Below are 144,179 nucleotides of genomic sequence, written 5' to 3' on the forward strand. Positions count from 1 at the left end.
TATAGAATTCTTTTCTTGTGATGAGAACTTTTAAGATCTATTCTCTTAGCAATATAGTACAGTTTATTACAATCATGGTGCTGTACATCTCATGACCTAATTTATTTTCTAACTGAAGGTTTGTGCCTTTTGACCCTCTTTGCCCATTTCACTCACCCCCACACCTCTGGCAACCCCTGATCTGTTCAGTTTCTGGGGGTTTGATTTTTTTTTTTAATTATACATATAGGTGAGATCATACAGTACTTGTCTTTCTCTAACTTATTTTACTTAAAATGCTCTTAGGCCCATCCATGTTTTCACAAATGACAAGATTGCCTTCTTCTCTATGGCTGCTTAATATTTCATTGTGTATATATAATCACATTTTTTTCTATTCAACCATTGATGGATTTAGGTCAATTCCACATCTTGGTTGTTGCAAATACTGCAGTGAACATAGGGGTGCAGATATCTCTTCCAGATACTGGTAAGGTTTCTTTTATATACATACCCAGATGTGGAACTGCTGGATCCTCTGCTAGTTCAAGTTTGAATTTTTGGAGGAAACTCCGTACTGATTTCCACAGTGGCTGCACCAGTTTACATTCCCACCATGAGTGCACAAGGGTTCCATTTTCTCATATCTTTGCCATCACTTGTTATTTATTGTCTTATTGATAGTAGCCACTCTATCAGGTATGACATAATGTCTCCCTGTGGTTTTGATCTGCATTTCTCTGATTAGAGATGTTCAATACCTCTTTATGCACCTGTTGGCCATTTGTATGACTTGTTTTGAAAGTTGTCTAATCCGTTCCTTTGACCATTTTTTAATTAAATTTTTGCTTTTATGCTATTGAGTTTTACTTCTTTATATATTTTGAATATCAGCCTCTTATCAGATATTATTTGCAAATATTTTCTCCCATTCCATAGTTTTCTTTCTTTCTTTCTTTCTTTTTAATGTACAGAAGCTTTTTAAAGTTTCACTTTTTGCCTTTGGTAGCAAATACAAAAAAAGAAAAAAAAATCAGAAGTCAAAGATCTTACCCCTGTGCCATCTTCCAGAGCTTTATGGTTACAGGTCATACACTCAAGTCTTTAATTCACTTTAATTTTTGTGTATGGTATAGTGATCTAGTTTCATTCTTTTTTCTTCCTAGTTTCATTCTTTTTTTGCATGTGGCTGTCCAGTTTTCCCAACACCATTTACTTAAGACACTATTCTTCCCCCATTGTATATTCCTGATTCTTTTGTCATAAATTAAATGAGCACATACATACATATGAATTTATGTCTGGGCGCTCTATTCTGTTCCACTGGTGTGTCCATTTTTAAACTAATACCATACTGTTTTGATTACTATAGCTTTGTAACATACTTTGAAATAACGAAATGTGATGCTTCTAGCCTTGTTCTTCCTCAACTTTGCTTTAGCTACTCAGGGTCTTTTGTGGTTCCATACAAATTTTAGGATTATTCTAGTTCTGTGAAGAAATGCCATTGGAATTTTGGTAGGGACTAACACAACCTAGCTAACATATGTAATCTGTAGTAATCGTATTGAATTTGGGTAGTACCGACATTTTTAAAAATTGTGTAAATCTTCCAATCCTTCAGCGTGGATTATCTTTCCATTTATTTATGTCTTCTTCAATTTCTTTCATCAACATCTGGTAGTTTTCCATGTACAAATATTTTACATCTGGTTAAATTTATTCCTAGGTATTTTATTCTTTTCGATGGCAACTGTCAATGGGATTGTTTTCTTAATTTCACTTTCTGATTTCTCTTACTTTTTTGTTAGTGTATAGAAACACAACTGATTTTTGTGTTGATTTTGCATCCTGTAACTTTATTGAACTCGTTGATTAGTGCTAACAGTTTTTGGTGAAATCTTCAGGAGTTTTCTATTTATCATGATATAAGTAGAACTGTGTATTTGCAGATAATGGTAACTTCTTCTATAGTTAAATTTTTCGCCCATACATGGTGATTATTTGCTATGAGGGTTAAGCTTCTCCAGGCCTGCCCAGTCTCAATCAAACTTGATTTTCTTTTCTTACACTTAAGGGAGGAAAACAATTAGTCCAAAGGAATAATGGGAACCTCATATTCTGTATTCGCTTTCATTTTTAAAAAGTATAGTACTGCCCATGTTGACTATGAACTCGATTTGCTGGCCAGGAGGGTTAAATACATTGTCAAGGGCTTGTATTCCTTTTCCTTTTCCTTTAAGTAAAGGCTGGGCCATTTGTGCTTGGTGTGTGTGTTGACTGTTCTCAGCGACCTCAAATCAGAGCGGTCTGTTCCCTAGTGGCATTTATCTGCCTTTTAACCTTGGCCACACTCATATTATTTTCTATCCTGTGGCCCAGTCTGAAACAGTAGTAAATACCTTTAGTAATTCAGAATATTTTAGAAGACTGAAATACTGACTTACTAATCTTTGTAGTACATAAAGCAGTCTTAAAAAAAAAAAACCAACTATATAATGGTAAATAAAAATTGGAGACAAATATACTGTGGATTTTCATGACATTATTTATGGAATTTTTTTCAAAAAAGATAAAAGAATTATCTAGCAAATGTTGCTGGTTCAATGTTAGATGAACAAAACACTATATTCTTTGTATTTCTATCACTTTACTTTTTTTCCAAAGAACAAAGTGCATAAGGCTTTGTTACAAGGATGAAGTAAGATAAAATTACATATAAGGCACTTGAAAGTACAATGTAAACTGTAAGCTATAAGTTGTGTTATACAAATGTGAGTATTGATTACTTACCTTAAATACATTTTGCTTATTTCTGCAGAGATCATTAGAATCTTGAATTTTTGTGAGGATCGGATGTTAGTGTGCTTATTAATTTATTGTTCTGTGCGGTACACCACCTGTGAAAACGTCAGTTTCTTTTTTTTACAGAACATAAATATGAAAATATCAAAGGAAATACTGCTGTTTGTTAATTTTGCCAGATCAATCACAAGAGAGCACTGTTTTTAGCAGTTAAATTTTTAAAATGAGAGAAAGGAAGAGAAGGCTGTGATACCACTGATTTTGAACTTCCAATCATTCTGTGACCTTGAGTTGCACGTAAGTCAATAAAATATTAAGATCCTTATTTACTGGAGTTGAAAATTAATGAAATGATTATAAAACTTTTCTGAAGGGCTAAGAAAAAAATACTAGAAAATATGTTTTCTATAATGGTAGATTCAAATATTTTAACTAAAAGAATGTTTAAAATATTTTTCTAGTATTGTTCATCCTGAGATACAGACTTACAGCACCAAATGGCAAAGAAAAGAGCCTCTAGGGTACAGTTTCAGGAAAAGCAGTCATTATGCTAAATTCCAAAGCAATAAAACCCTCCACTTTTAATTTGTAATGGCAACCAGAACCTAATATATCAAAATACATGCATGGCAAGAAACAGTTCATAAAGCGAATGGAAGTGTTCAGACGGAAAGCCTATGTGTTCCAGGAGCAAAGAAGAGGATCTACAATGTATCTGGGAGGCATTTGTGACTCCTCCAGGCTTTCATGGCATTTCTGGTTTAATACCACAGATCTAGTACCTCTATCTATATATCCATAATATTTACATATTCACAAACCACAGTATGTCCTAAAAAGAAAAGAATCCAAAATGAAGTATTCAGATAAAAGTAATATAGGTTCAGAACAAGACGACTATATTATTTGTCTTCAGTAGCTCACAACCAGTAAGAATTAAGAATCTATCAGAAGTAATAATCAAATTAGTTCACAGATAATAAATAATCAAATGGACAATATTTGCCACAATAATTAAAACAAAGGTATCACTTTTTATACCAGAATACGGACATTTCTTTTGGAGGTGAATTTTATTATAGTAAAATCAACGCATATTTGTCTAACCTGCTATTTCTGGGGGTGCCTGGGTGGCTCGGTCATTAAGCCTTTGCCTTCGGCTCAGGTCATGATCCCAGCGTCCTGGGATCGAGCCCCACATTGGGCTCTCTGCTCGGCAGGAAGCCTGCTTCTCCCTCTCCCACTCTCCCTGCTTGTGTTCCCTCTCTCTGTGTCGCTCTGTCAAATAAATACATAAAATCTTTAAAAAAAAGTTAACATGATATTTCTGTACAGAGAAATCTCACTAGCTACTGAATATCAAAAACACTGGGAAAAAAATTTAACTATTTTTTTTTTTCATTGCAATGTAAATAAATGGCAACAACTGAAGGCAGATATGAAAGAGTGAAATTCCATACCAAAATTTAGACTGGGAACTGGTTAACTGCCCTAAAGACATTTCTCCATCCCTGTAGCCCAGAAGGGTCCCAGCTTTAAGGAGCCACATCTACACAGGGGGCAGGAGTTACACAGTTTGAGACTTGTGCATTAGTCTCCCCTGACTGCCATAACAAAATACTACACATGGGGCAGCTTAAAGGAGATCTGGTATCTCATAGTTCTGGAGGCAGTGAGTCCACAATCACAATTCCAGAAAATTCAATTTCTGGTGAGGCTTGCCGAAGGCCAATTCTTGCTATGTCCTCATATGAACTTTTCTGTGTGTGCAAGTGGAGACAGAGTGCTCTGTTGCCTCTTCCTCTTTATATAAGGATACTGTGTTATGGGATTAGGGCCCCACTTCATTTAACCTTAATTTCCTTCTCAAAGGCGGTATCTCCAAATACAATCACATTGGGGGTTTGGGCTTCAACATATTAATTTGGTGGGACACAATTCAGTTCGTAACAGGGACTCAGCTGGATGAACAGCAGCCCCCCAAGCACTCTCAATGAGTAACTAGAATGGACCTCAATGTGCCTCCTTTACTACAAGTAGATCTGTGAAGGGAAAAAAAGCCTCTTCTAGGAATGCCGAAGCTCACATATGTTTGAGGATGAAGGTCCCACTACTTGTGAGTAACTGTATGTGCATGTCTGTGTTCACGCACTGAAGGGCAGGTGAGACAGAGGAAGGAAACCCAAGATAAAAACAGAAGTGATCCAAGGTTGGTGTTGCCCCAAGGAACAAACTGATAATTCCAGAAAAAAAAACAACCCAAAAAACAGTATCTTCTCTATGGGAATATATTTTAAATAAATTCCCCAAAATAAAGTTTAGAAGAATACCAAGTCAACCAAAATCACTGACCTTACTAGAAAACAAATCACTGTAATTGTTTCAGACAACACTACAACAAATTGTAGATTTAGAGCCACAAAAAAGGAGAAAAATACAAAATTATATATATATATAGTATGTAAATACATTTATATAGTATAGTATGAAAAAATATATATATTTACATATGTATATAGTACGTAAATACATTTAATATGTTTTAAGATAAGAAAAAGAGGAAACAATGTAGCTATGACAAATGACGAGGAATGTTTGAGAAAGAAACATACAATACTTTGGAAATGGAAATGGATTGAAAAAAAATACTAATTAAAAACTCAATAGGTTATTTAAAAAAAAAACTGTATAGGTTATAAATAGATTAGAGATGGTGAGAACACAAGAATTAGGGAACAGAAAAACAGATTTAAAGAAACCATCTAGAATTCAACACACTGAAGAAGAGACAGAAAATATGAACCAAAGTGATACAAAGAACAAAGTGCGATGATTTCCCAAAGGAAAGAACAGAGAGAATGAGCAATATGCAATATTTAAAAGACATAATGATGTAAAACTTTCCAGAATTTATGAAAAGCACTAATTTTCAGGTTTAGGAAGCTCAATGAATGTGTACAGGATAATAAAAAGAAATTTACCAAAATAAAAAATACTGGAATTAAAACAAAACAAAAAGAAATCCACAGCTAGACACATTGTATTACAATGACTTTAATTGGGTTGGGAGAGCCTGGTGGTGGGTATTACGGAGGGCACATATTTACGGAGGGCACATATTGCATGGAGCACTGGGTGTGGTGCACAAACAATGAATTTTGGAACACTAAAAATAAAAATTAAATTAAAAAAAGAAAACACCAAAGATAAAAACTGTAAGCAATGTGAGAGAAGAGACAAATCAGCTTCAAAGGAATACTGATCAGACTACGACATGATTTCAGAAGCAATAATGGAAGCAAGAAGACAAGGAAAGAATATCACTAAATACCGAGACAAAATAACCATCGACCCATGAAACTAGAATTATAGAGTCAGCTATCTTTCAAGGATAGTAAAATGATAAATTGTGGGTAAGTCTAAACAAACACTGACTGTATACAGTAAAATAGCTATTTTTGGAGTTAAACTGAGATAAAGTAAAATTCTAATTTTACTTGATTTAAAATTCTAATTTTAGTTGAGTTAAATTTAGTTGATTGAGGAATCAAACTTTGTTCAACAGTTTCTGGTGTTTAGGAAGACAGTAAGGATACTGACTTTAGAATTTGTTAACTATGCAGATTAAATTTTTTGGTAAGCACTAAATTTTTACCTTCTAAACTAGTAGAGGGAGAATAAACAGGAAAACAAAAAAATTAATCTATAAGAAAGCAAAAAAAAAAAAAAAGGGCAGTGAGGAAACAGAAAAGGTAGGACAAAAAGCAATAAGGATGATATAAATGAATCCAAATACATTAATAGTTTCACCAAATTTAAATGGATTAGATAGAAAAAAAAACCCAGTTATAATTTTTAAATTACAAATACTAACCAGCTGATGTGTGCAGCCTATATAATTTTTTTTAAAACCCCACATAATTAAAAGTAATAAAAAATGAAATAAAAACATTTCTAGAAATAGAGGCTATGACAACAAGAATCAATTCCAAGCCTGGAAGACAAAAAATTCCAAAGTTGTATGTACCTAACAACAAAGCTTCAAAATATAGAAAACAAAAACTGACAGAATTATAGGAAGAATCAGAAAACTCACCAGAGTATGAAATTTCAAAGTATCTCAGAATCTGAGGGATTACACAGAAGAAAAACAACAGTAAAACAGAGATCATCTGAACAACACAGTAAGTTTGGTCTAGTGGATACCCAAGAACTAGAAAACAGCATGTTCAACTGCTAATGAAACACAGAAACTAAAAATATTTTAGGTCATAAGGCAAATCACAAATTTCAATATATCAATATAACAAAGTCTCTAACCACAAGCCAATTAAAGCATCAATCAATAAGGACAATGTAAAAATCTACAGGTTAAGAAATGAAAAAACATCCACAAATACGTAAGTCAAAATAGAAATCATAAATGAAAAATAGAAAATACTTAGACCTTAAAAACAAATACTTTTATAATACTTTAAAAGGGCAGAACGTTACTTCACTTGATCATTATAAAATAATCCTGTGAGCTACACAGGACTCATTTCATCTCTGCTCAACAGCATAAACAGAAATGTTGTAAATTGTGTAATTACTAATTTTTAAATGTAAATAAAATATCTGTCAAAAGTGATTTGGAAACTGTGAAATAGAAGCGAAAATATTAAGAGGGAAGGCAAACCAACTGTCTTTTTCACACACCATGTTGACTAGCTAACAAAGTTACAAAGAAAGAATTTACTACCTTCATGTTTACAGTTCAAAGAGCTTACCAACTCATTTGGGTTTAAGAAGTCCTTTAGATCCTTGTATGAAATATACAAACTTAGACAGTATTTATTATCATATGAGAGGAGCAGACACTATCAGAAACCTTTGCTGTGCAACTGGAGCAGCCACATTAAGAGCACGTTTGCTCTCACACACACACAGTCCTGATTTCTTGGTTACGGCATCTGTTCAGATGGTGCGCTGGCAATTAATAGCATTCCAAAAACTGCCTACAGTACAAAGGGAATTTTCATTTAAGGTTCCCCTCCCTTTTCATGTGTGGGCTATTTTTGGAAGTATGGTTTTATTTTTTTCCATCCACTGAAAGAGAATTAAGAAAATTCCAACATGCCTTAGTGTCAGCAAGTGCTCTTTTTAGTCCAGGTACCAGAGAATGATTGATGAACCTGTCAAGCCTACAGTAGCGGACAGAGAAAGTTGGCCGAAGTTCAGTGTTATTGAAAGAAATCTCAAATACTTATTTCATCTCCTCTATTAACTTTAATCACATTTTCAACATGCAGCCAAGAATGAAGCTTTGACAGTAAGCCATAAATTTACACAAGCAAGCATTGTCACTTCTCTGCAGTAGCAACACTGAGATAACACGAGAAAGTTGGGTATTTTCTTTCTTGTGCCTTTCTTTACAGGAGAGCAATAAAAAATATTTGAAAGATTTATCCATACCTCGAATTCATTTGCTATAAATCTCAGAAATTATTGCATTTAATTTTGCTAGGTTTATGGCAAATAAAAAATCAACTTCGTTTCTCAATTAGGCTGTTAAATGCAGATTTTTTTAAAGATCACAGTGATGACAGACTTGGTACATGTTTCATCATAATACACCTGCTTATGAGAACAGACGTTAAACACTAAAAAAGGATTTACATTTAACATGGATCATTTGCCATGTGGGCAAACACTTCTGGTTTATTCAGAGCCAGAATCTTTATATGGTTCCAGAGGGACTCCTTGGCAGATTTTGCTGATTACTCATTACACAGTTGAAACATGGATAGACATTATTTATCTTACAAAGCTTACCCACAGCAAAACAGACACAAATATGAGGTAAATACTATGGATAAGATTATGGTTTTTGGAAAGGCTAAACGTCAAATATATTTTTGGTAAGCTTTTCTTTCTAAGTCTGTTTTAAAAGCTGAAAATATTAAGTGCTGGAAGGCCACTTCACAAGTGTGTTTTGTCATTCAGTGAAACACGTGGCATCATGCTGTCCTGTAAAACCTGCAGCCCTTCCCAACGGGCGGCTCAAAGACCAATGTGGCCATCTTTGCCTCAGTAGAGAAAAGATTTTGACTCTCACCTCTCTTAAATGGGATCTCTGCTCCAAAGACAGTTGTCTTTGTCCACACTACCCATGGAATAACACTGTATACGTTCTTCCAATAGCCAAGGACGTTATGACAGGTAGCTATTCTATCTGCCTTCTAAGCCACAATAACTAACCCAATATGGGAATGAATTAAATTATTTTTCTAAGTCTATACCTACAGTTCTCTGAGATAATCAACTGAAAAGACACCCAATGCTGATTAACAAAAAGCAAATTTATCCCATTTTTTTCCTCCTATCCTCCCCATTCAAATAGTCATATATAGGCACTTAAAACTGGAACGTTGTGGCAACTCTTCTTCTATTAGACACTTCATTAAGACTCCAGTGGAACTTTCTTCTGATGTAAGAGTGCCACTGAATATATTGCTAAGCTTGAAGCAGAGGCTAAATGGTTCGGTGGGCACAGTTTTTTGGGGGAAGTCAATGTTCTCTTACTAAATTGTCACTGTTGTGGTTAAAGTTCTTAAAAGGTTGAAAATTTCGCCAGGTCCTTCTCCATCTCGGCATACTGTTCTTTAAGCCTCTCCGTGGCTTTTCTGTGTTCTTCATCCACTTCAGCCTGTCTGCTGTGTTGTTCTTTCATGAAATCTTCCCACTGGGTTCTATGCTGTTTTTCACTAGCTATTAAATGGTCATTAAGAATCTGAGAAAAGAAATTTGAAAGTCACATGACATTTTCCAGACAATTATCCTTCTATGCACAAGAGACAAACATAACTTTAACTGGTATTTGCCTACTACAGCAATCAGCTTGAAAGTCACAATGCTAAAATGGCACGGCAGTTTTAATGTCCAACAAGAACATGACAAATCAGAAACATCTAAGGCTTCTCTTACTATGAGTGAACTCAGATGGTAACCGTATTTCTGAAATTTCTAAAATGTCTAGCATCTTTAAATGACAAAATCAAATACAATCCAAGTAAATTTTCATGTCTCTATTTCTTTTCAAATTCCATTTAAGTGTATATAATTTTTAAATCAAGTGTAAAGAATATATGCCAAAAGAAATCATTATTATGAGAAACCAAGGTGCATGTCTTACATAAAATATTTTTTTGATGCATTAAAAAAGATTTTAAATTTAAAAAAGCTTTGGGGGCACCTAGCTGGCTCAGTCAGTTAAGCATCCACCTTTGGCTCAGGTCATGATTCCAGGATCCTGGGACTGAGTTGGGCTCCCTGCGCAGTGGGGAGCCTGCTTCTCCCTCTGCCTCTGCCACTGCCCCTGTTTGTGCTCTCTCTTTGTCAAATAAATTGACAAAAAATATTTTAAAGAAAATTTTAAAAAGATTTTAAATCTGAAAGAGACCTAAGATGCAAAGATTATTAATCACTGGAAAAGAACTCATGTCATTTCTTCTGGTTTTGTTCCATTCCTTAAAGTAAATAAACACTAAAAGCATCTGTGCAAATAAGTTAAGTTCTTGAGATGTTCCTTAATATTTCTACATGAAGATGAAAAAATTTTCTTTTGACTACCACAACAATAAAGATAAAACAATGTATAAGTGCAAAGGTGTAAGTTTAGTACAATTTTAATCATCTCTGAATATGTACAACAAAGAGAAACTAAATACGAAAGAGAGTTAGAAAAATAATTTTATCTCCCTGCCTTAAATGTTCTACAAACATGTCTTTAGAAGTCTACAGACTAAGTCCTATTAAGGAAAAAAAAAAAAAAAAAACCAAAAAAATGGGACAGATACAAACCATAAAAAGTTATAAAGCACCTAAAGTCATTATAAATTCCAGCACTCTAATGAAAACAGGACACCTGGCACACTCAAATACTGGTGCCCAGATGCCTGGTCACGCCAAAAGGGTAGCCGGTAGGGAAAAAAATGGGAACTGTGTTTTCATGCTGTCATCACATCCTAGCTGCTCCATTTTCTCTCTCATCTGAGATGATGATAAGCAAGATAAAAAGGTGGATAATTTGTTGTTCTCTAAGTATCTATGAAATGCATGTTTTTGCTACCTGTCCTGCGTATCTTATCTATTCCTAAAAACTACTGTTATAAAATGACATTATTTTCACTTTACACATGAAGATTAAGGTTTAAGGACACTAAAGGTATTTCTCCACCGTCACTCAGCTATTAAGTTGTAGATTGAAACTTAGGTCTTCGTGATACCCAACCTATGCCTTTTTTATCCAAAGTGTGAACTGGATCTTTCCAGAGGAAGGGTTACACAGGTAGAAAAAGTCTCTTTTACAGGACAAAAACAACTACTATAAGAGCTTTTTCTTGCCAATCTGATCCGGTTTCTCTGCACAGAGGCTTTTCAAGTGAAACCAGGTTGGAGTGAGTCTGAAGTTTGCCTTAAAGTCAAACATTCCCATAAAACATGTGCTTCAGACCAGGCACTACAGTGGTGGGGAGAGGGTTAGGGAGGGGTTTGCTGGTGGCAATCAAGTTAGGAAACAGGCTAAACAAAAAGTTAGTAAACAGGCTAAATAAAATTCAGAACTTTATTTTTTAACTTTTCAGCTTCATGGATTGTAATTCTCCAAAAGATGAATAAAACATTAAGAGTTCATTAAACTCTTTTCATGGAACTTTGGCAAAAATTATTATATTCTAGGAGAAAAGCCACAGTCAGACTAAAGATAGAAGAAAATGCACATAGACTTTCTCAAGATGGGATCCTGCTTTTAGCTGTAAACTATTTTTTAATAAATCAGAAAATACTAAACATGCACACTCAGATATTGCTTAATAGATTTTTCTTTTCTTTTTATTCTTTTAAGATATGTCATAATTGGCTCAGCCAACCCTGTGATTTAGACAAGGCAACAGCCCTAATTCCACTTCCCACCAGAGAGCACTTTTTCCAGTCCAATTCAATGGAAAAATGATTTGGGAAGCATATAAACCTAACTTCAAATTCTGGTTCACTTGCTACCAGCTGCTTGACCCTAAGCGAGCTGAAGTTTAACTTTAAAATGAGGAAAATACTTTACATTCATAAATAAATATGAAGTCCAGAGGTAATATATGTCCAGTTCCTAGCTCAATGCCTATGGAACTTAATAAAAATTAATATCACTATTATACAAATTATAAGCAAAACATCTAGAAGGAAAATCAAACCACTTTTTATCCTCCTCATTTTCTGTCCTTTAATTTTAATAATTTATTTTTTATTTTATTAATTTTAATAAATTCAAAAAAAATTCAATATTTATTTTTAAAGATTTTATTTATTTGAGAGAGAGAAAGGGAGAAATCCTGCGTGCATGCATAGGTCCATGCAGGGCAGGGGGTAGAGGGAGAGGGAGAAGCAGGTCCGGGCTGAACTGAGGGAGCCCAATGCCGGGCTCCATCCCAGGACCCTGGGGTCATGACCTGAGCCGAAGGCAGATGCTTAACCAACTGAACCTCCCAGGCATTCTAGTTTTAGTAATCCAATTTCAGCAATGGATTCTTGTAATAAATTGAACAATACAGGCAACTCAAATAAAACTGAGTTTCCCCTTCCCATTCCTATACTCAATTTCAATCCTCCTTATCATTTGGTTCTAAGAAAGGACTTTAAGATGTCATTAAATACCAGTATGTCTATTTCGTAGTTTCAGAATATTATGACTAAAATATATATATTCCAACTAGCTTCTTCACAAAAGATAGATCACTCCTTGGCCTCACAGTTCAGGTAAAAAGAAGTTGAATGTGGCCTATGCTCTAATCTAGCTGAAAATTTAGTCTTGCTTTCTCATCAAGAACTTCTTTTTTTTTTTTTCATCAAGAACTTCTTGAAGTCACTTTTAGTTTTATCTCAGACTCTCACTTTTAATAAAAGAAAATACTATGAGGGATGCCTGGCTGGCTCAGTGGGTTAAGCATCTGCCTTCAGCTCAGGTCCTGATCCCAGGCTCCTCTCCAGCTCCACCCAGCTCAGCGGGGAGTCTGCTTCTCCCTCTCCCTTCAGCTCTCCCCCTGCTTGTGCTCACTCTCTCTAAAATGAATGAATGAATCAATCAATGAGTAAGAAAAGTAAGGGCTACACAATCTTGCATTCTTCTTACCAATCAGTAAAGAAAATTAAAGAACAGTTTCTACGTTCATGTACTGCCAATACCATACTCTTTACATAAATAAATAACATCTGCCTAGCTGGAATAACATCTACTGAAACTTAGGGGAGAACTGTATGACTATATGGTAAGTCTTTTTTTTTTTTTTTTTAAGATTTTATTTATTTATTTGACAGAGATCACAGGCAGGCAGAGAGAGAGAGAGAGAGAGGGAGAAGCAGGCTCCCTGCTGAGCAGAGAGCCCCATGTGGGGCTCAGTCCCAGGACCCTGATATCATGACCTGAGCCGAAGGCAGAGACTTAACCCACTGAGCCACCCAGGAGCCCCTAGAGTAAGTCTTTTAATCCAACAAAAGAAAAAAACAAAAGTCAAGTCCAATTACAAATACTGCAGTATTCGTGAAAAGCTTGTTTGATTCTGAATTAACTTACCTTACTTTACACACAATTCTAACCATGTTAATTAACTGGTTTTTAAAAGTACACCATATTAAAAGTCACAAATTAGAAAAAAAATGCTGATAAATGAGATAGGAAGAAATGACAGGCATCAGCCTTATGGGGAGGGAGAACACAGATACAAAAACTTGGAACACACATAGTATTTGAGGGTATTTCCCAAAGAGAAAAACTCTCTAATTCTCTGAGGACACCCCCATATTCACCATCATGTAAAACTATTTTCAATAACTCCTAATTTCATAAAGAAATTTAGCCTATAATAATAATTTTTATGAAAATCAGAAAAGTATGAAATATATTTTTTTAAAGATTTCCTCCCAAAATAAAGTGATAAAAGTGGTGTGCCTGAAGAAGATAAAAACCTCAGCTGTGAGGTCAACTTGGCTGGATGCAATGTTCCATTTTCTAAGATTCCCATAAGGTTTTATTTTAGGCAATAGCAGAAAAATTCCCAATTAGCTGTATCTTACATATCACCTAGGCAAAGAGTTGAAAAGTATTCTACGACAGGAGGAAAGGTTATCCTAGGGTCTAGCTGTTCAAAATGTATGGAAATGCAGTCTGGCCAGTTGTAACTTCCCTGGAATAGGACAAGGAGCTGAGCAGCTGCTTAATTGAAAGCAACATATGAGCCCCCTAACAGACTGTCACAATACTTCAACTCCGCTGAAGCCATTCTAACGCCAACGTGCGCCCCAGCTCATACATGAGGAGGTTACAGAAGCCAAGGACTTAGCCCGAAATGCCAATGCATCTGGTCACAACTACAAAAAACTCTCAGAAATCAGGAAAAATCTTTTATAAATAACCACGCTAACTGCAGACCATCATCTCCTGGGCACATCACTTTCAGAAACAGCAATTCTGCTTTTATGTTCAAGAAATGGGGTTCTCATGAGAGACTATGGACTCTGAAAAACAATCTGAGGGGTTTGAAGGGGCGGGGGTGGGAGGTTGGGGGAACCAGGTGGTGGGTATTGGAGAGGGCACGGGTTGCATGGAGCACTGGGTGTGGTGCAAAAACAATGAATACTGTTATGCCGAAAAGAAATAAAAAATTTAAAAAAAATAGATTTAAATAGCCAAAAAAAAAAAAAAAAAAAAGAAAAGAAAAAGAAATGGGGTTCTATGTGAGATTTAGTCTGAAATAAGTGTTCCTTTAATTAAAACACATTTGAAAAACAATGATCCCATTTAACTCTAGTTATGGTCAAACAGCTTCATACAAGTCTGATAGGAAGTGATAGTTCCCTACATACACACCAAATCCTTTCTCTAGCAACCTTTTTCCCGGTATTATAAATAGTTCAATGAGTACTAAAGATTATTTCCTGATGTTTGTACAAACGTATTTCTTTAATAACAACAAAATGAAGTCACATCACATAGGATGGTCTGCAGCTTTTCTTTTCAGCAATGATATAATATGCAGCGGGCACAGCAACAGCAGGAGGGTGAGAGAGCTCTGCCCTGGGTGCAAGTAATAAGACGGTGTATTGTCTGTAGAGAATTTACATCAAGGACACAAACAAATGAAAGACTGTTTTTTATCATCACCAGGCACTGACCATACTGAAAAATGTCGGTGATAAAATACTCCTAAACCAACAATCCTTCTTTCGTCTAAAGCTCTACTCAATTACTGAGATTATTGTTGAATTTTAATAATGTGTTTCAAATTAACACATTTTTATTATTTATCCTTTAATAAATTGTGTCTTTTACACTGAAGTGAATTTAGAGGACTTCCAGTTACATGACCAGTCACGGACAAAGATGAAGTCAGCTATACATGTTTATTTCCAAAGTAAATACCAAGTAGTCCAAAATCATTTCAGCTTTCTTTAGACACTAAGACCCTCCAACCTCTGGGGAATTAAATATAACTGCACTTAAACAATGACAGTAGGGCAAATGCAGGTAAGATCTGAATCAGTTCAAATCCATTATTCTATACTACCATTTTTTTGTACTTAAGTTTGAGTATGTTTTTATTTAGACCTAAAATTTTTATACTATGGGGACACTGAGAGCCATCAGAACAACTGCCAAAGAATAAAGACAGTATTGCAATTTCTGGAATTCATTGTGATGTGATTTTTATGAAGCTCTTCCGGACTTATTCTTATGCTTAACACTTTTCTGAACTATTTATCTTATATTTATATTATATTATATTAATTTATTATTATTTATTTTATTATTTATTATTAATTTATATTAAATTATATTAATATAAACATATTTATATTAATGTCAAAGAAATTTCAAAATTATAATAAAAACCATTTTAAATCAACTGTGAATCAAAGAGATTAATAAATCTGTCTATACTATTTAACTTGAATAGTCAAATATCAAATTCAATGAGGTTATTAACCAATCTGCCTAAGAATCAAAAGCAAGCGGTAATATTATTAATTACCATAACAGACAATATATAGGTGACTTTTTTCTTTTTTCCAAAAAATAATCAATGCACTTAAATTTATTACTTACTTTTTTCCTTTGGTGTTATAGTTCTTTCAAGGTTTTAATTTTTTTATTGGTGTGACTACATACATGAAGTTAAAAACAATACCATCTGCATTTTTGTTCTTGTCATTCATTATTCTTTAATATCTGGCTTATTATTAAACATAATTTTTTGGGAGAAGCGTTAAAAGAAGGTCTATTCTTGGTGTCAAATATGGTATAATGCTGCTCCTATACAGACATATTTCCATGGACACACACTTAGAATAAGGTAGAACCAAGAGTAAAAATTCAGTTTTCTACTCTTTTTTGCTATATAACATTGTTTAAACCAAGTAATATATTAAATTATTAGTCTCAGGATTGGCAATGTTTTAAAAAATGACAGAAACTAACAAGTATTTCACATTCCAATTTCAAAAGTAATTAAGAGCTTCAAAAAACCGAATACACCTGAATAGGTAGAGAAAAAATACAGGCATACACTGTTAACCACTCGGGGATTTGTATGTGGGGCTCCTGCTAATTTTTAAAAAACAAAAGTGAAACTAACTTTAAAATAGTTTTTCCTCTTCTAGCAAGAGTTTAGGAGAGCATGTGGTATTAAAAATCAAGTCATTTCAGAACCAGATGAGTTTACTGGTGAATTCTACAGAATACTTAAAGAAGAATTAATACTAATCCTTCTCAAACTCTTCAAAAATTTGAAGAGGAGGGAAGACTTCCCAACTCATTCTGTGAGGTCACCAATGTCCTGAGACGAAAGGCAGATAAAGACACTAAAAGAAAAATGGGGTGCCTGGGTGGTTAAGTCATTGGTCATCTGCTCTCAGCTCAGGTCATGATCCTAGGGTCCTAGGATTGAGCCCATCAGGCTCTCTGCTCGGCAGAAAGCCTGCTTCTCCCTCTCCCACTCCCCCCTGCTTATGCTCTCTCTCTCTCAGTGTGTTTCTCTCTGTCAAATAAATAAATGAATCTTTAAAAAAAAAAAGACACTATAAGAAAAAAACAAGTGCAGATCAATATTCCTGATGAATACTGATATAAAATTCTCAATAAATTAGTGGCAAACTGAGTTCAAAAGCATATTAAAATAGTCACACACTATTTTGCTCTTGGAATGTAAGGATGGTTTAAAACACACAAAAATCAATGAAAAAATATACTACATCAACAGAAGGAAGAGAAAAAAACCACGTTAACCATTTCAATCTAACGCAGAAAACGTATTAGTCAAAGTTCAAGACCCTTACATGGTAAAAACACTCCATCAACTAGTCATAAAAGGAAACTATCTCAACATAATAAAGGCCAATATGTGAAAAACTCACAGGTAGCATCATATCCAATGGCAAAAAACTGAAAGCGTTCCCTCTAATATCAGGAAGGAGACAACAAAATTTTGCTTTTGCCACTTCTCCTGAACTTAATATTAGAAGTCCTAGCCAGGGCAATTAGGAGAGAAAAAAAAGAAGACATCTATATTGGAAAAGAGGTAAAATTATCTGTGCTTACAGAGAGCACAGTCTTATATGCAGAAAACCCTAAGGTTCCACACACACACACACACAAAAAACCTCACTAGAATCAACAAATTCAGCAAATTTGCCAGCTACAAAATAAAAACTCAAAAATCAATTGCATTTCTATATACTAACAATGAACAATTCAAAAAGGGTATTAAGAAAATTCTATTTACAGTAGCATTGAAAAGACTATTTGGGAATGAATTTAACCAAGGAGACTTGTACAAAAGACTTGTACACTGATAACTAGAAATCATTCCTAAAGAAGAAATTAAAGACATGTCAATGGAAAGTCACCTCATATTCATGGATCGGGAGACTTAATATTGTTAAGATGTCAGTACTATCCAAAGTAATCTGCAGGGTGAGTGGAATCCCTATTAAATTCCCAATTACTTTTTTTACAGAAATAGAATACATCCTAAAAGTCATATGAAATCTCAAGTGACACCAAGTAGCCAAAACAATCCTGAAAAAAGAATGAAGTTGGAGGCCTCACACTGTCTTGACCATGTGGTTCTACAGTTTTGATAACTGGGGTCTTGCTAACTCTGGAAAGAGACTCTCCTTCCCAGGGCTAGCTCATTCCTAGAGATAGGACTCATGACTCCCCTATGAGTATACCTTTTATATGTAAGCCAACCAACTGAGAGTCCATACCCCAACCACCTTTACTGGGATCTCAGCCCCTGGGCCACTATCTACCTGCTCTAATCACACAAGGCCAGACAGCCCCTATCCCCTAGAGCCTTCCGAAATTGTTCAAATTAGCCAATCCTAAGTCTGCTAACACTGTCTCACATATTCCTTCCTGTTGAAACCACAATAATATGAATGATAATAACCTGTCTCCCCGCCCCCCACCCCACCTCCTGACTAACCTTGGTGCATCCTCATATGGTCCTGTGTGGTACAGCATGCAACCTCCATTGGGAACTATGAATAATAAACAGTCTTTCCATGGCAGTCATCCCTTTATCAGTTGGTCTTACCATATCTGAATAATAATAAAACCTTCATTTTACAAAATACATTTGTTGATTTCAGAACTTACCACAAAGCTCCTGTGGTCAAAACAGTGTCGTACTAGTATAATGAAAAACACACAGACGACTAGAATAGAAGTGTTCAGAAATAAACCCTTAGATAGACGGTCAAGTGATTTTTGATAAGAGTGTCAAAAATCATTCAATAGGGAAAAGGTAATCCTTTCAACAAGTGGTGCTGGAAAACTGGGTATCTACATGCTACTAAAAATGAAAATGGACCTTTACCTTGCATCATATACAAAAATTAACTCAAAATAGGTCAAAGATCTAACTGTCAAGATCTAAAACTATAAAATTCTTAGAAGACAACAGGGGGAAAGCTTCATGACATTAGATTTAGCAATGATTTCTTGGCTATCACACCAAAAGCAGAGGCAATGAAAGTAAAAAAAAAAAATGAACTTCATCAAAATTAAAAGCTTCTGTGTATCAAAGGGCACTATCAACAGAGTGAAAGCCAACACACAGAATAGGAGAAAGTATTTACACATCATATGTATGATAAGGGTTAATATCCAACATATATTAACCAACTCCTACAACTCAATAACAACAAAAACAAAACCAAATAACCTGATTAAAAGATGGGCGAAGGGCTTCAAGAAACATTTCTACAAGAAAGACATAACAATAGCCAATAAACAAAGGAAAAGATACTCATTAAAGTAATGATAATGATAATCATTAAAGAAATGCAAATCAAAACCACGGTAAGATACCATCTCACACCCATTAGGACTGCTGCTACCAAAGAAACAGAAAATAACAAGTGTTGACAAGGATGCAGAGAAAATGGAACACTTGTGCACTGTGGATGGGAATATAGAGAAGTATGACTACAGGAAACAGGATGGTCGTTCCTCAGAAAATTAAAAATTGAATTACCATTTCACCCAGTAGTTCCACTCTTGAGTGTATACTTAAAAGAACTGAAGGCAGGGGTTTGAACAAATAGGTGTACACTCAAGTTAATAGCAGTGTTATTCACAATACTGGTAATGTGGGAGCAACACAAGTATCCAAAGGCAAATGAAAGGATACACAAAATATGGAATATACATATAATGGAGTCCTAGTCATTCTTAAAAAGGAATGAAATTCTGATACTGGCTATGACATAGGTGAACAAAGAAATAAGCCAGTGACAAAAAGATAAATGCTGTACTATTCCATTTAGCACAGGTACCTAGACTAGTCCAATTATAGGGACAGACAGTGGAGTGCTGGTTGCCAGGAATAAAGGAGTAGGAAAGGGGAGTTAGTGTTTAACAGGTAGAGTCTCAGTTGGGGTAGATGAAAGTTCTGGAAATGGATGGTAGTGATGGCTGTAGGGCAATGTGAATGTACTTAATGTCACAGAACTACACACTTAAAATCAGTTAAAATGGTAAATTTTATGTTATAGTTATTTTACCACAACAAAAAAATTCTCACATCAGGTGTCAGAGGGTTCTTTCTAAATGGAATCAGTTACATTCTTAAATGAGTGGATAAATGTGTTTTTAAAATAAAATTAGAAAATGCCAACTTTAAAAGAGAAAAGAAGTTTATAAATGAGCTACAACTGTGTACAGAGTATTTTGCTGTAATGATTTATATTTTTCTCTACAAGGAAAAATAGTAATAGAACATTGACTTACATATATCTCATTAGAGATAAATTTAAAAAGAAGCCAACCTATGTCTAAGAACAGGTCTATAAGTGAACAGTAAAAACAAAATTTTGTAAAAACAAAATAAAAACAAAATTTTGTACATATTATAGTCTAAGTCAGTGATTCTTATCTGGGGAGGGGTGGATTTTAACCATCATTTAATTTTCTCTTGTCCCTCAAATTTTTGGTTATCACAGCACAGGTTAGGGGGAAGGAAGTGCTATTGGCATGTGGTGGGTAAAAGCCAAAGATGCTTGTAAACATCCTACCAAGCTGCCACAACAAAGAATTATCTATTCTATTATCTATTCTAAAGGTCACAGTGCAGAGGTTGAGACACCCTGGCCTACAGGGAAACTCTGAATAAGCCAACTAAGGCCTAAAAGGCCCTTTCAAACATCTGTCAATAATACACTGTCACTAATTTAACCTAGGCCTTATACCAAAAAATGAAAAAGAATTTACTGCAGTTAGAAGTGTCGGAATGTGATAGCCATCAGAAAGGATTTTAAACAGACTACTGCATACTGATCTATTCCTTTGTACTGTCAAACTCCATGACGAACAACGTATGTGTTATTTCCTTGCTCTCATGAAAAAAATCGTGCAGGGGTGTAACTAAAATCAAGTGAGTATATGTAGGCAAGATTTATCAGAGGATTCGTATTTATTATTATCTCTAGTCTGGTCGAATATGGCTTCAAAAGTTGTCACGTGTGCATGAACCTAAGTTTAAACTGCTGAAGGGTATTCACAGCGTGTTTCCCTTGATGGTGTATTTTTAAGTCCATGAATTTTCTAAACTAGCTGTATTTTCATTTCACTACTTTTAATGCTAGCTCCCAAAATGCAACTTTGTACTAGAGGGTAGTTTTCAAGACATATGTTAAACAACTGGGGAATGTGCATTTATTGTTCTTCTGAATGTACTTTTAGGTATCAATTGTGGGAAGTGTAATTTGGATGAATGACGTTTATCATAATTTACTTCCCACAGAATTCCACATATTGTCTTGACATAAAAGAATTAAAGATTAATGGCAATAGTCTATTTTATTCCATTACTACTCCCATCTTTCTTTGTTCTGAGAGCCATTCAAATATACAAAATGGAGCCAGCAGTATAACCAAGGACAACAATTAACATGAGACTGCACGACCCAGCCAGAGGTCAGTTTTGCTTTGTACACATTTGCTAGATGAAAATTTAAACTTGTCTGTATCTTTTATATATATGTAATCCGAAACCTCGGCCATGTCAAAGTTTCTGCAGAAATCAGATACAGCGGTATAGAAAAAGGGTCCTTAAAGATACATATTTCAAATGTTCTGCTAACTAGACAAGCACTAAAAAAGAAACAGAGACTAAAGGTTTATTGATCTGCAGAATATGAAGAATTATTACTTTTCTCTGAGCGTTGTCTGAGAAATGCATCTTTGTGTAACATTCAGCTGGTCAATTTTATTGAATTATCTTGAGAAAAGAAAATAATTGGAGTGGATTCTTACACATGTAGCTTCGTAAATGCCATTAGCATGGCACAGTTAGTGAAACACATTTCAGTACATTCTAAAATACTAATTTTTAATGTGCATTCCACATTAAAAAACAGTTCAGTAACATTCTCCGACATATTACCTGTAAGAAATAAATGTAAGACTAACATAATCTAAGGCCTTTATTATTTCTTAAAGCCATTTTTATTCAAACCAAGATACAGTATCTTAGTATCTTTTAATCTAAGAAATCGTGAATGCGTGGCATTCTCAAATGCTTCACCAACTTAAGAGACCACAGCGGGGCTCCTACCCAGAGTGACTGTCTGCACCTTAAACAATAATCGAGCTGGCAGGGGGAAAATGGTGCCTTCCTCTTGATGCAGTACAATCTGCAAAGCTGTTTCATGCAGATTATATAATACAATTTACCTGGTATAAGGAGAAAAATCAATCTGTCAGGTAAGTGTAACTGGTATTTATTTTGCAACTGAGGAGCTTGAAGCTCAAGGATTTGTGTAAGGGGATGAGGCGAGCCAACAAAGGGAACACCGGAAGTCGAAGACTCCAGGTATTTTCTCACCTAAGCTGGTCATTTTCCTACTTATACACTGTTAGTACACCAAATGTGAAAAAATTCCACGTGACAAGAGAAATTATTCCAATTAAATTTAATTTTAGGTTAGTTCTGCTCAAGAGTGGCAAGAATTGACATTTTATCACAATCGTAACTGTTCTGACAATGTCTTAGGAAGAAAGATCAATAATGTCTGAGTGCATATTCACGTGAATCTGCTTAAATCATATAATAACATGCTACACAGAACACTCTTTTTAAAAATTTTTATTTTGAATAAATAAATAAATAAAAAGAATTGCTTCTTTATGCAACAGCCAGTATAGCCAGTGTTCTATCAAATAGCTTTTCTGCTTCTCAAAACCAGAAATGGTGCTGGTGCCCTCCACCACAAATTGTTTAATATAGCATTCAAGATACTCCACAATCATCTCCGGAAATAACCATTTAGATACTCTACATAGTGGCTGTGCGAGTCTAAGGACTTCTCACGTCTTTTGTCTTTGCTTATACTGTATCCCCTCATCCTACAATAGCTTTCTCCCCATCCTCCATCAACTGAATTCCTACTCACTGATTAAGATTGGGCTCGAATGCCACCATGTTCCTACTACATTACTCCTTCTGCCAAGATCCTACAAAGTTCTTTGTAACTTGAACACAGCTCCTACTTTATCCTACATCATATTAGTGTTAGCGGTTTGAGACTCTTCTTCTGGATTGTTAGTTCCTGAGTGTATGAACTGCCTTAAACTTAACAAACTAAAATCTTTCATCCCCAGTGGCACCCCACAGAGTAGAGAAACAAAAAATATCTGCTGTCCAGCCTGGGATGGTCCACATGAGCTCCTATGCCTGTCTTTACAGTGCTCTCTGGACACTGTACGCACTATACCCTGACAGGTTTCCCAGTCCGGGCTTTGCCTTGCCATTCTGTCAACATGCTCAGGGGCCCTGCTTCCTGACCCAGCCTGCCAGGCCCCTACTCCTCCTGGGCAGTCTTCACCTGCCTGAATGTCAAGTCCTTTCAGTAAGGTCTAACTCACCAAATTTTTGAATTTTTAAACTCTGTATTGATACTTAGAGTTAAACAGAGGCTGTGGAAACTGAAACTCCGGCAAGGTTTTTTCACTCAATTTTTATACAGTGCAGATCTGAACACAACCCATTCCATAGAAATGAAGATAGTTACACTTGTTGATACATAAAAGGCATTATATTCAGAGTGATTTAGTATTTTCAACATTTCTTAAAAAGTCTATCTTTGTTAGTTTACAACAATGATTAAGTTATAAAAATACAAAAATTATAAGTGAAAACAGCAAAAAAAAAAATCATAGGAACTTAAATTCTTGTGCTGTTTTTCCACATCTGAATGTACTTAAGATAGACTTTCAATAAGCAAAGCACTACTCAGCTAGTAATTCACATACTCATAGGACTATTCATTAAATAACTCACCCACAGGCATGAATCCTTCCTTTTCTAAAAGAAATATACATAACCTACTCATCAATGTTTCATGCTTAAAAAAAAGATTTATATTTTCAATCTGGTGGGTATTTTTTGTCCTGTGTAAAAGTCTTATTCTCTGTTCTCAATCAGACAAATACTACTTTCAGGGAAAAGATGGTAATGTTGAAAAAGAAAAAAAAGGGGTCTACAATTTGAACTAGAAGAATATGGATGGTGCAATCATGTGTTCACACCTCCTCAACGTATTTTCAATGAATTAGTCATTTTTAAATCTTTTTAAATCACTGCATAAAGAAAACAAATTTGAAGGTTTTTTTTTTTAATCAAAAGCAACTGCTGGGGCACCTGGGTGGCAGTGGGTTAAAGCCGCTGCCTTCTGCTCAGGTCATGATCTCAGGGTCCTGGGATCGAGCCCCGCATCAGGCTCTCTGCTCCGCAGGGGTGCCTGCTTCCCCCCCTGCCCCTGCCTCTCTGCCTGACTCTCTGCCTACTTGGGATCTCTGTCCATCAAATAAATAAATAAAATATTAAAAAAAAAAAAAGCAACTGATAACAGTATGATGACAGTAACAGTTATAGACCCCATTAGCCAAATGATCTACTTTTACCTTCTTTCGTTCCTGCTCCCTCTGTTGGAGTCTACAGACTGAGTCAGAAGCTGCCTGCACTGAAATAAAACAGACAATAGGTTTCAGTCAGCAGTCCTTATTCAAGACTTACCTGAAAAAAACAAAACAAAACACACCAAAACACTTGGATTGTTTCAGATCTCATGAAGCTATACAAAAGAACTGATACTATTTTGATCGTGGTGAGGTGGCTAGAAGGGAAAAAGGAAGTTTTGCTAGTATATTAGGGATGCCGTCATTAGAACCACAATCATTCTTGAACCTTGAGGTACAAGCCAAGAGCATTTTAAGTACTAATTCCAATGACAAGTTGTCAACAGTAGCTACAGAATTCTCTAAAAAGATAAAAAATGCCTGATAAATTTATCATTACAGTCTGTCTCTACAGTGTCTCTCTGATTTGTTCACCCTCTCTCCCCCCTTTACTCATACATACGAACTTCCCTCTTGCAGGCAGTACCTGATACTTAACAATGCTTCCACAACTTTCTGTTCTTGCTCCTCCTCTCTTATCTGTTAATTCATCGTCCCTGCCACCACCACATTCAAATTTGTTTTCACTGAGTGATTTCCCTTTCCAAGGGACCACAACGATTAGTAGTAATTATTAGACTTATTTATTAAGTACTACTATGTGCCCAGACCTATGCTAAGTACTTCCCATGTACTATTCCTCTTAAACCCACTTTCCTATTAGGAGAGGATCACTGTCCCATTTTACAGATTTCTGGCATCTGTAAAAATACTGAGGTACAAAGAGGGGTAATACAACTAGTAAGTACAGAAAGCAGGATTTAAAATCAGACCCCTGGGACGCCTGGGTGGCTCAGTTAGTTAAGTGGCTGCCTTCAGCTCAGGTCATGATCCCAGCATCTTGGGATCGAGTCCCACGTAGGGCTCCCTGCTCAGCAGGGAGCCTGCTTCTCCCTCTGCCTCTGTCTGCCTCTCTGTCTGCCTGTGCTCACTCTCTCTGACAAATAAATAAATAACACATCTTTAAAAAACAAATAAATAAATTAAAATCAGCCCCTGCCTCTAAGGACTTGGTTCATACCCTCAACACTCTGCTCCTCTCATGATCTCATCAAGGAAACTGTCTTCATCCAACAGGTTTTCAGACCTCTTCATTTACTCGATCCACTGTGTTTCTGTCCACAAACATTTTCACTTATTTCACTGTTTCGCATTTAGGCTAATTAACAGCAAGCCATAGTCAAAACTGGAGTTGAGCACTTAGTCGCATAACTTGGCATGCCTGCTTGCTCATTGATTTGCTTGTCTAACACTGAATGAGCATTTACTACGTGCCAGGTGCTGTGACCGCTGCTGTTCCTAATGCCTTAGCACCTTAGTTCCTCATCTGTAAATTAAACCTAACAACTAATAAGAGGACTTTGGAATTGACATTAAATGAGATAATATAGTAGCTACTAGACTCACAAATAATAACTGTCATATTAATGCCACTGAGAACAATTCTTCGCACAGTGTTAAGTAGTTAAGGAGTGTTGTTACCACTATTTTTCTTCTTACTGTACTATCCCTACTGAAAATACTTTCCTTACTCTTTTCTTCTAATGAAAATATTTTACTTGTCTTTAAAGAACAGTTCAAGGTTGACAGCTTTCATAATAAGGACCTTTCAGATTAATCCTTTCCCTATATGGATTTTCTCTTATTTGAAATCCCTTTACCAGGTAGGAATGTATCTCACCACTTTATTTTGCAATTGCTTAAACAGAGGTTTGCCTAGTATTTTACAATTCTGCCTTCCTATCCTACTCAAACCTAGCCCCAAATAGCTCACAAGTTCCATAACAGGGAGGGACTGTGATTTCCCCTTCAGAAAAATGTTAGGTCCCTCCCTGTGAGAATATGGTAAAAGAGGAGGACTCTGCTTTTCAAAAGTAATGTTTTTATCAGTAACCATTTATTTTAGTTATATCAAAGACAGTATTTTAGGACTGAAAATTATGTTCCCAATCATTGTTTGTTCTAAAAGAAAAGATGAAAACAAAACAAAATGGGAGCTGATTAGATCTGCCTTCTTTCTATGGCATATTAATATTACATCATTTTTCCCAAGCAGTGGTTCTATCATTTCCTGATTGGATTTTTTTCCCCCGACTCCAAACATAACTTTTTAAAAAAATCCATTTTGTGGTCTTTGGGTGCTTCTTCATTTTCCAATCATTCTGGGTTTAATGTAAAAGAAGAGTTACAAGACCGTAACACTATTCTGTCATTTGTTATGTTCTTTAAAATTTTAACTAGAACACATCAGACAGAGGCAAACGTTTGTTCTTTATAGGGACTGTCTTTGGTCTCAGACAGAATGATCATTTTTAGAAATTTCAGTCCCTTTGAAGTAACTGATTTTTTAATTCTTTAGCCACACAATAATAAAGGCTTACTTTCTAATTTCATGAAATATGCTTTTCTAAAATATAAGAAAAATCACGTGACTATACCAAACATTCCTTCTTCATGATTAGAGGGCCCAAGGGGAAAAGGCCCATTATGCAAACCTTCCCATCACCTCCATATCACTTACTGGTTATACCTAATTCAGTAGGAAGCTGTTTCCCCTGTTGTCTCAGTGTTTTAGGAGACTGTACTGATTTTAAAACATCGAGAATTTGTAAGATAATTTTCTTTCAACCAAAAGATTTTTTGAAATTAGCACCACATACAGTAATTGTGCCACAGACAACAGTTAACAACATCCCGACTGTCCTCACACAAGAGAAGCAAATACCTTCTATCAAGGTGTGTGTATATAAACTTCAAATACATACATAAGCAAATAATTTTGGTTTGGTAGCAGAAGATGTTGGCTGAATTCTTATTCATTCATTTCAATGAACAAAATTACTTCATGACTACAATGTGTCACTGTTTTAGGTGTCGGGGTACTGCAGAGAACAGTCTCTGAGCTCACGGAACTTATGTGTTAGTTAGGGAGACAGACAACATATAGATAAATACTGAGCAGGTTAGGTCGTGGTGGATATTCCGGAGAAAAACAAAGCCGGGTAAAGAGGACAGAGAATGCCAGAGTGACGGACGACGTTATTACAGAGGAGCTAGGAGAGTCTCACTGTGGACACTTGAGCGGAGATCTATAGGAAACGAAAATGTACAAAAACCTGACAAGAGTATTCCAGAGGGAACACTGAAGTGGGAGCACATTTGCTCATACTAGGAGAAGAATAAGGAGGCCAGAGTAGCTACAATGAAGTGTGGGAAAAGAAAATGGAAGAAAATAAAAGTCAGGGTGGGTCCAATCATGTAGAAATGTCCAGGCCACTCTAGGGATTTTGGCTTTTCTCTAAGCAAGGTGAGGAGATCCTGATATAGTAATGACAGGAGCCAAGTCACATTTTAAAAAGATCACTCGCGCTCTTTGTGGAGAACAGATAACAGGGAAGAAAGACATGAGTTATGTGACTACTCAAACAATCTAGGTGAGAGGTCGTCATTGTGGCTTAGACCACGGTGGTGGCAGTTAGGGACATGATGAGGGCGGTCAGGTCTCAAAGTGAAGCCAAGAAAACATGTTAGTAAGATACATGTGAGGGATGAATGGGAGGGAGCATGGAGAAGGGAGAAGAGGAAGGAGATGGGGAGCAGAGGCAGTCAGTGAAGAAGAAAAGACCGGTGAAAATTCTAACTGGCAAAGTGCTATAAATAATTGGTTAGTATTTTAAACTGCTGAAGTCCTAAAGATTTCTAGATAGAGACAGACTGAAGCAAAATGAGGCAAACTTAGCCCCTCACCTAACTCACAAGATAAATAAAAAGTTAAGAAAAACAAAAGGTAAAAAATTCCATCATTTACAGAACAAGGGCGAATTGTAGTTGTATTTTGTAAACTCTGAAATATGGCAGCCAAGAACGGAGACTCCTAATCCCACTTTAATTACTTCATCCCCCAAAAGTTAGAAAAAGAAAATGAGTTGACAAAATTCTTAGAACTCTAATATGCTTACATTTGTACAGAAACAGATTTGGCGGTGGGGGGAGAAACCACATAACCTGTGAGAGACAGATAAGACAGACGAAGCACCTATTCGGAAAAGAAAACCTAACACAACTTTCCACAGGTACTTTGTTATACAAAATAACAATATGAACTCATTAAAAGAGAGCAAACACACTGCATGAAATGAAAAATGAAATCACAGTGCTAAGGAAACAAAGTGAGAACTATCACAATATAATTACAGATCTAATCAATAAATCAGAAGGAACTGAACAGTCTACGACTAAATAAACAATCGGTAGTGCTGCAAGTGTAGGACAGAAATCAAATACTACAAACCTTGATAAAGTTAAAATTTTCAAGTGATGGCTTGGGGAAGAGAGGCAGGAGGGGAAAGTGGCCTCCAACTCTCAAGGCATTAATTCATGCAGAAATAATAACAATGTGACTTTAATTTCTGAGTGTTTTTTAAATAATTTTTTTGTTTTTCTATTTTTTTTCTTTGCTCTTTAGTAACTACTCTTTTATAGTAAAGAAACACTTAAAATAACATAAAGGCTGCATCTTGATGACTTGAGGGTCTGCTTTTTCCCTATCCTCCTAGAGCTCTCATTTACTTTTTGTGATTTTTAAGGAGCCCTGGGTCAGTTTTTGTTCTAAAGCTTCTGGTCACCAAATCTGGAGACACTCTGCAAGGTGGGTGGCTAGCCGGCCGAAAGCAGAAATACTTCCAAGCTGACGATTCCGTCATAGTTCTACATTCCAGTAATTCAAGACGTCCACACCTTGCTGCTCCACAGTTCCTTAGTTCTGTGCAACACGTGGGACCACGAGCTTAAGGCCACACTTGCAGAATTCTGAGCGCACAGCTCTCCACCGTGCACAGGAAGAGATAAATGTGGCAGTTGTGTTAAGAGGCACAAAACAAAACCTAACTCATCCCTTGGCTTGTAAAGTGCTACTTAGGTTGGAATATATTCCAGTATATTCCATATAAACTTGTTTGCATGGTTTCATAAAACTCATAGATTTTTTACCAAGTTTAACCCAATTTATTTTTATATACTAAAAGTGTAGAAAAGGCAAGTTACAAGCACATCTCAAAGGCATTCATAAGTATTCTCATTAATAATAATTCAAGTTTTTCTGTCAGTAGAACATCTAGAATGACTGTCAGGGTTAAGGAAATGACAGTACAAACAAACACGGGACATCTGTAGTAAAATGCAAAAGCCTACAGTCAATTTTAGACGTTCTACTACTCCACTCAAAGAAACCAAACGTAATCTCAGGGTATTCACTGTCTCCAAGCTCCTAAAGGCATCAGACTACATAAGACTAACCTGGATTTGAATACAAAGACTTGCTTTCAGTTATCAACCAAATCTCCCTGCAGCTTTCCTTCATAGATCATTATATTACTGGCTATTTTTTTTTTTTTTCTTTCTTATTCCCCAGAAAGGTATTTTTTCAGTTACCAGTATTATCCATCCCTGGACAAGCTGAATACTGTCAATATAGATCTAAGGAGAAGCCTTGAGTAAAAGTAGTTATTAATAAAACTTTTATTTTACGTCATTACTTGGTATATTTAATAAGGATTCTTTTTTTTTTTTTTAAAGATTTTATTTATTTGACAGACAGAGATCACAAGCAGGCAGAGAGAGAAGAAGGGAAGGAGGCTCCTTGCTGAGCAGAGACCCAGGACCCTGGGATCATGACCTGAGTGGAAGGCAGAGGCTTTAACCCACTGAGCCACCCAGGCGCCCCAATAAGGATTCTTTTTGATTATCTCTCCAAACTATAACATTTTGCTCAATGAAAAATGTTATAAGATACAAACATTTATGACAGGATTTTTTTTAAAGTTAAAAAAAGGTTTTTTTTAAGTCTTTTTTTTAAAGTTAAAAACTCTAGCATCCTGTTTGAAAAAGAAGCTTCATTTCATAGCCCAGCTCCTAATTATCAAACTTCTTCTTAAGGATAATTAAAAAAAAACAAAAAAGGTAAAATGTGTTCCAATAGTCTCCCATCCTAAAAGGACTGATTGTCTTGTGCACCCCAGATGCACACATCTCACTCTGGAGATCGAGGTTCTCAATGTCAACAGCAACATACATGAATCACGAGATAGTCAATGTTCTCTGTGGCAGGGCTTCCAATTTGTACGTTTTGGTTAGGAATTCTCTCTCCACCTACTATCAAAATATTGAAGGAAATACATTTTGGCACAGCATTCATTTGAAATAAAACAATATATATATTAAAAACAAAACAGAACAACAACAACGCTGGCTTACATCTCTGGAGAACGTGGTTTAAGTTGTCCTGCATGATTTCTCTACATTTGGGAAGAGTATGTTCATTTGTTTCATGGATCATATTCTTCAAATTTTCAAGAACTCGCATTTCTCGAAGACCACGTTTTTCCTATTAAAAGAAAGTAAATTACTAATACATACTGTGTCTTAAATCTCAGTAATTACTTTCTGGGATTTCCAGCCAGGTTTTGGTTATTATGCCATTACTTATTAATGAAATTTACACAACTTTCTTCCAATTATTTGGCAATAAATGAGGTCACAACCTGGAGGCATTTTTTTTTTATTTGAAATGCTCAAAAGTTGCAATATGAGTAATATTTTTATAGCAACATTTAAAACTGGGCAGGAGAAACACTAAATGAACAGAAAGAGGCCTAGACTGCCACATACTTCATTCCGTACAGAAAAGAAATTAGACACCCTTGATCTAATTTTAATTTTGCTGTTCTTACATCAAACACATAATAATAGCTCCCATTACTATGCTGTTTTTAAATCTCATTCCATTTTTCTCAAAAATGTGCAGTAAAGGTAACAACATGTAGATACTTCTCTATACAGAAAAGAGTTAACATTGACCATTCTCTTTAGAAAGGCCTGCTTACAAGGTTGGCCTTTGGCCAGGGTCTGGGAACTGGCCCAGTAAATAGTTCCCTGCACTAGTATAAAACTTTCAATAAATGATAAGACACATCTTTTCTTCTGGGACTCTGGAATTCTGACACATGCCAGGCACAGACTGCCTACCTGACCAATTGCCAATAAAACCCCTGGACTCCTAGACTCTGGTGAGTTTCACCTGTGTTGTCACAGCTCATTGCTGCGGAAATGCCGCACATCCAGTGTGACTCCACTGAAGACTCTTGGAAGCTTCTGCCTGGTTTCCTCCAAAATCTATGTCATGCACCTGTTCCCTTTGCTGATTCTGCTCTGTATCCTTCTGCCGTATTAAAGCCTACCCACCAGTATGACCATATGCTAAGGCTTATTGTCAATTACTGAACCTGGATGTGGCCTTGAGGACCCCAGACACACCCCCTCTTCAGAAAGCGACTTTAACACCACCCCCCATCACCATCACTTGAGGGTAGGCCAGACTTAATGACTTGCTTCCAAAGAACACAGTAGGGAAAGCAAAAAATACTAACTTCACAGTAAAGACAATGAAGGCTGACATCATCAGTGATGTCATGCTGATAACATGTACCCTCTGACGTAATGTGACAAGGGCACTTCCCCAAAACCCATAACCCAGCCTAATCTTAAGAAAAACACCAGACAAACCCAGATTGGAAGACATTCTACAGGCTACTGGCCAGTATTCAAGACTGTAAAAGTCATGAAAAACAAAGAAAGATAACCGTCACAGGCCGAAGAAGATGAAAAAGACAGTCGAGTAAATGCAATGTGGTACCCTGGATTAGGTTCCAGAAGAAAAAGAGGACCGTAATGGAAAAACTGATGAAACCCAAATAAAGCCCAGTGTTTCATCAATAGTAATGTATCAATGTTAGTTTCTTAGTTTTTTACCCATTATATAAGATATTATACTTATAATTTATACTGCCTTCGTAACTTCACTGTCAGTTTAAAATTAATACAAAATAAAAAGTTCATTTAAAAAAAGAAGGGTAGTAAACTTGATTGTAGGGAAATAATAAGTTAATTGTATTGCTGAGGTTTTTATTTTGTTCTGAGCCACTCTTAGCTCTTCTTCTTCATTTTGTTTTGAGCCGCTATGGAGCAGCTACCGCCAGATTTTTACTAATTTTTCCACAGTAAAAATGAAAAAGTTATACAAAGGTTGAGAAAGAATCAAAAGTGAATCCTGTACTTATCACCAATCAACAGTTCTCAACTCCTGGCTTTTTTTTTGTTCCCTCTGTAACAATGCATACCTTCTCCTGCCCACAATTCTAGATTCTTTTGAAACAAATCCCAAACAGCACATCATTTCAACATCTTTAAAAGACAAAGACTCCTCTTTAAAAAAAAAAAAAAAAAAAAAAAAGAAAAGAAAAAGAAAAGAAAAAAGGAAAAAGAAAAAAGAAAAAAAAGTACACGGGCGCCTGGGTGGCTCAGTTGATTAAGGGACTGCCTTTGGCTCAGGTCATGATCCTGGAGTTCTGGGATCGAGCTCTGCACTGGGCTCCCTGCTTGTCAGGGATTCTGCTTCTCCCTCTGACCCTCCCTCTTCTCATGCTCTCTCTTTCTCATTTTCTCTCTCTTAAATAAATAAAATCTTTTAAAACAATGTTAAAAAAAATAGAGTAAGACCACCTCTCTGTCCCTTTCTCTCCTCACACTCACACACACACACACACACACACACACACACACGCTCAATAATAATTCTTTAATACTATTAAATATCAAGGTGGTATTCCCATTTCCTCAAGTGTCTCATTAATGTTCTTTTTTATCCCCATTTAAACCAAAATCAAAGTAAAACTTAAATATTGCAACTGATTAATATGTTTCTTAAATCTTCTTTTAATCTACAGATTCCTCCATCACTTTTTTCTTTGCAACTTGTTGGAAAAAAAAAAAAAGTGAGTCATCTGTTCTGTAGTTTCCCACAGTCTGTTATTTGGCTGAATGAACCCCTGTGGTGTAATTTAACATATCCCTTTGTCTGTTCTCTTTCCTGTAAATTAGTAGTTAGAACTAGAGGCTTGATCAGATTCAGGGTTTTGTTTTTTTGTTTGCAAGAGTATTTCAGAGGTGGGCTGTGTACTTTCAGCAGGATGTTGGTAGCATTCCGTCTTCGTTTATCAGCAGGAATACTTCTGGGAAAAAAAAATTTCCTCTCAACTATTTAGTTACTCTTAGGAATGCTTACATGTGAACGGCAAAATAAAGCACTTGATTATTTCCTCTTATTTAACAGTTAAAAATAATGATTTGGTTCCCTAGTATTCTCTAAAGGTTTCTGTTTGTTTCTACACATTCCTATGACTCACGGAATTAACATATTTGAAGTTTTCAAGCCATTACAGTATTTTTCCTTACTGGTGTTCAAACTGTCCTATCTTTGTCCCGTGGGAGCCCAGTCAAGTGGACTCTGCAATGCTTTAGACAAAATTGTATGTTTTGGGGGCGCCTGGCTGGCTCAGTGGGTTAAGGTCTCTAACTTCGGCACGGGTCGTGGCCCCAGAGTCCTGGGATGGAGCCCCGCATTGGGCTCTCCGCTGGGCAGGAGCCTGCTTCCCCCTCTTTCTCTGCCTGCCTCTCTGCCTACTTGTGATCTCTGTCTAATAAATAAATAAGATCTTAAAAAAAAATTGTATGTTCTTCAGTAGCTGCTTTGCTTTCTGATACAACTGGGTGCTCCAGGCTCACCTTGTAGATTTCTGGACTCAGACTTGGAATCAGCAGGTCTCTAAACACCACTAATATTTAGGAATAGTATTTGAGAATGAACACAGGGGTGGTCACTGCTAAAGGGTCTGCCATTATTTCTAGGGCTTTCAGTGGACAAGGCTACAAAACAGGTTATGTGCTTTTAAAAGATACATTTTAAGTTTATACTCACGAATTAAGAATAAGGTTTTTAATTACTGTTCTGTTACCCATTTCTTTGCAGTTCTTAAAAATACCAACAGAACGAAGCATTGGCTTTATCACCACTTCACTCAAATGACAATGACGACACTAGCTTCAACAAAATGATTACTGCAAGCAGCTTAAGGGTTGGTATGCTGTTGCTGCTGGGGTTCTGAAGGGATCTTGCATTAAGAACCTACCATCAAACTGCCGTGTTTCAAAGTTACTTGCAACAGAATTGCTCTCTGCATGCCAAGGCAACCATCCAGAAACACTGGTTTGTTTTTTGACGCTTTGCTTGATTTTTAGGATCTGTTCCTTAAAACTTAATTTTTTATGTAAAATACTTACATGTCTCCAAAATTACATCTATAAAAATATATATATACATTCAAAAAAGTCTAGGTTCCATGCCCTTTGCACTATATTCCTTCCTAACTCTCTCCATAGGTAACTATTTTAAAAACTTTATCTTCACCACTGTCTTAAGTATGTGGATATACATCCACATACATATGTGTATATACCCATATACACACACAGGCATGTATGTGGATGTGGATGTATTTGATGTGAAAATACTGGAGTTTGGAGTGAATGGTCAAGAAAGAATTCTTGAGGTGTCTTCAGGGCAAAAAGGTGGTTTTCTTAAAGCCTGGGGACAGGACCCGTGGGCAGAAACGGCTGCACTGGGGGTTGTGAGGATGATTGATTAGGGACAGTATAAGCCTCTAAGGAATTTGAGATCAGGCATGTTCAGGGGGGTATGGCCACAGGCATCTTCCTTTAAGAAATTTGGAAGCAAGGTTTCCAGGACCTTGAGGGACTTGCTGTTATGAGGTAAAGGTCATTTGCTACTGTTCCGTAAACCTTAGACATGAGACTCTTCAGACGTTTACCAGGGGGCCACATGCTTGGAGGACTATTGCTAAAATATAAAGAGATATGGGGGAAGAGAAAAGGAAGTTTCCAAAGCAATTTTCGTATGTTAAAGAAGACTGAAAGGATCCTGGAGATCGGGCTGGTATTAAGCTAAGGCTGCATTTTGCCCTTAGCAAAGCATAAACACAGAGGCAGTTGAACTCTGAGAAGGTCACTCTGTCTATCTCAAAGATTTGTCAATGGGCTGTAAGTTGTAAGTAAATTTAATTTTCTTTCTTTTGCCTTTATTCTCCCCATCGTATTCATTCATATGTATGTGCAAGTATATATATATATTTCCAATTCCTTCCTTCTTAAATGGAACGGACTATTCTTATGTCACTCTGAGGGAAACTCATAAACGCACATACACAACATACATAATCTTTTTCTGTGTGGTCATGTGATCTATTTGTTCTCTCTCTCTTTTGGCATCTCTTTCACTATTGAGAAGAACTCGGCGTTTTTGTTCTCACGGTTGTATTTATATTAATACTTTATATAATACCCTTGGGCTCCACTTTTTTGGTCACTGTCTACTAGTTCCCCACTATAAGCAGTATTAATATTAGGATCACCTCCTTCTCTAGCTTTCACAGTCCTGCAGGATCCAACGTGAAACAATGTCCTTTTACTCCCAGTTAATATTTATAAGGCAACAAGAGACGATATCCTACTTTTCATATGCACTTCCCTCGGCCTCCACTTTCTGCCAGACCGCATCTGCACCATCAGAAAGCAGCCACTGCGTGTTATGCTCTCTCCCTTACAACTACCATTCAGTCTCAGTTTTGTAAGTAAATATGTATTTAATGCTTACCAGCTATTGTTAGGTAGAACTCTTACCAACTACTTAGGTCATCTGAAACTCACTGTGTAAATTAGATAATAGGTTCCTCAGGAAAGGCTCATTTGAACAATATTTGCAGAGTCCAGCATGACCCAGCAACAGTGGATCTGTGGTCCCTATAGCTCAGGGTCAGTTAGGCTAGACATAAAATCCCTGGCTGTTCAAATCCATTATCTTCTAGCGTAAGGCAGATAAGTCTGTTAACAATCAGGTCTTTTTCCCCATTTTGTCTATACGCCCAAAGAAAAAATTTTTTCTATGAAATACAACAGATTAATAAAATTTCTCACTATAGGCCCTTCTGGGTTAATTTTCCCTGACAGCAGTGTGCCCTTCCGTAAAATTTCACTAGTATTTTATTTCAAGAAAGCGTTCTTGAATTTTAGTTTTCACATTTGTTCTATTATATCACTTTGGCTTGGCTTTCTTCTGTAGGGGCCGATTATCAGACATACACTGTATTGCATCTGCTGTATTTACTATCAGAAACTACTCCTTTCTCTTGAATTCTTCTTATCTCTTTCACTATGTCTTAAATTTCAAACAAGGACTATCCATTGTGTTTATTCACTCCTAAGTTCCTTCTAGTTTAGTTTTCATTCCTGAAATAATTTTTAAAATTTCTTTTTCCTGAATTTTTCACCTTAGCTTTTTTTTCCATTATTGTTTTAGCCAATCAATTTTTAGTTTTTCTGATTCTGATTTATACCATTTTTTCCTCACTTCTAATAATTTTCTTATGCTTCCCAAGCTCATTTTAAGTATTAGGGCATCTTTTTTTGTGGTCATACTTCATTGCCTTAAAGGACATTACCGTTATGGGATTTGACTCCTGCTTACTTTTAAGTGAAATTAGTTATCCTCTGTTTTTAGAAGGGAAGGGTGGTCAGGACAGCCTTTCAAATTTGGAAGTTCTAGAATCCCTTTTCCTGCTGTTTCACAAAGTATCAATCTCCTTTAGTTTCTCTGGGTGCAAGGCCTTGTTCTAGAAGGGTGTTTTGGTTTGTGAGTTTCAAACTCATAGGTAGCTTCAGCCTAAAGACTTTCCTGCGGTCTGTTACCACTCACTCAGAAATTAGAGCCTGTGAAGTTCCCTCCGAAGGTTCTACTTTTTCCTCAGAACGGCCCTTCAAGCATTCCTCATAGTAATTTTGAGGTTTTCTAGCATTCAACGCTTCACAAGACCCTCAGGAGTTCTTCCATGTCTTCCTTCTGTTTCTGATTCCACAGAAACCTTTTAGCTGTTGGTGATTTGTCTTCTGGTATTTGGGGAATATCTCGTCCCCTGGTTTTATTACAGATGTTGCTTGGTTTTGCTATCCTAGCTGCTCTATCTCTATAGACAGACTGAAGCGAAAAATCAGACCAATTATGTCAAAGCTGCTGCCACCTTGCTCCCAATGGCACTGGAATCTGAATGAATCAAGACTATAGAGATTTTTGCACTCCTTACGGTACATTTTTTCTTTACCAAGATACAAAAAAGTGGTTCTCAATTCAAATACAAAGACAATGAAAAACAGAAACGGGAGTTCTGTAGTTCTATTCAAATTATAGGTCTTACTCTAGGGTCAATGGATGGGCTCTGGGATTCCAGAATGTCCTTGAAATTGTACTCAAATTGAATAAATATGTCCTCTACATATTCTTCTGGAAGAAAAAAATTCTCCAAGAAAACCAGGATGTACTAAAGTTAAGAAACACTATCAAAGTTAAAATAAAATATAAAATTAAGAATCCCTATCAAAACACCAGTAGCGTTATTTCAGAAATAGAACAAATAATACTGAAATTTTCAAGGACCCACAAAAGAACCCAAATAGCCAACACAGTCTTGAGAAAGAAAAACAAAGCTAGAGGTATCATAATCCCAGGTTTCAAGATATACTACAAAGTTGTAGTAATCAAAACAGTACACAGAACTGGTACAAAAATCACACACAGGTCAATGGAACAGAACAGAGAGCCCAGAAATAAACCCATGTCTATATGCTCAATTAAGCTATGACAAACGAGGCAAGAAAATACAATGACAGAAAGATGGTGTCTTCAATGAGTGGTGCTAGGAAAACTACAGCCACATGCAAAAGAATAAAACTGGACCACTTTCTGACACTGTACACAAAAATAAACTCAAAATGGATTGAAGACCTAAATGTGAGGTCTGAAACCATAAAAATCCTATCAGAAAACACAGGCAATGATCTCTTTAATATTGGCCTTAGGCAAAAGCAACAAAAGCAAATAGAAGCTATAGGATTACACCAAAGTAAAAAGCTTCTGCACAGCAAAGGAAACTTACCAATAAACTGAAAAGACAAGCTACTGAATGGGAGAAGACATTTGCAAATGATACATCTGATAAGGGATTACTATCCAAAATACATAAAGAACTTATATAATTCAACACCAAAACCAAATAATCCAAATAAAACATGGGCAGAGGACCCAAATAGCCTTTTTTTTTTCTTTTTTTTTTTAAAGAAGACATATAGACAGCCAACAGACACATGAAAAGATGCTCAACATCACTCACCATCAGGGGGATGCAAATTAAAACAATAATGAGATATCACTTCACACCTGTCAGAATGGCTAGAATCAAGAAGACAAGAAACACCAAGTGTTGTCAAGGATATGGAAAAAGGAATCCTTGTGTAGTGTTGGTGGGAATGCAAACTGGTACTGTGGAAAACAGTATGGAGGTTCATCAAAAATTAAAAATAGAGGGGTGCCTGGGTGGCTCAGTCGTTGGGTGTCTGCCTTAGGCTCAGGTCACGATCTCAGGGTCCTGGGACCGAGCCCCGCATCGGGCTCCCTGCTTGGCGGGCAGCCTGCTTCTCCCTCTCCCGCTCCCCCTGCTTCTGTTCCCTCTCTTGCTGTGTCTCTCTCTGCCAAATAAATAAATAAAATATTTAAAAAAAAATTAAAATAGAATCTACTACTGGGCATTTACCAAAAGAAAATGAAAACACCATTTTTGAAGACACAGGCACCTCTATGTTTACTGCAGCATCATTTACAATAGCCAAGATATGGAAGCAACAGAAGTGTCCATTAATAGATGAATAGATACAGAAGATGTGAAATGTGCACGTGTGTGCGTACACACACACACACACACACACTCTGGACTATTACTCAGCCATAAAAAAAGATGAGATCTTGCCATCTGCAACAACATGGATGAACTTAGCAGATACTATGCTCAGTGAAATAAAGAAAGGACAGGGGCACCTGGGTGGCTCAGTTGGTTAAGCATCTGACTTTTGATTTCAGCTCAGGTCATGATCTCAGGGTGGTGAGGCTGAGCTGAGCACTGCATGGGGCTCTGTGCTCACTGGGGAGACTGCTTGAAGATTCTCTCCTTCTTCCACTACACCTTTCCCCCCAAATTAATCAATCAAGAAAAAAAAAAGGATAAAAAACATATGATTTCACTTATATGTAGAATCTAAAAAAATAATACAAAGAGCAGAAATAAATCTATAAATACAGAAAACAGGAGATGGTTGCCAGAGGGGAGGATGAGGGGGGGATGGGCAAAATGAGTGAAGTGGGTAACAAGTACAGGCTTCCACTTACGGAATGAGCAAGTCTTAGGGATAAAGGACACAGCACTGGGAATATAGTCAATGGTATTGTAATGTGAAAATGGTAGCTATATCTGTGGTGAACACAGTATAACATATAAATTTGTTGAATTACTACCTGTAGACCTGCAACTAATGTAACATGTGTCAATTACACTTCAATAAAAATAAAAATTAAAAAAGAAGCACTTACTTAAAAGGTTATTTCTTCTAGCAGACAAACTGGTGGTCTTACATTGTAGAAAGGGAGTTTGTAGCCTCCTTCATTTAAACAACAAATAGGCGCAACGATAGTGTTATATAAGACAGGATGTTAGAAATTTTCTTTCAATCGTTAAACTCATCAGTCCCCCAAGATTTAAAACCATATTTTGTATATGTGTGTATATATATGTCTATCACATGCTATATGGGACAGACTTTATCCTGATATTTAATAACCTGACAGTTACTCTAATAATCTAACCAAAAATGAGAGATCAGGATGTCATGTGAAATTCTCGTTTGTCCTGCCTTTTAAGGAATTTCTCTCCATTAATTCAACCCAACCCACATTCAAACTCATGGACACAATCCCTGCCGACTCTGTAATTACTATATTTATTTGAATCCTTTTTGAGGGGGGGCCTCTAATTTTAATCATTTTCTCTACTTTTCCCCTATAGGGGCTAACATCCATTCTTCTTTCTTAGCTCAAACACCACCCCCTCCCTGAAAATTTTCCTCCCCCCTCTGCTGGGAGTTGCTTCTGGAGTTGTTTCCTCTTGAGATCTCAAGTGCTTTGTGCTTATTTTATAATAATTCCACCATTAAAACTCACTGTTTATATGTCTTTTTTTTCCCTAGACTGTAAACTTCCTGGAGATAGACTGCTTCTTATTTATTTTTATCTATCTCCTTAACATTATTTCTGGATTCATTCTCCTCTCTTCCTATCAGTCTCCAAATACTATTTGGAGTGGTAAATGTGCCTGTAAAGACTGCTTGCTATTTCCCATCTGCTTTCTTTTTTGTTACATAAAATGCAGATGTCATGGTTAGAGCTCCCAAAGCCCCCTTGAAAGCGTAAGGATAGGAGCAACACTCCAGGACGTAGAAGGCAAAGTTAGAAGAAAAAGTTGACTCCAGCCCTGGGTATTGAGAGAAAAATAAATACTTATTAAAAAGTCACCATTTTTCAGGTTACTGACTTAGTTACTAGTAACTAAACACATTCCTTACTGATATACCTAGGTAATCAGTAACTATTCAATAAAGCATTCAAAGAATAAAATTTTCTAAAAATGAAATAAGCAACCAGAGGGGAAGAGGTGGGGGGATGGGCAAAATGGGTGAAGGGGAGTGGGAGACACATGCTTCAGTTAACAAACTGAAAAAAACAGGTCATGGGGATAAAAGGTACAGCCCAGGGAATATAATTAAGGGTACTGTGAAAGCACTGTATGACAGAGGGAAGCTACACTTGTGGGGAGCACAGCATAATGTACAGACTTGTTGGATCACTATGCTGTACACCTAAAATTGTGTGTCAACTATGATTCAATAACAAAAGCTTTTCCATTAAAAAAGAGACTTATGAAGCTAAAAAAAAAAAAAAAAAAAAAAAAAAGAAAGGAAGAAAGAAAAGAAAGAAAGAAAGAAATTTGTATAGGACCATATACCCCAAAAGCACTCCAGCAAAGCTCACTAGCAGTTCCACATGGAGAGGCCATGACCTCTCCCCTGCAGCTAGAAAGATTATGGTCCAGCAGACAATGCCGCACCCGCAGACACTACTGAACTAATGCTCACTGAAAGGGCTCTACTGAGATTTCTGTGCACCAGAATCAACGACATGGAATCATGCAGAAAAGATCTGCATAAAGTCAGGAAAAGATAGTCAACTGTCCAGAAATACTAACAAGCACAAAAAGAGAGCTTAAATATGATAGAACTTCAATAATTTACGTAATGCTGCCACCATGTGGCACTTGTTCCCCTCTTCTAGAAATAAAATTTTGTAAAGAAAAAGATGATCGTTCCCCTGCGCATTAACTTTCTGAAACACAAAAACTAGAAACAACTTTAGTTTGAAATACTAGCCGGGTTTTCTTAAGATGAACTACATTTAAATGCGAGAGAGAAGAAAGTTCTAGAAGTCCTGATAATTCTACTTCACCATTCCTCTCTGCCCAACCATGCCATCTAGGGACAAATAAGAGGATGTTATTGTCTGCAGCAAGATACAAAAGAGTTGTAAATTATGCAGGTATAAATTCAAATCAAAAGCCTCTAAAATGCTTTCAACTTTTTCCTTCTAACTTGAAGGGAAAAGTCAGAACACGATACACAAAAGTTAGTTGAACCTGATTCACAGGAAAGTTTCCACACTACTCTAGACCCTCAGGAAGACCAACTAGGAAGGTTATCATGTAAAAAGCCTGGATCAGGTATGCAGCAAGAAAAGGATTTGGGGCAGCTGAATGGCTTAGACGGTTGTGCATCCCACTCTTGGTTTTAGCTCAGGTCATGATCTCAGGGTCCTGAGATCAGCCTCCCCCCACCCCATCAGGCTCCACATAGGGCACTAGGTTCACTGAAGGGTCTGCTTGTGCCCCTCCCTCTGCTGCTCTCTCTCTCAAATTTTAAAAAAATGAAAGAAAACCATTTAAAGGAGTTATGTTACACTTGGTTGAAGATAACCACTTAAACTTAGCTGACAAGATATTTTTGAATCCTTCAGAGGTCAGTCTTTAATAACAATATGAGAATGCTTCATAACGGGTGGGTCTGTCTTCTTTACCAGGACAGCACTGGTTCCTGACATTCTGTCTCACTCAAAACAAGTGCTCAAGACACTTAAAGAATAAGCTTGTTTCTATCACACCCGGTGTGATCATTTCCTTCTCTAGTAAACATTTTTCTAATATAAGCTCATTTCATTTGCTTAGCAAATCTCTATATTCCCTAAAATGGAACTTATTCTTGTTCAAATTATTGCAAATTCTGAATTAGAACATTTTTATTTGACTGTATTTGCTACCATCTTTCTCTTAATACTAACAGTTAACAACATTCACCAAACATCTCTATGTCACGGATTTTTTAAAGATAACATACCATTTAATCCTTGCAAGAACTGTACAGTATATATTATTGCTCCCATTATTAAGTAGCCACCTTAAGCCTTAGTAAAGCAGGTGATCTTAGCTGGTAAGGAGGAAGGGCAGGATTTGAACCCAAAGATGTCAGGCTTCAAGGCCCATGTTCTTTTTCCCCTCCTCAATACAGCCTCCTTCCTGACACAGGGCCTGGTCTCACAACCCTGAGATCATGACCTGGGCCAAAATCAAGAGTCAGACATTTAACTGACTGAGCCACCCAGGACCCTGGTTTAGGCATTTTTTAATACAACAGAGAATAAGGCATTTCTATACAATGAAGAGTCCTGACTCTTATGGTACCTCTATTCTAATGAAGGAAGACAGGTAATAAATAAGTAACAAGAAAAATATCAGGTAGTTACAAGAGCTTATGGTAGGCAAAATTCTAAGATGGCCCTTAAGACCCTCACCGCACAGTGGACACATACCTACTCCCAGTTATTCAATCAAGCCCTAATCGAGGTGAAACTGTATATATATATTCTATAGATTTATTAAGGTCCCAAATCAGTTGACTTTAAAAAGGGGAGATTCTCTTCAGTGGCCCTGACTTAATCAGTGAGTCCTTTACAGAGTCTAGGCTCTTCCTGGCAAGCACGAGAGGGAGGGACTCCATGTGAGCAAGACTAATTTATGGTTTTGTTTTTGTTTTTCTGGTTTAAGTAATATGTACACCCAATGTGGGGAGTCACACGCTCTACCAACTGAGCCCAGAACCAGGTGTCCCCAATTTATGGCTTTGAAGATGGAAGGGGCCACCTGTCAAAGAATGTGAGTGGCCCCTAGGAGTTCAGAGGGGCCCCTGGCTGAGACCAAATAAGGAAATGGGAACTTCACTGTTCCAGGGAAAAGAGCTGGACTCTGAGCTTCAAATAACAACAATGCTGACCAATACCTTGATTTTGGCCTTGGATGACTCTTAAACATAAAATCCAGCCATACCATGCCCAAACTTCTTTCTCACCATGAAACTGGTAATAATTTTCATGTAGCATGATATGGGAATCATTTCTGGATAATATTGTGTGTGTCTCAGATTATCCAAATCCCACCACACAGTAATGATGATAAAGAGAGCTAGCAGTTATTTATTCCTAGATACTAAGTAATATTCTCAAATACACACACACAGACACATGCATTGGGTGCACGTGCATACCTTTGATCTTTATGCCCACCCTGTGAATCAAGTATTATGCAGATTTCAAGTAAGCTTGTTGAACCCAGAAATGGTATCTGAGCTGCAGCTGTGTCCCTCATGTGGCGTGCTCTGTGCCACAGGCTTTCTGTAGTTTTAAAGGATTTATGAAAAGGTTCTTTCCTTTTGGCAGGTTTAGACTTCCTGTCTGGTTGGGGTCTTATTTAAAAACAGCACCCCAACTCACACAGCATCATGAAATCTGTGTGTGCAACACCATTTACCATCTATCTGACAGCAGCTCAGGGCATTACTGTCTAATGCACAATGAACCAATTACACATGTGCCAAACACCAGGAATATGAACAGGATGGCAGGCTGGTGCTTCAGTATTGCTGGAGCACAGCATGAAATGCTGGGTGGCAGACGGTAAAGCCAACAAGGTAGGGGCCAAGAGAAGGCTGCTTGGACATCCTGTAGACAGCAAATATTATTAAAGGGTTTTAAAAATCGAAGTAACATCAGAGCACTCTGGCAGCATGGTAAAGACTGGATTTGACTGGGATGATGAAGCAGGAACACAAATCAGAAGGAATGGAGATACTGTGAGTAATATCCAAAAGAAATGGTCACTGAAAGTGGGCCTTAACTGGTTAAGAACAGCCAAGGATGAGGCTCATATTTTATTCTGAGTACTCTCGGTGGGTGTTGATTGTAAAACTGAGAAAAAAAATATAGAATGAATCTGGGAGACCTACACCCATCAGTCTTTAGAATCTTTTTTTCACTATATCTCATTTAAAGATGAAGAAAACTGAGATCAATAGATATTCAATACTCCAGAGTAGGCACCAGCACTTGAACCCAAGTCTCCTGCTGCTTAGTCTTACGTTCTTTCCATGAATGGTAATGCCTCTGAATGAGTTTTCCTTTGCCTGTTTTATGACCACGCGAATGGAAATCAGAGATTTTAAAATCAGAGAAATCCCCTTCTGTATATGAACACACTAATAACTAGGGCAGTATTTTTTAAAAATAAGTACTCACTTCAAATTCTTTCACAAAATAACGGGTTTCGCCTTGAATAACTGGTCTGTGATCTAAAAGCCTTGAATGAATTTCTCCAAGGTCTGTAAAGAAAAAATGAAATTCAGAGTTAATCCACGCTGGGTGGCGCAATCTCTAGGACCTCCAGTTTGTTTTGCTCTTCCCAATTCCCATGAATAGATAGGTTAAAATCTAGTTTAGACTTGGAGTGAGAGGAAATCTCATCCACTGCCAGTAAATTGGCATAAGTACTTCTGAAAGCAATTTGGCAATACCTGATAAAGCTCAGGACATGTATACCCAGCAATTTCATGCCTGTGTGCACATCCCAGAGAAACTCCTACACAGATGAAAGACATTTACAAATGTTTACTACAGCATGAGTGTAAGGTCAAAAGAAGAACAAAAGTTAACAATGGAAACATACTTAGACAATGGAATACTAAAAATCAGCTGGTAAAAATGAATACACTACAGTTACATTTATTAACACGGATAAATCCCACAACTATAACGCTCAACAAAAAAGCAAGTTCAGAAAGATAAAGCCATTGTATATATGCAGACGACACTTCCTGTTGGGACACATACAGAAGCAATAATACTAGAAACAAATGCATGAAAATGATAAAGAGCAGGGCTCCTCAGTGGCTCAGTGGGTTAAAGCCTCTGCCTTCGGCTCAGGTCATGATCTCAGGGTCCTGGGATCGAGCCCGGTATCAGGCTCTCTGCTTAGTAGGGAGCCTGCTTCCCTTCCTCTCTCTCTGCCTAACTCTCTGCCTACTTGTGATCTCTGTCAAACAAATAAATAAAATCTAAAAAAAAAAAAAAAAGAAAGAAAGATAAAGAGCAAAACCAACACATTGGTTACCTTTAGAGAGGAGGGAGAACAATGCAACTAGAGCAAGGTTCCCAGTGAGCTTTGAATGTTTATTTATTAAGATGGGTGGTGAGTGGGGCGCCTGGGTGGCTCAGTGGGTTAAAGCCTCTGCCTTCGGCTCAGGTCATGATCCCAGGGTCCTGGGATGGAGCCCCACATCGGCCTCTCTGCTCAGCGGGGAGCCTGCTTCCTCCTCTCTCTCTCTGCCTGCCTCTCTGCCTACTTGTGATCTCTGTCAAATAAATAAATAAAATATTAAAAAAAAAAAAAGATGGGTGGTGAGTGTGTATTATAGGTTTTTGTACTTTTTGGTAAGTCTAAAAAAGTTGTGAATTTTAAACTGTTTTTGGTTAAGTCATTCTACTCATTCTACTTTGTAACAACTATAAAATTTAAGAGGTAAACCTCAAACTTATTGGAGGAAATCAGATTTCCAAATAAAAACATGTAACTTTCATTTTCATTTACTGGCACAGAATACATATGGGGAAGTATGCTAAGTACAAAAATATAAAGAAAACTATTATTTCTGCTTAAGTCCTTCAATGGTTCATTACCCAAAACACTTCTGTAAGAAAATATAGGAGTTCATTAAAAAAAAAAAAAAGTTCTATGCTGAGTTAAGTTTGGGAAACATTAGATAAAATCAAGTTAGACACGTTCCTTCACCTCAGATCTTCTGGGAGCCTATAGTTTACTTATATGAACTGTTAAAGCCCAAGTGAGGGCTACAGTATGCAGAAATGTATGCACCTTATTTGGTAAGAGAACCTAAGTGGCAGAGTATCTGTTCACATTTCAATAAATACCAGCATCTCTGAAATGCAACTGGCTAACAGGCTGAAGTTCAATCCTCCTAAGAGCCACACACGGTCCTCCATGTCTGGCGCCAGCCTCTTCTCCCCACACATTGGCAATTCTGAACTAGTTGCAGTTTTCCAAACATATCAAGTCCTCATATGTCCTTGCCATAGTCCATGCTCTGGAACCCTTCCCCAATCCCTGCTCTTCCTTCAAAACTGCTCAGATACCACACTTCCTTGAAATTTTCATTTGTTCTATTCAGCTTCCTCCTAGGTTTCAAGGAGTGTCCCCACTTAATGCTCCCAAAGCACCTGGGGCAATTACTTCTGTCATACTACTTACTGTATTGTCCTGAAACTGTACCTCTCCTCCAGTGAGTATCTCAGAGACCGAATTATTTATATCATCCACAGAAGACATATGGGTTAACATGTATCTTTCTATAGGACAGAAAAGGCACTAAGCTTTGCTGATTTGAATTGGGAAGCCTGATAGAATGAGAACTTACTTGGCCTTTGGAGAGAGAATTCAGTTTTCTTTAGAAGTAGATAATGATCACCTCTTAAACCAGACAATCTCCCACAATTTAAGAGAGTAAAGATCTGGGGAGAAAATACACATGACCACAGAAATGACTAACTAACTAGTTTTGTTATAACATTATAACAACAAAGCAAGCACATTACAATGCAGGAGTCCCAAGGATTAGAAATTCTCCAAGTCTGATAGTGTAAATATAAGCTACAGATTTTCACATAAATTCACATAAATTCAACCCTAACCTTACCACATGCAAAGCATTCTTTTGTTGTCTGATACATTCTTTTGTCTTCCAAGAGTTCATACTCTAATGTGGGAGCAGGAAAGATACCGTTTTCACACAAAAGACAGAGATAAGCACTTTAACAGAAGATCAGTACACTGTGGCTACGGAACGAGAAGAAACAGTGTACTGTATAGATCTCTCATTATCTAATAAAAGAAGTTTCTCTTCTGGCCCTGAATTTCCAGGCCTTTAGTGTAATATCATATGAAACAATTTACCGCAATTTTTTTCTGATAACATCCCCAGCATTACCAAACAGATATTACTCTTCCTCATTACTTCTCAGATCCATTCCCTTGTTTTCATCCCTGCTTGTCTTGCTGGGACTATTTGAACAGTCACACCTCTCTGTAACCCATTCCACAGAGTTCTTGTCATTTGCAGTAGTGATATTTACAAAGCTGCCCAAACACTGAACTAGCACGTACAGAACTACTGCTCCTAGAGGAAATACAGGCTTAGGTTCCTGCAGGTCTCTGGCCACATTTCTGTCAAACCAAAATGTCATTTGTATCACATGGGTTTGTTTACCAACATCCTTGTAAAACATGCCAGTCTTGGCATTCCAAAAATGGCCCTTCCAATAGAACAATTTTTCCTGTATAACACTTACCAGTTATTTTTAATCCGTATAACTTCCTTTACTTGCAAGTCGAACGTTTTTCACACTGTCCCATGTCTGAAAGTGCGGCCAGCATTTAACAATTTCCTGACCTTACCCAACTGACCGTGAATTTCTTTGGCTTTCAACTTCACAACAATGCTGTCCACTACGCTCTCTCAATCACCTCAGGAATCCACAGATACAGCTGCTATCCTATATAGTGCATCACACACTATAAATGATACTTTGTCACTCTCCAGAGTGGCCTAACACACAAATTGGTAGATGTCCTTCCTTTTTCCAGATTGTTGACTGATTAACATTTACTAGCACCAAACAGCACTCTAACGGATACCTGAAAAAAACTTCTCTAATACAATTCTCTTTCTCTGTAAGGCACACAGCTTTCTTAGGAAAACTCAGCACTATACGCCTTGGAGATCATTCTAAAAAGCAGAATCACCATCAAAAAGCACAAAAATGTGAAAAATATGGCACTAAATAAAAAGTTAAAAGGACACTTGTGTGTAGTATAAAAGCTAACACAAAAAGCAGGGCATTGCCTTGCTTGGTCTCAACTATAAATGTGCATGTAGGGAGATTCAAATTTGCCTCTATTCTATGCACCTGGGAATAACCATGAAAGCACCATCAGTATTGAATCTGGAGTTACAAATTCATTTTAGCAATTAGACAAATTCACAAACACCCAATCCACAAGATAAGGATCCATGGTCATTTGCCTAACTGCTTTATTTGAAATACAAATCAGGGCACCTGGGTGGCTCAGTGGGTTAAGCCTCTGCCTGCAGCTCCAGGTCATGATCTCAGGGTCCTGGAATGGAGTCCTGCATCAGGCTCTCTGCTCAGCAGGGAGCCTGCTCCCTTCTCTTGCTCTCTGCCTGCCTCTCTGCCTACTTGTGATCTCTCTCTGTCAAATAAATAAATAAATAAATAAATAAATAAATAAATAAATAAAATCTTTAAAAAAAGTAAGTAAATAAAGTAAAATAAAAACCAAACCACACAATTCTCACACTTACTGTTGGATGGCTTCCTACCATTCAAAAAAAAAAAAAGTCCAACCCCCTTAAAAAAAAGGCAAGAAGTCTTCTATGATCTGATTTCCACCAAACTCCACCTCTCTCAGTCACACTGTAGCAATGTAGTTTCCCAAACATGCCATGCTGTTTGAAGCCTCCACACCTTTAAACATGCTGTTCTAAACTCAATCCAAAGGAGCCTTGCCCTATTTTCTTAACTGTTAACACTTGACTCTTTAAGACTCATCTCAGACACTCCAGTGTACAGGAAGCCCTTCCTGTTTCCCAGTCCTTACCTCTTAACACCCAAACCATGGGCCAGAAACCCTTAAAGACCTAGGGTACAAGGTCAGAAATCATTTATTTATGTTTCCCTTTCACTAGACTCTGGCAATAAAATTCAACAATGATATGTTTGCAACCAATGGTCTTCGCACGAGGATGAACTAAAAACAGATTTTCAGAATGCAAAGAGAAAATGGTCCCATAAAAAAGGCCAAGGAAATTCTACATGTATTTGTAATTAAAACTCAATTTTCAATTAACTTGAAAAATTTTCTTTGAATTACCTTTAAAAAAATCAATGAACATTTTTGAAAAACTATGCATCAAAGGATACAATCAAAAGAGTGAAAAGGCAACCCATGAGATGGGAGAAAACAGAAGCAAATCATCCATGAGCAAGGGGGTTAATATCCAGACTATACAGAAAACACCCAACAACAACAAAGAATTACCTGATTGAAAAATCGCCAAAGGACTTGAATAGACATTTCTCCAAAGATATACAAATGGCCAATGTGCACATAAATAGATGCTCAACATCACTAATCATTAGGAAAATGCAAACTAAAACGATAAGACAGGACTTCATACCCATTAGAAGGGCCACTGCCAAAGACACAGAATAGCATGTTGGTGAGGAGGTGGAGAACCTTTTGAGTGAGACTGTAAAATAGCGCAGCCACTATGCAAGACAGTATGGTGATTGCTCAAAAAATGAAAAACAGAATTATCACTTGATCCAGTGATTCCAGTTCTGGGTCTACACTCAAAAGAACGGAAAGCAAGGGCTCACACAGGTATCTGCATATCGATGGTCAAAGCAGCATTATTCACAGCAACAAAAGGCGGAAGCGACCCAAAGGTTCACCCAGAGATGAATGGATACATAAAATATGGTCTATACATATGGTGAAATAATATTTAGCTTTTTAAAGAAGGATATTCTGACACACGCTACGACATGGATACACAGTGGGGACATTATACACAGTGAAATAAGCCAGTCACAAAAGGGCAAATATTGCATGATTTCATTTACATGAATTATCTAGAGTAGACACATACAGAGTCAGAAAGTAGAACAGTGGTTGCCAGGGACTCGAGGAAAGGAGGGGATGCGGAGTTAATGAATCACTGGTACCATGAGTTTCAGTTTGAGATGGTTGATGGTGAGGGCTGCCCAACAATGTGGATGTCCTAATACCACTGAACTGTACACTTCAGAAAGGGCTAAGATAAATTTTATGCTACATGTATTTCACTGCAATTAAGAACACTTTTAAGTAGCAGGTCACTTAAGATAACATAGGGAAACATTTATAATTTAGCCCTAATACTCATGCACTACTCCCACACTCATCAGATTTAAGAGACAACCTGAAGTCTAGAAAAACAGCCACAGCCAGCTGTGCTGGAGCGGTCTACCATCCTGACAGATGAAGTTAAAATGAAATGGTCAGCAACTGAAGGATGTCATTCCCCTGATAGTGAAGGACTCTAGCATACTATGAGGGCTTCAACTGCTGCAAGATGTTGGGACAGGCGGGATCAGCATAAGGTTAAGAAAGGATAAGGATAAAAAACTTAAAAAAAAAAAAAAAAGAAGAAAAGGATGAGTATGAGAAAGTACAGAATCTGTCAAAGATCCTGCTACCAGAACACAGGGTTGTTCTGAGCTTTGGGAATCAAATACTCAGGTTCGTGAGAATCCAGAATGTAACCTTCTCCCAGAGCAAAGCAGACAAGACAAACGGACATCTGTATACGTGTAGGGCGCTTTAATGTTTTAAGATGTTTTCATGTAAGTTATCTCATGGATGTTTACTCCTCTCATGATCCAGGAGCAGAAAGGGGTGGAGTAAGTAAAGTGGACCACCCGAAGTCACACAACTCCTCAGCGACCCTCAGCGGGGCGCAGGCCCTTCCCGACTCCCCAGCTCCACGCCTCCCTAAGCTTTACAGAACCGTCGTGAGGCAGCGTCCAAAGAAGCTCGGTGCTCAAAAGTCCCCGGCAAGGGAAAGGGGCGAAGGGGCGGGGCCCAAGACTCAGGTCCGCGGCTTTTTCGAAAAAGTAAGAGGGATTGGGTTGGTTGGTTGTTACTGGGATGCACCTGGCGTAGGAAACCAGGCAGGCTCTGGCCACCACTCCCCCAACCTCCCACGAGCCCAAGGCCGCCCGGAAACTGGGGGTCGTCCTGGGGAGCGGCCCCGGGTCAGAGGGTGCAGCTTGGGAGGGGGAGTGGCGCCGGGCTCCACCACAGCGATAGCCCTACCACTCCGTACCCTTGATAATGAGATGCGCTGGCGAGCCCGCGGTTCCCAGCGAATCCTTCTTCTTGTCGCCGCCGCCCGGGGTGGCCTCACTACCCACAGGAGTCTCCGTCCCTCCGCCACTCATCGCGATCTGCTCCGCCCACCCGCCTCCGCGTTGCGCCTGCGTAGATCTGCGCTGCCCGCCTTCCGGGCGCGGGTTTTGGGCGTCATCAAAGGGCGTAGGGAAAGCTGAGTCTCCTTATCGCGCAGGTGCGTTCGTGTAGCTAGAGATGGGGGCTTTAAGAAGCAGGTGCCGCCATGCTGGGTTAGGGCAGATGCTGCCGGAATTGGAACGTTACCGTGAACTTCTGTTAATTTCTCCTTGAACTCGCCGGAATTTGTTCTAGTTTAGAGAGGTTGGGAGAGAGGGGTTACAGTCGCAGGTTATTAAGAGCGGTAGAAGTATATTATCTCTATTATTACCTGCCACCAGTATTTTATAAAGCATTTAGACGTGCATTGCCACGTTTGGTCATCATAGCAGCTCGGGAAACCGGTTTTATCATTTCTAACAAATGAAGAAACAGGGTTAAAGGCTAAGTAACTTGCCCGAATCACTTAGGCTCATTCGTGCCCATGTGGAAGAAAAAGAATGTGTTCTTGGTATTTGTATGTACAAAGTTTCAACCGGTTGTTATATGGTCTAAGATAAAATACATGTAATTATGAAAGGGACCGGTTTGCTAGGCAGCTTTGAATTGTGGTCATGAAGTGTCAGCTTTGGAGCTGTAGGTATCTAATGGCTGCGGTTTGTTAAACTTCATAAAGTTCATCTTGTAATCTCAACAAATCTTCATGTTTGTTCTAAGGACAATGTGCAGCTTTGCAGTGGCTCCTTCAATTCTTGTGTTCATCCTGTCGTTCTTTCTAAGAATCATCCAGTCTCCCCTTGTCCCTCTCTTTCTGTACACCTCTTACCCTCCAGGGTCTTGCAGCCTAGTGCTGAAGAAGGAACATAACCCAACGTTTAGAATATGAAGTCTGTAAATGATAGCATGCAGGAAGGTACAGTACACATGTGGGACACCTGGAAGTGGGAGGTGGCCAGGAAAGACTTCCAGAGGAGGCACATATTTGTCCTCAGAACCGGAATGAAGAAGTATTAGTCAGGTTGAGTGAGGAGAAGAAATTAGGGTTTTCTAGCAGAGGAAATAAGCCCAAAGGCAAAGATGTAGAAAATAGACGAATTAATGCACAAAATGTACACCTGGTTAATTGCAAGTTGTTGAGTCTGGTTTGTAACCTTTCTAGTCCCAATTTCATTTCCTTAGTTTTAGCATCAACCTCAAGAAAATGTAATTATTTTTAAAGCCCTTCATTTTTCTCCCCACTTCTAAGTACTTTTCTTACTCAAGCTTTCTTCTGCACCTCCAAGCCTAAATTTCCTTTTAGCTTGTCTTCTTAGGGTCTTCGAAATACTGAAAAACCTGAAAAGTCTCACTATAGTACAGAGAGGTTAATGCTTCTTCCACATTAGTGTGGCTGTTAAATATGCCGATTATAGGTTCCACATTCAAAAATTCTGTTTCGGTAGTCCTGGGGTAGCAGCTACCTCCCCTTACCCAACTGCTGATTGCTTATAAGTGAGAGAAGAATTCTAGTTAAGACTTTAAAACTAGACAGAACTGGATTGAAGTTCTGGCTCTGCCACTTGCCTGCAGTTCCTTCACTGTAAAATAGCAATAAAATATCCATTTGTAAGGTTGTGATGATTAAAGAAGATAATACCCATAAAGCCCTTAGTACAATGCTTGGTACATAGCAAATGCTCAATACATGTTATTATGACTACTATAATTTCCTCTATTTCCTTTTAAAGCCCTGTATAAACTGTTCTCATTCTTCCAATCCACATTTACCACCCACCACTAAAAAATCTTGTACTATTTTTTAAAAGATTTTTATTTATTTATTTGACAGACAAAGCTCATAAGTAGGCAGAGAGGCAGGCAGAGAGAGAGGAAACAGGCTCCCTGCTGAACAGAGAACCCGATGCGGGGCTCGATCCCAGGACCCTGAGATCATGACCTGAGCGGAAGGCAGAGGCTTTTAAACCCACTGAGCCACCCAGGTGCCCCAAATCTTGTACTTTTTTTTTTTTTCTTTAGCACTCTACAATCTATAAAATGCTAGCATATATCATATGCCATGTCTCTAATCTTCTCAGGAAGATTCTCGTGAATCTTCTCACAAATCTCAACCTCTAGTTGAGGTAGCTATTAAAATACCCACCTTGATTAGTAAACTGAGGGTCAGAGGACATGGTAGAGGATCCAGAAATGACCACAGTGATTCCTTCCCTCCCTATGTACACATGCAACATGCTGCTTTTTCCATCAAGAGATGGAGTTTGTCCCCTCCCCACCCCACCTTGAAACTGGACTGGCTTTGCTATAGCTTGGACAGATAGAACATGGTGGCAAAAATGTGCTAGTGCTGGGCCTTGAAACACCTGGTAATTTTTACTTTTGCTCTCTTGTCAGGAAGTCCAGGCTGTCCTGCTGTAGGAAGGCCATCACGTGGAGAAGCACTGGAAGATAAGACATCACATGTAGAGACAGGCTCTGTGGGGGAGAGCTGAGACAGCAAGCAGTCAGCACAAGGCCCCAGATGTGTGAGGGGCCCTTCTTGGCTCTTTTCGTCCCAGCCATCAGCCTTTTTGAATGCAGTCCCACGACCTGCAGTGGGCCTGATCAACACCACACGAAGTCAGAAAACTACCTCATCTGACCACGGTATTGTGAGAAAGAATGAATTTTGTGGGGGAAATAATACATAGGTAAGAAATAGTAAAATTTTTGAGAAATGATAAATAAATAAATTCACTAAATGGTGTGTGTTTCAATTATGTCCACCTCTCCTAGATAGAATTTACGATGGGTTCCAGTAATCCACATGCTCCCATAAGATGGCATCATAGCTATCAAATAGCAGAACAGTAGCTCTGGTCTTTAGCGATGTAGCAAAGCCCAGTCAGCTAGGGGGTCTTTCCACTGTGCCATGACGATGCCAGGCATATTGCTGCTGCTTCTCTTTAGACACTCCCTTCCTGGAATGCTTTCTTTGCCCCTTCTGCCTATTCAATTCAGTAAGGTTTATTATGTTGTATGATAAAGACTTGGGCCGATCTTTGTTCCTGGTTGCTTGGAGATAACCTCTAAATCTTTGGAATATCTCAAGTGACAGCAGTGTCTTTGTTATTCATGGTGGTCTGAGTTTATGCTAACCAGCTCACTCTCAAGGGCCCTTAGATGGCTTGGGGATGGGTGTTGGCCATGCTTGAAGACCAATGGGTGATTAGAGGGTTGGGGCTTTGAGCCACATAGTAACAGTCTGACCTCTGGGGAGGGGACGGGGACTGGAGACTAAGTTCAATTACACGGTCAATAATTCACGTATCCACGCATAAGTAATGAAACCTCCGAAAACAACTCCTGGACACAGAAGCTCCAGTGAGTTTGATAATCTCCCTCTGATGTATCTAGAAGGTGGGGTATATTGAGGATACAGAAACTTTGTGTTTGGGACCTTCCCACATCTCACGCCATGCATGTACTCATTTGGTTGGTCCTGATTTGTATCCCTTGGAATAAAACCATAATCATTAAGTACAGTACTTTCCAGAGTTCTATGAACCACTCAAATGAATTACTGAACCCAAGAGGGTAGAGTGGGAACCTCCACAATCTGTAGACCACTGATCAGAAACATGGGTGGCTTGGGAACCTGGAGTTTGTGCCTGGTGTCTAAAGGGAGGCCAGTCTTATAGGGAATGGTGTCCATTCCCTGTGGGGTGTAAGCTAATTCCTGTAATCAGTGTCAGAATTGGGTTTCAATTGAACAAACACCTACACGGCACCCATGATAGGCCAGATAATGTTGTAAAAGCTCTATACATACTAATTCATTTAACCGTCATGTCAGTCCTTTGAAGTAGGTATTATTATTATTATCCTCATCTTACAGATGAGGAGGCTGAGGCACAGAGAAGTTAAATGACTGCCCAACCTTCATGTGGCAGAAACAGTCTTGGTCCCTGTGCATGTGTTTTTGTGTAGATGGCGGGTGAGGAGAGAGTAGGGAAGGGAGATTGGGAAGGAGAGATGAGAGAAGCCATTCTATTTATCACTATATGATTACTCTTCTACAATTCTGTTGCTTACAGTCTGCAGATACATGTTCTAGCTGTTTTATCTGTTCTGCATATCACTGAGTTATGTTGTTCTCTGGGATGGTTAGGTCCATAGCAAGGAGTCAGAGAATAGCCCCATTGCACCATCCACTTCAGCAAGGATGAGGGCTGTTGAGAGCATGTCCTTGGACTCTGTGTCATCCTGCCAAAAGTCTTGCGTTCTCTCTTGTTGTCTGTCGATGAGATTTTCTGTATTCTTAAATGAAACTTTGAAATAATGATAGATTATCACACAGTTGCAAGAAAAAATAGATTCCTCACACACCTCACCTTGCTTGCCTCCAAGGGTAACATTTTGCAAATGGTAACCTCACAACCAGGATATTGACATTGATTCAATCCAGGAATCTTATCCACCTTTCCCATTTTATTTGTATTCATGGTGTGTGTGTGCATGTGTGTATTTGATTCTATATAATTTTTTTAAAGATTGATTGATTGTGGGGGCAGAGGGAGAGCAAGAGAATCCCCAGCAGACTCTCTGCTGAGCACAGAGCCCCATGTGGGACTCAATCTCTACTCTGAGACCATGACCTGAGCTGAAACCAAGAGTTAGATGCTCAATGGCCTTGATGCCCCTGGCTCTGTGCAATTTTATCACATGTATAGGTTTGTCTATCATCTCAGTAAACATTTGAACAGTTTCAAAGCCATAATGATCCCCATGGGGCCTTTTTGTAATCATACATATTTTCTTCTCTATCCCCATGCACCCTATAATATATCCTCCATTTCTAAAATTCTGTCTTTTCAAAAAACATTACATCCACGGAATCATACACTAACTACTTCTGTGTTTTTAAGAATAGCTGTTCTCACCATCATATTACACCATACAAGCTCATTTTCTAGAGACTCAATATCAGACACTTTCCAACCATGGAATTGTAAAGGGATTTTTCCAGTTCTTGTGCTTTTTGAGAGTTAAGACATCTAAGTCATGGAAATAATGTCAATTTAATAGAAGTAAAGTTCTGACTTCAAGGTAATAGTTGCTACATCCATATAGAAGCTTATGAAAATTAAAAAATAGAAATAAAATGAGCATTTAATTATAAACATACTGAGAACAAAACTGAAATTCTTTCCTTGGTATAAGCCCATCAAGGATAAACATAACTGGGGGAAGGGACTTCCTAAATTTATTTTGTTTTGTATCATATCCGCTTCCTGAGATTTCCTCTGGCACATTTTCTGTTGACATTACTGTTTATCCCCTTTTGTTTCACCTATTTTTGAAGCAGATAAAAAAAATTAAAAATGGAAGAAACTAATGAAAGCGAAGGAGAGGAAAAAATTGGAGGGTCTTTTTGGGGTAAGATGGTAAGTGTCACTGCATATTAATCTCATGAAATTTTGGGAATGCACCAGGCACACTAGACTTGAGACTTAGGTAGAAGTAGCATGCTGTGCTTTGAGATCAGCTATCTTCCAGGTGGCAGCCACTGGACAGTCCTGTCCTCAATCCTGCTTGTTGCCCCTAAAAATGCTTCTGTTGTAGGTACACCACTTGGAGAACAGGAGGCATCCAACTGCAGAGTCTCCACGAAGAGCATCTGTGCTCCTGTGATGGGGCCGACTGGTCAAAACGTAGAGAGCTCCAACCCTCACAATGGTCACACCTTCAGAAGATGTGACAAAAGTACCAGCTGTTGAGTGATACAGCTAGTCTATGACGGACTGTCATCCCAGCTTGGGACATGGGTAGTACAATGGTCCTCATGGAGCAGTCACCACATTGGACCTCTTGAATCATACAAACTCAGATTGGGGCCAAGCAACATGTGATTTGAGAAGTGCTAGGTGATTTACCACACATGCTAAAGTTCGAACCCCTGCTTTAGTTGTGATGTCTGTTACGCATTCCCCAAACTTCTGACAAAGATAGTCAACTCCAGAGTTCTTTTATCCAAGTGAACAGGGCTCAAGTTAAATTTTATAAGCAGTCAGAAACTACGAAGCTGATGAGGCCAACCAGAGGGTTAAAAATCTCTAAGTGACTTGAAGATAAGGGTGTGTGTGTGTTGCAGAAGGTCAGGAACTGTGAGACAGTAGAGGAAGGATAGCCTACATTCCATGAACAGACTGGTTCATGGACTGCACCAAAGAAACTTTGGAATTGGTAATCCAATGGCTGGAAGTTTGTGGTCTTGGTCAAAGCAAGCCTCTGGCCTTCTTGTTCAGAGCTATGCCTTGTCAAATTAGTTGTGTGGCTACTGTATTTCAAGTTTAACTTGGACAGACAGGCCTGCCAGGCACAAATTTCTCAAGCAGATGATATTAGAGGGGACAAAAATTATCCACCGTGAGACTGTTAGGACAGATGACACTCAGCGGGAATGGCAAGCCAAATCTGCAGGATCCATAATACAATTGGCCAGCCCTAGGGACCCAGTCTCTTTGAAGTGGAAGAGACAGCACGCACGAGCCATCACATGAAGTCACCAGGCTGGAACAGATGCAAAGCTTTCATCCTCCCCACAAAGAAATGAAAGTTTAAAAGATTAAAATATAAAGGAATCACGATAATGGAAGCAGAAATCCTTGAGACATAATAGCAAAAATAGCCAAGATCTCAAATTCTCCTGACTTCCTGTCTACCTTCTTTGGGCCTCTCTCATAAGTGAAAGATGAGTTTTGCTAGATTAGGTAGCAGTTGGAATTAGTTTTATTCACCAGCAGTATTGGGAATAAAGGCAGAGCCTGCAGGAATGTGGGCTCCAGCAACAAGTAATCATTATTGCAAAATCAAATTCCCCATCTCATCTCTGATATGCCTGTATGTAACCCTAGAGCTGGGCTTCAAAGTGTTATAAATTCAGCATACAAGACATGGAGCAGTGGGATATAGAGCCCCTTGTGTATCTAAAAGCTCTGCCCAGCAAGAGAGATATATGATGGCAACTTTCTTCCCATTGCTTTTGCAATAAAATTCACCCAGAGCTCCAGGAAGTTAGGAATGTAATTCAGCTTCAATAAATCAAGACTAAAATTAAGATGGCCAGATATGTAGCAGCCTGTTCAGGTGTACAGAGAATTTCAAATTTAGTGCCCTGGTAATGGGTAGGAGCAGATTATCTAATTATGGAGAGAAAGAAGAAATATTGCTCTCTGGGGTAAAAAGCTAAATGCTCTAATCCATTAAACCACACATCTCTGCCAAAGCTGGATTAATATTAAAGTTCATGTAACGTCTGACTTTTTTTTTTTAAAGGAATGAAGTCAAATGAAAAAAATATATAAATGAAAAAGCTATACTTCACAATATTCTAATTTGACTCCTTGTCAACAAGTTGCGTATTCGATCTTTCAGTGTGATGTATCTGTACCTGATTATAAGAGAGTCCTATTTTTTCCCAACAATCGATCTGCTTAAATTTTTATCAACACATCCTGAGGCTTTTCTGGAAGGACTTTCAGCAGGGCTCTCTTGTGCTGCCCTGGCAGTAGGTGGTCTTGCCATTCATTCTGCTCCTACCTTCCCGCCTTCATCCCGCAGGAGACCTTATGTGTCGATCACTGTGCTTCACTATGGCTTCAGATTTCACTGGGCAGAGCCAATGAAGGACCCATGTTTAACAGGGATTAAAGTTGAGAATGTCCACGTATCTGTTAAAAACCTCAGTCCAATAATCTTATTGCTGAATCTGGATGGAGAGGGAGTGGAGTTTTGACCAGAAAACCAGGTCACAGATGGGTGATTGTGTGATCCCTGAAGCTATGTTACTTCTCCTACCATATTGCAACAGCAGCTACTTGAGATTTTCAAACACACAACTTCATAAAATCTTGGATGCTTTGGATAGAATTGTGTCTAAAGGCAAATGACCCTTTCATATTACCTCCAGCCCTATTATTTGTTTTAAAACCAGTGTTCAGGGGCACTTGGGTGGCTCAGTGGGTTGAACCTCTGCCTTCGGCTCAGGTCATGATCTCAGGGTTCTGGGATCGAGCTCCACATCAGGCTCTCTACTCAGCAGGGAGCCTGCTTCTCTCTCTCTCTCTACCTGCCTCTCTGCCTACTTGTGATCTCTGTCAAATGATTAAACAAAATCTTTAAAAAATAAAAAATAAAAAAAATAAAACCAGTGTTCATGGCAATGAATGAAAAATTCCTGGATTCTTGACTGAAAAATGTTCCTTCCCTCTCTATTTGAAATGTTTTACCTGTTCTTGAAAGTTGCACGTAGAATGAGGAGACAGGGCCATGTATCTGCTCAGGGCAGTCAAATCAACCCTGGTGTGTAATATGGTGACAGATTGTCCTCAGTCTCTGAAACTGTACACTTTCCATTCACTTCAGCCATGGTTTAACTGAGGTGTTGGTTCGCATGTGGGTTGTCTATGCCCCCAACCTAAGTCCTCAATTAATGTGAGATAACCTGAATGCCTGGTACAGAGCCTGCAACATTGTAGGCATTCAGTAAATGGTATCTGATTGCTTTTATTTACTTTCAAGCAACACTGAGTGGCAGCAGCCTCCCACACAAACTTTATGTGCCAGTTCAGAAATTGGTCACAGACCAATGGATTGTAAATGTGAGCTATGTCATTGTCATCCTCAGGGACAGGCAGTTTCTGACACATAGTAGGTTCTAAATAAATATTTGAGGGATTATTGAATGATCAGTGATGCAGACTTCTAAGCATCAGAAAGAAAATGGTTATAAAGGGGCATTCACAAATGCACAAAGATTGCCCCACTTTCTTTTAGAGTCATCTTACTGTTCTTTTAGAAAACAAAACAAAACAAAAAACAATGAATAGAATGCTGCCTGTTTTAATTTGGTAAGTCATAAGACAAATTCATGTTTAACCAAGATCATGAGATGCTCTGCTCAACCGTCGTATCGCAGATGGGCTCACGGTGCCTCAGGGACAGCAGAAGGGGACTTAAGAATGTTGAAGGATTTGAGTTTATAGAATTGTGTGTTTTAATTTTACGATCTTCCATTGCAGTTCTCTGATCACTTTCTGTGTGCTAGGCATCATACTAAGTAATTTTTATACTTATATAATTTATTGCAAATTAAATCATGAGACCATAAATTTTTATCTCTATTTTGTAAGAGGGATTTCATGTGCACTTACTTCCTCAAGGTCTCCTGATACATAGCGAGGCTAATGTAAGATTCCACTCCTTAATTTAGTGTATTCAGAGGGTGTAAGTATCTCATTTATTCCTGAAGTTATGTACTCATTTGTTTTATCCAATGCTTAGGGCAGCTTTTCTCCTAAGGTTGGTAACTAATTTCTCTAAATGATTTAAGGAGAACCTTACTGGCACATGGGTAGTTTACAGGTTAAGTCTGAGCCAAACTCATGTCTGAATCCCAGCTCCTTGATACTGATTGTGTGATCCTGCCCATTTCCTTAACCAATCTGTGCCTCGGTTTCATTAATTGCAAAAAAAGGGTAACAATTAAAGGAGTGAATTTACTCACAGTACTTAGAATGCTACCTGATACATACTAAATGCTCAATAAATGTTAGCTATTATTGTTATTAAAAGCACAATAGATTTTCCTGATAATTCATGAGTACTGCAGAATTCTAAAATAGCTTCTGAATCATGGAAATTGTGGTCAGTGAAAAGTATTTACTTTATTCTAATTCTTTGCAAACTGATGATCCATGGAGTGTCAACAGCTTACTAATAAAAATTATTTTACAGATTATTTGATATTCAGAAGGTATTTTCTCATTTAAATACTACTTTTTGTGACAAAGATTCCGAATGCCTATCTAGTATCCCATTTTTCCTTCATCATTGACAGAGCACTAATTTTATTCTGGATGACAATGTGTGGGCCAAAGAACTATGTTTCTGTGTTTCTGGCCTTCATCCCAGCTGGGATGGCCAGAGATATAAACAGATGGTGCGGACTGAATAGGACTTCCAGGAAAGGCCCTTCAGTTGACTCAGCTGGAGAAAGTCTTTTTGGCCTTCCTCTCTTTCTCCTTCTCTGGGTTTTGATCACAGACCTGATGTCTGGGGCCCTGGTTGCCATCTTGGACTTTAAATTGAACTTGAGAAAAGAAACGACTTGTTCAGTACGGAGAAGCAGAAGGATGGGAGCTGGATGCCTAATACCAGTTGTGGACTGTCTTCTTTCACATAAGAGAAAAACAAACCACTTTAATGTTACTTGGTTTTTCTGCCACTTACAGCTGTACCTAATCGCAATTCACCCTTGTACTTTCCTCGGTCGCTGCAAAATGGACTTAGAATACTACAGTCCTTCAACAAACATATGCTGAGCGTCTGTTGTTGCATGCCAGGCATTGTTTGGGGGCCGAATATAAGGGAAGAGTCTCTGCGCTCAAGGAATTAACGGCCTCATAGAAGAGATAAATAATTATAATAGTACAATGATCTCAAGTGCCAGAATCAGGGGTAGGAGATGGGTTGGTCAGGACAGACCTGACTTTCAGGAGGCCATGACATAGTTGAATGGTGAAGAATATCAAGTGAGAAGGGAAGGGCATTTCTGGCACAGAAGTATCTGACGGAAATGACCCAAGATACACTGCAACACTTCTACAAGGAAATGAACGGTTTCTGTTTTAGGTGCCGAGAACATGATCTAAATTTTGCTTATGGGAGCCAAGTCTTTACATTTCTGTCATACTGTCATCCTCTAAGAATACAAGTTAGGGACAGGCAGTCCTTCCATATAATAGCAGTGGGTAATATCTGTGGAAGCACTGCTGGGCCCTTGCATAAAGAACTGACTAGCAGATGGAAAGATACCTATACTCACAAGATAGACATGGGAAGAGAGAGCATTTGGCAGAGGTAGACAGGTGTTATCTTATCCTTTCCTTAGAGCTGACTGGAGGAAACGGCTAGAAAGGAAAAGCTGGGTAGCTCATCTCTCGTCTATCCTGTCCTGCTCCTCCCCAACAAACCCTGCAGTCCTGGGGGCAGAGAGAGAAGTGTTAGAGGAAGGAGGAATTTGCAGCAGTGAAACATGACATGGAATGCTTGTAGCAGACCCTGCTGAGGCAGTGGTTTGCATGAAAAGTCAGAGACTGGGTCTGCCTCTATGGCACACATACTAGCTTCCAAGACTAGACTCCCCAAGTCTCGGTGTGCAAATATAAGTTTACTGTTTCTAATTTAAAGGCTGTATTATAAAATTAAAAATGCTCCCAAGGGCAATGAAATGTGAGTTCTAATCTGATAAAAACTGTCCCATCTATTACAGAAGAATCACTCACAGTTGGCCTCTTAAATCTGACTTAGTAACATGAAGGACAAAAATGGGGGGCGGTCTTAGGAAACTGTACTGATAGACGTGGGCTTTATGTTAGGCTTTTCCTGATGTATTACCTCATTTAATCCTCGTAACTTAGAGCTAGCTTTATTTTTATAGATTAACGAAATATGGCTAACTGATTTGCTCAAGGTCATATAGCTAGTAAGTGATAAAAGCAGAACTCAACCACAAAGCTATTTCCCAAATCTCTGTTTTTACTTGACCTTTGAATTGTATACTACTCAGATTCAGCATCAGCACCAAAATAGTATGAAACAGTAAAGCGCTAAAGGCTCTATTTTTAAAGAAGATTTTATTTATTTGAGAGAGACTGTGTGCAAGTAGCAGAGAGAGAGAGAGAGAATACGAAAGAGCATGAACTGGGATGAAGGGTGGAGGGAGAGGGAGAAAAGGACTCTGCGGAGCAGGGAGCCCGATGTGGGGCTCCAGCCCAGGGCGCAGGGATCATGACCTGAGCCAAAGGCAGATGCTTAACTGACTGAGCCACCCAGGGGCCGCTCAAAGGCTTTATTTTCCTTATTATTTGGAAACATCCAATATTTAGCTTTCAATATCTGATTACTTAATCAGCCAGCAAGTGTTAAAATGTATAGATTTGTTAATAACACGTCTTCGTTTTTTACAGCGCTTCAGCAGCAGCTTTGAGTTGGCTTTTAGTTTAGAAAAATCTAGACCGTTCTCAAGTCTGAAGTTAGAAAGCAGTAATTTCCCTTCCTGTTTTTATTCCCTGCATATTCCACTGAGCCCAACAACAACAAAAGAACCATTAACTCCACTGAACGAGTCTTACTCCAGCTCCCTCCAGGGCACTTCAGTAGTTAGTTTCACCTCAATGAATACTGACTACAGGAAAGAAAGAAAGAAACAAAGATTTTTTCAACCACATTTACTGGCTCACATAAATATTTGAAAACGAATCCATCTGTTTTCCCTTTCTGTGTCCTTGGCACAATTTATTACAGTTATTACACAAATTACTGTAAATATCCATAAGGGGAAAATGAATTGTAAAATATGAGAGGGAGGCTGATAAATAGCCAAGTTTGTCAGCCACTTGAAAGGACTATTTTTTCCCTTCAGATTAAGCCACTGATTTGCACGTTTTACTAAAATAAGTTTCATCTATTAAAAAAAAGGTTAATTTATAACTTGATCTCAACTCAAGTTTTGACAGTTGAATTTTTACATAAAAGCTGCAAAATTTCAACTAAAAAACAAATAAAACATTCAGAGGTAAGTTTATTCCAACTTCAGCAAATAAAGAATCACTGCGTATCCATTTATGTTATTTCTCTGGTCCAGAATGATACACTTTCCATTTAAAATATTTGTGATCACGATGTGTGTCATGGACAGCTTCTAGTGGGCATTGGTATATAGTCTGTTCTTGATGAAGACAACAATGGACAGATGTTGCCTGATCCCTGGATAATGCTGAATGTGACAAAACCAGCGAGACACATTAAGATATTTCTCCTTTTCTTGAACTGTCAGGTCAACCTAAACAGAGATTAAAAACACACACAACACAGACATTGCATAAGAACAATTTTCAAAATCATTTGCGTAGAAGATAGAAAACTCAGGGAGAAAAACTCCAGTTCTCAAAAGCCAATATATTTAGAAAGGAGTAAGAGTTTCAGCCACTTAGAAGGGTCATTTGTTTGATGCTTTTACGTTCAGTTCAACACTGGGCACGCCTTTTAGGGAAGTCTCAAATTTTCAACCAACGCCAAGAATTACATTAACCCAGCATCTGGAGGTCCAAGTGTTAGAGAACTTGGGTTCCCTCAGTGCCCAAGGCTGCGTGGCTTCGAAGAATGAAGAGGTCCAGATGAAGACTGGTGGACAGCAAAGCAAATATTGAGGAAGAGTATGAAGTTCCAGGAGAGGGAGGGGGGCCTGAGTGGGCTGCCCTCAGAGTTTCTAAGTTTAGGGGGTTTTATGAACTCTTTTGCAGAACTTTCTTAAGCAATCAGGGTGTGTTGAGTCGTGCCAATCAGGGCTTTGGTCAAGTACATATGTCTATTAGGTTAATGTCCATGTGCTGATGGTCTTTTTTTTTTTGCTGACATCTGGGGGCCTAGGTCTTAACTACCTCTTGCCTGTGATATTGACAAATACTTCTGTGGTTAATTGTCTTATTTTAGAACGTTTTGCAGAAGTCATTTCTGCAAAGGCTGCAAAGCAGAATGTTGGTATGATCCTGTCTAAGCTGCAAAATAGGATGTTAGTGCTGTTTTATCCTGGCTGTTCTGACTCCATATTTTCTTGTTGGGGACGCTGGCTCTGATCATCAAACTAACAGAATGAGTTTTGTTTTTTACTTTTCAGAAAGGAAGATGGAGAAAGGAAGACAATAGCTTTCAAAAGGCTAAGACATTGGTTCTTTCTACAATATTTTTCAGCAAATCCAAAAGGAAGTTTTATTAGGATTTAACATGCTTAACAAGGGAATACCATGTAAACTTGAAAAAAATATACACTTCCTTTCTATTAAACTCAGGGGAAAAACTGTACTCAAGAAGACAATGACCCACTTAATTTCAAGTGATTATTGCCAAACACAAGAAGGAAGGGCTATTTCCAGTGGCATATGCCTCAGATGAACAACAGACCTTCTCAATTTGGTCTGTTACAAAACTGAACTCTATCTCCAGTGAATGTAGTAGGTCACACAATTTCCTGTCAAGCTACAAGAATGCCCAGAGATTTGGTTAGAGAAAGACGAAAAAAAGAACAGTTGGTGCCGGTCATTTCACTGGGCTCCAATTCCAGAGTAGGTGACTCAGAAACTTTTCTCTGAGACAAATCTTGGACTGGAATCATAGAGTTGTCAGATAAAGAGAGAGCCAATATGGCAGTAACTACAGCTATAACCCATGTTTAAGAATGTTTAGGGCAGCTGGCTCCTTTTCGTGTTGTTAAATTAACATTTACTCAACTACTATTACAAGTGTCTGTAAAACAGACTGGCATATTCACACAAGAGGAAAAAAAAAAAAAAACCCTCCTGTGGTTCAAACAGGAGTTAGCAGGTTGCTTGTTGGAAGGTACGCCTAGTGAGACAGACGTCTTGTGGCTGTTCAGAATTTAGCATATATTCATGTCTATAGGCAAATACTCTGCTATGTTACTGAGTCAACAACATTGAAGGGCAAATCACTCTAGTAGGCAAAGTGTATTGCAGAATACAAAACAGTATTAATAAAATTAAAAGCAGACACACAGTATTCTCTCAATAAATGTTTACTTGAACTCATACTCCCATTCCGTATTTACTATGAGGCAATTTAAAAAGAAAATTGATACAAATCATCCTGCTTTCCTTTTTACCTTAGATATGAGGATATTATTGTATCAATATCTGATATCTGAACATTGTTTTTGGTGGCCTCTGATGTCCAACTCTGTTGGCTCAGTTTACCTAAATTATTAGTAGTGAGTCTCCTGCTTTTGCTACATAAAAAAAAGTTAAGTTTCAGGTGTAGGTCCTTACTTATAAAGCTACTAAACAAATTATAAAAATATACTCATCTTGTTTAAGGCGGTATGCGGTTACATCTAGTTATCAGAAATATGTTACTATAACTGTTTCACCTATAATATAGTTCATCTATGGCCTGGAGGTACAAAATTAACACATTACTCAAAAAAATTGGCCAAGAATGTCTTTTCTTAATATAAAACGTACTTTTTATTAAAAGAGAATTCATTGCTTCATATATGAAGAATTATCTTATCCCTAAGAATTATCTTACTCCTAAGAATTATCTTATTCCTGGTCTGTACACAGGAGGCAAATAAACAACCACTACAGAATAAACTAATTATCAGTTTATATTTCGAAAGGTAAAACACATTTTGTAAAAGAGCTGACATTTCATTCTTTTTCCAAAATCTTTCCCATATGAGAACCTCATCACTGACTTCAAAAGACACAGGATTTTTTAAAAATCTCAACAACTAGTAAACACAGTGACAAATCTAACAGGAAACGGGGGGAGAGTTTTCTTCATTCAAACATACACACATAGGTACATACATATATTTGAAATCAACTTCAGCAAACCTCTTTCGCGAAAACAAGATACTATACACAACAAAATCAATATTCTCCAACTTAAAAATTTCACACTAAGTCTCTAGTGTAAGAATTATGAGTAGATTCATGGCACAAAGGAACTTGTCACTTTTTGGTTTTTGGGGGTACAAAATAAATGTTGAGATTTTTTTATTTTAGAGAGAGAGAGCAAGTGAGTGGGGGGAGAGGAAGAGATTCTCCAGCAGGCTCCCCACTGAGCATGGAGTCAAATGCAGAGCGCCCTTCCACAATCCCTTCATGATCCCTTCAGATCATGGCCTGAGCTGAAAGCAAGAGTTGGACGCTTAACTGACTGAGCCACCCAGGAGCCACGGTACAAAGTAAGTTTCATTCCAAGAGGTTCTAAAGCTTCTGCTAACATTTCCAATTTATTCCAATAATTTTTAACTAGATGATCTACTTCAGAGAATGTAAATCTGTTCATTTTCCCTCAGAAAAGTTAGCCAAAAATACACAAGAACTTTCCCAAAAGGTTCAGGTTACCACTTACCCTCTTCTTAGTTTAAACTCTGGAGCCTGTCCCATGAATCTGGGAAGCTTCTAACTGATCTCAATTTGTTATCTCTGCCACATTTCTGGTAGACATTTTATTTCTGAATTTACTGTAAACAAACACAAAACAGATCCCTCCCCTGCAAAGAAAAACCTTATAATTTTTTAGAACTTTTTAGATGGAATCCCCTGGGCCCTCTCATGTACAACACTGGTCTTCCAGCATCCCTCTCTAGTTGGCTAGTTTCTTTTCCTTTCTTACAGCAGGAAACACAATATGACTTTTCAGTCACCACTTCCTGTTTCTTACTGGCCCCCCTGCCAGTGTGTCTATAGCGATGATGCTTGGCTCCTTCTACCTAATCATCCCTTTTTACTTATATTGGCTCCCTATATCTAGTCTGAACCTTCAAAGCCAAAGAGATGATATTCTTAGTCACCAATTTCCCACGGAGACATGTGAGCACCATGTTAAGTGACCCATTCCAGATCGGGGCAAGAGGCCGGTTTGCTACCTTCAGAACATTCTTTATAGTTGGTGCTCCTGGACTGCACTGCAGCTGTTTCTTGTACTTTTCCTTTCTTTCTAAAAGAACAACGTACCTCCACTGGTGTTCCTAACTTCAAAACAAATGTATTTTCGTTGATAGCAATCTCATAGTCAAGCAGCACATAACGCTACAAAGGATTTCAATAATCTTGAGTAACAGTCTGTTCACAGGGATGGCTATCTATGAGTGAAATCACTTTAAGAAAGCAATGAGTCACTGGTAGGATAATAAACAGCCACGCTAACTGGCAGTTTCACAAAGAAGAACAACGTAATATTCCTCAAAGGGAATTAAGAGAGACCAGATCTTATAATTAGAGTAACTTAGCCACAACTAAAATTGGGCTCACAATGAAACAAAATACTGTGGGATTATCTGATGACTTGAAGGTTCCCTGACTGCTGTTTTGTACACTGGGCTGATTACACATGAAGTATTTAATAATGGGAACAAATAAATGAAGGAATGCATGAGGGCAAAAATAAATATGCTGCCAAAGCAAACAAAGTACAAGAAACTGTCTCGTGAATGTGAACAGGTAGCCAACCTGAGCTACACATGACTCTGCCTGAACTTAATACTGAACAATCACCTTTTTCTCATCTGGATATATTTACACCTAAGTCAAGAGGGATGTCATTTAACACCACTGTGCAAGTCTATCACAGCAGAGCTTTGAGTCTGTGAGGAGTTCCTTGAGAAGGTGTTTATGTCTCAGATGTACTTTACCTGCACACAGACCAGGCTGAGAGAGATGTTTTGGTTATGGACTCATTTCATGAATGCACAGGGATGGTGAGCTGAATGGTTTACATACCACTCTATTCACTGTTATTTTGAAAAAGAAAAGCAGAATACCCTTCACAATATCCTAATCACTACATGTAAAGGGGATATACATCCCAAAACAGGAAACATAACTGGGCACATTATCATTAAATATTGTTAATGTAACCCGAGTTTTAACATGCTGCATGGAAAAAAACACTTCTAACCTGCTTGAAAATCAAATGCTCTCCAGGGTACCTGAACTTATAATTAAATAAATCTGTAGCCTGTGCTATTACTATTTTGCTTTATAGAATTATGACCTTGTTCATACTGCTGGCCAAGAAGTTCCAGAAAGCTCCCTCCTCCTGAATATTTCCTTTCCCTACTGCATGACCTGCATAAGCCAGAACAGAGAAAAGCGTAAATACACACTTGGTTTGCAAGAGTTACACTTTATTACATGGAAGAAATGCTGTCCTTAATAAGAGCTCTATGCCACAAGAAGCCGGGCCTTCACTAGCCTGCTGACAGCATCACACAAAGGATTAGAGATGACATTTCTCCTAATATTAAGCTTTTAAAATTAAGCAATGCCATGTTTAAATGTTTTAAAAATGTCTACAAGGGTGCTGTTGTTAGATAGAAGTTGTTCTTTTGCTCCTCTAGAAAGTAGCCATGGTCTTAACAGTGAGCTTGCCCTCAAGTCAAGCAACGGATACCTCCTAGTTAGAAGACCGTAGATTTGCCGCCGGGATAAAGATAGGTAGATACCATAACAGCAAATTCTCTTTAGCTAGAGGCTTTTGTATTTTGAAATGATGTAAACTGTGCCACGTCACCATTCTACATTAAAAGTTAATAAAATATTTCGAATCTAGAAAATAAGAGAAGGCTGCTGTGATCAAATTTACTTCAGCTCTACTTAAACCGTCTTCACATTCGAATAAGGTTTTAGAGTTAATCATACTGAAGCATAAACTAAAGACTGCACTATAAAGATATACAACCTAAAACAGGAAGTACAAAGAGGAAGAGACTGCTGAGTATTGCTGATCTCAATAAGCATCTAGTTGTAAGACGCATTGTGCGCAGAGCTGGAAGGGATACAAAGAGAAATAAGACATGATCCTCCTTAGTCCCCTTATTTTGCTTAAAATAGAGTCTTATCTCTTTGAAGTACAAGGAACATTTGTTCTACTTTTTTCCGGTTGTACCAATAATTATTAGTAACTCTCCTTTCACTGTCAAAACTACTGTTTTGAGAAATCAGATGGTCATTCTACTTATAGGCAAGATTTATATTCAAACTTATCATAAGCCTTCTAAAACAACACAAATTCCCTTAAATAGCCAAAGGCTTCCAAATCCTGCAGATATTTTTCTGACAATTTCATGATTCTCCATTTTACTTTATTCTATTTGCCTCTTTAAGTTTTCCATAATATTCTGACCAGAAATTAGCACTTTGCTTTATTCAGTTCTTTTCATGTGAAACAGTCTTACCTCTGTGAAGAGATCAACAGTTGCTTAAAAATAGGGTTTTGTATTTATGTCTCTCAAGAACAGTATTATGGACACATATAATGAACTCAGTAAATATAGTTGTAATAATAGAGACTAGCAGGGAGTGAAAGATCCTATTAGGTGGTTACCGAGAAAATGTTATAGAACTGAGCACGATCATTTAGGGATTTTAGAGAAACGATGTTTAGTAAGTTGAGTAAATCCACTGAGGAATTAGAGCTTGAGGGGGGATGAGGAAATATTATCATACATTATGGTATTTGATGGTGTCTGACGGGCATCCCCGGACACTGGGACACAGCAGCAGATGAAGCTCGTTTTGGCTCCTCCAAAACCCAGGCTGTGTCTTTGCACAAGGCACTTGATGTTCCGAGCCCGAGTTTCCTTCTCTATCACAGAAGGATATATTACTAGCCCCATCTCCTTTCGAGTTATGAGGTAAACTGAAAGATCTAGAGGAATGCGTTAGGTTATTCAGTTTAAGGAGAAGAGTGCAGACGCTATGCATGCGGGAGGAATTCTGTCAGACGGTAGCGTTACAGATATGAGGTGCTGCGGTGTGTGGCTCAAGCAGTTTACGATTTAAGAGACAGATATTTTCCAAGAATGACAGCAGAAACTGAAACAAACCAGAGCTGAGGGAGTCTGTGAGGCACAGAGAGAGACAGAGGTAAGGGCACTTCAGTATGCTTCAGGAACCCGAGAGAGCTTCGCCAGAAGTCAGTGCTGCAGCTGCGTGACACCTGCTGAAATGTGCACGAATTTGGGAGCCAAAGAGAAAAGCAGCGCGAGGACCCTGAGGAGAGGGAGCACAGGTGAGAGACCAGGGAGTATGTTACGGCCGAGAGAGGGGTGTGTGGGCAGAACAAGGGCAATGAGGCCGGCGGGGAGGCAGGGTCAACTCGGAGGAGGGGCTCCCATCCCAGGCAGTGAGGAGCTACTTAAGTCTTTTGAGAAAGACACAATTGTGAGAAAAATCAGTCCAGTGGCAATGCAGATGGACTGTGAGATGAGAATGGTGGCAGGAGGCCATTTCAATAGCTCTGACAGAAGATAATGAATTCTGGAACTAGGGCAATGTCACCCAGGATCACAGGAAGACATGTGAGAGAGGCATCCAGGAGGCGGAAATAAAAGAATCTGATTAATTAGATGCATGAGGTGCGGAATACAGAAAAATGCACAGGTTATTCTTTTCCCACGAGGAGAAGCTGGGTGTTGGGAAGATGTTTAGGTGTGGACAGACGTAAGGCAGCACAAACTCTGGAGTCAAACTGCCTGGTTTCCAGACCAGGCTGTGCCACTAACTGGGTGATCTCACAGAAGATATCTGACCTCTCCGTGCCTCCCTCACATCATTTGTAAAATGGGGATGATAATAATAGCACCTACCTTGTGGGGCTGCTGTAAGGATTAAATGGGTTAACATTTATAAAGCATGGAGAACATAGGGAGTGCCATATAATGTTTGTAAATAAATTTAAGATGGGATACAATTTAAAAAAACTGACCAGGGGGCATCTGGGTGGCTTGATTGGTTGGGCGTCTGACTCCTGATTTCACCTCAGGTCTTGATCTCAGTGTCCTGGGATCAAGCCCCAAGTTGGGCTCTACGTTCAGTGGGGAGTCTGCCTGAGGATCTCTCTCTCCCTCTGCCTCTGCCCTTCCCTCACTCGCACTTCACTCTCAAATATGTAAATAAACTAAAAAAATAAAGAGACTGACCAGGTAAGAGGGAAAATTGCACATACGGGAAAGAAAGGATATAAAATTTGGGACAAGATCCAGAAACGGGGCAGGAGGGTGAGTCCAGTAAGAGGGCAGTGAAAGGGGACAAGGCAGAAGAGGACGAGCCCGCAGTGGGCTGGATGAAGGCATTCGCATCAACAGTCTCTAGGTTCTAGGTGGAAGAGGGAGGCCGGCTCTGGGATAACGACTGAAGATAAAGGGGGAGTGAAGGGATGGGGTTAAGGAAAGTACTAAAGGTCTGGGAATACGCCTGGGAGCAATGAAAGAGCTGATTTATAGGAGAGCCTGGCGGAAACTGGATAGTATAAATTTATAGCAGTACCAATCTCTACTTTGGGATGACTCTAACAGAGCTCAGCCTAGCCATGGGACTGAAGGCATTTATTAGAACTGAACAAGAGGTGGGGATTTACAGGCATAGGGTGGTGAATGCACCATGGAGCAAAGAAGCTGCAGATTCTTACAGAAGTTACATAAAAAGGGATCTAAGTTGGATGGAGAAAAAGTATATGGATCTGGAAAATGCAAAGGAATCCAATTGCCTCAGATAATGATGGGATTAATGCATAAGCGATTAAGAACTAAGGATTAGAGGTTGCAGAGAATATGGGGCACTGCAATTAAGATGTTAGAAGGAGAGTGGGATGGTGATGATGGGGGCCAGGCAATGATGATGGTCAGACTCAAAGGGTGGCAAGAGAAGTAGGTGTGAACAAGAGTAGAAACAACGATAGGAAGTAAACACTTTAAAGAACAGGAAGCTACTATATTTGATGGATCTGTAAAAGGAATATGGCATAACATACCTTGTATAAAAATAATTTATTTTATTTGAGAAGGTGAAAATGCAAATTTGATTTAAGACAAATAAAAATCATTCTGAACATTACAGAGAAAAAAAGCTAACAATACTCACTATAAAGCGATGAAGTCCATAGTACAATAGGATATCTGCTAAGGTAAAGTTATATCCTGTAAGGTAGACTTTATCTTCAAGATATGAATTAAGATCCTAAAAGAAACAAATAAAAAACAAAATTTTAATTGAAAAATAAGTAATAATTGGGTGGCTCAGCCAGGTAAGCATCCAACTCTTGATTTCAGCTCAAGTCATGATCAAGCCCCACAACAGGCTCCACACTCAGCACGGAGTCTGAGATTCTCCTTCTTCCTCTGTCCCTCCCCCTACTCATGCACATGTGTATACGCTCTATCAAATAAATAAAATCTTCCAAAAAAAAAAAAAGACAGTAATTATAAAGTTAACTACCATATCACTGGACTTCAAACATTTAGAAGACTATGAGAAAACAAAACACTCATTTTTAATTTGATAAATTTAATCTGACATTAATAGATTCAGATTCATTCAAAGGAATGGATCATATACCAGTCACCTCATTTTTAAAAATAGGGTAAATGTTATTAGTCTAATTTTTTTTTTAAAGAAATAAGAAAACATTAAAAAATACTATTCAAAATGCCATCTATGACCATTTCAAAGATACCAATTTGGGGGGGGGGCAGAAATAATTTTGTAAATTATGTTGTTACATTTACTTTTTCCATTAAAACATAAAAGCTCTTCAACAATTTCTCTTAAGAGGATTATAATTTATTGGTTTGCTGTATTTTTACATATGTATATTTAAAAATTTTTAATTGTAATACAATCATGTTTCCATCTTAGCCACTTTTAAGTGTATAATTCAGTACAATATCAGGGGTCTTCACACTGTTGTGTAACCAGTCTTCAGAATTTTTTCACCTTGCAAAACTAAAACTTTATTAAACAACTCCCCATTTCCCTCTCACCCCAGACCCACTACCACTCTTTCCGTTTCTATGAATTGGCAACTTCAGATGCCGCAGGTAAATGGAACCATAGGGCATTTGTCTTTTTGTGACTAGCTTATACTTAGCATAACACCATCAGGGTTCAGTCATGTTGTTAACCTGAGTTAGAATTATCTTCCCTTTTGGGGCTAAATAGAATTTCACTGTTTATATATATACCACATTTTGTTTATCTAGTCATCCGCCAATGGGCCCTTCTAGGCTATCATCAATAGTACTGCTATGGATGTGGGTGTACATACATCTCTTTAAAGCCTACTTTGAATTATTTTGGGTATATATCCATAAGTAATATTATTACACACACATACACACACACACAAACACACACACACACTAATTCTACTTTGATCTTTCGAGAAATCAGCATATTGTTTTTCATAGCAACTGCACCATTTTACATTTTTAACTAGGTTCTTTGTTTTTTTGTTGCTTGGCCATAGGAGTTTTTTATATATTTTAGATATTAATTCTTTACCAGTCACATGATTTGCAAATATTTTCTCCCATTCCATGGGTTGACTTTTCACCCTGTTGATTATGTCCAGTGATGCAGAGTAGTTTAAAATTTTGATGTAATCCAATTTATCCATTTTTACTTTAGTTGCCTATGCTTTTGGTGTCATATCCAAGACATCACTGCCAAATCAAATAACATGATTTTTTTTCCCTAAGTTTTCTTCTAAGAGTTTTATAGTGTTACATTTTACATTCAGGACTTCAATCCATTTTGAGTTAATTTCTATATATCGTGTAAGGTAACATTCCAACTTCAACTTCATTCTTTTATAACTGGAGATCTAGTTTTTCTAATACCTGTAAGACTCCACAGTTTTTTAAAAAATATTTATTAATTTATTTGAGAGAGCGAGAAAGAATGCAGGCATGGGTGTGGGGGAGGGGCAGGGGGAGGGAATTTTCCAGCAGATGCCATGCTGATTGTGCAGCCCCATGCAGGGCTCCATCTCACAACATGTGAGATCATGACCTGAGCCAAACCAAGAGTCTGACACTTAACCAACTGAGCTACCCTAAATGATTCCAGGTGTTTTTGGTTTTTAAAGATTTTATTTATTTATTTGACAGAGAGAGATCACAAGTCAGCAGAGAGGCAGGCAGGGGGCCAGAGGGGAGCATCCTCCCCGCTGAGCAGAGAGCCTGATGCGGGGCTTGATCACAGGACCCTGAGATCATGACCTGAGCCAAAGGTAGAGGCTTAACCCTCTGAGCCAGCCAGGCACCTCAAAAGACTCCAGTTTTAAACACCACTTAAACCTACAGAAAGTCCTTTGCCATTTGTTCTCCAGACCACAATCACCAAAAGGCAATGTTAAGTTATATACACAGAAGAATTCATTTAAAATCTTTAACAACAACAACAACAAAATACTACTAAGCACTGAGCTCCCTCAATGGTGAATAAACAGTTTTGAAGAAAAAAAAAAGAATTAAAGTACATGTTAAAAAATGAAATAAAAATCTTAAGAAATCCTAATCCAAATCAGAAGTAAAGTCTGACAGAACAACATGAATTAATCAATTATCTCCCAGAGAAAATAAAAAATGTAGATTAAAAAAAAAAAAAAATCACATGAATACTTTGGGTTCCTCTCAAAATTAACATATAATTTAACAGCACAGGAATTCAGGATGCATTGATTATGGTGCATTCAAATCAAATGAAACAAAAGATTCCTATAACCTTTAGACAAAGGTTTATAAATCAGTTACACGGTTTATTATCAGGTATTCTCACAGGCTCCTCCTCTAAGGACTAGTTACAGAACACTGCTCAGTGGTCAATAGCATTTATTCCAGAAAAACGCCTTAAACTGTAGAGAACATTTTGTTTTCTCAAATCACATCCCAAATACCTGGCACATGGTAGTTCCATGTATTTGCTGAATTGAATTTAATCTCTCTGAGTATGCCCATGTCTTCATCTAAAGACAGTAATTTTCAAAACGCTATATAAACATGGAATTGCTAGGGTTGGTACAGATGAGGGCAGAAAGGAATTGGATAAAAATAGACAAATGCAGAAAAATCAAAATAAAATTTGGGTACGGAGGGTGAAATAGACTGGTATATAAGGAGCTACCACTTAAATTCTAGAGTGATCTGTGAATTGAGATGATTTCTCTCCAAGTGTCTTCAAATGAAACAACCTGGATAAAGTTAAGAATAAAATAAACATATCTTCAATTTAATTTTAAGAAGCATTTTTAAAAAACGTCTAAACTAGTAACTGAACACTGCTCTGTACAGTGCATATTTTCTTAAAACAAAATCCATGCGTAAGTTTTTGTTATAGAGACTCTCAAGGTTGTCATCTTTAAAATGTCTTTAAAATTAAAATTTTTCTGGGGAACCTGGGTGGCTCAGTGGGCTAAGCCTCTGCCCTCAGCTCAGGTCATGATCCCAGGACTCTGGGATCGAGCTCTGCATCAGGCTCTCTGCTCAGCTGGGAGCCTGCTTCCCTTCCTCTCTCTGCCTGCCTCTCTGCCTACTTGTGACCTCTCTCTGTCAAATAAATAAAATCTTTAAGAAAAAATAAATAAACAAAATTAAATAAAATTAAAATTTTTCTGATTAGTGATATAATTCAAATCTTCTCTGCCGTATCACAGAATTTCATATATTCAGAATATTCACAGAACATTCAATATTCATTTGTTTTAAACAAATCTTTCACATGCCACTACCAAAGTTTAACAAACATTTGCTCCTACAGCATTCTACCTGAGGTTTTGTTTCCTAATTAGTATTAAACTTTTTAATAACATTGAAAAAGCAAGTAATAAATAGCTATATATTCCCCATCTAGATTCAAAAACTGCTAGTGTTTTGTAATGCCTGTCATTTTGAAATTATATATTACCTTAATTATGAGCCATTTTAAAACTTAGAATAGCGGTTTTAGCCTGAAATGGAACTTTAGAGAGTAAGAAAATAAGTAATACAAAGATAAATAGCTTGGTATTAAAAATGGGCAAAGAATGCATACAAGGAAATTTTAAAAAATTATTTAAATCCTGGTATACCTACATGAGGCAATACAAACAGGTTATCAAAAAGACAGCATCAATGAATATTTTGTGGACATGAAATGACGTTCGCAACTGTCAATGAACAAAAAAATGCAAGTTACAGCAGCCAATAGCTGCTCACTTTTAAAACACACACACACACACACACATATCTAAATGGAAAAGAAAAGCATGGAAAGAACATGAAGGGATTTCAATAAATATCTGACGACCAAGTTTAAGTGTTATTAGCACTTTTCTCTTGGTGGGACTACTAATGCTTGAGAGTTTTTTTCCTTATATTTAAAAAAATTTCTATTAATAAGTATATACCGCCTTTAAGATAAAAACAGCAAAAAGCAAAAGAAAAACAGAAAACAACGTTTTCTCATCTATGCTCATATGGCCAAAAATCACACTGCAGTCCATTATACATACATTTGTCTCCCCCACTGGTCTAAGCCCTTAGAGGCAAAGACTGTGTCTACTGGGTCACTGTACCACTGCCTTTAGAACTGCATCAGGCCTATCAGCACAGGTACAAGTAAGGAAACTGGCAGAGCAAGGATGACAACCAAATAACCTGTTCCTTACACACTTCAAAAGTGGCAATATCTCTAGTCAGATTCTCTTCACTGAAATTTCAAATAATATTTACATATCCCAGATACAACATTTTGGTGGAAGTACTTCCATGTTCTTAATACCCAATCTCTGAATACAACTTTAAACTTATAAACCTAATTTGGAGAAATCCTGTTCACATCTTTCAGAATGAAGTACTTCATTACTATCCTTGTTTCTGGAAAATTTTAAGAGATAGTTATATTTTATTTGCCTGAAATCCCACATTCACTTAAAGGGAAGACATGCTTGCTTTGCTCTGGAAAGGCTGCTGAGCATGGCAGAGGACAGTGGGAGGGGTCAGTATGGATAGTAATTAAGCATGTGTAGTTGGTCAGGATAGACCTATAAAGGAACAAGGTCGGAAATTCATTTTTTATCAGTTCTCTTGATGATATCTTTCAAAAATATAGCTTAAACCATTTCCCCCAGAGTGATCAATGAAAAGCTTTCAGTGCTATGAGACCTTCTTTCACAACTTATATTACCAGTTTATATTATAATGGGAACAAAATTACAAAACAGAAGGGATTCCTGCAGTGATATGTGGTTACCTGGATATCTCTAAGGTTCCTTCAAATTTTAAGCTTCTATTAAAAAAATTTTTTTTGATCTGCTTTATTTTTATGTAAATAATTAATAAAAAATATCATTTAGAATGTTTCTCACTGCTGGTGACTCTGGAGCCATATTCAGCTTATACCTTATATCAATAGATTCTTTTGTTCTGATTTTGCTTCTTTGGAAAGAAAATACAAATCTTAAAGCATAAGTCTGAAGGAAAAAAATGTGGGTTTTTTCAGATCAATCTAACAGGATTTTTCAGTAGCTCCAATGATTCTGATTTACTTCTTGCCTTCGAGAAAGTACTTCACTGTTGAGTGGAGAAACTAAGTATTAAGACATTAAAAAAAGAATCATACAAATAATGGTTGACTGTGATGACTGTTAGAAAGAAAAAGCATATAGAACAAGGATCCGCATACGTTAGAGAGAGGTGGTCAAAAACATTTCTGGGGAAGGAACATCTGAGCTGAGATCTGAAGGGGGAGGGCAGGCAGAGTCTGTTTCCAGCACAGGGAACAACAGGTACAAATTACCCTGAGGTAGAAGGAAACAAGAAGGCCAATGGCTTCGGCTAGTGAATCCCAGGGGAGAGAGCTTCCTGCTACAAACAGTTCATGTGTTTTAACCTCTAAAGAGAAGTCACAATACCTTCAAAAGAGTGCGAATATCATCTTTATTGGAGTGTCCATCTACCCGAGTTACCCTGTATTCCAACCACTGCTGAACGATTGCTTTTTCTTCTGCAGTGCTCCCCAGCAAATATTCTTTGTTGGCCTGCTTGACAAGATGAGCTGCTATAGTAGTGAGTCCTGTTAGACTTGGACCATTGTTTGTCTGAAGAACTGGAATCTTAAAAAGAAAAAAAATTCTTTTGATAAATTTAAAATACAGATCTCAACAGGACCTCAAGTTCTAAGGACTTGCTAAATCCCTCACTGGTTTTTCAAATGCCCTAGGATTCTACTCTAAGATACTAAGATATTCAAATGAAAATCAGGAAAATTGTAGTTAAGATGTTATTTACAACTTGATAACAGATGCTTCAAGTGAAACCAGTAGTAACATTGCAAAAATCAATGTTTCTACATTAATTCATAACCATGCATATACAAGAGGAAAAAATAGAAATCCCAATACTATTGTATTAATTCTGATCAAGAGTACCAATATCCTCTTTTAGCAAGATGAACATACTTAAATAAACCTGACTTCTATAATAACAAAAGGATATGATTACAGTAATGCTGACTTAATGTCAATATAGTTAGAACCAAATGAGATCTGGGCTGGTTTTAGTGATAAGCAATCTAATATAATTATATCTTGTTAACACAGGTATGGACTGTGGCAATGACTTGGTTGCCATGAATTGCGTATCTACCAATTTTCGAATCATTTAGAGTGAAGTCACTGTTGGCCAATATTTTATATCTAAAAAACATTGCAAAATATAATTGGGGCCACTGATAATAGTCTGGGCTTCAGGTAATCATCTGAAAAATAGTCCAGTTTTTGTTTCCCTTATTAGAACAGCAATACAAAGACTTAGATTATAAGAAATTGACAATTAATTTAAATGTTCTTGATGCACAACCAAGAAATTTAAAGAACAATGAGAAATTTTTAAAAAAATGGAAGGTATCATCTGATGGGGAGACTGACCAAGTAACAATATACAATATACAATCTAAACAACCCAACAAACCAAAAAAGCGTATTTTCTTGGGAAGACTGGCTGATTTCTGCAGTCACTAAATAGTACCTTGTATTTGTAAAGTGATTTACACTTTGCAGGGCCCTTTCATGCTCACCTATAGGTCAACAGGACTCTGCAAAGTATACAAAGATATTAACCTTTTACAGATACAGATTCAAAGGTTACCTCCTACAAGTCCAAGGAAGTAATGAAAGCCACTCTCTGATTTTCCACTTCTCACCTACTTTCCATTTACTACTTAGCTCCTAGAATTTTCACTTTTGCCTTCACATTCAAATGAAGCCTCCACCTCTAAGATCACGAATAATATCCTTTTAAAGAATGCACTGAAAGAAAACAAGAAAACAAAAAAACCCTCTGGGGATGCTGGTTCTATTCTATTTCTTGTTGGTTGGTTCCTTGTGTGGTTACCTACCTGTGTTCACTTTGTGGTAACTCACTGAAATTTATTTGCTTTTCTGAAGGTATGCTATACTTTAAAAAAAAAAAGAAAAACAAACAGAAAGAACTTGCAATCAATGAGCGTGTAGGAGAAATGACATTTAATTCTAAAGAGAATTATTTGTAAAAATAAGTGATCCACCATCCTACATTGCTGACTCAAAAACTTCCCTGGGTGGCTCAGTGGGAGCCACCTCTCTCTGCCGGCCTCTCTGCCTACTTGTGATCTCTGTCAAATAAATAAATAAAATCTTAAAAACAAACAAACAAACAAACAAACAAACAAAAAAAACCTTCCCAATTAACCTCCTCATCACATCTTCTAAGTTGGTGAGTAATTTCATTATCATCTTACAGACAAAGAACCAAGGTCACCTGCTTTGTCACAGCAGAATCAGGGTCTGGATAAGGTAAGATTGACTTGAAAGTCCCTTCTCTTTCCTTCCTACAGCCTAAAGTACACAAATCTTATGTAGTTGCAATTATGGGATATGTACTTTTTCTACATTCATTTTAGGATGCCATAGTCTTCTAAGTAATCATCGTCGACGGCTAGTAAGTAATATTATAATATGCTGATGTACCATACTAAACTCTACATATACTATATTTTTTCTATAAATAAATACCTATGATAAAGTTGAAGTAATAAATTAGGCACCGTAGTATGAGATTAACAGCAATAACTGATAATAAAGTAGAACAATTATATCAATATACTCTAATAAAAGTTATGTGAATGAGGTTGGTCTCTCTCCAAATATCCTATTCTACTGTGCTCACTCTTCTTGTGATGATGCAAGATTTCAAAATGCCTATATAATCAGATGAAGCGAGGTGAATCACGTAGGCATTTTGACACAGTGCTAGGCTACTCCTGACCTTCTGATACTACGTCAGAAGGAGAATCATTTTTTTCTGGACATGGCTACCACGGGTAACCAAAACCACAGATATCGAAACCATGGATGGGGGAGGAGATACACAGATGGGTGACTACTGTATAACTGGTAATGTTGCAAAGAATGCTTTATTACTTGATGTGGAGAACAAAGGCTAAAGAAAAAAATTAAATTTCCTTAGAACTTACCGCCCAATGACAAGTCCTCGAGACAGGCAGAGTGACATTCCTCTAGGAACTCAACTGCCTCCATCGATGTTAATACTTTGCTAAAGGCAAAAGGCAACCTTAGCTTAAGAGTAGCCTGACCTCCAGGATCCTGTAAGTCTTCTTTAACAAATAAAAATCCCTTTCAAGGGGCGCCTGGGTGGCTCAGTGGGTTAAGCCGCTGCCTTCGGCTCAGGTCATGATCTCAGGGTCCTGGGATCGAGTCCCGCGTCAGGCTCTCTGCTCGGCAGGGAGCCTGCTTCCTCCTCTCTCTCTCTCTGCCTGCCTCTCTGCCTACTTGTGATCTCTCTCTGTCAAATAAATAAATAAAATCTTAAAAAAAAAAAAAATCCCTTTCAAAACTTCCTTTATCTCTACCCCCCAGGATATATGTTAGTTCTCAACCTCCAAGCATATGGCCCACTGATATATGTCTGAAAGGTCTCATGACTCAGGTTTTACTAGACAGTAATAAAAGATCTTTTCCTAACAACAGCTAGCACTGCAAGATCCTAGAAACCTTGCTTCCAGATTCCTTAGAGATTAATGCTATCCTTAGACCTCTCCCAACTTGAAAGTATATAATCAGTCACTCCTCACAACTCCTGTGCAGCTCTTTTTGCCTATGGGTGCTGTCCCTGTGCTTAAATAAAACCACCCCCTTTGCACTAAAGATGGTTCAAGAATTCTTTCTAGACAATTTGCTCCCAAACCCCAACATTTTCACACCATTGCTGGCTTACTGCTGTCAGTTGTCTCTTCCCCACCAAAAACAGACCGAATATTTTTATTTATTCCCATCCGTTTCACCAAACATATAAATAGAAATAGAAACTTTTAATAGCTGCCTTCTGCTAAGATCCCCCCTCACCAAAAAAGTTTCAATTAAAATAAGAAACCACACTCTGAACTCCACAAAGCCCTTACAACTACCCTCAAACTATAATTTTGGGCTTATTTCGCATTGTAGTATTTTTCATATTGGTCTACTCCTTGTCCCAAACTTCCCAATCTTTCATAATTTTGGTCTCACACGCTTTAAACACCAGCTTTTCTGTGAAGTTTACTATGAATTCACTCTCACAGTCAAAATTAACTTTCTCCTCCACATTCCTCAGCAACGTCTCCTCTGTTTAGTATGTGGAGGCCAAGAAAAACAAGGCTGTACCCACCTCAAGTTTAGCCTTGACATAAGTACAGCCATCTTGGCCCTGGCAGCCATCTTAGGGCTCTGTGACTGATAAATGACCCCTGGCTCCAGGAAGACTGATCAAAGGTTTTGAAAACAACACACCATACCAAAAACCAATTAGGAACAGGATAGCTTAACGAGGTAATAAGTCAAGTCAGGAGGATAGCTTGACGTTGTAATAAATGTCAGAAATAGGATAGTTTAACAGTATAATAAAACACAAGAACATAGGGATGGCGATCGTGGCCCAATCACCTACTGCCAAGTCCACCCCTACTGTCTTTAAAAACTCTTGACTGTAATCTGGTTCAGGGTCCAAGTCCCTACTCCGCTGTGTCGGGTATACTTGGGCCCAAGCGTAAGCTTGTCAAATAAACCCTCGTGTACTTGCATTGGTGTTGGCTCCTTGGTGGTCTCTTGGACACGAAGCTTGGGTGTAACAGGTAGATGTTTTGTCTTGCCTTAAGTTAATTGCCAATGACTATTTCTCATCCTAGGTAAGCTTCCTGAAGGCAAGACTCATGTCTTGGCAATGTTCTCTAAAAAACAGAAACCAAACTAAGGAGCAGTGGGTGAAAGGAAGGAATCAGCATAAGGCCAGAGGAAAAAGCAAAAGCAGGTGGCCTGGCCTCCAATCAGTGGGTTCATCTTAGGTGAGCCCCAGGACCTTCCTAGGATTCAGTTGAACTTATGTGTAAAAACTACACTAGGACTGCTTTTAACATAAACCAAACGAGGGGCCCCTGGGTGGCTCAGTGGGTTAAGCCTCTGCCTTCTGCTCAGGTTATGATCTCAGGGTCCTGGGATCAAGCTCCCCATCAGGCTCTCTGCTCGGCAGGGAGCCTGCTACCCCCTCTCTCTCTGCCTGCCTCTCTGCCAAATTGTGACCTCTCTCTCTCTGTGTCAAATAAATACATAAAATCTTAAAAAAAAAATAAAATAAACCAAATGAAGAACAGAAAAACTAAGAACAAAAAATAAACATCACATGGAAAAAATCTCAAGGAGGGGGCAAAAATGTTACCTATCCAAAGTAGTCTCCTTACAATCATTCTCATTTTCTAATGCTTTCCCACCACGTTAAACAACGTTTATGAACGAAACACAAATGTTCTTCACTGTCCTGAGAAATCTGAGTCCTTATATCTTACCAGCTTCATACTCTATTAACCTTCCCCTTCATTCTCTGCACGTGTCACACAGAACCTGAGATTCAAGGAAGCTTGAATCTCCCACATTGGACCAAGACCAAGTATGTGCTCTCTCAGCCATCTCGGCTTCAATGTAGCATTTTTCACTTACCGTAATTAAAATAGCAGCAATCTTTGTCAACCCAGGTTAAAGCCAAGGTTCCTGGGAGGAAGGAGTGTGTCCGTCTTCTCAATCACTGCTGCATTCCCCAGTCCCAGCACAGTGCTACCTGACACCCCGTTAGCTCTCCGGAGTAGCCGCTGGACACTGAGTGAAAACTAATGTTACAGTACGTGCTGTCACTGAACCCAAATACGGGGTCCTCACATCGGCCTAAGGGCTCTCTGAGGGCCCTCCTTGCTTTCCTAAAACAGACGACAATTTCCCAGGAGGAAAAGTTCAGGCAACGCGGAACAAGGCAGATACCCCTGAAACCCTCAGGAGCCAGGGCCGCAGGAGACCGAGACGCCAGCCAGCCCGCCCCGCGGCGCAGACACGTGGGGAGGAGAGCCGCTTCCTCCGCCTCTGCCGGCCTGCCCATCTTACCTGGGTTCAAAGGGCCCGCTCTTATCCCACCTCTTCCCCTCCACGCCGCCCCGCTTCTCACCTGGCGCTCGCCCTGAGCGCTGTATTTGTTCCCTTTACTCAGCCCCAGGGATTTCTCCAGCAGCGTCAACTCCGCGGCCGCCGCCATCTTCCGGTAGGACCTCCTGGCAGGGGCGGGACCAGGACAGCAAGGATTTCCTGCATTGGCTGGGAGGGAAGGCCCGCTCCCACAAACGGCACCAGCTATTGGCTTAACGCAGGGGGGGCGTGGAAAACGTGCCCAAGCGAGGAGGCGGGGCCAAGATAAGGGGCGGGGCGGAAAGATGGGTGTAAGACAAGTGGAGAGGTGGTGGCAAAGAGTTCTGTGAGTTCTTGGAGCTCTTGAGGACGTTTTGGCATAACGGGCTTTGGTGTTGCAGTAGACGGAGTCTGCTCATTTCTAGACAGCAGGCTGTTGTCCTGGTTGGCAGAGTTAACTGGTTAGCTAATTTGGCATGCTAAGAGACTTTTTATGCATAATTGGAATCGACATTTACCGTAGCTTGGCTTGGGAATCTCTGAATTTGGACAATCAAATTAAATAGCAAAGAGTTCATGGTCTATTAGGAATTTCTAACAGGGTGTTATTCATGGGGATTTTAATTGTATTGGAAAAACAAATTTTTTCTTCTTTCAATATACAGCTCAATAGTAGCAGAGCATTAAAATTTAAAGATTATTTACAGAGCACTGGGTATATTAGATATCACCAAGCAATTCCTGTGGCCCAGGAAAATCAGCCATCAATAGTTTTAATGATCTTATTTGCAGTACTACAAAGATAAAGTATTGATGTAATTTATGTAGCTTTTATCAAGTGCATGAGAAATGCACATAACATCTTCCCCTTGAGCTGTTACATGCTTATGTCTTTAAGTAGAAAATGGGTAGTGTATGTTGAAGCCTGGACTACTTCCAAAAGATTTCTGGAATTTTTTTTCTCCACATTGAAAAGTGAATAAACAAAATGTGTATTAGTCTGAGAGAAATGAAGTACTACAAGGTAGTTCATCACTAATTCAGAAATATGGCCATTTCATAGGGAAATGCTGTCCATGTATGATACCTTCCCTACCCCCAAATACTTAATGAGTTAACACTGACAGCAGAAGTAAATAAATATAAGGAAAAGGAAAGTTGGCCAAATCAACATAAACAAAATACAAAGGAAATTCCAGTGGAAGTGGATTATTGCACATTGATTTTCTATTTTCCATATACAAAGAATTGAATGACTATTTCCTTACTTCTAAAAAGGCCAGTTCTCTGAGAAATTTCACCTGTTTTCAGTATTTAGGTTCGGGTTCTGCTTATAATAAAACATTTTTAAAAATTCCATACTTATGTAATTCCAGTAGACGGTATGTAAGTTTTGACCTAAATGACCCGAACTATGATTTGAGCTCCAGGATAAAAAAATAACTGAATGGATATTTCCCTAAATGATAGAAATGATAATTTGAGGGAGTAAGATTTGATAAATAAGTAGGATATCATCTTTAAATTTATCCAGTTCAAATGATTACAGATAGATTTTGTAATTAAAAAGAAAATTTGTTTTAATGTGGATAGAAACTTCTTCCGTTTAAGCCCTGAAGTTTTTTAATATTGAATTTCTTTTTGTTTTCTGGTATTCTTACTTTTTTTGTGGATGTTCATGAATGGGATGGGGGGAAACTGGTGAACCCATGTAGTGCTTCTGAGATGAATGGGAAGGGAGATGGTGCCGGATAAAAGAGGCAAATTTAAACTGGATTCCAGGAGCCAGAGGTTCCATACTCCATTCAGCACTAACTGGTTGGGTCTCTCTAGGCAGGCAGTTAGCCTTATTAAGACTCAGTTTCCCCAACTATAACCCCAGTGGGCTTGAATTCTATCTGGTTCCTTTTCGTGTTGACATTATGTCTTTCAATGTTTAAGGTAAGCACACATATTTCACTTTTTTCCTTAAAGCGAACATGCAATTTTGTATACTTTTCCCTTAAAGTGAACACGTGTTTTTGTACCACTAATGTAATTTTGTAATTGTAATTTTGATATGTAACTGCACACTAAAGTAATTTTGTATGGTCGGCTGGAAAGTCTTTTGTTGTGGCCAACTGTGACGTATAAATATCACAGCTTGCTTGTTTTAAACAGAGGTTAAGGGTGGCAATGGAGGGATAGGGATGTCCCTGTCATATTCTCTATTCTTAATAATAACAGATGAGAAAGAGATCAGAAGTGCTTCATATGGACACGGCAAGCTTCATGGGCATGCAAGCTTAGAAGTGCCCTGTGGTTCGTTTAATGCTCTGCTGTTGCCATCTTGAAATTAATTATATATATATATAGTATTTTTTTTTTGAGAGACTGAGAGCATGTGTGCATGCATGTGTGCATGCCTGTGTAAGCTGGGGGGAGGGGAGTTGTGGGCAGAGGGAGTGAGGGAGTCCTGAGCAGGCTCCTTGCCCACTATGGAGCCCCATGCAGGACTCAATCTTACAATTCTAAGGTCATGACCTGAGCTGAAATCCAGAGTCAGTCACTTAACCGACTGAGCCACCCAGGAGCCCCCACCACTCCCCCCATTATAGTTTTTTTTTTTTAAAGGACCCTGCATTTTCATATTGCAGTGGGCCCCATGACTTATATAGCCAATCATGTATATAAACCTTGTTACCTTTGCTCCTGAGTTTAATAGACCAGGGAGATTCCAGGAAACATTTGAGGTTTGGACATTCCATGTCCAGTGCTTGAATATGTCTTTAAAAAATGCAGATCTATTTCAGAAACTTCAACTGACTGCCTGTGTACCCTCCTTACTTACCTGCTCAGGAACCCAGAGGGAAACTAATCCTTGCTGAGCACTGTTGAATGTCTGCTCAGTGTGCTAGCATAATGTATATCATTCAGTCTCTACAAAAATAGTAGAAGATGTGTGACCCTCCAGGTATGATTCAAGTCAGGACGTTTGGATACAATCAACAGTATCTACTCTAGGCAGGAAGTAGAGAAGAGGATTTTAGGAAGTTCACAATAATGTTAGGCTGGAGGCTAGAGAAATAATCTCAAACCTAGGATTTCAAAACCAAGTTGGAGAATTGGCCTGTTGAGGAACTTCTACCATGTGTCATCGCTACAAAGTACAAACACCAGAAATTAGATGTTACTGCACTTACCACTGCTAACAGCATCAATGCTGCTTCTGCCTCAGGAACATGACCTTCAAATCATTGGGAAACTTCTCTTTCATCATTACCTGTGGAAGCTGAATGCCCGGGCCACTAGCTTTTTCAGCAGAAATGGCAGGTCCATGCACAGTGGCTTCCTAACATTCCACACCTCTGGATCAAAGTTTTGATTGCAGAACTTAGTCACTTGCTTGTGTCCAAGGCTGTAAGTTAATCTAGGAAATTGAGTTTTGACTTCTATATTCAAGGGGAATTGATTTTATCTTTTTTAAATAAAGATTTTATTTAATTATTTGATAGAGTAAAGAGAGAGAGAGAGAGAGATCACAAGTAGGCAGGGCTGGAGGTAGAGAGAGAGAGGGAAGCAGACTCCCTGTTAAGAAGAGAACCAGGACCCTGAGATCATGACCTAAGCTGAAGGCAGAGGCTTAGCCCATTGAGCTACCCAGGTGTCCCTGATTATCTCTAGTACCATGACTAAATGATGGACATAATGGAGTTAGTCATTATACAATGCTTATCTTCTCTGCATGGTAGGAACAATATAACTATAAAAAATGTATAACTATAAAAAACTATAGCTACTTGTATAATTATCAAAAGTGGGGAGTTAAGATGAAGAACATATGGAACTGAGACTAGCTTGCTGATTGGTGTTGGTTAGAAGAAAAAAGCTATTATTTCACATTAGGTTCTGAAGGAGCAGGAGGGAAGGAGAAAGAAAAGATTTTTAGCAAATTCCAATATTGTTCATAATAGTTAAGTGATAGGCAGTATCCCCAAGAAAAGAGGATTCAGTTATTATATAAAGGTATTATTTTAAAAGTAACCATAGAGCAAATACATAAGCTGTCTTAAGCACCAAAAGAAAGAGAAAATGCAAGCAAATAAAGCAGACCATGTAAGTGGATGGCTGTATGTCTGCCTGTACCCATTTAACAGAACTGAGGCCAAGTATATGATTATATTAATAAATATGTAAGTTTAATTCACCTATAAAAGAAAAGCATTTTATTTTTTAAAGATTTTTTTTTTTTTTTTTTTTTGTATTTACTAGAGAGAGAGAAAGGAGCATGAGCAAGGAGAAGGGAGGGAGAAGCAAATTCCCCGCTGAACAGAGAAACCTGACACAGGGCTCCATCCCAGGACCCTGAGATCATGACCAGAGCCGAAGGCAGATGCATAACTGACTGAGCCACCCAGGTGACCCAAAAAGGATTTTAGAACTGTCTAACAAAGCAGAATTCACATGATGCTGTTTACAAGAGCACATCCCACATCCAAAAGAACAAAGGGGACTTTATAATGCTAAAGGCTACAATACAGGATAAAGATAAAATAGTGATTAATCGGGTGCCTGGGTGGCTCAGTGGGTTAAAGCCTCTGCCTTCAGCTCAGATCATGATCCGGGGTCCTGGGATGGAGCCCCACATCGGGCTCTCTGCTCGGCAGGGAGCCTGCTCCCCCCACCCCCCGCCTGGCTCTCTGCCTGTCAAATAAATAAATAAAATCTTTAAAAAAAATAGTGATTATTGTTCCATACCCAGAAACATGAGAAAATTTTTACCAGGAGATACAATAGGAGATGGCAGGGGAAGTAGAAACTCAGGAATAATAGGAGCCTTTACTATATCTTCCTCAATCTGAGACAGAGCAAGCAGAAAAAAAAAAAAAAATTAGGAACAATATAAAAAATCCAGAAAGATAAGGAGTAATTTAGAACATAAACATATGTATAAATCTCTGAAACCTGATAAATAGAGGAAACACCTCTGTATTAGCTTATGGCTGCTGTGACAAATTCCTACCATTCTGGTGGATTAAAACAACAGGAATTCATTTGTCGCATTCTGGAAATTAGAAGTCCAAAATCCGTTTCACTGTACCAAAATGAAGGTGTCGGCAGACTGCATCCTTCCAATCAAGGCCAGCATCTTCAGATTTCTTTCTGTCCCATCTTCTCATACCCTTCTCCTTTGTGTGTGTCAAGTCTCCCTCAGTCCCGCTCTCATAAAGACGCTTGTAGTGGCATCGAAGTCCCAATTGGGTAATCCAGGATAATTTCCCCATCTATAGATCCTTAACTTAATTATATCTGCAAAGACCCTTTTTTATATTCCTTTATAGAGTAATATATTTCCAGGTTCTCGGGATAGGACCTGATATATTTGAGGCCACTGTTAGCCTCCCATACCTTCCTTTCGAGTGCATATGAGCATTCATGAAAATTGATTGCATCTTAGATCATGAAGAAAAAAATAAACTTGAAAAGTCATAAATCCTAAAGAATAAAAATAATTTTTGACCACAAGGCAGTAGAATAAGAAACTAATAAAAATAAAAATTTAAAAAGACTTCTTTTAGAAACATAAAAACATTGTAATAAGCAACTCTTGGATCAACGAGGAAACACAGGGTAAAAAAGCAGAATCTTGTGGATCTATGAACACAGTTATGATAGGAAAATTTATATTGTGAAATATTTATATGAATAAAAGTGAAAAATAAATCAAAATAAAATTGTAGTGTAAATAACTAAAAAAAGTAAGCCAGGGGAAAGCACAAGGGAAGAAGTGATAAATGTAGAAGAATTGTGTAAGAAAACAACAATAACAAAAGAGTAGAATCTATGAATAAATTAAAATTGCAAAAGTTGAAAAATTCACAAAATTAACAAACCACTAGCTAGTATGTAGTGGAAAACATAAAAAGAAGAAAGCATAAATACACAGAATTAAAGTGACAAGGGCAATAACCATTCTAACAGAGAGAATTTTAAAAAACATGAGATTTACTTTGTAGAAGCCTCTGTAAATAAATGTAAACTTAGATGAAGTTTCCTACAAAAATTGTTTGAACTTTTTTCTAGAAAAATGCAATGTAATCAAATTGACACCAGTGAAAAAGATAGCCTAAAGATTCCATAGTAATTACTATGGAAGAAGTAGAGGAACTAGTGAAAGAGCTGCCTGACAAAAAAGTACTAGTTCCAGAAATGTAGATCATGGAATTCTATCAGAGTTAAAGATCACATTATCTTCATGCTGGTTAAACTACTCCAGAGCAAAAAAGAAAAACTTGGAAATTTGATTTACAAAGAGACTAAAACATTGATCTCTAAACCTGTCAATGGTATCTCTCTAAACCGGAAAACTACAGAACAATCTCAGTTATAAATATATGCGTTAAAAATAATAAACAAAATATTAGCAAATAGAACCCAATTACACATTAAAAATACATAATGAATAGGTAGAATTCATTCCAAGAATTCTAGGGTGGTTCAACATTAGGAAATCTGTTAATATAACGCATCATGTTAATATGGCTAAGGGGAAAGATCATATAATCATCATTGCAGGCTCAGAAAAGTCATATGACATTATTTAATACTCATTCATATTAAGAACACTCAATAAAATAGGAATTTATGTGTGTGTGTGTGTGTGTGTGAATGAGTGTGTGTGTGAGTGCACTTGTGTGCCCAAATCCCAAAGGTAGAGTTTGCTTTTTATTTAATAGGAGAACATTAGAAGCTTTCTTGTTAAACTCAGGAAAAAAGCAGAACTCACCATCTCCACTATTTCAAAACACTGTGTGAGAGAGTTTTAGCCAATGCTTTTAGATAAGAAAAAGTAACTGGAGGCATTGAAATGGAAATGAGAGGTCAAAATCTATTTGTAGAGAATTTGATTTTATATCTTGAAAACTCAAGATAACCAATGGAGAAACTACAAATAAGAGAATTTATCAAAGCAGCAGATTATAATAGCAACATAAAAAAACAATAGTTAGAAGTTGTAATTAAAGCAAAGATCCCATTTGTATTAAATATTAAAAAATGGAGATATAGGGGTGCCTGGGTGGCTCAGTGGGTTAAAGCCTCTGCCTTCAGCTTGGGTCATGATCTCAGGGTCCTGGGATCTAGCCCCACATCGGGCTCTCTGCTCAGTGAGGGGCCTGCTTCCCCCCCGCCCCGTCAGCCTTTCTGCCTACTTGTGATCTCTGTCAAATAAATAAATATATAAATCTTAAAAATAAATAAAAAATGGAGACATAAAAACATAAGTGTTAGTCACGTGAATAACAATATAAAAACACAAAGCTGAAAAAGTACAGTTGAACAAATGGACAGACATGCCATATTAATTGATAAATTACCAAATTTTCTTTTATTAATGTGGTGAGTCACAGTGATTGATTTGCAAATATTGAACCACCCCTGCAGCCTGGGAATAAATCCCACTTGACTGGGATGAAGAATTTTTTTAAAGTACTGTTGGATTCGATTTTGGTGGTATCTTGTTGAGAATTTTTGCATCTATGTTCATCAGGGATATTGACTTGTAATTCTCCTTTCTAGTGGCGTCTTTGTTTTGGAATCAAGGTCATGTTGGCCTTGTAGAATGAGTTTGGAACTTTCCCTTCCATTTCCACTTTTTGGAACAGTTTGAGAAGAAAAGGTACTAAGTCTTTAAATGTCTGGGAGAATTCACCTGGGAAGACATCTGGTCCTGGACTATTGTTTGTTGGGAGATTTTTGATTACTGACTCTATTTCTTTGCTGGTTATGGGTCTATTCAAACTTGCTATCTCTTCCTGTTTCAGTTTTGGTTGTTTGTATATTTCTAGGAATTTATATATTTCTTCCAGATGGCCCAGTTTGTTGACAAATAATTTTTCATGATATTTTCTTATAATTATATTTCTGTGGTATTAGTTGTTATCACTTCTCTTTCAGTCATGATTTTATCTATTTGGGTTCTCTTTTCTTTTTGATTAGTCAGGCTAGGGGTTTATCAATTTTATTAATTCTTTCCGAGAACCAGTTCTTAGTTTCATTGATCTATTCTCCTGGGTTTTGTTTGTTTGTTTGTTCCTACATAATTTATTTCTGCTCTAATCTTTATTGTTTCCTATCCAATGCTGGCTCTAGGCTTTATTCATTCCTTTTCTAGCTCCTTTAGGTATAATGTTAGGTTGTGTATTTGAGATTTTTCTTGCTTCTTAGGGTAGGCATGTATTGCAATATAGTTCCCTCTTATGACTGCCCTTGCTACATCCCAAAAGTTTTGGATCATCATTGTTTCATTGTAATTTGTTTCCATGTATTTTTTAATTTCTAATTTACTTTAATTTAATTTCCTGGATGACCCATTCATTCTTTAGTAGGATATTCTTTTATCTCCATGTATCTGTGGTCTTTCTGATTTTTTTCTTATGGTTGACTTCATGTTTCAAAGCATTGTGATCTGAAAATATGCAGGGAATAAACCCAGTCTTTTGGTACAAGTTGAGTCCTGATTTGTAACCCAGTATGTGATCTATTCTGGAGAATGCCCCACATCCACTCAAAAAGAATGTATATTCTATTGCTTTAGGATGAAATGTTCTGAATATATCTGTTCAGTCCATTTGGTCCGGTGTGCTCTGCTGATGTATGAAGCAACTCAGTGGCCATGTCTTTTGTCCCATGAGAGGCAGTGCCACCTCTCCCAAATGCACTCTAAGGGGAACTGTCTCTCCCAGTGGAATCCAGGGGACCCTCAGACTAGGCTGGACTCCCAGGCCCCTGCCCTTCTCCACAATAGCACCACTACTCCCACCATGCTCCCTCTGGTAGTGGCACAGATTTCTAAAACTTCAGACTTTGAGCTCTGTTTTTTATAAAAATTTGTGACAATCAACCCTTCTTATTTTCCCAGTGATTTGGAAGCGTTTTTCTTGTGCAATCCCCCCAAATGCTGCTTCCCTTCTCTCTCTTTCTGTGTGTGTGTGTGTGTGTCTCCTCTGTCTGTGATCAGAGTTTTTACCCCACTACAACACCTGCAATTCTTTTCTTCCCCAATTCACCTCTTTGCATCTCTTACCTTCCCACAATGTGGCCTCTTTTGTCTCTCTCACTGTGCAGTTTGTTCTTTTAGTCCTCAGATTGATTTCTTGAGTGTTCAGAATGATTTGATATTTACCTAGGTTCGTTCAGGCAATGAAGAAAGCATAGGGTCCCTCTACTATTCTGCCATCTTAACTCTTTACCTGTAATATATGGTTATTTTCTTAAGCCTAATTCTAGCAAAAAACTGTTAAATTAAAAGAAAAAGTTGGATGGTCCGCCATCCAACTTTGGTGGATGTTGACCACAGTCCATTTTGTATACTAGGGATATTAAATTGCTTTCCCAGATTCACTTAGCTAATAAACACATGCATGAATCACCTGAAGTTTAAGAAAACCCAAATGTCATGCTGTACTTCATGAGATTCTGGTTTGCTCTATCTGGGTTGGGACCAGGTATTGGTATTGAAAGAAAACAAAATGAAAAACAAAGCCCAGTGATTTTTTTTTAAAAGATTTTATTTATTTATTTTGAGAGATGGAGAACTAGAGAGTGAGAGAGAGGGCATGAGTGGGGGAGGGGCAAAGGCAGAGGGAGAGAGAGGATCTCAAGCAGACTCCACCCTGAGCACAGAGCCCACTTCAGGGCTCAATCCCACAACCATGAAATCATGACCTGAGGCGAAATCAAGAATCAGACACTTAACCAACTGAGCCACTCAGGTGTCCCTAAGTCCAGGTGATCCTAAAGAGCAACTGGGCTTGAGACTCCCTTTCATAGACAGAGGATCTGAGATTTCAATTCAGCTTTCTTTCTTTTTTTAAAAGAGTATATTTATTTACTTGAGAAAGAGAAAGAACTACTGTGGTGGAGAGGTCAAGGGAGAGGAAGAAGCAGACTCTGCATGAGCAGGATGACTGACGTGGGGCTCCATCCCAGGACCCCAGGATCATGACCTGAACCAAGGACAGACATTCAACTGACTGAGCCACCCAAGTGCCCTCAAGTCACCTTTCTGTTCTCAAGCCCACAGAGTTCATACTTCCTGCTATTTCTTTTCTCTGTGAGTATGGTGAACTGATGCATGCTCTTTTTTTTTTTTTTCTTCAAGATTTTTGTTTATTTGGGGCACCTGGGTGGCTCAGTGGGTTGAGCCTCTGCCTTCAGCTTGGGTCATGATCTCAAAGTCCTGGAATTGAGCCCCGCATCGGGCTCTCTGCTCAGAGAACCTGCCTCCCCCTCTCTCTCTGTCTGCCTCTCTGCCTGCTTGTGATCTCTCTCTCTCTCTGTCAAATAAATAAATAAAAGCTTAAAAAAATATTTTTATTTATTTATTTGACAGAGGGAGAGCACAGCATGGGGAGCATCAGACAGAGGGAGAGGGAGAAGCAGGCTCCCTGAGCAGGAAGCTCAAAGCAGGACTCGATCCCAGGACCCTGAGATCATGACCTGAGCTGAAGGCAGACGCTTAATGACTGAGCCACCCAGGCACCCCTGATGCATACTCTTCACTCAATGTTAGGCATAAGGAAGAGGAGAAAGTGAATTTTATTTAAAATTAAAATCATGTGTTATAATGAACGCTGGGTCTTATACGCAAATAATGAATGAATCATTGAACACTACATCAAAAACTAATGATGTATTGTATGGTGACTCACATAACAGTAAAAAAATGAAAAAAGTAATCAATGAATATATTTCTTAGATGGATTGGAGATATCCCTGTCAAGGCAGCCCGACTCATAATAAAAATAACTTGAGGATCTGATTTTGTCAGATGGAACACTTCTCTAATCTGCGGTTTTAAATCCACAGTACCTTAGGATACAAATTGAACGTCAAATGAAATTAATTTGGCAAGTGGAACATGAACTGGCTGACTTTCCTTTTCGGAGCAGGCCTGACAGCTTTCTGTATGTCATATTGGCATCTGTTAAAATGAGCTGCATATGCCAGAAATTGTTACTGTATCATATTGCTCTTAGCAGTGCCTATCAGAAAATTTTCAGATTTAGGAGAGAGCTTAGCTTTCTATTTCAAAACATGTTGGAGTTTTGAACCCGTGTTCAAGTGATGTTAAGATATTAAGTGACATCAACTGTGAGGTGAATAGTGCTGTATGTACCATGTGTGCTGGCTTCTCTTTGTCACAGAGACCTCCTGTTAAGCCATTATTATGTGCCAGGCACTGAACTAAGCACTAGGGACACATTGATGAGCACCCCTCCTCCCCATCAATCTTAGGGCATCTTGAGGGAAGAGACTGAAAAACAGATAATTGCAACCCTGTAGTAGATAATGTTTGGGAAGCAGAGTCAAAGGCAAGAAGACACAGAGGGACACTTAAGGTGGAACTTGGGGGAGGGGGAGGGTCAGGGACGTTTCCAGGAGGTCCTGGTACCCAAGCCAAGACTTGAAGGATGAGAAGGTTGGTTGGGACAGAGGTAGGGTGGCGTGGTGTTGGGGGAGAATTCTGGGTGGTGGGAATTGCATGTGCAAAGACTGTATTTGCGAAGAGAACATGATTTTTTGCAGGATCTGCCCAGGATGAGTACTGAGAGGGGACGCTGGACAGGTAAGAGGTGCTGGTTGAGAAGGGCCTTGTAAACTGCATTCAGAAGTCTTTAGCTCAAAGTCTCTTAGGTGTGTCAAATTCAGCATGTCTGAAGTGAGCTCACTGTGCTGTCTCATGCCCTCTCCCCAGGGCTACCCCTTATCTCCTCTCTGTTTCACTGAATGACATGCAAACACTTGCCCAAGTCAGAAGTCCAGGTGCCATCCCTGACTCTTACCTCTCCTTCATGTTCCAGTGTGGCCAACAGAGGGTGATTCAAGACCCAAGACAATCTTCCTTCTCCTGCCTCCCCAGCATGGGAAGACTGGCTAAGGGGGTCTATACTGGACCTGTGTTTGGGCCCAGATTTCCTTCTGGATCACTGTGACCCCATGCATGCTGCTCTGCTGTTCTCCATCATCATTACTCATGCCTTCTCATGAGCACCATCATTGACCATTTGGAATTTTTCAGCTACCTAGAGTAGCTCCTACCTGGGGAACGTTTCTCCTGCCTTGAGTCCCGATATCCATTTTTTTCTCTACCCTTCTGTCCTCCACCCTGCACCTCCAGACGTCTATCTAAACTGTCAGTCTATTTTGGCAGTGTCCTGCTAAGGACTGAGAATTTAGTCCAGACTCCTTGGCCCAGCAACTAAGGTCCTGACTACCACTGACTTCTTCAGACTCATCTTTTGACATTTCTTCCCTTACGTTGTCTTCTCCAGCCCTGCCTGTCTCCTCACAGTCCTGAAAGCTCCCTGTGCCCTCTTGCCTTTGAGCCTTTGCATCTGTGGTTGTCCCCACCAGAAATGCCCGCACACTCCTACCCTTACCCTCATCTAGGTCTGGGGCTCTGAGCTCTCATAGTAGCCTTGGGAATGCTCTCTCCACAAGAAGTACCCCACTGCATTGAAACTGCTTTCTTGTCTCTCTGCCTGCCGCCAGCAAACCTTCCGAGGGCATAGACTCTGTCCTGTTTATTGCTGAGTCATCAACACCTGACACAAGGCTCAGGACAGAAATGGGGATAAATTCATTTGTTGAATTAAAAAAGAGAGGTGCAAAGACACAGAATGATGTAGAAAGCTAGTCCAATGGGTCAAAATGATTAACAGGCAAATTGTGAAGATATGGTAGAGTTCCGCCTTTAAGTAAGTGTTGAAAACCCAAAAACAAGAAATCCATATGTGAGCTGTAGGCCAGTGCAAATGAAATGATTCAGAAAACACAAATTTGAAGTTGGCAAGCAGTTTCCTTAAGGAAAAATAATTTCCCTCAGTGGCCCCCAATCAGTCATTTAGTGATCACCTGAACCACCTTCCTTGAGCTCAGGAAGTGGCCATTTATCATCAACACCATCTCACTGTCATACTTGTCATTGGACTATGACATTTGTCACTCACTGTTGTGCTCCAGACACCACGCTAAGCTCTTTACTTGTATTAACTTGCGGATCCTCACAACGAGGGTAAGAAAACGCATTTTCAGAGGATTCAGAGAGAGAGAAGTACCTTAGAAGAATGAAAGAATCCAACTTCCCCAGGTTTTGAGGCCCCCCTCCCTGCTGGACGGGTTCCTTGCAGCCTCATACCTTTCAGACTCAGTGGATCTCAAGGAAGCTCTAGACTCTTCTTGGGGACAGCACTTCATTAGAACTCAGCTAGAGCATGGCCTGAGAACCACCCGGGGGTCACTGCCTTGCTGTGGTGGCTTGCCCACCCGCCAGCTGCTGCTCCTGGTGCCAACATTGTGGCTGAACTGAGAATGTGTTAAGGAAGAGCTGTTGGCCCAGCTTCAACCTCAGCCCCGGAGGTGATGATGGCAGATAATCACAGTATTTGTAGCAGCAGAGTATCTGCCCAGTGTGTCTGGAGGAAGGTCCAAAGGTGAAACGTGTCCTCTGTGCTACCCTTAAAGTGGAGAGTTAACCTGTGACCAGCATACACTGACCCATCTCTTGGGGCAGGCTAATTCTTTCTCATAAGAGCAGTACAGGCTGTTGGATGCTTATGTGTCCATAGAGCTACTTCTTTTCAGCTGCTCCGAGTCATCTTTTCTCTGAAGACTTTCCTAATCCATTCATACCTGACCTGCTCCTGACCACGGCAGAGCAGAAGCTGGGCATTCCTCCTTTTGGGTCCCACTGAACTCTATAGATACTTCCAACAAAGCACTTGCTATACTTCATATCTAGGACTCTTCCAAGTAAGCAGTAAGTCACTGGGAAGGTGGCTGGCACAGAGTTATCATTCAATAAATGTTTCTAGAATGAGTGAATGAAGATTAAATGAATAGTAATCAGAGGAATGAAATCTTAGGAAGACAGAATAACATTGAAGAAAGAGGATGGGCTTTACAGTGGTCCAAACTATATACAAATGCAAGGACTATCAGTCCCCATGCTGGTGTTGAAAGGCCCCACTTGTCCCCATTTATGGAAGATATGGTTGAATTCCTACCCAAAAGCTATTTTCCTTCCTTTTCTTCTATACAATAGAGCATGCCTTTAATAATACTGGCAGAAAGTACAGAGGCAAAACTAATGAACCAAAGGTTTGATCATTTTGGTCCAAAGTAGGTAACCTATTTTTTCATGGTCTTTTATTGCTAATAATTTTTAGGATGGATTTTTAGAAGTTATTTTTAGTCTCTTTTGCAAACTTCAGCTCAGTTTAGGCTTTTTCTTTCCCAACAATATTCATGTATATATTGGTTACAGTTGTCTAAATAACAGTTCCACAGACTCAGAAGCTTAGCGCATACAAATTGATTTCTTGCTCAGGTCACTGTTGAGTGTGGGTGTCTGATCAATAGTCATTTAAAAACTCAGGCCCAGCTAGTCTAGTAGTGGCTCTGTGATTGCTGAAGACCTTGAAGTGGTCTTTCAATCTGAACTATGGATGGAAACACTGGAAGAACATTGAGGGCCATGTCAAGTGCTATGGGCTGGGATTGAAATGGTCACACGTCACTTCTTTCATGCTATTGGGTAGAACTCTGTTGTGAAGTTTCACCAAACTGAGGAGAGGCTGAATAATGGTTTCCATGTATCTGCTGGTTCTTTGACTTTTACCCCCAGGTTCCATTTTCCATTCTCTTTAGCTCTGCTCTGGGCTCCAGAAATCTGACATCACCCTATGGATGACGTTACCCAAGATTTCTCAACCTCCGGCTTCTAGAAAGTGTCATTGTGGGAGGCACAGACAGGGGATTGCAGGGCTGGGGTTTAGAGTTTATATGCCTTACTCCCTTCTTCCATTTATTGGGCTGTCTGATAGAGTCTGAGTCAATTTTTGATGTTTGATGGCTGACAGCTTTTAGACTTCTGGCTAACCCTTCCCCACCAGCACATACCTGGGACTTTATGTAAGGAAATTCCACATACCTCCTTGAGCTCTTGACATCAGTGGGAAGTTTGAACCTCATATTTCTAGTCTGGGCATGGGAACGCTTCTTCATTCTGATGCCCTAGGCATGATGAAGGTCAAAGCAACTCTCTGCTCTTTGCTTTTGCTATTCTAGACAGCCTTGCACCTAAAGTCCCCTGGGTGTGAGTAATTCGTTTCCTTCCAACTCTCTTGGTGGATGAAGAAGTGTCATTAGTCAAGATGGCCAGCCTTCAGGAAGAGTCCATCCTGTATGTATGGGATGACCAGAAGACAAGCTCTGCTTTCTGAGAGCAGCTGGCAACCTAGGAGTGGCAATGGCTTTCTCTTCTTCCTCATCTCTGGGTGCCTCAGCATCCCTTATTGATTTTCTTAATCATTTCCACACCTCTGTAAATAGTTCCTTCATTAAAGTTTCTTGAGGCATCAGGGTTGGATTCTGTTTTCTGCAAGAATTCTGATTGATAGTGGAAGAGGAAACAGATTTGTGGAACATTTAGTCATTTGCTGTTAATGATGGTCAGTGCCAACCTTTAGATTTTATCTTTGACTTTCAGCATATATGGCCATGCCAACCTAAGTAAATGGGATTCAATTAGGAAGTTGAAAAGAGGAGCATCTTTTCCATGTACTTGACATTATAGTGTTATTTTGCTCTAAAACATTTTTGAGAAAAGGATGGCATTTACACTTGTATTAGAATGAACACCACTCACCTGAGCCTGGACTCCAGCTAACACGGGACAAGCATGTTTCATGTAATTTTTCAGTGTAAGGCCAACTGTGATTCTTAGTAAGGGAGCACTGCTGTGAAGATCAGTCTACAAACTAGATACACCTTTTCCTCCAACTTGTCCTGCTGAGGTGTATATAGATGTGCATATAGATGTCCTTGGTTTAGAATCAGCTGGTGCTGGAAACAGGTCCATGCAATTAAGGAAGGACCTGCTACAGAAAATCAAGAGGACAGATATGTGTTCCCACAGTGGTCTTGAAATTCCACAGATGACCTGGCTGCTTGTACCTTATTCTCATTTGCTGCATTTAGATTAAGCAACTGAAACTTGTGTTGCTGGACTTCCTTTGATTTCCTATCAAGCATTTTCCAAATTGAGATGCATTTTCAAATTCCCTTAAAGTTTGTGAACAGGAATTGCCAGGGAGGTTGGTGTCTTTGCTCCTGATTTGTGTGCCTTTACTAGCTTCCAGCTCCTTCCAGTTTCTCTGGTGTTAAATTAATAACAAATGATGTAGAGCTGACAGGTAGGTGAGGATGGAGAGTACCATGATATTAAAAAAAAAAAAAATCTCCATCTGTTATGTAGCAAGACGTAAAACACTTTGTCAGGTTTTGCCTGTAGGTATCTTAATTTAACTTAAATATTTTGCTCATATCTCTTTAACCCAGAGGATGGAAAGATGGCCTTCAACCTTTCTCTTAGCAGACTTTGTACCATATATTAGTGTGATACAGAATAACAAACTTCACCTATTATTTGGAATTATTTGAAAAATGCACTGAATGCTACAAAAAGGATACATATGATTTCTTGATGGGGGAACTATCTGGTTCTCATTTGAAGTTATAAGAGCTCATACTTTGGATCAGTATCAGCATTTTCTGACAAAGCAGAACTATCCAGCTCTAATTGCCTCAAAATCAGTGTGCTCTTTGTCATTCTGAGTATGTAAGCAATGGTAGACCACCTTGGAAATGATTCTTAGCAAGTATGCTGAATCTTGGAAGCATGATTTGACAGTATTTAAACTGTATGCATTTAGTTTGTTTTGTAGATTAGGTTTCAATGCAATATTTCTTTAAAATATTTTTTGTGGAAAATTTCCAACATACACCAAGTAGAATAATATAAAGAAACCCTATACCAATTCCTCAGTTCTACAATGACAGTATTTCTTTGAGGAGAGGTGCTGCCACTGAACATGAATTTAGAAATGGCTGGATTGGGTGATGTCTCAAGTTCCCATCATTCAGTTTTATAGGCTACTTAAGCTTTCCTGTTTTGAAGGGTCTTGGTATAAATTGAATGAGAAGATGTTGATTTGTGTTCCTCCTGAGCTGTTCTTTTGGCCGCCAGTCCTCTTCATCTCTGCTCTCATATTTCCCATGGACATCTCATCTACTCATTTCTCTGCTGGATACAATTTTTTTGTAAATTTTGCTTCCAATCTGCATGCCTGAGGAGGGGTGAAGTTAGGCACACTTTACAACTGTTTCTGGTCTTTTCCTTTGTTTTCTTTCATACCATCTAATTTTACTGAATGGTCAACACAGCTATAGGGAATTATAACAAAAGGAAGAAGGCTAAAACTGAATCCAAATCTGACTAGGCTATTAGTTCAAGATCTGGTGCCTATCCCGGAAGTTATACCTTTCCTGAGAAACATACCCAGGATACCCTCATAGATCTTCCCAGATCCTAATTGCATTTCTTTCATCCATAGGACTGATATAATTTCACAAACGATTGGGACTTGAATTCCATATATCAGCTCCAAGGGAGTCTGGGATTGAGAGTTTCTGGCTTCTACCTTGAGAAGGTAGAAGGAAATTATGAGAATGTAGGCAGTTGTTCAGAGATGCTAGTTGGCTACATGTGATGAATATGTAAAATGAGTCTCATGTAGACAGCATATGGATAGATCTTGCTTTTTTATCCAATCTGATACCTTATATCTTTTGATTGGAGCATTAGCCCATTTACAGAGTAACTATTGAAAGATATGAATTTAGTGTCATTTTATTAACTGTAAAGTCGCTGTTCCTGTGTATTGTCTCTGTTCCTTTCTGGTCTATGTTACTTTTGAGCTCTCTCTTCGTTTACAGGATCCCCTTTAATATTTCTTGCAGGTGGTTTAGTGATCACAAATTCTTTTAGTTTCTGTTTGTCTTGGAAACTATCTCTCATTCCATTCTGAATGACTGCCTTTCTGGATAAAGTACTCTTGGTTGCATGTTTTTCTCATTTAGTACCCTGAATATATATATCTTGCCACCCCTTTCTGACCTGCAAGTTCTCTTTGAATAGGTCTTCTGCCAGTCTAATGTTTCTTGTAGTTTAAGGACCTCTTCTATTGAGCTGCTTTCAGGATTTTCTTTTTATCTCAGATTTGCAAGCTTCACTATTATGTCAGGTGTTGACCTACTTTTTATTGATTTTTGAGGGGGATTCTCTGTGGCTCCTGGACTTGAATGTCTGTTTCCTTCTCCAGATTGGGTGAGTTCTTAACTATGATCTGCTCAAATATATCTCTTCCCCTTCCTCTCTTCTTCCTCTGGACCACAATAATTTTAATATTGTTTTGCATTATGGCAACTCTGATTCCTCAAAGTCCCCCTTCATGATCCATCAATTGTTTTTCTTTCTTTTCCTCAGCTTCCTTACTTTCCATAATTTTGTCTTCTATGTTACTGACTCTCTCTTCTGCTTCATTTTCCCTAGTCGTTAGAATATCCATTTTAGATTGCATCTCAGTTCAAGTATTTTTAATTTCAGCCTGATTAGATTTTAGTTCTTTTATTTCTGCACTAAGAGATTCTCTAGTGTCTCTTATGCTTTTTATCAAATCCAGTTAGTATTTTTATAATCATTTTTTCTAAATTATGACATTTTACTTATATTCATATGGATTAAATCTATGGCAGGGAGTATTTCCTCTGGTTCATTCTTTCTTTCTTTCTTTCTTTCTTCCTTTCTTTCTTTCTTTCTTCCTGTAAATTACTCCTTCTAGTCATTTTGTCCAGAGAAGAATAGATGAACAAGAGAACAAAATAAAATATATCAACCATGACCCCAGCAGAATATACACTAGACACATCTGCAGACATCTGAAACCAAAAAAAGAAAAGAAAAAAAAAAAGGGAGAAAAGAGAGCATATAATCTCACAGGTGGACAGAACAGGGTGATCCACTTGGTCCTGGGTGTATTTTGGTATATTCTGTCTGTTAGAAGACACTAAATTCCAGTATTGTAAGGAAGAAATATATATATATATATATATATATATATATATATATATATATATATATATACAAAAATAAAATTAAACACAATGAAAGGAAGCCAAAAGTAAAAAATATACCTATAAAATGTAAAGGTAAAAAGGAGTATTTTAAAAAGACTTAAAAACAAAGAGTTGATAAAATAAGAAACTAGTTGAAAAGGAAAAAAAAGAAGAAATAAATACTAAAAAAATAAAGAAAAGAAAATATTCATGTGAAAAAAACCCTTGAATTCTGTATACTATTTTCCCCTAGCACAGAGGTTTTTCAGTTCTGTGTGATCCATTAACTTGGCATTAGCCTGATGTTTCTGCTGGTCTTCTGGGTGTAGAGCCTATTGTACTGATTCTCAGGTGTCTTTGCCTGGCTGGAGTTGCACCACCCTTTGCCAGGGGGTGAAGCTCAGTGTAAATGGCTTTGGGTTTCTCTATGTGGCTTTGTTGCCTGAAAACTTTCCATGCTACTTGAAAGAAGTGGTTCTTTTCTATTTGTAGACTTGTACCAATTCTTTTCTTAGATCTCAGGTTGAATTCACAGGTGTTCAGAATGATTTGATAGGTAGCTAACTGAATTCAAGGGACCAGGTGAAATCAGAGTTCCCTTCTCTTCCATCACCTTCCCCCCAGCACTCTCACACTTTCTTTGATTTTCTAAAGGGACGTATTCACTTCTTTTATGAGGCTTCTTCTCTTCCTTTAGTTGTGGACTTTGTTCCATCAGTCTTCAGGTTGATTTCTCAGGTATTTGGGATGATTTGATAGTTATCTTATGCTTCATGGATAAGGCCAGCCTAGAGTTCTCTACTCGGTTGCCATCTTAGCTTCCTGAGCCCACCCAGTCTTATCACAGCACCAGATCAGTGGTGGATATCCAGTTCTGAATTACACTTTTAGTTCTTTCTTTTGGTCTTTTTCACATTTCAAGGGATGGTCATGAGTCATTCTGGTTGTTTTATTTTTTTTCCTCTTTTCTGGTGAGGATCCATGGGGAATCTTAGAGCTTTATGCATGAGAAGAGGAGTTGCAGCTTTCATACAGATCGATGACATTTTGAAAAATTTACTTCTAAAATTACCAAGGCTTGGGAGTCTCAATATCAGTTTTATCCCAGTCTATTAATGAAGGGTGCCCTGACTCAGGGTACAGAGAAATAGACCTTACCTCTGGAAGAGCAGCTTCAAACTTCTGGAAGAACATGTGTGACTAAAACTATTTTTGCAACCATTTTTTGGAAAATGCCATCTTCTAGAGTCTCCCTTCTCTCTTCTCCCACAATAATTCAAGTCTCCCCTGTATGGAAACTATACTTGCTCCAAATCCTCACCTGAAACACGGGCTCCAACTCAATGTCCAGTATCCCATCATTTGGGTCTTATCCAGGGGAGGATGAGGCTTTTCAGCATTACCTCTGAAACTACTCCTTGACAACTCTTTTTTTTTTTTTTAACTAAAACACCTGTAAATACAGTGATACATTACCTGGATCCCACTTAACACAGCATGCAATAATGGAATAGAAATGGGATAATCATTGTAGACATCCATGTTCAGAAAAGATCAAGGAACATCCCTCCTATACAGGTTTATAAGAATCCTGAAATCCAGCTGGGTGAGTGTTGCCAGTTCCATGATTAAGACCAGCTCCAAGATTAATGCTTGGGGATGATTCACTGTGGTTCTTGGCTCCATCTTCTGAAATAGCTTTCCTCTTCCATTGGATGTGGACCTTGTTTGAAGCTGAATAATTCTTCAGTCCACTTCCTAACTGTGCAAGTTTTAGCATTCATTTTGTACTGTCTATCCTCTCAATTCAAGCTAATATTACTTCTTTTAAAAATTCATAGATTTTTTTTGGGGGGGGATTGGTTTATAATCCATCCCATTAGACAAAAACAACACCCCAAATCTCTTTAATGAACCCCTCTGCAGCTTAGATTCCCTGAAAGGAAGCTGAGGGACAATGACTTTTAAGACCCCCCATAGAGATTTTTCCCTATTTGGAAGTCTTCTGAGGTCTTAAAAAAAGACTTTTCAGTCACAACCTTGGCTTCATCTTTAGGCTATGTTCTCTTGATCATGCCTTGGATTCAATCTTTTTCCAACATGTATTTCTTAGTTTTATCACCATTTGCCATCTGTAAAGGCTGGGAATGAAAAAGAGTTTTATTTATATTTATTTATTATTTAAAGAGAAGAAGAGAGAGATGCAAGGCTGGAGACCTCATGACCCTGTGATCATGACCTGAGCTGAAATCAAGAGTTGGAGGCTTAACCTACTGAGCCACCCAAGTGCCCCAAGAGTGTTACTTTGAACCTAGCAAGTCCTGGATCCTTTTTACGTATTAGTTCTTTAGCTTATTTAACTTACTTTATTTCTGTACTCACATTTCACGCTATACAGCAAATAGAGGCAGGTGGCATTCTCCTATCTCCTTAGCTTAGCAAAGAGAGGCAGGTGGCATATCTCATATCTCCTTAGCTAGATTATCCATTTCAGATACACATTTCTATCTTTGCATAACAACAGTATTGCTAAATTTTCTGATACTATATAATGAGGATCTCTTTTCCCCTAGTGTCTCGGAATGTTTCTTGATTTTCCTTTGAGCTCTCTGCAACTGCCTCCTTAGGTCCATTGATAAGATTCTGCTCAAGGACCTCCCCTAGGCCTTCAGGACTACTACCAACAATTCTGTCCTGAAAACTTGCATGTATTCTAGGATTTTGTCAGGGCAGCACCCCACTTCCGGGTCCCCAAATCAAGTTGTAATTTGTCTGTGTCATCCAAAGCACAGCACTTGGTGGGTAGTGGACATCTGATGCAGAATGGAATTGTGAGCTCTTTATTTTTGTCTTTCACATTTTTAGTGATAATCATAGTAGTTATGTTATTTTCATTTTTTTTTAATTAGATGGAGCCTATCTTAAAGCTTTATGAATGAGAAGAGAGTAGTAGTTTTTACAACAGGTCAATGGCATTTTGAAAAATTTTCTTCTAAAATTACTTATTACTAATTACTTATTATTAACTATTAGGTAAATTAAAATTACTTGAGCAATTTGAGACACTATGTTTTTACTCCATAGGAGCATTCACAATAAGCAGGTAAGCATTTATAAAACAAAGACAAAGATCAAAGTAATTTGATATTCAGATTGATTTTCTATCTTTGTTTGCGGGGGTGGTGGTTGCTGAAAATGATAAACTTTCAATACATTTTTATTTAGGCTCATTCTTGTCAGGAAGTGAAATTTAATCCACTTCAACCGTCAAACCATTGACTCTACATTATATTTATTCCTTAAAGTAATCAATCAGTGGGAATAAGGTTTTCTTTTAAAGATATATTAAATGGTGAAAATGATGAGTTTATTGAAATGTCTGGGAACTTTCATTTTTCATCTTAGCTCCGCCTTCTGCAATAGTATGATCCCATCTATGGGTATGTGACATAACTCACTTGCTTTTTGAGTTGTTTCAGGTGCCTGTGCACCATTTGTGTATATATGGTGGTTTCCCCATCTCTGCATAAAATGAAAGTGCAAGGGACAATAATTAAAATTAGGGACACAAAAGAGAGCAGAAACATGAGCATTTACACATTTTGGGAGACAGATACTGCCCCCAAGGTCAACATGCTGATGCATTCCTCCACTGGTCCCTTTGTCTACAGCCTACAAATCCCAGTCGTCTGTCTTCAGTCATGGAGGCTTGCAGGAAAAAAATCCACTCACCAACCTTGAATTGAATTTCAAAGGTAAGTGATAACTGAATGCTATTACCATAACTATTTTTTTTCTGTGAAAAATAAATTATTGATGAGGGTGGATTTCTTTCATATTTTTTGCTATTGAGGGGCACCTGAGTGGCTCAGTTTGTTGAGTGTTTGACCCTTGATTTCAGCTCAGGTCATGATATTAGGATCTTACGTTCAAGCCCCATGTCAGGGCTCCACACTCGGCCAGGAGTCTCCTCTCCCTCCCCCACCATGCTCTCACTTGCTCTCTCTAAAATAAATCTTTTTAAAAATATGGTTGGTATTTGTTACTATTTGTTAAAAGGATAACAGCACAACTTGCCTACAGAAAAGTGCCCCAGTCATGAACATGTGGATCAATGAAATTTCACCAGTAGAACACATGTGTGTAACTCAAATGTGTGTCCAGATCAGGAAGCAAAATCTCCCACACCCCTTCTAGTCATGACCTATCCCAAGGGGAACCACCATAGATTAGTTTTGCCTGTTGTCAAATGTTACGTAAATATAATCATATGGCACGTTCTCTTTTAAAAGCTTTATCAAGGCATAATTGACATAAATAAATTGCATATATTTGGAGTGTGCAATTTGATGGGTTTTGACATGTGAATGCACTTATGAAACCATCTCCACAATTAGGATAATGAACATATCCATCAACACCAGAGTTTCCTTATCACTCTTTTCCAGCCCTACCTCTCCTCTCCCCAGGCCACCACATTCTGTCACCATAGATTAGTTTGCATTTTCTAGAACTTTATATAAATGTAGTCTTACCGAATGTGTTCTCCTTTTTTTGTTTCTCACTCCCCTTTTTAATTATTTTGAGACTCATCTGTGCTGTTGTGTGTATCTAAACATCATTCCTTGTAACAGCTGAGTAGTATTCCTTCATGGATATACCAAAGTTTCTTTATCCATGCATCTGTTAGTAAGTACTCTTTGGCATCTGGCTTCTTTTACTCAACATTATGTTTGTGAGATTCATTCCTAGTAGGACATTTGTGGGAGAAAAGGGGAAATGAATTTGTAACACTCCGTGGGATACAACTCTGTACCAGAGAAGATAAATCTATCTACTTTTAGTGTGAGGTCACTCACTGTCAATATTGTCATACACAGACTAATTCAAAGCATTTATTGAGCATCTAATTTGCACAAGACTCTGGGCATTTTAGAGAATGGTGGATTGCAGTATTGTTTCTAATTGTTTTTTGCCTTCTCTATAAAAGCATTATATATCCTTGTTTGTAACCATGTGGCTTGGAATGTCTCCCTCGGGGAGGATTATACTTCCTCATCCCCTGATGTTGGGGAGTGGATGTTTGACTTATTTTGGAGAAATTGACTAGCCATCCAGTGATTTGGTCTTAGCTCCTTTCTCTGCTGCAAGATTACTGTGTCCTAGACACCAGACACATCTTCAGCCTGGTATCTGAATGAAGAAGGCACATAGAACAGAAGAAGAGCAGATGTGTGGCTGAGATGGGTTGTGAGCAAGGAATCTTTGTTATTGTAGCAGTAGTTATGGATAAGAACTTAGCTACCTTCTGCATAAGAAAATCAACTCAAATGATTGAGTTATTGGTTGTGTTTATATGGTAACGTTTTCCAATATCTAAATTTGAAGGCTTTCTACCAGTGTTAATCAGTCTCCTTATTCCTTTTTTTTTTTAACAATATATTTCCTTTACTCTTAAAATGAGTTTTTGAATTAAGAAATAAATCATTTCCTGACTGCCTAACTTCTTTCACTTAATACCTTTCCTCCACACACTGCTAGGTTTCAGACAGTTGTTTTCAAACTCTGTCAATTGCTCTGTCAATCTCAAGAATATTTCTTAATCTCGCCTCTGCTTCCCACTGTGAATTATAGGCATAGTGCTCTAGATTCTTCTTCCATCCTTGCCTTCTGGTTCTGCTTCAACCACAGCATCTCCTGTACTGTTAAAAAAAAAAAATTTAAAAAAAGGAATCCACAGGATGAAGAAATTTTCAGCACTGTGCCAAAATTCCTACCAAAGGCTTTTCTCTGGTAAACCAATCAAAGAGGTCTTAGATAGGCTCTGTTATATTTTCTTATGATCAAACCCCTAAATCATTCATTTTCTTGTATTTTAAGCTGGGCCTGGGCTAACTGAGCTGTGCAACACTCCAAAAGGGGTCATTTTCTGTGTTAGCACTGTCAGAGACCCTAGCTCACTTGTGCTCAGCTTGTCACTCAATATCATAACATTAAAAATCATTCCTGATCCATAAAAGTCACATAGCTAATTTGGACTTATTATTATATTGTTGTCACTGGAAGGTTCGAAAGTGCCATTTCTAGGAGCTGGCTTCTAAATTTGTATTTACCACCAGCTATTAACATTATAGGCACACCCAGGAGGTACTGCACGTATGGTTCCAGACCACTGCAATAGAGTGAGTGTCGCAATAAAGCGAGACAAGTTTCCCAATGCACGTAATTGCTCTGTGTACACTCCACTGTAGTCTGTTAAGTATGCAATGGCATTATGTCTGGAAGAACAATGTACATATCTAAATTTAAAAATACTTCATTACTGGAGCACCTGGGTGGCTCAGTGGGTTAAAGCTTCTGCCTTCAGCACGGGTCATGATCCCAGAGTCCTGGAATCGAGCCCCGCATCGGGCTCTTTGCTCGGCAGGGAGCCTGCATCCTCCTCTCTCTCTGCCTGCTTGTGATCTCTCTCGGTTAAATAAATAAATAAAATCTTAAAAAAAAATACTTCACCGCTAAAAATGCTATCATCTGAGCTTTCAGTGAGTCCTAAGTCACTACTTAGATCACAGATCATCATAACTGATACAATAATAATAATAATAATAAAAAACTTAAACTATTGTGAGAATTGCTAACATGTGACACAGAGACATGATATGGGCAAATACTGTTCGAAAAATGATGCTGATAGACTTTCCTGGACCCAGGGTCGCCATTTATATTTAATGTTGTATGCCATTTAATGTTACAATGTTTGATTTGTAGAAAACACAATATCTGCAAAACACAGTAAAGCTAAGTGCAATAAAATTATGTCTGCCAGTATATATTTGGAAGAAATATGAAAATCTAATTTATGTGCCGGTACTACTAGTTTACTCAGGGGTTCCTGGCTATAGTTGAGTTTTAAACATTTTCCTGAACCATTTCCTCTCTAGCTAGGCTGTTGTTTCGAATCTGACCAGCTGATGTCACTATGGGACCATGAATGCAGGCCTATTTCAAGGCCCATGGTTCAGAGAAACTTTGGATTGGCGTTCCAGCAGCCCCAGGAAAGATAACCTCCCTCCCACCCGGCGTCAGCCTCCGCCCCGACCTCCTCTCTCCCCCTGCCTGCATAGTTTATAAAATTGAGAACTAGCTGACGGATTTAATTTTGATGGAGAATTACCTGTAGGCAAGAGGGCAATCAAACCCATACTGTTAAGGAGAGGGGGCCAAGATAATGAATCTATTATCTCTGTTTAGCAAATGGAGAGTGTCAGGCTAATAATCTGTCAGTTTCTTTTTCCTACGCTATAAGTTTTCATTTCCATCATTAGGTACGACTAACTTAGGACTATCTATAAAGGGGCTGATTAACTGGGTGGTGTATTTTCTACACTTATGTTCTGTGTCTGCCCTTGATCTATCTGGGCTATCACAGAGTCCCTGCTGGACCCGAGACTTCCAATCAATCTCTTGGTCACAAAGTTTTAGAAACCGAGGGGATCCTGCATGGGGGAAGGTAGAGAGGAAGAGCTAATACGAGTTTTGGGATTACCTAGAGGCAGAAGACATTTATGCTAACACTTTCTATCAGCGTGACAAATCATGGACAGGTTCCCAGAGGTCACAAGAGTCACTTTATTTACTTATTTTTTTTTAATTTATTTTATTTTATTTAGGGAAGGAAAGAGAGGGGTGTGGTCAGAGGAAGAAGGAGAGAGAGAATCTCAAGCAGGCTCTACACAGGGCATGGAGCTGGGCACGGGGCTTGACCATGCAACCCTGAGAGCATGAACAGAGCCTAAATGAAGAGTCAGACATTTAATCAACTGAGCCATGCAGGCGCCCCCGCAGGGGATCATTTTATTTATTTATTTATTTCAGAGAGAGACCACAAGTAGGCAGAAAGAGAGGAGGAAGAAGGTTCCCTGCTGAGCAGAGATTCCAATGCGGGGCTCGATTCCAGGACCTTGGGATCATGACCTGAGCCGAAGGCAGAGGCTTTAACCCACTGAGCCACCCAGGCGCCCCCACAGGGGATCACTTTAAATTTAAGATTAAAGTGGTATTAAAAAAAGAGTCCTACTAACTCAACAATCACCAAATGCCCATCTCCAGCATTCCTTTGCAGAGTCTGTGCAACAAAGTATCACAGACTGGGTGCCTTGAGCAACAGAAATTTTCTCACAGTTCTACAAGTCCAAGATCAAGGTGTGGGCGGGATTGGTTCCTTCTGAGGCTCCTCTCCTCAGCTTGTGTCCTCCAGAGGCCACTCCTATGCACAGGGGAGCACCCTTGGTGCCTCTCTTGTATGTGCTAATTTCCAGATTGGATCAGGACCCACCCTAAGGGCCTCATTTTAATGTAATCACCTCTTCCAAAGTCCTGTCTCCAAGTGCAGTCACATTCAAAGGTACTGGCTATTAGGGCTTCAGAATATGAATTTGAGGAAGGAAAACAGTTCAGCCCATAATACTCCTTCCACTCCCCTTTCCTGATTTAGGTGGATAGATGGATCAGCATCTGGGATACAGATTATTGGACAGAAACATGTTTCCCAATTTCCTTACCTTCTTTATGTCTTTTTTTTTTTTTAAAGATTTTATTTATTTATTTGACAGAGAGAGGTCACAAGTAGGCAGAGAGGCAGACAGAGAGAAGGAGGGAAAGCAGGCTCCCCGCTGAGCAGAGAGCCTGATACAGAGAGCCTGATACGGGGCTCGATCCCAGGATCCTGAGATCATGGACCTGAGCCGAAGGCAGAGGCTTAACCCACTGAGCCACCCAGGCGCCCCTTCTTTATGTCTTTTTGAGTGGCATAGAATAGACTTGCCAACAGCCTCTTTAGAACCATGAGATCTCAGGGAACTTCTGCATGACCAGGGATCCCCTGAAGACCACGGAACCTGGGAGAACAGGAATCTGCTCACCAGCAGGAGCCGAGGCTCAGGCCTGGGATTCATAATGAGATTTTGATTGATCCCAAAGTACCTTAACTTGGACTCCTTCCATTGACCCTCAGGCTATAGATATGCATTTTTTAGGAACCCTATACCAAGATGCTCTAAAACTTAAATTATTGAAAATAGACTTAATGCAAAAATAATTGAATTGAGATTGTGCTTTTGCTTTGTAGTAGAGATGGCTTTAGCCTTTTACTAAATAAAAGTAAAGCAACACAAGTTAAAAATCATGTGCTGATGTTATGTTTATTATAAAATTAGTAGCATGATAATACTATGTTAAAAAATTTAGGAAATGTAGATAAATAAAAGGAAGAAAAATCAGTTAGCTACAACTCTTAACATAGGGATTATTTATCTTTTCTTTATTTCTCTCTGAAGAGATCATACTATAAATACTGCTTTCCAGCAAAGAACAAATCTTAACTGAAAAAAAGGAATCAACTCCTAAATTGGTAACTTAATAGAATGTATGAATAAATTAATTCAATCACGTCTTCATTAACTGTTTATTGAGCACAGACCACACCAAGGCTGTGGGGGGGCTAGAGACATTGTTGTAAATAAATAGGCAAAATCTCTGATCTCACATTCCAGCGAGGAGACACAGAGCAAATATAAAATACATAAAAGTGCATTTTATTGGTTCCAAATGCATACAATTATTAAAATATGTTTGATACCGGGTTGCATCTTACAGTCATCATTGGTCTGTATTGGTGAAGGCCTGAAACTTGTGACATCAAAGACTTTGCAATGAGTGTCAAGAGCTTGGAAGAAAATTCTAGAGACAGTGGGTATCCTCAGTCTTTTAACCTCTGTGATTGGGTGGTCTTGGGGTGAGAGTTGGAACAGGGATGAATCTGAGTGATATAAAGCGACCTCCAGGAAGATGGGATCCCAAAAGGCCCACACTGCATGATATGAAGCTGAGCGGGAGCCCAGGTCCAAGGAGTTTAAGGTCGCCTGTGGACTTATTTTAAGAAAAGTTGCAAAAAAAAAAAAAAAAAAGTTGCATGGCCAGAGATTTTTAAGACACCAAAGATGACATTGAATGGTAGAACATAAACATAAGATGGGTCTGGGTTTTCAATGAAACCTTAAAAAATAAAAGGATGAATCTGGGTAAAAAAAGAAAGATTCAAAAAGTTGCACTCAATGAAAAAGTCTTAGTGATATCTTAAGCAATTTATTTCACTTTCTACAAATGTTAGGTACAAAAGAGATAGCTGAGAAAATCTATGCTTAATCTGGTTTTAAAAAGCTCTCTTAATGAACATAGAAGGATTTTCTGTGAGGAAAGGAAGCATTGTTTCCTAGGAGAAATGGAGGTAGTTTTTCTCTTGGCAGTACACATAAGATCCTGGTGTATGTCTCAAAAGTGTTTTATGTTCTATGAAATATGGTGCTGTATCAGGTAATAATATCACTTGTATAAGTTCAAGATAAGTTTGGAGGCTGTATTAGTTAGCTCAGGCTGTTATAACAAAATACCACAGACTATAACAATAGACATTTTTTCTCACAGTCCTAGAGGCTGGAAGTCTAGATCAAGAAACCTGAAGATTTGGACTTGGTTCATGATCAGGAGGGTCCTCTTTCTGGCTTGCAAAAGGTCCCTACTTGCTGTATCTGGAAAGAGAGAGAGAGAGAGAGAGAGAGAGAGAAAGTGTTCTGATCATGAATTCCAGCATGGAAACTTCACTCTTATGACCTCATCTAAACCTGATTATCTTCCAAAATCCCATCTGTAAATACCAACACAATGGGGCTTAGAGCTTCGACATACAAACTTTGGGAGGAAGTAAACATTCAGTTCAATAAGAGAGGCACCCAGTTAGATAGAACTGCTTTGCAGGAGGAAACAGGAGCACTAGTATTTTGGGAGTGACTCTGGGGAAATCTCTTACCTTCTTTCAGTCTCAGTATCCTCATTGGCCAAATCGTACCTGCCCTCCATATTTTGTAGGGGTTTATTGATGGCCACCTGGTGTTTATTCATATGATCTTCACTGAGGACTATGCCCCAGGTCTGTGCTTGGTGTTAGGATGATGGGATTGAAGACAGCAAATATGGTATCCTCCTTGAGAGGGCAACATTTGATGGAGTACTTGGCCAGCTTTCCCCCATCTATCCAGGGAGACTTTTTCCCAGTTCCTTTTCCTTTCCCAGTTCCTTCTGCTTCCTCTGGCCAACTGATGAAAAGTAATGTGCAATATGCCAAAAAGGGTGGGAACAGTTGTCGTCCTTTGAGCCATATTCAAAAAGGAAATAAATGAATTTGAGTTGCCTCTCACTGAAGTTACTTAAGGTTTATTTAGTTCTTTCAGTATTTGCATTGGGCCTTGGAAAAAATGTTAATAGGAGATGCTGGCTTTCAGAACCTGGGGCCCTCTAAGACCACACTCTGTCTTTCTACCCGCCCTATTTCCCCTACACATTCTTGCTGTCAACACTTGAATTTGGGAGGTAACTTATACTAAGGAGTAAATGATTGATAAAAGCTTAAAGTGTACCCCATCCTAAATGCTTTTTATTTTAAGTGGAATCAGTGCTTTGAGGTAAAAAAGTAATTTTTTTTTTAACAGTAGATTTTAGGTTATAATCATTAAATTAAAAACATAGTCTCTGCCACGCCACCTAGAGGTCATGTAGGAAAATTTAAATCATCAGGGTTGCAACCACTTAATTTTCTTTCTGGAAACTTTGGTTCTACTTAGGAGGAAACTTTCTCATCATTGTTGTTATTTTACTTATTTCCTATTACAAATAATATATTATTTATCGGACTTCCTCAAACTCAAATGTACATTTAGGGAAAACCTGTTCCTTAATTCTTAACTACAAAGGCCCTGATTCTAACTCTAGAGAGTTATATTTTACACTTCATTTCCTTGAACAGCTTCTAATTTTTATTTTAAAACATGAATTAGGTAGTAAGGTGATATGTAGGGTTGGACAATGACTTTCATTTTTTAAAAACACTGAAAATAATAGATATAAAAATATATTTCATTTATACTCCTCCTTATACTTACATCTGATTATTCATTTTATTTTTTTTTTAAAAATTGTGATTTCTTGATTTAAACATGAGTGGCTTTTATTTTTAAGCTTAGAAGACTTTTTCAGTCTTTTCTATTAATACCAGTTAGTAAGATTATAGACAATAGACAGTGCCTGCTATCCTGAAGAATGTATACAATTGATCCTTGAAGAACACTGGGATTAGGGGAACCAACCCCTCCCCACCATGCAGTCAAAACTCTGCTTATAACTTTTGACTTCCCCTAAAACTTTACGAATAGCCTGCTGTTGGCCAGAAAGCTTACCAATCACATTAACAGTCGGTTAACACATATTTTGTAAGTTTTATAACTATTAAATACTGTATTCTTACAATAAAGCAAGCTAGGGAAAAGAAAATGTTACTAAGAAAATCATAAGGAAGAGAAAATGCCTTTATAGTACTATACTATATTTATTGTGGGGAAAAAAAAAAAAAACCACCCAACATGACCACACAGTTCACACCCATGTTCTTCAAGGGTCATCTGTATTTGTTATAGCCCAGGCTTGGTTAATATCATCAGGGGAAACATGTTTTTATCACCAGGGAAGCCTGATATTATGTGAAATTTTGGGAAAGTATGTTCTCAACAGTGAACGACCACATAAAAATCACTATGTTGTTAGCAGGTTTCATCAATCAAGATAGCAGCATTAAATGTGCTGCACTCTTCTGTGTCCTAGTGAGGTTGTCCTCTCTCTCTCATCCTGCATTCTGTCACTCATGGAAAGGGAGTCTACTGTGAACAGTGCATTTTTGCTCTGGAAGACGTGGAGGCACGTGTGCAAGGTCTTCTTTTGTAGTTCAGATTCTAGGGACATGGAGCCAAGCTCTGCTCTTGCTCTATAAGCTTCAAGACCAAGAGTGGAGAGAACTAGTCCATCCTTGGTGCTCCTACTGCTAAAGAGGGACATGAGAGGGGAGAAGGGCACCAAGGACCACCCTTCCCATGGAAATACCAACCAGGTCAACAACCTGAGCAATGCTGGGCAGTCGGATGGAGCAAGCCACTGACAGATCATGATCCACAGCCATTCTCTTCAAAGAACATTCATTTTCCTCTTGACTCCCCCAGGGAAAGGAGGAGTTCAAGGGCAGATTCATTTCATGTTTACTCTACCTTAAGCACTGCCTTTGATGTCACTATCATTCCTTTCATCTTACCACTGAGGAAGCAACATTGGGCTCAAAATGGTTAAATCACTTGTCCAAGGTGTCATGTAGATATCAATAGAAGAGTCAAGTTTTTGAAGACTAAAATAGAAACTTATATATATATATACATTTTTTAGAAAATCATGTTGTTTACTTACATAGATGCTACTCCATACTTAAAGAACTTTGTAGAAAAAATGTTTCCAACTACATGCCTTAAAGAAAGAAACTCCTGTTACAAACTTTTGGAAAAAGTAGAACATGTGTGGAGAGGGGAAGTGAGTTGAGGAAAGTCAGAGGGGGAGATGAACCAGGAGAGACTATGGACTGTGAAAAACAAACTGAGGGTTTTGGAGGGGAGGGAGATGGGTGGTTGGGTGAGCCTGGTGATGGGTATTAAGGAGGGCAAGTATTGCATGGAGCATTGGGTGTGGTGCATAAACAATGAATCTTGGAACAATGAAAAAATAAAATAAAATAAAATAAAATTACAGCCTGGGTGGCTCGGTGGTTAAGCCGCTGCCTTCGGCTCGGGTCATGATCTCAGGGTCCTGGGATCGAGTCCCGCGTCGGGCTCTCTGCTCAGCAGGGAGCCTGCTTCCTCCTCTCTCTCTCTCTCTGCCTGCCTCTCTGCCTACTTGTGATTTCTCTCTGTCAAGTAAATAAATAAAATCTTTAAAAAAAAATAAAATTACAAAATAAAAAAAGAACATGTAGGCTTTGTTATTGAACTCAATAGGGCTTAAAGTCCACGTGCTACTGTGGGTTCTTGTGCTGGGGGTATGTTTACACTCCCGCCCCCCCCCCACCTCAGGTTCTTCATTTACAACCTGAAAATGCTTGCCCTTAGAAATAGTAAGTACCAGGTAAATGTTTTCTTTTGTAGAATTCTAAATAAATCACATGAATTGATAACAATAAGGAAGTTTCTGTTAAGGATGAGGAGTATTTCTTTTTCTTTTTCTTTTTCTTTTTTTTTTTTTTTGAGGCTGATAGCTTTTATTTTTTTATTTTTTTATTTTTTAAATATTTTATTTATTTATTTGACAGAGAGAAATCACAAGTAGATGGAGAGGCAGGCAGAGAGAGAGAGAGAGGCAAGCAGGCTCCCTGCCGAGCAGAGAGCCGGATGCGGCACTCGATCCCAGGACCCTGAGATCATGACCTGAGCCGAAGGCAGTGGCTTAACCCACTGAGCCACCCAGGCGCCCAGCTTTTATTTTTTTAATTTAAATTTTATTTATTTATTTATTTTTAAAGATTTTATTTATTTGTTGGAGAGAGAGAATGAGCAAGTGCACAAGCAGAGGGAGTGGCAGGCAGAGGGAGAAGCTGGCTCCCCACCGAGCAAAGGGCCCAAAGCGGGGCTCAGTCCCAGGACCCTGGGATCATGACCTGAGCTGAAGGCAGACGCTTAGCTGACTGAGCCACCCAGGTGGCTAATTTAAATTTTAGATAGTTAACATAGAGTACAGTATTGGCTTCCGGAGTAGAATTCAGTGATTCATCACTAACATACAACACCCAGTGCTCATCCTAACAAGTGTCCTCCTTAAGGATGATGCATGTTTCTTGAAAGGGTGAATTCGATTACTCTTCACATGACTGTACTGTTCAAATATAATAACTTGGTCAGAGGTGTTTAGTTGATAACTTACCTGTTGATAAAGCAGTTTCAAATTGAATACACTATACTGTAGATGTCTGAAAAAAATGTATTTGTCCTTATTGTTAACTTAAACGTGTATTACTCCTGAACCCTATTCTCATTAAAACTAGAAGATGCATTTTTTAAAGATTTTATTAATTTGAGGAGACTGTCTTTGTTCCATTGCATATTTTTTCCTGCTTTATCAAAGATTAGTAGACCATAGAGGTGAGGGTCCATTTCTGGGATCTCTATTCTGTTCCACTGGTCTATGTGTCTGTTTTTGTGCCAGTACCATGCTGTCTTAGTGATCACAGCTGTGTAATTGAGCTTGAAATCAGGCAATGTGATGCCCCCAGCTTCGTTTTTTTCATTTTCAACATTTCTTTGGTGATTCACGGTCTTTTTTGGTTCCATTCAAATTCTAAGATTGTTTGTTCTAGCACTTTGAAAAATGCATTGGTATTTTGATTGGGATGGCGTTGAAAGTATAGATTGCCCTGGGAAGTATAGACATTTTAACAATGTTTATTCTTCTGATCCATGAGCATGGAATGTTTTTCCAACTTTTTGTGTTTTCTTCAATTTCCTTCCTAAGTGTTCTGTAGTTTCTAGAGTATAGATCCTTTACCTCTTTGGTTAGGCTTATCTGAAGGTATCTTAAGGTTTTTGGTGCTATTGTAAATGGAATAGATTCCCTAATTTCTCTTTCTATAGTTACAGTGTCCACAATGGCCAAAGATGCCCTTCTTTGGCCGAGATGCCCTTCAATAGATGAAAAGATAAAGAAGGCGTAGTCCATATACAATGGAATATTACTCAGCCATCGGAAAGAATGAATACACCATATTTGCATCAACATGGATGGGACTGGAGGAGATTATGCTGAGTGAAATAAGTCAAAGAGAGAAACACAATTTTCATATGGTTTCACTTATTTGTGGAACATAAGGAATAACATGGAGGACATTAGGAGAAGGAAGGGGAAAATGAAGGAGGGGAATCAGTTGGGGGAGATGAACCATGAGAAACTATGGACTCCGGGAAACAAACTGAGAGTTTTGGCAGGGGGATGGGTGAGCCCGGTGATGGGTATTAAGGAGGGCACGGATTGCATGGAGCACGGGGTGCTATACACAAGCAGTGATTCATGGAACACTATCTCAAAAATTAATGATGTACTGTATGGTGACTAACATAACACAGTAAAAAAAAATACCATACTATAGGGGAAACAGTTAAAAATGATTTTATTAATTTATTTATTTTAGAGAGAGAGAGAGAGTTAGCAAGCAGTGGAGCCGAGGGAGAGGAAGAGAGGGAATCTCAAGCAGACTCCGTGCTGACTGCGGAGCCTGATGCGGGTCTCGATCTCATGACTCTGACATCACAAGGTGAGCCAAAATAAAAAATGAAATGCTTAACCCACTGAGCCACAAATGTCCCGGAAGGCAGTTACATTTGACAACTAAACATAATGGTCTCTTTCTCTTTAAAATGTGTCCTTTTCAGATAAATTGGTTCAATCCAAAAACTTCAAATTCCCTTACTCACTCTTCTCCAGATAACATCTGAATGAAGGAAGAAGCCCATGAATCCTCCTGGGGGCTGATGTCCCCTGCTTCCTGGCCACTTTGTGCCTTGGCAGGGATCTGGGGGAAGATGGCAGGTTCTGCATGGGCCTTGGGCATCCTCCTCATGCCTGCTGGGGAATTCGGCAGCCCCTGAACTCTGAGATCCCTTCGAACTGACCCCAGACCTCCATGGGCTACTGGTTCTCTTAGTACTTTCACTTAAGTTTCTTTCTTTCTTTCTTTTTTTTTAATATTTTATTTATTTATTTGACAGAGATCACAAGTAGGCCGAGAGGCAGGGAGAGAGAGAGGAGGAAGCAGGCTCCCCACGAAGCAGAGAGCCCAATGTGGGGCTCAATCCCAGGACCCTGGGATCATGACCCGAGCTGAAGGCAGAGGCTTTAACCCAATGAGCCACCCAGACGCCCCTCACTTAAGTTTCTATTGAAGGATGCAAACAATTAAAGAAACAATTTGCATAAATCCTCATAAGTGCTGTGGTAGATGACGTACTTCATATTGGGGTTATGTAAATCAGAGGAGGAGGGAAGAAAGGTAAAAGTAAGGTGTGTTTAGGTGGAGCTTGGAGCAGCAAAAGGTGAAGCTGGAGAAGGGAGCTGGGTCCACGTGAAATGGGCTACAACAACCACAGGAACGTGGTCTAAGATCTTGCTCTGGGAAGCCACCAAAGGTCTGTAAGCAGACGAGTTACAGGTCACGTGGTCTCTGCGGGCTGTATACTGCAAGGCCAGATCAAAGGGTCTATTGCATCGGTGGAGGTATTTGTTTGGAGAAATATATAACTAGTTCAGTAAAATACCCTTTTTAGGTCATGGTTTGGCATCCAACATCATTAAACACAATTTTTTTTTTCCCCCTGGAGAAATAGAAATCACTAACATACACTACAATTTTATCAGAAAATTCTAACTTACTGGAAATTCTATATATTCCATGGTTTCTTTCCAACCCATGCTCCACTGAAAGATTAATTATGGGGGGCTCAGTTGGTTAAGCATCTGCCTTCTGCTCAGATCATGATTCCAGGGTCCTGGGATGGAGCCCAATATTGGGCTCCCTGCTCAGTGGAGAGTCGCTTCTCCTTCTGCCCCTCTGCCCCCTCCATGCTCGCTCTCTCTCTCTCACTCTCTCATAAATAAATAAATAAATCTTAAAAAACCCCAAATAATTATGATACCAAAACCCCTCAATGGGGGGAACTTAAAGATGAAAACACATACATTTAAAATCTGGTGGGATTATAATCTCCCCATGTTTAGGTGACATGTTGTGGACCATTAAAATGATCAAAAGAGACGTGTGATACTGCAAGAAACTGAGATTTGGGGTATAGTTTGTTACCGAGCATAACCTGTTCTGATGAACATAACTCTATTACAGCATAAAATAATATCATACAAAATATGGAACTTTAAAATATCTCGATTTCCTATAGAGATGGAAATCTGAAAACAGTGATTAACTTGGCTTTGCCAGTATGCTAGTGACTTGTACATGAAAGCGGATGCTTCCCAGGCGTTTAGGTATGTCATAATAAGAAAACAGAGGGGGAAGGGTTAGCCTGGGAAAGGAGGAGGGATAGCTCTCTCCAGACCAAGATGTGGCTCAGGGAACCTCGCTCTCAGAACCTCCCCTTATATCTGGCTCCTGCTGCTCTCCCTGTCTGTCCATCTCTCTTCTCTCTCCAGCTTCCTAGCTCAATCCTCGTTAAGCTCAGAGGGAGACTGTCGGAAGCATTCCCCATGAAGTTGCATGAATTTGTTGCTTTCGATAAATTGACTGACAGGAAGTCAGCACCCAGGCATTTTGCTTTAAGATGCCTATCTGCTCGAGCTGATCTTTTTACAGATTCTGTACCATATGCAAGGGGAATATCTGTATCCACTTTACGGGTCCTCGAATGACACAATTGTGAACAGACAATTTAGGGAAAGTCTGCAAAATTCAAGCAAATAACATGCATCCCTTTTGAGGAGGGGGCGATCGTCCTGTGTCAATATTTGCATCCTGTTTGAGGAGTTGTAACATTTAAATTTTGGTATTTGATTGTATCAGTAGGTTTGGTTTCTTGTTTGTTAAATTTCCCTGCATGGCAGTTATGGCTATCTTATATGAGATGGTTCTTGGTGGTGATTATAAAATGCTTGTTCTTATTCTATGGCCTTTTATGTCTTCCCGTGCATCCACGTGCTGTGTTGTTTTCTGTCTGGAAGGCTAATGGAATAGTTGAAAGAAGGATCAGCTAAAAGATCACAGGCTCTGATCCTGTGGCATGGGTCTCATTCCGGGGATAGCAGCCATAGTGAGTTTATAAAGCAAGGTCTGTGCAGTCGGCACTGTGACCCAAGAAGTCGTGAAGGCAGGGAGGAAAGAGGCCCGGACATTTGTTGCTGAGAGAATCCGAAAAGAAGATTTGGGATCATGAATCTTGAAGCCGAAGACTTGTCTTTTCGGCAAATGTCACTAGTCGCTGTAAGTAAGAGAAAATTAGAGGGAGAAGTTTACGGCTGCATGTTATGTATAATTACATAGATGTATAAGGGAGATTGGATGGTTTCCTTATGCTCTTTAGAGGGAAGCCTACGGCGGATTTTATGGAATGGAAACACAGCATGTGAGGAATGGTCTTTCCCAGGTCACGGAAAGGCATGTTTTCTCCTAGGGATCTTGCTTTCCATTTCCAAATCGTTGGATATTTTATGTACTTATCATCCCCAAACTATCTGAAGCAGTTCTTGAATATTTGGCCTATAGATTAAACAAACAAACAAACAAACAAACAACCCCCCCCCCCAAAACCAAACCCAAACCTACATGGTCAGCTCATCAGAATTCCAGAGTCGCTCACAAGTTATGCCTTCTCTTGATGCACAGGGTCGAAGTTGAAGAACTGGGCCCTGACTGGAGTAAAATCCCCATAAAAACTTTCTTATTTAGGGGCATCTGGCTGGCTCGGTCAGTAGAGCATGCAACTCTCGCTCTCAGGGCTGTCGGTTCAAGCCCCATGTTGGGTGTAGAGATTACTTAAAAAATAAAATCTTAAAAAAATTAAAACCGTTGATGGCTCAGTCAGTTAAGGGTCTGCCTTTGGCTCAGGTCAGGGCCTGGGATGGAGGCCTGCACTGGTCTCCATGTTCAGCGAGGAGTGTCCTTCCTTCTCTCCCTCTGCCCCTCCCCTCCCCTCCTCACGTCCCCTTCCCTCTTGCGAGCGCGCATGCGTGCTCTCTCACTCAAATAAATAAAATATTTTTTAAAAATTTAAAAAAAATTGAAATATTTTATTTACTTATTTGAGAGAGGGAGGGAGAGAAATCACAAGTAGGCAGAGAGGCAGGCAGAGAGAGAGGAAGAAACAGGCTCCCCACTGAGCAGAGAGCCCAATGCGGGCCTCGATCCCAGGACCCTGGGATCATGACCAGAGCTAAAGGCAGAGGCTTAACCAACTGAGGCACCCAGGTGCCCTAAAAATGTTTTTATTTGCATAGAAGCCCAAAGTGGTTTGACTTTCGTGTCTCCAGACTTTAGGGGTCCTTCAGGTAGTTTTTTTGGTTCTGAAAGTTACCTCACTCAAGGTTAGTGTCCTGTTTTTCAGATGACTGTCACATTATGAGCCAAACACTCTAGTGGATCTGCAGCCTGGCTGCGTTCAACTGGGAAGCCGTCCTGTGGTGCGGGTCCCGGGGAGCGCACAGTCTGTGTCAACTCACGTGCATCAGAAGTCTTCTAATTCTTGGCTAAGGTTCTGAATGTAACAGCATGTCTCCTAGTGAAAATGACTTATTTTTCTTCCACTACTGAAGTAGAGTGCATTTTTCCTTTTATCATGTGTTATACTTATAAAAGCAGCTGTAACCAGATTTTAGGGGTGTGCTCTACTGGTAGTCGTTTCTCCAATTAAAAGTGCGGTGTTAACTAATCTACAGATGGATTGCACTTCTTCAAGCCTTTTTACCTTCTCCCCTCTATAAAAGGAAATAGAATTTTTATAGGTTTCCTGGAAAGAAGGGCAGAGGCGCTTTGTGAGTGTGTATTTTCTAAAACATTCTTTTATGTTGCAGACCCTGTGAGCTTCCACATTTATATAGTCAGTAAGGCTTAAGGCAGATGTGAAGAGCTTTTGTTGGTCCAAAATTTAGTTTCCTTAGAAGAGAGGTATAGAAAATTCGGCTGGATAATAAAGGAATCCACTGGAACTTTGAGCCTTTTTGAAGAACATGTTTTATCTTACTTCGGTTAGCAACCTCCTTGTTTTATTTTCTTGCAGTTTGGCACAGGAAAAAGCTTATGCCATTTGGAGTTAGAATAGACACAGGGCAAATTCTCTTTTTGGAGACTCGGTTTCTCAGTTGAAATAGTATTAGGGGCGCCTGGGTGGCTCAGTGGGTTGAAGCCTCTGCCTTTGGCTCAGGTCAGGATCTCAGGGTCCTGGGATAGAGCCCCACATCGGGCTCTCTGCTCAGTGGGGAGTCTGCTTCCTCCTCTCTCTCTGCCTACTTGTGATCTCTCTGTCAAATAAATAAATAAAATCTTAAAAAAAAACCAAAACAAATAGTATTAGCCAGCCCTCTTTTTGTGAATATTGAATGAGATAGTATGTAAAAAAATTAGCATTCCATCAAACAAAATAGTCACTCAATAAATATCCATTCCTTTTCACTTTACTCTCTGACATACTCTTCGCTTAAGGAAAATCTGTTAGCCTTATAATGAATGAGATAGAATGAATGAAGCCCTGGAAAAAGGAAGGGAAAGAGAGAGGGAAAAAGAGAAGGAAAAAAGAATAAAGGAATTATGTCAACGTAACATGAAAATTAGTTCAGAAGCACAAGTTTAGCTAAAATGATCATTTGGTATCATTTAACAAAAGCAAATTGATTCAGGCTTTAAAGAAAAATTGGTTGTGCCACATTTATTTAGCACCTACTAATTGCCAGGTACTGGGCTTGGCTCCAGGGATTGATTACATGGTGAGCAGACTAGTGCCAGCCCTCTAGGAACATTTCAAACATCAAGTTCATGAGGGGAAATAAATACAAAAATAATAATCTCTAATAAGATATGTTAAATTCTGTAATAAAAAAGAATCTGCACATTGGTGAGCAGATGGGTAATATTGCAGTACAAGGATTATTCAGATGAAGCTTCCTGAGCTCCAACAGTCGCTGGTCCATTACAGAGATTTCATTGCCATGCCCTTCCCCCACGAAAATTCCTCACCATTGGATGGACAGTTGGGGTAATATTCAGAATCAGTTATTTTGGCTTCTATAAAAATTATCTGGGTAGTGAGGCAAAAATGCTGGAGCGTTAAGGAAAGCCATAGACACTCGATTTCCTTGAGTCATTTATGTTTTATTTGGTAGCAAAACAGACAGATGCACAGGAGACCAAGACACAAGTGAAGCATCTCACCACTTGCCTTCTAAAGGAAGTTGGCATTTCCAGAGAGAAGGTACAGGCTGGGAAGAAGTCCATGTCGCTCATATCTTTAAGCAGATCTGACAGTTTCTTGTTGAGAGAGAATGCGTTCCTTAGTTGACATGAAAAGTTTTGATGACACACCACCCTAATTATCCCTACTCTCTGGAAGAGCTGAATCCACAACCCAATTTTGGGTGACATCTTCTTGCCCTTCTTGCTATTATCAGTCTCCGCTGACCAGTCATCGCATCAAGTCAACTTGCAGATAAAAACTCCCGAGTCATTTAATGAGGCCTTTGTGTCTCCAGCCAACACTGAGGTCTCCAGAGAACTCTTTCCTGTCTCATCTTCTGATGAACAGCATCAAGTCATGGTTGCACTAAAATAAATGCATCTTTGTTAGAGATGTCAGGTTTGGGATCGTCTGGCCTCTGAAGCTGGCTAAGGCGTCACTCCCCTGCTAGGACAAGGTAGAGAGCCCATTGATGTGATTAGAGCAATTATTCAAAGCTACCTGTCACAGCTAATCAGCTCTGGCCCCGCCTGATGGGAAGAGGTGGCCTCGTCCTGCCTGCTCAGACCAAGCGCTGTTGGCCGATGGCATCTTTGCCTCCAGCATCTCCTTAGAAGGGCTCAAGTTTCAAACATTTATTGGCAAAACTTAACTTCCTCGCATCTATTTGCTGTTCTATCTTAATAGTCCTCCTACTCAAGAGAAGGTCCTCTGAGGCTTCTTCTGATTTATTTCTCTTCTGCAATTTCTCCTTCGTTTCACTTGACATGTTTTATTGTGGCGTTCCCAGGTGATGAAGCAAGAGTTCTTCTGAGTTATGAACACCTTCTCATTTTCTTTCATCCCACCAAATCATCCTGAAGGGCAGGTGAAAGCCTTTTAGTGAAACCTGGTGTCACCAAGGATGAAAGAAATTCGAAAGCCATGGAAAAATGGTTTGTATTGGATGCAGAAGCTGGCGAAGAGGAAGACTTATCATTAATCATTGTGAGTCCCTTTGTCCTCCTCCTTCTCCCTAACATCATCTCCACCAGCGTTGTCCGTGTCTGCACAGCCGCTAGGTACTTGCATGTATGTGCAGTAGCACTAGGAATGCCATAAACATCTAATTAAATGCACAGTCCTGCCTCTCTGTCATGCAATTCAAGGCAACTGATTCATACATAGGCTAATAAAATGTTATATTTTGAATAAAGAGTAAGCAAGAGCTTAGATTGCAGAAATAATTGAAACATTGTCTTTACATATAAGACTTTTTTTTTTTTTTTTTTTTTTTAACGGATGAGGAGTGAAGGAAAACTGCAACTGCTGTGTACTTCACCCAGAGTGAGGTGCGGGGTGAGGGGGAGGTTGGGGGTGGCCAGGAGAATGCTTTTACCCCCTCCTCTAATTTGATGGAGAGAGAGACTTAGGGAAGAGGTGGGAGGCATTAGTTTAGGAACTGCTTTGGAAAAAGAGAACAGATGTCTCTCTTGATGGCCACACTGATAGCTTTATTAAAATTATCTTGGGAATTTTTATGAAAGTGAGATTATTTCCTTTGTCTGATGCTGGACATAGTAATTTGGGGATTTCTTTGGTGATCATTTCTTTGGTGATCAAAAGTGGCCCTTGATACGTGGCAAGGTTTTGACTTGATCTGGGTCAGTGAAAATGTTCTCTCCTCCTGATTTCTATTTCTTTTAAGTGCCACCTTACTCTAGAACTCAGTGGGAACTTCTCTTATTTATGGTCCAAAAATAGACTTTTAATTACTTCTATCCTTTCTAAAATCAACATGTTTCCCGGTAGAATTGAAAGGAAGATCCTCTGCCAAGTATAGATCTAGGAAAATGATAATTACTCGTTAGAAGTTGCTCATGTTGTTTTCCTTGCCACAAATACCTTTTTGGATCACTATCATTTACTGAAACCTGCTTTCCCATTCTGGTGTGGCCCAGACTGTCCCTCCCTTGGGAAGCATTTTTTTCAACTAAAGCTGTTCCTCGTGATATTTGGCATTTGGAAGTGTAGGGTGGTTATTCTGAATTCCCACAGTATTTCACTGCCTTACAAAACAGATGTTACTTATTATTATTATTTATTATTTTTTTGCATGAATTCTAATGACACAATGAATCCCTTTGGAGACATTACCTAGTAGAAGCCATTTAATAATGAGTCTTAAAGTTCCCACCTATAATATGGGAGATACTGCTAATACCTTCCCAATCTAACCCACAGACTGTTTTGAAGCTAAGGATAAGATACTGTATGTTGAATAAGTAAGTGAAAATATGTTGAAAAGTATAAAGGACTGTGCAGAGGTAAGTCCATAGGGACACAAAAGGACAGATCTCTTGGATATTGTGCTGGGCCAGTGCTCTTGTTCAAAATGTGAGGACACTGAGTTCTCGAAGGCAAAGCTGCAGAACTGATTAGTGTGGCTGAGCTTCTGTTCAGGTTTCTGGATTCCGAGCAGGAATCCAGTCTCTTCTCCACCCACTGCTTCCCTTACTTGGCAGAACAGGGCACTTCCTGGGTGCCCAATAATTGACCTTTAGAGGCAACACAACTTGATTTCACACTGGGGTGCGAGGAATTGATAGTGCATCCTTTCTTGAAAGTGGAAGCTGATAGAAAGTTGTGGGATCTGCAGAAAGGCAATGGGTCTTGATGCCTGCAAGAGGATGGGGAGAGGAAGGGTTTTGGAGGATGAATCGGAGCACGCAAGAGGGAGGCTGGGCCTATGGAGATGAACTTTGCTGAAGTTGTATATTTTCCAGGTTGGGATGACCTGCTTAAATGGGTGGGGAACCTAGTGTGGATTTATGTTTGAAAAGGAAGCTCAATCTCTATCTTCTAAGAGCCCACCGCCCTCTACTGTGTGACCACCCACATGCGTCCAAAGGGTGACTCATTTCTGAAAGGAGCTACCAGCAAGCGCAGTACTCAGGTGGGAGAGTGGATTCTCAACAGTGGGGTCATCATTAGTCTTATCAGTTCATGATACGGGGACAGAAGAGGTCAGATTCAAAGTGTTGGGGTTGTGGGTAGCAAATTTGAACATCAAACTTGGAACAGAGAGAGGGCACCAGAGGCGTGACTGGCAAATGAGTAGAAATCTGTAACAGTCAAGATAGGTATGGGATCAAATTGAAGAGATGTGGCCATTCTGGACCAAACTGCATCAGGGTTGGGATGCTGAGCTGCTGAATGGGGTTGGTGATGGGGTTAAGCTGTCCGTCCCATTTATGGCTTTGCTTGGCACTCCAAATTCTTACGGAAAGAAGATGGAAATGCAGTCAAGATAAGCCTACTGGTACTTCCCCTTTGGTTACCTCTGTAGGGGGCTCCAGCTGTGTCTCTTTTCAGGTGAGCGGATCATTTCTCTTATTCCCACCTCCATGAGAATACCGCAGCTCCTTCCTTACCACTCATCATAAAAAGGAAAATTTCTGTTTGTGCAAGCAAAGAATTCAGTTTCTTTGTGCATATTATAAGTAATGGAAACAATGCTATTGTTCTCACCAAAGACAAGAGACTGCCACCAGGCTTCCTACATTACATAGACATACAAGTCTTTACTATTATGCATGCGACACTCAGCAGGCACCTTACATGCTGTGAGTATTTGAAAACAAATACTTATGGCAAGAGAGTTGTTCACTTCTATCTTGGGTCCAGCTGTTTGCTCAGTCTCAAAGAGACAGACTTCTTCTTTTCATGTTTGGACACATCACAGGCAAAAATCTGTTTGAATTAGCAGATTGCGGTTCAGCTTTGGAAAACTGACACAGTTGTTCCTGTGTTAAGAAAAATCTTTGTCAAGGATTATCTCACTTCAACTTTATCACTTTGGGTTGCTTCTACGCCCCTCGTTCCTCCTCGTTGGTGATGAGAAAAGCCCTCACAGGCACACAGTCTCATTCAATGCCATCACTTGTAACAGAAGCAGAAAAATAACACTTGTGAATGGTGGTATTGTACAAGCCTGGAGCGTGTGAATTAAGGGTCTTACTGGCGGGTCTAAGTGCTTTATCACATAACAAGGGGATCCTATGGTACCACTAAAAGTCAGAGAACTTGTGTTTTAAAACACTGTGCCTGGAAACATCCCTCTTCACAGCTTGGTGAGGGAGAAAGATACTTTGTTCATTAGGAGAGAGGAAAAACAAAATCAAATGTGAGTGACTGAAACAGTACCAGTAATCTTACAGGTAGTGTGATCACTCATTGTGATATTGCAAAACCCCCTCCGTTGGCAAAAGAAGATGATTGGGTTGATCACTTTCACCCTCAACAGAGGCAGGAGAATGACAGTGTTCTCATAGTCACACAGAATTTTTACAAGTGATATTTACATGGCAGCCATTTTAGAACTATAATCTAAGAGCCCTGGTATGCAAGTTTTTGTATTTCTGCAAACTCTTTTGGGTATTGGGTTGCTACAGTGTTTGCCTGAGTTGAAGTTTCTTCTGAATGGAGTATTGGAAATTAAAAAAAAAAAAATTATAAATAGATCATGTGAGATTGAAAGGTGCCAGGGAAGGATGCCTGGATGGCTCAGGCGGTTAAGCAGCTGACTCTTGATTTTTGGCTCACGTTATGATCTCAGGGTCATGAGATCGACCCCCATGGGGCTCCGCATTGAGCCTGCTTAAAAATCCCTCTCCCTCTCCCTTGGCGCCCCCCCCACTTCGCTTGCATTGTCTCTCTCTTTCTCTCTCTAAAAAAGAAAGATGCCAGAGATATTATAGCAGGGTTCTCCAAAGAAACAAAATCAATAGGATGCATATATATGGAGAAAGAGATTTATTGTATGAAATTGGCTCATGTGATTATAGAAGCTGAGAAACCCCAAGGTCTACAGTTGGCAAGCTGGAGACTCAGAAGAGCTAATGTTACAGAACCTGACAGAAGAGCTGCTGTTTCAGTTTTAGTCTGAAGGCAGGGAATAAACAATGTCCTGGTTCAAAGACAGTCGGATGGGAGGAATTCTCTATCACTCCAGGGAAGGTCAGCCCTTTGGGTCTTGTCAGACCTTTAACTGATTGGATGAGGCCCACCCACATTAGGGAAAGGAAATTGCTTTACTTAGTCTACTTATGCAAATGTTAATCCTATCCAGAAACACACTTATAGATACACCCAGAATGGCGTGGTTGATACACAAAGTCAAACTGACACATAAACTTAACAATCACAGGCAACAACTAACAAAGTACTAAACTGGGCATTGGGAGGTCTATGAGATTAGGTTTTTTTCACTAGGCTGAGGAGGCAAATTCTTCTAACTCCCTGTTATCACACAGCCCTTCTTACCCCTGCCAATGTGGGTGGGTGAGCCACAGGTCACTTAGTTGACGGCTGATCACTCAGCTGAATACTGGTCCTTTGATTTTAGAGTTTTCTGTCCTCATAAACAAAGTGGGGCTTACATTCCCTGCCTGTATGGACTTTGGGAATTCCTTGAAAATCATGTGCTGACTAGGAATTGAGAGCCGTGGCTTTTCATGTGGGTTTGACCACCCCCTTCTCGTGTGTCCATGCAAATGATTTGAGCCTCGTTGTTATTTATAAAACAACCAAGTCAGGCATAATTTACATGATCTCAAAGGTCCCTTCCCAACCTCAAATCTTGAAATTTGTAGATGACTTGGAAGCTATTTCTACTTGTTGGTGTCTTAAGTGTGAAGGATTATTTAAGTCCCTTTAGCTTTTTGATATCTGGAAATGATAAGCTTCTAACTCCCACCTTGGAAAGAATTTTCTTCTGCCTCAAACCTCTATTATTTTGCTTTCATCCTCTGTCTAAAATATGCCATAATGATTTTTGAAAATAAGCTTATTTCTTTCCACAGTAATAAAAGTACTGTGGGAAGACTTGACACCCTGTAGGATAATTGTTAGCTCATGACTAGTAAGTGCTAGATTTTGTAGCTCAAAGCTAAAAAACCCAACCTGCGCTTTCCATTGGTCAGTTTTGAGCCCAGTGACAAGAGACACCAAGAAGACATTCAAGAATGTCAGTTCAGGGGTGCCTGGGTGGCTCAGTGGTTTAAAGCCTCTGCCTCTGGTTCAGGTCATGATCTCGGGGTCCTGGGATCGAGCCCCACACAGGGCTCTCTGCTCAGCAGGGAGCCAGCTTCCTCTCTCTCTCTGCCTTCCTCTCTGCCTACTTGTGATCTCTGTCTGTCAAATAAATAAAATCTTAAAAAAAAAAAAAGAATGTCAGTTCACTTTTTTTTTTTTTTAAGTCAGATCTGGAACTTGAACCCACAACTCTGAGATCAAGAGTTGCATGAGACTACGGATTGAGCCAGCCAGGCACCCCAAGCATGTCAGTTTACATTTTGAGTACTTTCCTTTAGCATGTATGAGGTTGGATTTACAGTCCATGGGACAGGAGACACACTTCCTCTTGCTGTTTTCTTTTTCAGGGAAGGCAACCAACCCACTGCTTTAGTGATAAGACTGCTAACCTCATCACTTCACCCTTGAAACTGGTCCCCATCTCTTTTAAAGCCACACTGTGTCAAGGAGAGAGATGCAGGCTATTGATCAAGATCCATATGGAATCCCCCCCACATTCTTCATAGAATCATGGCTGACAAAGTGACATGCTATATGTTTTCACAATGACATGGAGATTGAAAATGGAAAAGTTAAATATAAATCTTCATGGAAGTTTCAGTAATTTTTAATAATTTGTTCTTTTGTCGCATGCATATGTGAATGATATATTTGTCCTAGAGCAATACGAATTCATTTCCCCACATCTGTAATATCTGCAGTAAGCTAAATTAAAAATGCATTTGTACTTGTACAGTTAAATGATCATATTTAATGAAATGTCAGAGATGAATCTTAGCAAATAGTCAGGAAATTATTTTAGAGAGGGCAGCATTTCATTACTAGCAGTCGAGGAAAAGCAAAGTGATTAAACAAATGGTTTACTGCTTTTAGGTGGTGGCCGTCCAAGAATAGAAAAACCAATGCGAGGGGCTGATAGACAAATGTTGCATTTCTAAATCTTAGCTCTCTCTCTTTTCCTGCTCCCCCTAACCCTCACGGAGTCTTGAGTCTGATGGGGGCTCATATGAGGAGTTGGGGAGACTCTCCCCCTGTAGTGAGGAAAAGAAGTCATTAGAAAGTAGATAGCATGCACGAGAATGACCTCACATGAGGTCTGTCCAACCCAGCTCGAGCAAAGTTTAGGTACCTGAGTTGAGTAGGAGACTCAGGTCAATTGAATGAGAGCAGGAAGCAGCTGGGCAGAGAATCATGGACTATTTAGGCTATAGGCTCTGCACCTGTGCGGCCCTGGGAAGAGAGAAGACATTAGGGAGTTGGGCTGCGGGTCAGAACAGAGTGAATGAGAGTAGGTGGTAACAGGCAGCAGGTAGGAGCAGAGGGGGAGAGGAGGAAAAGGAGAGAAGGAGGGGGTGTGAAGGGAGTGTATTTGGTGATTGAGGAAACAGAGTGGGACCATCAGGCAGCTGAGGAGACCTTCTCTGGCCACCAACACACTGCCACACCCCACACAAATCCCACCGAGCAACTTCATGTGCTAGTGGGTTGAACAACAGTTACATAAGAATTACCAGCTGTGTTAGTGGGAGTTATGGGCTGAGTTGTGTCCTCCAAGAAGACATGTGGAAGTCCTAACATCCAGTACCTCAGAAGCGGACCTCATTCGGAAATAAGGTCATCGCAGATGTAATTAGTTAAGATGAGGTCAGACTGGAGGACGATGGCACCTTAGTCCAATACCTCTGGTGTCCTTGTAAGATGACATGAAGACACATAGAGAGATGGCCCTGTGATGGGAGAGGCGACACACGGAGTGATGTAGTTGCAAGCCAGGGAAAGACAAAGGGTTCCCGCCACCACTTGAAGCTGTCAAGAGACAAGGAAGGAGTCTCTCTAGAAAGTTTTTAGAGGGATCCAGGCCCTGATGACATCCTAATTTCAAACTTCTGGCCTCCAGAGTCGTAAGAAAATAAAATCATGGTGTTTTAAGCCACTTGGTTTGTAGTTCTTTTAATGGCAGCCCTAGGAAATGAATACAGTTGGTAAAACAGAATTCTGAATGGCCGATCAAGAAGCTATGTTTCTCAGTCTTTTGCATTTTTTCGTAAGAAAATTCTGTGACTAGGGCGCCTGGGTGGCTCAGTGGATTAAAGCCTCTGCCTTCGGCTCAGGTCATGATCCCAGGGTCCTGGGATCAAGGCCCGCATCGGGCTCTCTGCTCAGCTGCCTGCTTCTCTGCCAACTTGTGATCTCTGTCTGTCAAATAAATAAATAAACTCTTAAAAAAAAAAAAAGAAAGAAAATTCTATGACTTTCCACTTAAATTTTTTGTACTGCCATCTGGGACCAGGAGGGGAGCAAGGCATTCTCCTTGGCTGCCAACAACTCAACATGGAAGGTAAGGAGCATTCCGAGGCAATATTTTTTTAAAAAATTAAAACTAATATAAGAAAGCCATGATGGACAAAATTTCAGAATTTTATTTTATTTATTTATTTTTTAAAAGATTTTATATTTTTATTTGAGAAAAAGCACAGAGGGAGAGCGAGAGGGAGAAGCAGACTCCCTGCTGAGCAGGGAGCCCCAATGAGGGGCTGGATCCCACGACCCTGGGATCATGACCTGAGCTGAAGGCAGACGCTTCACTGACTGAACCACCCAGGCGCCCCAAAATATCAAAATTTTAAACACAGAGTCAGTATTACCAATTTTTCCCTTTCCCTCAGTGTGGTCTGGCATGGCACTCCTGCCAACATCTGAACGATACGGCAAAGTTTAAAAATGCATATAATGAAGGGCATGGCTAAAAATATACTCACATAAAAATACTATATTTCAGTTTTGTCTCAGGCAGATGCCAGAAGAGATGATGAGGTACAGCGAGACGACTCTGGTTGAATTCACTTTTCCCAGTGTAAGAACCAGGCAGTGGGAAGACAAGATCAGCGGCATCAGGTAACAATGCAAGCCCTGTTAAACACCGGTCCAATATGAAATCTGCATAGAGACAGCTGCTGGAATCCTAGTAGTGAAGGGAATTAGATTCTTTGGCCTTTACCACATGACAGTAAATGACAGCGTAATAAATAAAGCAAAAATGATTTCTGACTTATACTTTTCACATCATATCCCGGAGGCACTTTGCTATTGTTACAAGTATATTAAATGTAGGTCTGATTACATCCTAAGGAGAGCTGACAAGAGGCATATTCTGGAACAGGGAGATGTTGGCTGATGTCTGGTGGTTAATATTTATGGGGTACACACTGACGCTTCAGAGAGATCAGGAACTAGGAGAGACCAGGAGTGGAATGTCATACTGTATGCTTAATTCACATTAACTTTCTTTTGATTTCTTCAAGAGATCGTGGAGTGTTTGTGTAGTATTGAGGGTGCTTATTAGCTATTCTCGCTTATCCTCTAGAAGTAAAAGAATGCTCTCGTGGCCAGTGGAGAGGCCTAGGATGCGGATTCTATGACTGGGAGAAATTGCAAAACACAGAAAGGATTAAATTAAACGCGGGAATTTATGCTGTCGGAAAACATTTATACTGACTCCTTTCTGTTGTATAAATTTTAACAAAGGCTGAGATTTGTGCAACCATAAGCACATGAAAACCATTTCTATAACCTTCCAAACTCCCACATGCTGCTCCTTTACCATCACATTCTTTAAAACTTGGATCTATCTTTTCTTTGCAGAATGGTCTGCCAATTTTGACTGTTTATGGGCTGAATTCCCATGATCCCACTTGATTACAGAATTACACATTCTGCAAATTCACTCTGATCTTAATAATTCAATGCTAACGAGCTCTTAAGGGTAGAGGTTTTTTTTTTTTTTTTTTTTTTTTTTTGCTCCAGGGCAATATTAGTAAATGATGTTTGAAAACAGGAGAAAAGAAGGAAGGAGATACGAAACATGGAGGTCTGACCATTGATTGAACTTGGCAAGATACTGTCAGCCAGGAATGGTACACACCATTGTGTGTAGGATAAGCTATATCCATTCATCTTTTGAGGAGTTTTTCATATTTAGAACACAAACTTTCTTTCATCAGTTAATATCACACATTTAGTATTTTTGATAATGTGCAAAAGATGCAGTTTTTTAAATTATTTTTTCTTTTGTGTTTTTTTTTTTTTTTTTTTTTTTTACTTTAACCATTTCCAAGCATATAGTTTGGGGATGTCATGTGACATTCACCTTGTGGAACCATTACCACCATTCATTCATGGAATGTTTTCATCTTCCCAAACTGAAACTCTGCACCCATTAAACAGTAACTGCCCATACTGTTTGCCCCCATACCCTCCAGCCAACCCCCTTCTACTCTGTCTCTATGATTTGACTACTTTAGGATTCTCAAATCAGGGAATCATACAGTATTTGTCCCTTTGTGTCTAGCTTGTTTCACTGAGCATAATGTCTTCAAGGTTCATCCATGTTGTAGCCTGTGTCAGAATGCCCTTTTTAGGGCTGCATCATATTTCATTATATGTATGTTTTGTTTATCCACTCAACTGTTGAGAGGCACTTGGGTTGTGTCAAACTTTTGGCCACTATGAGTAATGCTACTATGAACATAGGTGTATACATACCCGCTTTCATTTCTTTTGGGTGTATACTCAGAAGTGAAATTGCTGGATTATATGCTAATTCTACATTTGATTTTTTGAGGAAACACCACACCATTTTCCACACCAATTGTGCCATTTTACATTTCCATCAGCAATGCACAAATTTCCATTTTTTCTACATCCTCACCAACATTTGTTATTTTTTATTTTTTAAATTAAATTAAATTAAATTAAATTTATTTTCAATGTTCCAGAATTCATTGTTTATGCACCATACCCAGTGCCCCATGCAATATATGCTCTCCTTAATACCCAACTCCCCACTCCCTTTCCCCTACAAAACCCTCAGTTGGTTTCTCAGAGTCCACAGTCTCTCATGGTTTGTCTCCCCCTCCTATTTCCCCCACTCACTTCTCCTCTCCATCTTGCAATTTCTTCTGTGTTATTCCTTATGCTCCACAAATAAGTGAAACCATATGATAATTGAGTCTCTCTGCTTGACTTATTTCACTCAGCATAATCTCCTCCGGTCCCGCCCATGTTGCTACAAAAGTTGGATATTCATCCTTTCTGATGGAAACATAATACTCCATTGTTTATATGGAGCATATCTTCTTCATCCATTTGTCTGTTGAAGGGCATCTTGGTTCTTTCCAGTTTGGCGACTGTAGTCATTGTTGCTATGAACACTGGGGGTACAGATGGCCCTTCTTTTCACTACATCTGTATCTGTGGGGTAAAAACCCAGTAGTACAATTTCAGGATCACAGGGAAGCTCTATTTTTAATTTCTTAAGGAATCTCTGCACTGTTTTCCAAAGTGGCTGCACCAACTTGCATTCCCACCAACAGTGTAAGAGGGTTCCCCTTTCTCCACATCCTCTCCAACACTTGTTTACTGTCTTGTTGATTTGGGCCATTCTAACTGGTGTAAGGTGATATTTCAATGTGGTTTTGATTTGAATCTCCCCAAGGGCTAATGAACAGTTGTTATTTTAAGATTTTAAAAACAATACATAATAAACATCCAAATGAATATTAAGAGGTATCTCATTGCAATTTTGATTTGCATTTCTCTAGTGCTTGTGAAGTTGAACATTTTTTATGTGCTCATTGGCCATTTGTATATCTTCCTTGGAGAAATGTCCATTCAAGCCCTTTCCCATTTTTCAGTTGAGTTTTTTTTTTTTTAATTGAGTTGTAGAAGATCTTTACATATTCTAGATATTAATCCCTTATTAGATACACAGTTTGTAAATATTTTCTCCTAATCCATAGGTTGCCTTTTCACTCTGTTGATTATGTCCTTTGATATACAAAAGTTTTAAAATTCTGATGAAGCTCAGTTTACCTACTTTTACCTTTGTTTCTGCACTTCCAGTGTCATATCCAAGAAATCATTGCGATATCCAACATTATGAAGGCATTCATCTGTTTTCTTCTAAGCGTTTTATAGTTTTGGCGGTTAGTTTAGGCCTTTGGTTGATTTTGAGTTAATTTTTGTGTATGATGTAAGAGTCCAACTTGATTCTTTTGCTGTGGATATCCAGTTTCCCCAGCATCATTTGTTAAAAAAAAAGTCATTTTTCCATTGCAAGGTCTTGACTCCCTTGTCAAAAATCATTTGACTGTATATGTAAGGATTTATGAATGGGCTTTTTATTCCATTGGCCTATATATGTCTTATATTGGTACCACACACTGTTTTCGACTAGTGTAATTTTCTTTTTGAAAGTTTTATTTATCTATTTGAGAGAGAGAAGCAGGGGCAAAGTGAGAGGGAGAGAAGCAGACTCTCTACTCACAGAGCTTGATATACGCCTGGATCTCATGACCCTGAGATCACAACCTGAGCAAAATCAAGACTCAGACACTTAATTGACTGTACCACCCTGGTGCCTCTTGACTAGTATAATTTTGTAATAACGTTTGAAATCAAGAAATGTGATACTTCCAACTTTGTTCTTCTTTTTCAATATTATTTGGTCCATTTGGAGGGGTCCCAAGAAATTCCATATGAAATTTAGAATGACATTTTCTATTTCTGCAAAACAAAAATCATTAGGATTTTGATGAAAATTGTATTGAATTTATAGATCACTTTGGGTAGTAGAGACATCTTCACAATATTTAGACTTTCAGTTCTTGAACACAAATTGTTTTTCTATTTATTTGTTTCTATTTCATTTCTTTTAACAATGTTTTGTGGTATCCAGGGTATAAGTCTTTGGCCTCCTAGGTTAAGTTCATTCTCTCTCTCTTTTTAAAAAAGATCTTATTTATTTATTTGACAGACAGAGATCACAAGTAGGCAGAGAGGCAGGCAGAGAGAGAGGGGAGAAGCAGGCTCCATGCTGAGCAGAGAGTCTGCTGTGGGGCTTGATTCCAGGACCCTGAGGTCATGACCTGAGCCGAAGGCAGAGGCCTAACCCACTGAGCCACCCAGGCACCCGGGTTAAGTTTATTCTTAAATATTTTATTCTTTTCAGTGCTATTGTGAATGGAATTGTTTTCTTAATTTCCTTTTTGGATTCTTCACTGGTAGTGTATAAAGACAACTTTTTGTGCCTTGCAATTTTGCTGAATTCATTTATTTTAATATTTTATGGATTTTTTGGGTGGGGGTTATGATTTTCTATGTATTAGAAAAAATGTTTTTACTTCTTTTCCAGTTTGGGTGCCTTTTATATCTTGTTCTTGCCTAATTGCTCTGGGTAGGACTTTGAGTACTATGTTGAATAGATGTGACAAAAATGAGCATCTTTGTCTTGTTCCTGATATTAGAGGAAAAGCCTTCAGTGTTTCACCACTGAGTATGATATTAACTACAGATTTTTTTATATATGTCCTTTATTGTGTTGACATAGCTTCCCTTTGTTCCTAGTTTGTTGAGTGTTTTTATCATGAAAGAGTGTTGAATTTTGTCAAATGTTTTTCCTGCATAAAGTGATATGATCATGTGGATTTTTTCCTTCATTTTGCAAATGTTGCATGTTCCATTAATTGATTTTCATATGTTGAACCATCCTTGCATTGCAGGACCATATCCAGTTTGTTCATGATGTATAGTTCTTCTAATGTGCTCTTCAATTCTATTTGCTAGTATTCTGTTTGCTAGGATTTCTATATCAATATTCATTAGGGATATTAGCCTGTTTTCTTTTAGTGTCTTTGTCTGGATTTGGTATCAGAGTAATGTTGGCCTCAGAGAATGAGTTTTTTAAGTATATTTTTTCTCTTTGATTTTTTAAAAAAGATTTTGAGAAGGATTGGTGTTAATTCCTTAAGTGTTTGTTAGACTTCATTAGTGAAGCCATTCATTTCTGGGCTTTTCTTTGAGGATTGAGAGGCAACCTATTAATACAGAATCAGAAAAATGTAATTCTAGCAAGAGAGAAACCTATCCCCTGGTAGCCAACAGACATGTTGGCAGTAAGTTCTATTCTGCTCCTTCTTTCTGATTGTGCAGCTCTGGGCATAATGTGGGTCAGAGGAGAATAAAACATTATCAGATATCCTATTATTTTGAATATGGACTGAATATTTACTTAGTGGATATAACTTTAACTAGTTTTTCTCTTAAGTTATTTGAGTCTGTCTTCATTTTTGTTTTTCTTTTCCATGGGTGAGCAAGGGCCTGGAGTTTCCTTGTTTGCCATCTTGCTGGTGTCACTCTCTTCTTTCACAATTTAATGGCAGTGAATGATAAGGTCCAGTGACAAGGTCAGACTTGATACAGGTGTGCAGTCTCATCCTGTAATCTATCATGTCAGATCATCTTCTACATTGTCATTAAATGGGTTCAGCAGAAAACACTTTGATCACAAAGAGAGATTTGGGTGCATTCTAACATTTGGGAGAACAGTATTAATATAATGATATGGACCATTAACTCAGAGGTTTGTCAGTAAATCAAAGAACTTTTTTCCTAAATGCTGTATATTTTTAAAAATCAGCTTTCAAAATGTTCTTAGAAGGTGGCAGAAATATTGTGCTTTGCATTTGAAAAGGGAGGCATTGTCATGAAGAAGGATTTGTTAGAGGCTGTGGAATAAGACAGGATTAGATTTCACGCTGGTGGTGACTGTATCATTACACAATGACAGCCTTCCTATCAGCAGGACAAATGAATCAAAATAGATGAAAAAATATCATATTTATATAAAAATCTCACACTTTTGTGATTCTGTATCAATGAGTCGTCTCTAAATCTTGAGCAAAGTGATAGCCAAGTAATAATGCACTAGGATTGGGACCTGTGGGCTCCTAAGGCCTCTTGTCAGAGATAAAATATATAAGGTGGGGTAAAAGTGTAAGATGATGTTGACCTTGCATATAAAGACTGATTCTTTGCTTTGTTCTGAGTAGAGAGTTTACCTTTCATACTCAGGACAATACAACGGGGTGGAAAAAGTTTGTTCCAATTACACAATGGTAGGACTTGCATTTCTACTGTTTATAGTGTGAAATTAGCTCATGGGCTGAGTTTCTTGACCTTTGGTTGTCCTAAAGGAAAAGTATTATTTTCTGTTTACAACTTAAAAAATTCACATTTATTAGTATTTTTTTTTAACTGTTAAAGATTTTTTAAAAATTTAAGTAAAACAAAACTTAAAGAATCTATAGAGATGAATTTTCAGGAAACTGAATATTTCAATTGTGTTTGAAGTGTCATTTATGTGACCCCTCAGCAAATTAAAAGAGAAAAATTGAGTTAAAAACACTAATGTACACAAAGACAGGTGAAATTTTGACATTTCCACTATTGAATTAAAGAAATAACTGACTGCTTTGATTTCTCTTACACAAAGCCCCAAAGCTGTCAAATGCTATAAAGTAACATAATTAAATTCATTTACTTTTTCCCTAGTTTTATTGAGAAATAATTGATATACATCACATTTATAAGTAGAAGTATAAGGGATACAGCACATTTGTTTGATTGCATATATTGTGAAGTGATTGCTGCAGTAAGTTCAGTTAACACCTATCTTCCCATACAGATAAAGAAAAAAAAAAAAAAAAAGAAAGAAGAAAGAAGAAAGGAAAAGAAGAAATTTCTCCTTGTGATGAGAACTCTTAGAATTTACTCTCTTAACTTCCGTGTATATCATATAGCAGTGTTAGCTATCATCTTGTACATTACATTTCTGGTAATTATTTATCTATAACTGGAAGATCATATCTTTTGACCAACTTCCCCTAATTTCTCATCCCTCCACCATTTAAATCTTTATTCCATTTTGAGTTAACTTTTGAGGGTGACACAAGATATGGGTATAGTTTCATTCTTTTGCATGTGAATCATTATCCCAACTATTTATTGTAGACACTGCCTTTACTCCATTGAATATTCCTGGATCCCTTGTGAAATATTTGTTGACTATATATGTATGGGTTTATTTCTGGGCTTCAGTTATGTTCCATTGATCTGATCATCTTTATGCCAATACCATTTGTTCTAATGACTATAGTTTTATAGTGTAGCTTGAAATCAGGAACTGTGATGCCTCCTGCCTTGTTCTTCTTTCTCAGGACTTTTTTTTTTTTCCCTATTTAGGGTCTTTTGTGGTTCCATATAAGTTTTAAGAGTGTTTTTTTCTCTACTTTTGCAAAAAATGCTAATAGAACTGGATAGAAATTACACTGGATCTATAGATGGCTTTTGGAAGTGCTGACATTTGGTAGTGTTGACATTTTAACACTACTAATTCTTCTAATCCAGGAACACCAGATACCTTTCCATTTATTTGTATCTTCTACAGTTTCTTTCATCAATGTCTTGTAGTTTTTGGAATAGAGATCTTTCACCTTCCTAGTTACATTTATTACTAAGTATTTTATGGTTTTTAATGCCATTATAAATGGGACTGATTTCTTCTTTTTCAGAAAATTTGTTGTAAATGTATAGAAATGCTGGTTTTTGTATGCCAATTTTGAATCCTGCTGCTTTACTCTACTTCCTGTATTGACTGTTTGGATCCAACAGATTTTTTGATCGAGTCTTAATGATTTCCTATATATAAAAGCATGTCATCCAAAAATAGAGATGTTTACTTTTTTATTTCTGGTTCTGATATCTTTTATTTCTTCCTTTCCTGATTGTTCTAGCCAGGATTTCTAATACTATGTTAAATAGGAGTAGTGAGAGTGGACATTCTTGTCTTATTCTTGATCTTAGAAAAAATGCTTTTGACCTTTCACCACTGAGTATGATGTAACTATGGGCATGTCATAAATGGCCTTTATTATGTTGAGATATATTCCTTCTATTTCTGATTTAAAATATTTTTTATCATGAATGGATAGTGAATTTTGTCAAGTGCTTAATCTGCCTCTATTGAGATGATCATATGATTCTTTTATTCTATTAATTTGATGTAGCACATTGATTGATTTGTGTATATTGGATCACTCTTGCACGCCAGGGATAAATTCCACTTGATCATGGTGACTGATCATTTTATCATGCTTCTGAGTACAGTTTGCTAGTATTTTATTGGGAAAATTTGTATCTATATCATTGCAAAGATTAGCCTGCAGTAGTTTTTGCTTTGTTTTGTTTTTCTAGTAGTGTTTTTCTTTGATTTTGGTATCAGGGTAATGCTGGCCTTATCAAATGGGTTTGGGGTTGTTTTTTCCTCTTCAGGTTTTGGAGAGCTTGAGGATTAGCACTAATTCTTTAAATGTTTTATAAATTCATCAGTAAAGACTTCTGGTTCTGGGCCTTTTTACTTTGGGAGATTTTTGGTTCATGATCCAATCTCCTTACCAATAACTGGTGTACTCATTTTTAAAATTTCTTCCTGATTTAGTCTTGGTAAGGTGTATGTTTCCAATTTCTTTTCCATTTCTTCTAGGTTGTCTAGTTTATTGACATATAGTTGTTCATAGTAGCCTTCTATAATCATTTGGATATTGGTGGTATCAGTTGTAATGTCTCAATCTTCACTTAAAATTTTGTTGATCTGGTCTTTTCCCTGTTTTCTGTATTTAGTCTAGCTAAGGGTTTGCCAGTTTTGTTTGTCTTTTCCAAGAAACAACTCTTAGTTTGGCTAAGCTTTTCTATTGTTTTTCTTTTCTCTACTTCACTTATTTCTGTTCTAATCTTTATTATTTTCTTTCTTCTGATTATTTTGGGCTCAATTTCCTCTTTTTTCAGTTCCTTAAGGCGTAGAGTTAAGTTGCTTATTTGGGACCTTTCTTGTTTCTGCATGTAGGTGTTTAGTGCTATGAACTTTCATCTTGGAGCTACTTCTGTTGTATCCTACAAACCCTGGTTTTTGGTAGTGTTAAGAAACTTTTAAATTTCCCCTGTAATTTCTTCTTTGATCCATTGGTTGTTTAGGAGAGTGTTGTATAATTTTCCTGTGTTCATGAATTATTCAGTTTTCCTCTTGTTATTGATATGTAGTTTCATGCCATGTCGTCAGAGAACATACTTGGTATGATTTCAGTCTTTTTGAGTTAGCTAAGACTTGTTTTGTGGCCTAAACATATGGTTTATCAGAGAAAATGTTCCATGTATACTTGAGAAGAATGTGTATTCTGCTTTTGTTAGATAAATGCCCTGTATATGTCTGTTAGGTTCATTTGATCTATAGTGTTGTTCAGATCCACTGTTTCCTTATTGATTCTCCTTCTGGATTACCTATCTATTGTTGAGTGGAGTATTAAAGTCCCCAAATATTATTGTATTACTATTTATTTCTCCTTTTGGCTCTGTTAGATTTTGCTTTATACATCTAGATGATCTGTTGCTGGGTGCATAAATATTATCAATTTTGAAATCTTCTTGGTGTATTGACTTTTTTATCATTACATAGTGACTTTGCTTCTTTTTACCATTTTTAGTTTTAAAGTTTATTTTGTTTGATATAACTAGGGTAGCTACCTACTCCTGCTTTTTTTGCTTACCCTTTGCTTGGAGTGTCTTTTTCTATCCCTTCACTGTTAGTTTTTATGTGTCTTCAAGGCTAAGGTGAATCTTTTGCAGGCAACCAAATCTTTTGTATGCATATTGTTGGATCTTGGTTTTTCTTTTTGTTTTGTTTTTTAATCCATTCAGCCATTTTATGTCTTTTGATTGAATAGTTAAATCTGTTTACTTTTAAAGTAATTATTGACAGGTAAGAATTTACTATTGCCATTTTGTTAATTGTTTTGT

The 144,179-nt window shown here is 38.6% G+C and overlaps 2 protein-coding genes across 5 annotated transcripts; both read right to left on the reverse strand.

The window, feature by feature from the left end:
• Positions 1–8,032: 8,032 nt before the first annotated feature.
• BLOC1S5 (biogenesis of lysosomal organelles complex 1 subunit 5) lies at positions 8,033–51,774 on the reverse strand. Of its 2 annotated transcripts, XM_032341061.1 has the most exons (5): positions 51,575–51,774; positions 44,850–44,932; positions 30,587–30,716; positions 24,281–24,339; positions 8,033–9,556 (listed from the first exon to the last, which is right to left on the reverse strand). In XM_032341061.1, exons 1-5 carry the CDS (start codon positions 51,687–51,689, stop codon positions 9,377–9,379), a joined length of 567 nt encoding a protein of 188 aa, XP_032196952.1. In that variant the 5' UTR covers positions 51,690–51,774; the 3' UTR covers positions 8,033–9,376. The 2 variants fall into 2 exon arrangements, with proteins under 2 accessions (XP_032196952.1, XP_032196953.1); XM_032341062.1 differs by lacking the exon at positions 30,587–30,716 and having other exon boundaries at positions 9,350–9,556.
• Positions 51,775–51,851: 77 nt separating this feature from the next.
• Positions 51,852–84,737, reverse strand: EEF1E1 (eukaryotic translation elongation factor 1 epsilon 1). 3 transcript variants are annotated; one of them, XM_032341065.1, is made up of 4 exons: positions 84,605–84,737; positions 78,997–79,197; positions 73,188–73,283; positions 51,852–51,947 (listed from the first exon to the last, which is right to left on the reverse strand). In XM_032341065.1, the coding sequence occupies exons 1-4, from the start codon at positions 84,689–84,691 to the stop codon at positions 51,900–51,902; spliced, it is 432 nt and encodes a 143-aa protein (XP_032196956.1). In that variant the 5' UTR covers positions 84,692–84,737; the 3' UTR covers positions 51,852–51,899. The 3 variants fall into 3 exon arrangements, with proteins under 3 accessions (XP_032196956.1, XP_032196954.1, XP_032196955.1); XM_032341063.1 differs by lacking the exon at positions 51,852–51,947 and adding an exon at positions 63,951–64,579; XM_032341064.1 differs by lacking the exon at positions 51,852–51,947 and adding an exon at positions 67,315–70,911.
• Between the last annotated feature and the right edge of the window lie 59,442 nt (positions 84,738–144,179).

This window comes from Mustela erminea, chromosome 4 (genome assembly GCF_009829155.1).
Source record: "Mustela erminea isolate mMusErm1 chromosome 4, mMusErm1.Pri, whole genome shotgun sequence".
NCBI classification, from domain to species: Eukaryota; Metazoa; Chordata; class Mammalia; order Carnivora; family Mustelidae; genus Mustela; species Mustela erminea.

Bases quoted from the DNA above. Each gene is read 5' to 3' on its own strand.
- BLOC1S5 (XM_032341061.1), bottom strand. From the start codon at position 51,689: ATGAGTGGCGGAGGGACGGAGACTCCTGTGGGTAGTGAGGCCACCCCG. The intron at 44,933-51,574 runs GTACGGAGTGGT...TTTTCTTTACAG, and splicing joins AGCGCATCTCATTATCAAGG to ACCTTGGAGAAATTCATTCA. The intron at 30,717-44,849 runs GTGAGTACTTAT...TTCTTTTAATAG, and splicing joins ATTTTGTGAAAGAATTTGAA to GAAAAACGTGGTCTTCGAGA.
- EEF1E1 (XM_032341063.1), bottom strand. From the start codon at position 84,691: ATGGCGGCGGCCGCGGAGTTGACGCTGCTGGAGAAATCCCTGGGGCTG. The intron at 73,284-78,996 runs GTATTGTGACTT...TGTTTCTTTTAG, and splicing joins ATATTCGCACTCTTTTGAAG to GATCTTAATTCATATCTTGA. The intron at 64,580-73,187 runs GTGAGTATTGTT...ATCTCTGTTTAG, and splicing joins ATGGACTTCATCGCTTTATA to GTTGACCTGACAGTTCAAGA.